The 109,476-nt window shown below is 43.4% G+C and overlaps 1 protein-coding gene across 1 annotated transcript; it reads left to right on the top strand.

Annotated features, from left to right (window-relative positions):
- Positions 1–25,048: 25,048 nt before the first annotated feature.
- On the top strand, positions 25,049–109,035 carry LOC122946289 (MOB kinase activator 3A). Its single transcript, XM_044305804.1, has 4 exons — positions 25,049–25,176; positions 57,431–57,913; positions 99,167–99,369; positions 108,387–109,035. Exons 2-4 carry the CDS (start codon positions 57,496–57,498, stop codon positions 108,414–108,416), a joined length of 651 nt encoding a protein of 216 aa, XP_044161739.1. The 5' UTR covers positions 25,049–25,176; positions 57,431–57,495; the 3' UTR covers positions 108,417–109,035.
- The last annotated feature ends 441 nt before the right edge of the window (positions 109,036–109,476 follow it).

The raw sequence follows: 109,476 nt of genomic DNA, 5'->3' as shown, positions 1-109,476 counted from the left end.
ACACCGTGCGCTCCCTGCTGCCGCCACAGTACAGTAACACACTGGTATAGATCATACCAGTGTGCTACTGTATTGCGGCGGCAGCAGGGAGCGCACGCGTCATAGCAACCTATGACGCCGTGCACTCCTGCTCTCAGGAGGAATCCAGGCCGCGGTTCCACGGACCGCTCACGGCCGTGAACAATGGCCGTGTGTATTCGGCCTAATAGTTTGAAACATCTGAGGACGTTTACTCTTAGTCCTATTCGCCAAGGGACATTTATCTATGGTACCATAGCGACATCTAGTGGTGATAATTCATCACTACACCATATGGTCTTTTTTTGACTTTTTTGCAGCTTTCCTCACTTCTTTCACAATTTTTAACGAACTTTTAACAATCTTTAACTACGTTTAGGGATTTTAGTATACACTGTATTGCTTTTTTAGGAATCTTAAGGTTTTTATATTGTAATAAATCATATATTTGTATCTACACAAGTGATTCCTTATATTTTGAGTGCCAATCAGTTATTTTCTACAAATTATCAATTGCCAGACAATGAGGGTGTTTTTACTGAAGTGAGCACCATCATTGTGTCTAGTTGCAGTAGAGCCACTGGATTACAGATATTTTCTCACTACTTTTATTTAATAACATTACCTGTATTAATTGCACCTGTTTGAACTTGTAACCTGTGAAAAAGACAGCTGTCCACACACTCAATCAATCATACTCCAACCTCTCCAAAATGGGCAAGACCAAAGAGCTGTCTAAGGACACCAGAAACAAAACTGTAGACCTGCACAAGGCTGGGATGGGCTACAGGACAATAGGCCAGCAGCTTGGAGAGAAGGCAACAACTGTTGGCTCAATTATTAGAAAATGGTAGAAACACAAGATGACTGTCAATCTTCCTCGGTCTGGGGCGCCATGCAATATCTTGCCTCGTGGGGTAAGGATGATTCTGAGAAAGGTCAGGAATCAGCCCAGAACTACACGGGGGGACCTGGTCAATGACATAACCTGAAGAGAGCTGGGACGACACTGTCATGGATTAAAATCCTAGAGGGCACACAAGGTCCTCCTGCTCACGCTAGCAGATACCCAGGCCTTTTTGAAGTTCACCCATGACCATCTGGATGATCCAGAGGACACATGGGAGAAGGTCATGTGGTCAGATGAGACCAAAATAGAACTTTTTGGTATTAACTCCACTCACCGTGTTTGAAGGAAGAGGAAGGATGAGTACAACCGCAAGAACACCGTCACAATCGTGAAGCATGGGGATACTTTTCTTAAAGGGAGGATGGATGGGGCCATGTATTGCCAGATTTTAGCCAACAACTTCCTTCCCTCAATAACAGCATTAAAGATAGGTCTTGGCCGGGTCTTCCAGCATGACAATAACTCGAAACACACAGCCAGGGCAATTAAGGAATGGCTCCGTAAGAAGTATTTCAAGATCCTGGAGTGGCCTAGCCGGAGGGAGCTGAAACTCAATGTAGCCCAGCGACAGCCTCAAAGCCTGAAAGATATGGAGAAGATATGTATGGCGGAGTGGGCCAAAATTCCTGCTGCAGTGTGTGTAAACTTGGTCAAGAACTACAGGAAATGTCTGACCTCTGTAATTGCAAACAAAGGTTTCTGTACCAAATATTAAGTTCAGTTTTTCTATTGTATCAAACACTTATTTCATGCAATAAAATGCAAATGAATTATTTAACCGCCTCCGGACCACCTAATGCAGGATCGCGGTCCGGAGGCATCAGCTCTGCACACAGTCACGCATATACGCATCATCACGAGAGATGCGAGATGGCGCGCTTAGCCGGCCCGCACATGCGCATCGCGGGCCGGCAAAAGTTAGAGGGGGGTCACGTCACCAGCCTGCCAGCCAATGATCGTTGCTGGCAGACTGGCGATTTTTAAAATCTCCATTCAGAAGCCATCTAACACATCATATTTGTAAATATGATGTGTTAAATGGCTTCCCTGCCCCTCTGCTGGTCCTTTTTGTCGGTTGGTCTCAGCAGAGGAGCAGGCATTACAGTGAGTAGCACCAAACACTTCACTTAGCCCCAGATCACCCCCAGCACCCCAATTAACCCCTTGATCACCCCTTCTTGCCCCTGTCAATCACTAGTGAAAGTGAAAAAAGTGATCAGTGTAAACTGTCACTTTTTTTTTCCACTGGTTAGGTAGTTTAGCGATCGTTTAGCGCCCAGCCCACCGCAGTCACTTATTCGCTGATTAGCGTATTGCTAATCAGCTTTTGTACTTTTATAGTATCTGTAAGTGATCAAAACTGATCACAGTCAGATCTATAAGGCCCCTTTCACACGGGCGAGTTTTCCGTGCGGGTGCGATGCGTGCGGTGAACATATTGCACACGCACTGAATCCTGACCCATTTATTTCTATGGGGCTGTGCACATGAGCGGTGATTTTCCCGCATTACTTGTGCGCTGAGTGAAAATCGCAGCATGCTCTATATTGTCCGATTTTCACGCGACGCAGGCCCCATAGAAGTGAATGGGAAGCATGAAAATCGCATAGCATCCGCAAGCAAGTACGGATGCGGTGCGATTTTCACGCACAGTTGCTAGGAGACGATCGGGATGGAGACCCGATCATTATTATTTTCCCTTATAACATGGTTATAAGGGAAAATAATAGCATTCTGAATACAGAATGCATAGTAAAACAGCGCTAGAGGGGTTAAAAAAAATAAAAAAAAATAAAATTTAACTCACCTTAGTCCACTTGATCGCGAAGCCGGCATCTCCTTGTGTCTCCTCTGCGCTGAACAGGACCTGGGGTGAGCTGCTGCATTAAATACCGGTTAAGGACCTTTGATGACGTCACTCCGGTCATCACATGGTCTTTTACCATGGTGAATCACCATGGTGAAAGATCATGTGACGTACCATGTGATGACCGGACTAAGGTGAGTTACATTTTTTATTTTTTTATTTTTAACCCCTCTAGCGCTGTTTTACTATGCATTCTGTATTCAGAATGCTATTATTTTCCCTTTTAACCATGTTATAAGGGAAAATAATACAATCTTCAGAACATCAATCCCAAGCCCGAACTTCTGTGAAGAAGTTCGGGTTTGGGTACCAAACATGCGCGATTTTTCTCACGCGAGTCCAACGCATGACAATGTTTTGCACTCGCGCGGAAAAATCACGCATAATCGCGCATTTTCCCGCAACGCACCTTAGTTCGCCCTCCACCCAAAACGCAGTGTTTGCCCGATCAGGCATGATCGGTCGCCCATACGTGCGTTCACCCACGCCCGCCCCGCCGCAGTGACAAAAAAATATATTTTTTTGATCACTGCACAATCACTTTACAAGCGCTGCGGCGATAAAAAAAAAACATTTTTGATATTTTTTATCAACCGCAGCCGCCTCCGGTACTTTGCTAGCCTCCCATTTGTAAGACAGGCTTGCTTTTTTTCTTGGGTAGTCTCAGGGAATACCCCTAAATTTAGTTGCCCAAATGTCAAACAGGGGGTATTCTTCTGAAGAGGCCTACAGGCTTCTGACCCAGTCGGATGAGGAATGGGAACCCTCATCTGACGAATCTAGCGGGTCAGAATATGAACCTGTAGAAAGCAGTGGCAGTCTGACACAAAGTTCGGACGAGGAGGTTAAGGTCCCTGATACCACCAGGCGTACCCGGCCCCGTGTTGCTAGACCACAGGATGCGCAGGATCCGCCTCAAGGGCAGCAGAGTGGGGCTGGCGCTGTCGGATTACGTGGTGAGGTATACACCAGCAGCGCAGCCCTCCCTGGACCTAGTACCAGCACTGCCGTACAACATGGTGAAGTGGCGAGCACCAGAAGGGCAGTTCAAGCTGGTACGGTGGCACGTGCAGTAGTTACCCCGTCGCAGCCACCGCACAGACAGGCCCGTAGACCCTCTAGAATCCCTGAGGTGCTGGCAAATCCTGATTGGCAGTCCCCAACTTCAGCCGCACCATTAGTTCCCCCTTTCACCGCCCAGTCTGGAGTTCGGGTTGAGACAGCTCAGATCGGTTCGGCCCTGGGATTTTTTGAGCTGTTCTTGACTGCGGAGCTCTTGGACTTAGTTGTGGCAGAAACAAACCGGTATGCCCCTCAATTTATATCCGCCAACCCGGGAAGCTTTTATGCCCAGCCTTTCCGGTGGAAACCAGTCCAAGTTTCCGAATTAAAAAAAATTCTGGGCCTTCTCCTCAACATGGGTCTAACCAAAAAGCATGAATTGCGGTCATATTGGTCCACGAACTAAATTCATCACATGCCCATTTTCTCTGCTGCCAAGTCCAGGGCACGATTTGAGGCCATCCTGCGTTTCCTGCACTTTAGTGATAACACCACCTCCCGTCCCAGAGGCCACCCAGCTTTTGACTGGCTCCACAAAATTCGGCCCCTCATAGACCACTTCAACCAGAAATTTGCAGATTTGTATACCCCTGAGCAAAACATCTGCGTAGACGAGTCCCTAATACATTTTAACGGGCGCCTTGGCATCAAACAATACATCCCAAGCAAGCGCGCCCGGTATGGGGTCAAATTGTATAAGCTCTGTGAAAGGGCCACAGGCTATACCCACAAATTTCGGATCTATGAGGGAAAAGATCAGACCCTGGAGCCGGTCGGTTGACCTGACTACCTGGGGAGCAGTGGGAAGACAGTCTGGGACTTGGTGTCACCCTTATTGAGCAAGGGGTACCATCTTTATGTGGACAATTTCTACACAAGTGTGGCCCTCTTCAGGCATTTGTTTCTAGGGCTTCCCCCAACGGCTCGTTACCACCCGTCTTGCAAGAGGGGAGAGGGCTGCCTTGTGAAACGAAGAACTGCTCGCGGTGAAATGGAGAGACAAGCGTGACGTTTACATGCTCTCCTCCATTCACGCAGACACGACAATCCAAATTGAGCGAGCAACCAGAGTCATTGAAAAGCCCCTCTGTGTCCACGACTATAATTTGCTCATGGGAGGGGTGGACTTGACCAGATGTTGTCTCCGTATTTAGTTTCCAGACGCACCAGACGCTGGTATAAGAAGGTGTCTGTATATTTAATTCAATTGGCTGCATATAATAGTTTTGTTCTCTACAGTAAGGCTGGGAGAACAGGATCCTTCCTCAAATTTCAGGAAGAGATCATCGAGAACCTCCTGTATCCAGGAGGTTCCGTGGCCCCATCCACCAGTGTAGTTAGCCGTCTACACGAGCGACATTTCCCCAGTGTCATTCCTGGTACCTCAACCCAACCGTCACCCCGAAAAAGATGTCGTGTCTGTAGCAGGAGTGGAATAAGGCGTGACACCCGCAATTTCTGTCCTGACTGCCCTGACCACCCTGCCCTATGCTTTGGAGAGTGTTTCCGGAAGTACCACACACAGGTACACTTAGCATAGGGATTGCATCTCAGAGGACAGGCACACAGGGCTATTAGGGCCCATTCACACACAGCTGCTGCAAACCTCTCCTTTCACCTGGGACAAAGTCAATAACGCACTTCGCCACATCTTTGGGCGATTTGCGCTTTGCACATTGTCCCATGGGGAAGGAGAGGTTTGTCCTATAAAAATGATTTAAATTTTTGTCACAAGTTAGTGGAATATGAGAGTTTGTAAGAAAAAAAAATCATAATTTTCCGCTAACTTGTGACAAAAAATAAAAAATTCTAGGAACTTGCCATGCCCCTCACGGAATACCTTTGGGTGTCTTCTTTCCAAAATGGGGTCACTTGTGGGGTAGTTATACTGCCCTGGCATTTTAGGGGCCCAGATGCGTGAGAAGTAGTTTGAAATCAAAATCTGTGAAAAAATGGCCTGTGAAATCAGAAAGGTGCTCTTTGGAATGTGGGCCCCTTTGCCCACCTAGGCTGCAAAAAAGTGTCCCACATGTGGTATCGCCGTACTCAGGAGAAGTTGGGGAATGTGTTTTGGGGTGTCATTTTACATATACCCATGCTGGGTGAGATAAATATATTGGCAAAAGACAACTTTTACCATTTTTTTTTTACAAAGTTGGCATTTGAACAAGATATTTCTCTCACCCAGCATGGGTATATGTAAAAATACACCCCAAAACACATTCCCCAACTTCTCCTGAGTACGCCAATACCACATGTGTGACACTTTTTTGCAGCCTAGGTGGGCAAAGGGGCCCACATTCCAAAGAGCATCTTTCGGATTTCACAGGACATTTTTTACAGATTTTGATTTCAAACTTCTTTGCACGCATTTGGGCCCCTAAAATGCGAGGGCAGTATAACTACATGACCATTTTGGAAAGAAGACACCCCAAGGTATTTTATGATGGGCATAGTGAGTTCATGGAAGTTTTTATTTTTTGTCACAAGTTAGTGGAATATGAGAGTTTGAAAGAAAAAAAAAGAAAAATCATAATTTTCCGCTAACTTGTGACAAAAAATAAAAAGTTCTATGAACTCACTATGCCCATCAGCGAATACCTTAGGGTGTCTACTTTCCGAAATGGGGTCATTTGTGTTTTTTTTTACTTTCTGGGCATTGTAGAACCTCAGGAAATATGACAGGTGCTCAGAAAGTCAGAGCTGCTTCAAAAAGTGGAAATTCACATTTTTGTACCATAGTTTGTAAACGCTATAACTTTTACCCAAACCATTTTTTTTCCCCAAACATTTTTTTTAATCAAAGACATGTAGAACAATAAATTTAGCGAAAAGTTTATATATGGATGTATTTTTTTTTGCAAAATTTTACAACTGAAAAATGTCATTTTTTTGTAGAAAAAAATCGTTAAATTTCGATTAATAACAAAAAAAGTAAAAATGTCAGCAGCAATGAAATACCTGTGCCCCTACAGCAGTTTATGACCACATGTGGGGTGTTTCTGCAAACTGCAGAATCAGGTCAATAGATTGAGTTTAGCTTCTGTAAATTTAGGAGGTTTTTTATAAATAAAGGTGGTTTATAGGGACTCAAATTTACCACTAACATGTACAATGTGTCACAAGAAAACAATCTTAGAATGGCTTGGATAAGTAAAAGTATTCAAAAGTTATATATATATATATATCATATTCGCACGTCGGCACTGCTTGCTGAAGTCGCGATGCACGTGTCTGTGGGATGGCGTTTCCAATAAAACACTGAAGAAAAGACCGGCACTCGCTGTAGATGATAATCTTGCTGCTTTATTGTCACATACAGTTAGTGACGGGTTTCGGTGCTACTGCACCTTTATCAGACTATCGACATACATGAATGAGTCATGTTTAAATAGACCGCCAAGACACAGGGAAATTACATCACACAGATGACCCCTCCCACAAATCAAAAATGAATCAAACATGTGAAAAAAACAAAATCAAGCCTTGCTACTGCATTCATAATAAATTCAATGAATGAGACGGTATTCATTTTTCCTTCCTTATTTTGTTCTGTTTTTTCTTTAAATCCGCTGTGGGGGGAAAAAAAGAAAAATCAAAGATTTTTTTTTTTAAAGACAATTTTTCAAAAAAATAAAAATTGTATATATTGAATAAAATACTAATTAGGGTAATCAATCATAAGAAGCTCTGTACATTATATTTACGATTGAGTCCACGAGGCTCCATCGTTTGCAATCGGTGTATCCAGTAAGCCTCCCTCTTGAGTAATAGTTTATTTCTATCATCACCTCGCCGGGGTAAGGGTACACTCTCAATAATTTGGTAACGCAATTGTGCTATTTTATGTCTGTGCTCGTGGAAATGGAATGGTACGGGGAATAGTAAATTTTGTTTTCTAATAGTGGATTTATGATTTCTCAATCTATCCTTCATCCTTGTAGAAGTTTCTCCCCTGTACAATAAACCACAAGGGTGTCACGGCCATGGTCATGACTCTTGAACAGCAGGCTGTTGCCTGCGGTTTGTATGTAGGTGTTCAACCACAGGTGGGGGCCGCTAGTGTGCTGCCTCACTTGTGGTTGCCGCGGGCAACAAGCTATGTTGTACTGTTGCAGCATAGCAGCCTGAGCTGTTGCTAGGCAGCTTGCTGTAAGTGCATGCGGTTGTACTTGGCAACTTGGTTTGTATGTGTGCACTTTCCTTGTTTGGGTTTATTTGTGTGTATTCCCCTTTAAGTTGCTGTCTTCCCTTCCCTGGTGTTTGAAGGGTTAATTCCCTTCTGTGTGTGTGAACACTGGGTGTGTCTCTATGTGGGTGTGACTGCTTGGGCCTATAAAGCCTTAGTGTATAGTGCAGTTCAGAGGGGTGCTTCAGCCATGCTTTGCTGGAGACACTCTCCTGGTATTTCCATCTGCCAGTGGGGGCCACGCTTGTGGTCATAAACTAATTGTGATTCTTAAGTTTATGTGATGTCCACTTGATGTTTTCCTTGTGATGTTATGCACCTATGGATCTGGGTTCCTGTGTGTTTGTGTGTGTGCTGTGTCCACTGGTGTTTGGGTGTGGACACTTGCTGTATTGCACGGGATCCAGTCTTTGTGTCTGTGGCAGGTAGGTGTGGAAGTGCTTTTCATCCTCCTGCCATATCCATAGGCCGTTTATGTCTTCTTCCCTTTGCAGCTTGGCTAGTGAGACTCCTGTTCCTCCGTGCCTAGGAAGAACAGGTCGCCTTACCCTGCTCCTTGTTCCAGGGCAATCCTGAGGTCTAGCAGGGACCCCGAGGCATCCGGTGTATGAGTCCTCCCACCTTCAGGGTTGAGTCATATGATTAGGAGTCAGGGTCAGTTTAGGGACGCGATAGGAGGTGACCTGCTCCCTAATACTGTCGTCCTGGCCAAGCAGCGCATAACATCTTCTGGCATCGCACGGCTGAGGGCATTCCCCATCCTCAGCCGTGACAAAGGGCACTTCAAAATATAGACAACAAACCGGCTATCACATGTGAAAAAGCCTCTAATCGGTATGCGTTCACCCGCTTGTGGGTGTGTGAAATGTGTACCCCTTATCACACTGGAACAATGTACACAATTTAAACAAGGGAAAGTTCCCATTCTGGGGGTGGACAGTACTTTTTGTATAGGTCCAGTTTTATTACTGCCAATATCGGCACGCACAATCCATGTATATTATTTGCCCTTTTGAAACAAACACTGGCATGTTGTATCAATCTTATCCTCAGGTTGTTAAATTTCAACAACCACCCATGATGACATGCATTAGCCAATACAAGCCTGCAAGTCTTTTTCTTCATATCCCATCTGCCATACACACGGTCACATGCCCCTTATCAGCTTGCAGGCCCTTAGTCTTCACATACACACAGATTTACTCCAGGTTTCCATAACTCAGCCAATTTTCTTCACTGTTGTAGGTCAGCTTTAGGCTAGGGCTACACGACGACTTGTGTTATGCGACAATAAGTAGCACAACCAGGCTCAGACTGGCCCACAGGGGTACAGGGGAATCCCCCGATGGGCCCCTGAGCAAGGTGGGCCCCTAGTCTCCCACCCCCTGCACAAGTGGCACATAACACAGTGGATTTACTGCACTGCATACATATATTCAATGTACAGCACCTCAACCAGTCTATGTTCATATAAGAAACGTTGTTTAGATTAGATTATTTATTATATTTGAATGTATCTGTACGGTGGGCCCCCAAAATAAATTTTACTGGTGGGCCCTAGGTACCCCAGTCCGACACTGAGCACAACACATAGGGCACAACTACACTGCTACATGTGTCGCATGACAATTTTTATAATGATAGTCTATGGTGTTGCACTGTGATACATGACATGCTGCGACTGCGAGGCAACAGTCGCAGAAAAATTCACCTTGGATGGATATTTTGCAACTGACGTGTCGCAGCATGTTATATGTCGCAGTACGACACCATAGCCTATCATTATAAAAATTGTTGAGACAAAATGTTGTCGTGAAGCCCTAGCATTAAAGAGGCAGGGAACTGTGGAGATCACTGTTAAAGAGGCGTTCACTGTGGATGTTACTTTTAAGGGGGCAGGCTGCTGTGGAGGTCACTATTAAAGGGGCGACACTGTGGAGGTCACTGTTAAGGGGGAAGGGGCCACTATTAAAGGGGCAACTGCTGTGGAGGTCACTGTTCAGCCAGCAGGGTACTGTGAGGTCACTGTTAAGGCAGCGGGGTACTGTGGAGGTCACTGTTAAGGGGGAGGGCCCCTGAGGAGGCCACTATCAAGGGAGTGGGGTGCTGTGAAACTCACTGTTAAAGGGACGGGCTGCTGTGAAGGTCAAAGTTAAGGGAATGGGCTGCTGTGGAGGTCCCATTTTAAAGTGGTGGGGCACTGTGGGGTGGGGGTCAGTATTAAGGGGTGGGGGACTGTATCCCCCATAACAGTGACCTCTACAGCCCCCTGCCCCTTTAACAGTGAACTCCACAGTCCCCCACCCCTTAACACTGCCCCGCCCCACAGTGCCCTGCCACTTTAAATGGGACCTCCACAGCAGCCCATCCCCTTAACTTTAACCTTCACATCAGCACGCCCCTTTAACAGTGAGTTTCACAGCACCCCACTTCCTTGACAGCGATCTCCTCAGGGGCCCACCCCCTTAACAGCGACCGTCACAGTACCCTGCTGCCTTAAAAGTGACCTCACAGTACCCTGCTGCCTTAACAAGTGACCTCCAAAGTGTCTGTCCCTTTAACAGTGACCTCCACAGTGGCCTTCCCCCTTAACAGTGACATCCACAGGGAACGCCTGTGAGGAATGTGGAATTATGATCTAATGCCAGCCATGATCTAATTCCAGCCATTTGCTGTCAAATAGCAGAGGGAGTGAACTCCGCAGGGGTCCTGGCTTCAAGAAGGCCACATGTGCACAAATTCACACCTCACTCAGCCAGCATGGAGGCCAACTATTCATACAGAAAACCCCCCCCTGTAGGGGGTCTCAGACAGTACCCAGATCAATAAAATCCACCAGACATCATTAAATTGGGGATTCATAAGCACTTATGAATTGCCCGTCCATTACAGGCATAAACCAGTTATATATCTGCGACCAAGATGGACATGTCCCTGGTCGTAGTTTGGGGGTCGTGTGTCGGGAAGGGGAGATATAGAGATCTCCCTGCAGGAACCTAATAACGGCGTCATGTTTGGTCTCCACCTTTAGCCGGAACCCAGGCAGACACGTCGGTCCCAGAACCATCTCCCTGTGACATTCTGGTCTGGAGCTATGGGCCCTAATGGGTTTTTTGGGTCTTTGGATACCAGGACCAGGAAGGAGGAGTGGACTTCAGCCAAAGGGAGGGAGGGGCGTGACTGACTACAGGCGAGGTCATACTGTGTGTTTCCTCCTTGTCTTCTTTCCCCTCCTGGTGTGTTGATTATGGTGTGGGTTTGAGTTGGAGGTTTGTTGTACGTCTTGTTTGTTGTTGCATGTCTGGGATGTTGTTGGTGTTTGTCCCTGCATGTATGCAATACGTTTCCCTTTGTGTGTTTTACCTCAGAAAGGGGGCTGGTTTCCCGGAGGAGTGAACCAAAAGCCTGAATGCAGTGCTGCCTGGAGCTTCCGTGCATCTGGTGTTCGCATGGAGGTCCGGGTAGAAGTTTGGTGTTGTTTCTCCATCTCTGCTGTGGCAGGTAAGTGTTGGTTGTTGCTAGTGTTCTGTTGTTACACAGTGTACTTACCTGCCATGCAGTTGCTGCATTGTCTTTCTCCTTGTCAGCTACTGGGCCTCTGGAGACGCCTTTCATCTGTGGTTTTGGATGAACAGGAGGTCTCTGCCCTGTCACAATGTTGAGGGTGAAGCAGGGATTCCTAGACTTCTAGGTTCGTGGGTATGAGCCCCCTTACCATTGAAGGTGGCTCATACAGCTAGGAGACTAGGGCTGCTTGAGGGATGCTTTAGAAGGCGACCAGCTCCCTTTTCCCTGTCTATGGCCTAGTATTTGGTGACATTGTACGGTGGGGGGTTTTCCCCACTCCCCACGGTGACACATACCACCTGTATTTGCACATCTGACCACTGTATATATTCTCTGTGTATATTGTGTATTGTCTAGTGCGCCCTTAAGGCAATTAAATATATAATTTATCTTGTGCCTTCCTTGTATCTCGAATACGAATCCCCACGTCCGTGTTTCGGCATAGTTGCACGCTACAGCAGGTTGGTTTCTCCCCCTATATAATCCCGTTAGTCGACAGAACTTATATCAAACTAGGAACTGGTGGCAGTCTACTGGGCTGAGGAAGTGCTGTTTCATTAGGGCAGTGAAAAGACTCTCTCAGCTTGTTAGGGTTGTGAGAAAGTGTGGAGTTACGCCAGATGCCGCATAGACACCCGTCCCTCACACCCCTGCCTGTCACGGATGGTGTTGCAGAGAGCTGGAACTTATAAATAAACATCCGACTGGCTTGATCCCAAACTAAGGAGTATATGAGTGAGCCCTATAAAACCCCTAGAGCTCTCCCTGACTGCTATGCCCATGCAAAGGTCTTTATGGTAGACAATTGCATGCCCACGTACCTAATACTACGTGTCACCTGAAAACCCTATAATAGTGAGGGGACACCACCACCGGCTCCCTGCACTTAATACGGACAGAGTCAGGGTCACCTAGAATCAAGCCAGCAAGGAATTCAAGATTACCATCAACAACAATCGGAGGAGGAGGCAAAGAGGAGGGTACAGTGGGTTGGACATAAGGTTTTAATAGGGACCTGTGAAAAACATTATGGATCTTCCAAGTCTGAGGAAGATCAAGACGGAAGGCAACGGGATTGATGACGGACAAGATCTTGTAAGGCCTAATAAACTTAGGACCCAACTTGCATGAGGGAACCTTCAGTTTGATATTCTTTGACAGCCACACCAGATAACCCACATTCAGGTACGGACCAGGCACATGTCTCTCAGTCATCCTCTTCAGATTACCCTGAATCTTTTGCCAAATAAATGACAAAGACGAGGAAAATCTCTCCTCATCAGGTAAACCAGAAGACCCCTCTCCAGAGAATGTCCCAAACTGCGGATGAAACCCATATGCACCAAAAAATGGTGACTTATCAGAGGACTCCTGGCGACGGTTATTTAAAGCAAACTCAGCAAGGGACAAAAAAGAACACCAATCCTCCTGATTCTCCGCCACAAAACAGCGCAGATATGTCTCCAGATTCTGATCGACGCGTTCGGTCTGACCATTCGACTGCGGGTGAAAAGCAGAAGAAAACGACAACTGAACCCCCAAGCGAGAACAGAAGGCCTTTTAGAATCTGGAAACAAATTGCGTGCCCCTATCAGAAACGATGTCTGAAGGAATGCCATGCAATTTAACAATGTGATCAACAAACGCTTGCGCCAGCGTCTTAGCATTGGGTAACCCAGGAAAGGGAATGAAATGCGCCATTTTGCTAAAACGGTCCACTATTACCGGAATTACAGTCTTCCCCGAAGAACGAGGCAGGTCCGTAATGAAGTCCATGGACAGATGCGTCCAAGGACGGGAAGGAATGGGTAACGGGAGGAGAGAACCCGATGGCCGTGAATGAGGGACCTTGGCACGAGCGCAGGTTTCGCAGGCTGCCACAAAACCTCAACCGTCTTACGAAGAGCCGGCTACCAGAATCTCCGAGCAATGAGATCCACTGTGGCTCTGCTCCCCGGGTGCCCAGCAAGGACAGTATCGTGGTGCTCCTTAAAAACCTTGCGTCGTAAAGCGAGAGGCACAAATAACCTCCCAGGGGGACAAAGATCAGGAGCCTCTGACTGGGCTGCCTGCACCTCTGCCTCCAATTCAGGATAAAGAGCAGAGACGACCACCCTTTCAGCCAAAATGGGACCCGGGTCTTCAAAGTTCCCCCCTCCCGGAAAACAACGTGACAGGGCATCCACCTTCACATTTTTAACCACAGGGCGGAACGTAACAACAAAATTAAGCCTAGAAAAGAACAAAGACCATCTGGCCTGTCTCGGGTTCAGACGCTTGGCCGATTCCAAGTAGGCCAGAATCTTATGGTCTGTAAACACGGTAATAGGGTGTCTGGCTCCCTCTAACCAATGGCGCCATTCCTCAGAAGCTAATTTGATGGCCAACAACTCCCTATCTCCCACATCGTAATTTCTCTCTGCAGAGGAGAGTTTCCTTGAGAAAAAGGCACACGGTCACCATTTGGCAGGAGAGGGACCATGAGATAAGACCGCACCCACACCCACATCAGAAGCGTCCACCTCAACAATAAAAGGTAGAGAGACATCAGTTTGTACCAAAATGGGAGCGGAAGCAAAACTCTCTTTGATACTAGAAAAGGCTTTAAGCGCATCTACCGACTACGAAGAAAAATCTACCCCCTTTTTAGTCATATCAGTGAGTGGCTTAACAACAGAGGAATAATTCAAAATGAACTTTCTGTAGTAATTGACAAAACCCAAAAACCGCATCAGCGCCTTCTGATTCTCAGGAAACTCCCAATCAAGCACAGCGCTGACTTTATCAGGGTCCATGCGAAAACCAGAAGCGGAGAGAAGAAAACCAAGAAATTGAATCTCCGGAGCCGCAAACACACATTTTTCCAGTTTAGCGTACAATTTATTATCCCATAGAATCAGCAAGACCTGACATAGGTGGTCTCGATGAGTCTTGAAATCAGGAGAAAAAAATCAAAATGTCATCCAGATACACCAGTACAAATTTCCCCATTAAATGATGAAAAATGCTGTTCACAAAATGATGGAAGACGACCGGAGCATTCATCAAACCAAAGGGCATAACCAAATTCTTGAAATGACCCTCAGGGGTATTGAAGGCCGTCTTCCATTCGTCTCCTTCCCTGACCCTGACTAGGTTGTATGCCCCTCTTAAATCCAACTTAGAAAAAAACCTTAGCCCCAACAATCTGGTTAAACAGGTCCAGGATCAGAGGAATCGGATATGGGTCACGAATCATGATACGGTTCAGCTCCCTGAAATCCAGACAAGGTCTTAAATAACCATCTTTTTTCTTAACAAAAAAAAACCAGCGGCAACAGATGAGTTTGAGGGTCGGATGTGTCCCTTTCTCAGGCTCTCAGAGATATAAGTACGCATAGCGACTCTTTCAGGTTGGGAGAGATTGTATAAACATGATTTTGGCAGTTTGGCGCCTGGGATGAGATTAATAGGGCAGTCGTACTCCCGGTGCGGGGCCAACTCCTGGACACCACTCTCAGAAAACACATCCGAAAATTCAGAGAGAAAAGATGGCACAGTCTTGGTAGAAACCTCTGAAAGAGACACCGTGAGGCAATTCTCTCTGCAAAACTCACTCCGACCATTTATTTGCCTTGCTTGCCAATCAATGGTGGTGTTATGTTTAGTGAGCCAGGGTAGCCCCAACACTAGAGGAGTAGGTAATCCGGTTAAGACGAAACATGACATATCCTCAACATGAGCGTCACCCACAGTCAAACGGATATTGTCAACTATGCCCTTTAACGATCTTTGAGAAAGTGGAGCGGAATCCATAGCAAAAACAGGCATATCCTTTTCCAAAGTGCATACCTGGAAACCATGCGTTATTGCAAATTGATTATCAATGAGATTGACAGCTGCTCCACTATCTACAAAAATCTCACAAACAAAGTTCTTGCTGTCTAGCACCACCCTGGCAGGTAGGAGAAAAGTGGGAACTACAAGTAAATGGCAAACCTTCAATTTCCGCATCAACCTTGCCAATAGTAGCAAATGGAAAGTTTTTAGAGTTTTTTTTTCTTTTTGTTTTTCTTTTATTACCCTCAGAAAACTCCATGAATATCCTAGAGGGGCAAACATTAGCCAAATGATTTATACCCCCACAACAGAAACAAACCCTCCTCTGAGAGCTGAATCCTCTACTATCAGAGGCAAGCAAACCCAGCTGCATGGCCTCCTCCTCAGAGGGGATTGAGAGAGACAGACTCCTGCGCACTGAATGAGACAGCCCCACTGTCCTTGGACTGAATATGACAGGAAGGAGTAGTCTCCTCTCTTTCTCTAAGACGCCTGTCAATACGAACAGCTAGAGACATGGCAGAGTCTAACGAAGATGGTCTCTCATGAAAAGCAAATGCATCTTTCAATCTTTCCGAAAGACCATGGCAAAATTGACTTCGGAGTGCAGCATCATTCCAACCAGTATCAGCTGCCCATCTCCGAAATTCTGAACAATATATCTCTGCGGACTGTTTACCCTGGCATAAAAGATGCATATATATGCCCCAGGGTTACAAATAATTCATCTACCGATGGGAGGGGCCGTGCCCCGACCAGCAGCGAGAAGGCCCAAGACTGAGCGTTATCCCTGAGCAGCGAGATGATGATCCCCACCCTCTGCTCCTCATCACCAGAGGAATGGGGAAGTAGGCAAAAATGGAGTTTGCAAGCCTCTCTAAAGCGAACAAAACTCTCACTACCCCCGGAGAACGTATCCGGAAGCGAGATCTTAGGCTCGGAACAAACTTCCATGAATGCCAGCAGAACCGGTCACCTGAAACTGACACACAGTTTTACGGAGATCTGCTACCTCCAGCTAAAGACTTTGATTGTGGTCAATCAAGGCTGAAACCGGATCCATGCTTAAGACGGCTATGGCGGTTTATAATGTCACGGATGGTGTTGCAGAAAGCTGGAACTTATAAATAAACATCCGACTGGCTTGATCCCAAACTAAGGAGCATATGGGTGAGCCCTATAAAACCCCTAGAGCTCTCCCTGACTGCTATGCCCATGCAAAGGTCTTTATGGTAGACGATTGCATGCCCACGTACCTAATACTATGTGTCACCTGAAAACCCTATAATAGTGAGGGGACACCACCACCGGCTCCCTGAACTTAATACGGACAGAGTCAGGGTCAACTAAAATCAAGCCAGCAAGGAAACACAAATAAAGGAAACAGACTTATCTGAGGAATCAGCAGAAGCAGCATCCAGCAGTGAACAACTCATCCAGGAAGAAGTATAAACCGCAAAATGAGGCAGTATGGAGGGGAATATAAAGGGAGACAATTAGTGTAAATAGGTGACAGCTGGGAGAAGGAAAAGAGATGACAAAGTGAAACCAAAACAAAGAACGTCATGCAATAGGTAGAGAAGAACGTCTAACAGACCTTCTCACAGAACTGGCGGTGACACTTCCTCTCTGTGCCCTCATGCACAGGAGGCATCTGTGTAAACTGTATCAAGCTGACCTTACATGCTCCCAGGGAGCGAAACCAGTGACTAAAACGTATCTCGTGAGCTCAACATAGTTGACGTCAGATGGGGCCGCGAGGTGAGGTATTCGCCACAATGCCTGTGACGAATACCACAGCGTCTGCCCCATTAATGCTAGGGCTACATGACGACATGTGTTGCGCAATATTTTGTCTCAACAATATAGGCTATGGTGTCACACTGCGACATGGGACATACTGCGACACAACAGTTGCAAAAAATCCATCCAAGATGGATTCTTCTGTGACTTTCACATCGCAGCATGTCACATGTCCCAGTGCAATATCATAGACAATAACTATAATAATTTTCATGTAGCAGTGTAGTTGTGCCCTATGTGTTGTGCGACTTATTGTCGTTGTGTAGCCCTAGCCTAAGGCTGACCTACAACAGTGAAGAAAAATGACTGGGTTGTTATGGAAACCTGGAGTAAAACTGTGTGCATGTGGAGACTAAGGGCCTGGGAGCTTTGATTGGCTGATAAGGGACATGTGACCGTGTGTAAGACAGTTGGGATATCAAGAGAAAGACTTGCAGGCTTGTATTGGCTAATGCAGGTCATGTTTTGGGAATATCTCCGGAACGGTATGTCCTAGAGAGCTGTGACTCCCACATAGGGCACAAATACACTGCTACATGTGTCACACGACAATTTTGTATAATTATAGTCTATGGTGTTGCACTGGGACATGTGATTTTTTGCAAATGTCGTGTCACAGTATGTCCCATGTCGCAGTGCAGGGCCGGCTCCAGGTTCATGTGGGCCCTTGGGCGATAAATCCCAGTGGGCCCCCATGAGGCATTTTTTTACATTGACATGTCTCCCTGTGGCTCCCACACGGTATAATGACCCCCCAGTGGCCCCTATACAGTATAATGACTACTAGTGGCCCTTCACACAGTATAATGACTACTAGTGGCCCTTCACACAGTATAATTAACCCCCAATTCCCCCCCCCCACTGTATAATGACCACCTGTGGCCCTGCATTCAGAATAATAACCCCCAGTCGCCCCCATTCAGAATAATGACCCCCCAGTAGCCCCCACACTGGGGGAATACTGTATGGAGGGGGCTCTGGGGGTCATTATACTGAATGGAGGGTCATTGGTGATCATTATACTAAATGGGGGACACTGGGGGTCATTATACTATGTAAAGGGCCCTCACAGTATAATGACCCCACAGTGACCCTCCATTCAGAATAATGACCCCCAGTTGCCCCCACACTGGGGGTTATACTGTATGGAGGGGGCACGAGGGGTTATTATATTTAATGGGGGCTCTGGTGGTCATTATGCTAAATAGAGGGTCAATGGGGATTATTATACTAAATTGGGGGCACTGGGAGTCATTATACTGTGTAAGGGGCCCTCACAGTGTGATGAATGACCCCCCAGTGGCCCCCTCACATACCTATCATTGCTGGAGAGCAGGGAGCCGGCGGTCCTGTCATTCACTAACCGCAGCTCCCTGCGCTCCTTCTCTCCGGCGGCCCGCTGCAGCACCGAGCCAGCCCTGGAGGAGAGAAGGAGATGTGCAGTGATGTAGCTAGAACTGACTGGGCCCCACAGCAAATTTTAGTACGCCCCCTCCCCCCCAATGTGTGTTCACATCACGTTTTTCCTATCGGTTTGATGTATACAAATGTGCAGCACTTCACGTTTTTGTATCCTGCAGAGTCAAGTAAAAAATGCAGATGTTAACGTATATGTTTTTTTACAATGGAACTGTATGGTGAACGGACGCCACTGTATGGCATCAGTCGGAGGCATCTGTTAACGCATACATTTTTGGTATACATTAAATGGATGGCACAAATGGGATGTGAACCCAGCCCTAGTGTCAGAATAAGCGCCAGTACACAGCGGAGCAGCGTGGCGGAGAGGGGAGGTCGCCATATACTGACAGCGCTACCTGGTCCTGGTGGTCAGGGGTGAGGACTGTGCTCCCCAAGGATCATTTTTCTACTGGGAAATACAGGGCACAATATAATACACTATAATCTATATAATATAAATATATTAGCCCTACCCCCAAATAATAATACAATTAGGGGGTCATTTATTATATAGAAATACGTCTATATCAGGCGTTTTTCTGATACAGATGTGGCGCAAAGGTCCTTAGCACCGCAATCTGTATCTTTTCCCGCTCATGCCAGGTCTAACAAAAGTGGTGTGGGCATGGAAGGGGATAAAGTTATGGCCATGCAGTTATTAGATACCACCGCCATATAGTGATACCACCGCCATACAATGATAAAACCACCATACAGTGACTAGATAAAAGGGTATTGTCACGGACGGTGTACAGGAAACAAGACAAAGCAACATGCATATATGACTCACTGGATCCAAAGCTAAGGAACCAAAAGGAAGACCCCTGCACAAGACCTGAGACTTTCCCTGGCCGCTCAGCCTATGCAAAGATCCCAAAGGTGGATGGTTGCATATCCACATACCTCGACTATATAACCCCTGAACACCCTACAATAGTGAGGGGACACGACCACCGGCTCCCTACACCAGACACGGAGGGAGACAGGGTCACCTGGGATCCAGCAAACAGAAAATAACAGATAAATGTACAGCACTTAACTTTGTAGCAGACTGGGAAACAGGATCAGCATGCACACACACTCCAGGAAGAAGTATAAGCCGCACACTAATGCATTATGGGGAGGAATTTAAAGGGATGCAATCAGTCCAACTACATGACAGCTGAGAGAGGCTAACGAGATGAGGAACTGCAATTCAAAACAAAGAAAACTCAAGGAGGAGGTTCTGAAAGGCTTCTGTCAGAGCTTCTCAGCTGTCTGGTTGTGACAGTACCCCTCCCTCTACGAGTGGACTCCGGACACTCAGAGCCCACCTTCTCAGGATGGGACCTATGGAAAGCCCTGATGAGACGAGTGGCCTTAATATCCGTCACTGGGACCCACATCCTCTCCTCAGGACCATAACCCTCCCAATGAACGAGGTACTGGAGAGAACCGCGGACAAGACGAGAATCCACAATCCTAGAGACCTGAAATTCAAGATTCCCATCAACCATAATCGGAGGAGGAGGCAAAGGCAAGGGTACAATGGGTTGAACATAAGGTTTCAATAAGGACTTATGAAAAACATTATGGATCTTCCAAGTCTGAGGAAGATCAAGACGGTAGGCAACAGGATTGATGACAGACAGGATTTTGTAAGGCCCAATAAACCTAGGACCCAACTTCCAGGAGGGAACCTTCAATTTGATATTCTTGGTAGACAACCACACCAGATCACCAACATTCAGGTCCGGACCAGGCACACGTCTCTTATCTGCCACACGCTTATATCTCTCACTCATGCTCTTTAGATTATCCTGAATCTTTTGCCAAATAGAAGACAAAGACGAGGAGAATCTGTCCTCGTCAGGTAAACCAGAAGACCCCTCTCCCGAGAAAGTCCCAAACTGTGGATGAAACCCATATGCACCAAAAAATGGTGACTTATCAGAGGACTCCTGACGACGGTTATTTAAAGCAAACTCAGCAAGGGACAAAAAAGAACACCAATCCTCCTGATTCTCCGCCACAAAACAGCGCAGATATGTCTCCAGATTCTGATTGACGCGCTCTGTCTGGCCATTCGACTGCGGGTGGAAAGCAGAAGAGAATGACAACCAAACCCCCAAGCGAGAACAGAAAGCCTTCCAGAATCTGGAAACAAACTGCGTGCCCCTATCAGAGACTATGTCTGAAGGAATACCATGCAATTTGACAATGTGATCAATAAATGCCTGCGCCAGCGTCTTAGCATTGGGCAAGCCAGGAAAAGGGATGAAATGCACCATTTTGCTAAAACGGTCCACCACCACCAGAATCACAATCTTCCCCGAGGAACGAGGCAGGTCCGTTATGAAGTCCATGGACAGATGTGTCCAAGGACGGGAAGGAATGGGTAAGGGAAGGAGAGGACCTGATGGCTGTGAATGAGGGACTTTGGCACGAGCGCAAGTCTCGCAGGCTGCCACAAAACCCTCAACCGACTTACGAAGCGCCGGCCACCAGAATCTCCGAGTGATGAGATCCACTGTGGCTCTTGCCCCCGGGTGCCCAGCAAGGACTGTATCGTGGTGTTCCTTAAAAATCTTGTGTCTTAAAGCGAGAGGCACAAACAACCTCCCAGGAGGACAAAGATCAGGAGCCTCTGACTGGGCTACCTGCACCTCTGCCTCCAATTCAGGATAAAGAGCAGAGACCACCACACCTTCAGCCAAAATGGGACCCGGGTCTTCAAAATTCCCACCTCCCGGAAAACAACGTGACAGGGCATCTGCCTTCACATTCTTAACCCCAGGGCGGAACGTGACAACAAAATTAAACATTGAAAAGAGCAAAGACCATCTGGCCTGTCTTGGGTTCAGACGCTTGGCTGACTCCAAGTAGGCCAGATTTTTATGGTCAGTAAACACGGTAATAGGGTGTCTGGCTCCCTCTAGCCAATGGCGCCATTCCTCAAAAGCCAACTTGATGGCCAACAACTCCCTATCTCCCACATCGTAATTTCTCTCTGCGGAGGAGAGTTTTTTCGAGAAAAAGGCACACGGTCGCCATTTGGCAGGAGAGGAACCCTGAGACAAGACCGCACCCACACCCACACCCACCTCAGAAGCATCAACCTCAACTATGAAGGGTAAAGAAATATCAGGTTGCACCAAGATGGGAGCGGAAGCAAAACTCTCCTTGATATTAGAAAAAGCCTTACGCGCCTCTACCGACCAAGAAGAAAAATCTACCCCCTTTCTGGTGATATCAGTGAGTGGTTTAACAATAGAGGAATAATTCAAAATAAACTTCCTGTAATAATTGGCAAAGCCCAAAAAACGCATCAGCGCCTTCTGATTCTCAGGAAGCTCCCACTCAAGCACAGCGCGGACCTTCTCGGGGTCCATGCGAAAACCAGAAGCGGAGAGAAGAAACCCCAGAAATTGAATTTCTGGAACCACAAACACACATTTTTCCAGTTTCGCATATAATTTATTCTCCCGCAGAATGAGCAAGACCTGACGTAAATGTTCCTTTACGAGTTTTGAAATCAGGAGAAAAAGTCAAAATGTCATCCAAATACACTAATACAAATTTTCCCATCACATGATAAAAAATGCTGTTCACGAAATGCTGAAAAACGGCTGGGGCATTCATCAAACCAAAAGGCATAAACCAATTTTTAAAATGGCCCTCAGGGGTATTGAAGGCCGTCTTCCATTCGTCTCCTTCTCTGACCCTGTCCAGGTTATATGCCCCTCTTAGATCTAATTTGGAAAAGACTTTAGCCCCAACAACCTGGTTAAACAGGTCCGGGATCAGAGGAAGCGGATAAGGTTCACGAATAGTGAAACTGTTCAGCTCCCTGAAATCCAGACAAGGTCTTAAAGAACCATCTTTTTTCTTAACAAAGAAAAAACCAGCGGCAACAGGTGACTTCGAGGGTCGTATGTGTCCTTTTCTCAGACTCTCAGAGATATAAGCACGCATAGCGATCCTTTCAGGTTGGGAAAGATTGTATAAACGAGATTTAGGCAGCTTGGCGCCTGGGATGAGATTAATAGGGCAATCGTACTCCCTGTGCGGGGGCAAATCCTGAACTCCACTCTCAGAGAAGACATCCGAAAATTCAGAGAGAAAAGATGGTACAGTCTTAGTAGCAACCTCAGAAACAGATGTCGTGAGGCAATTCTCTCTGCAAAAGTCACTCCAACCATTTATTTGTCTCGCTTGCCAATCAATGGTGGGATTATGTTTAGTGAGCCAGGGTAGCCCCAACACTAGAGGAGTAGGCAAACCGCTAAGGATGAAACATGGCACATCCTCAACATGAGCATCACTCACAATTAAACGGATATTGTGAACTATGCCCTTTAATGATTTCTGAGAAAGTGGAGCGGAATCAATAGCAAAAACAGGAATATCCTTTCCCAAAGTGCACACCTGGAAACCATGAGTTATTGCAAATTGATTATCAATGAGATTGACAGCTGCTCCACTATCCACAAAAATCTCTCAAAAAATGCTCTTGCTCTCTAGCGCCACCCTAGCAGGCAGGACAAAACGGGAACTACAAGCAAACGGAAAACCTTCAATTTCCGCCTCAACCCTGCCAATAGTAACAGACGGAACATTTTTCTGAAAGGCATCTGTCAGAGCTTCTCAGATGTCTGGTGGTGACAACAAGACAATCTGCTGCTCAGAAGCAATAAATGTGCGTGGGGATGGGTGATTGCTGTGACAATTGTTCGTCCCTATACATGTAAGTGCAGCTGTCACCTCCTCTGACTAACAGGCAATGACTGGGAAGGAATGGTTCATTCCCGCTAATTGCCTGCTCAGTCGATCTTCAGTAAATATATCTGCTGAACTTAGGGCCGGGGCTACATGGCGATCTTTGATTCAAACCCCCTAGCATGATCAAGTATCACTATGCAGCAATTTAGCCATTTGACTAATTGGGGTTCAATGCATGACTCGCAAGTAGGCTTAAAGAGGACCTTTCACTAGAATAAAAAATCTAAACTAAGCATACAGACATGGAGAGCGGCGCCCAGGGATCTCCCTGCACTTACTATTATCCCTGGGCGCCGCTCCGTTCTCCCGGTATAGCCTCCGGTATCTTCATAGTTAGATATGAAGATACCGGAGGCTATACCGGGAGAACGGAGCGGCTCTCCATATCTGTATAGATAGTTTAGATGTTTTATTCGAGTGAAAGGTCCACTTTAAAGAGGACCTTTCATCAGTTTAACCCCTATCGAATTATGGTCCGCTCTTAGCCAGGGAGGAGCTCTACGGAGAAAAAAAAAAAAAAGGTGCCATGGCATCAGTGGGGGCCGCCCTATAAGGTAAGACCATAATTAGAATATGGCTCAACTGATGAAAGATCCCCTTTAAGCAAATTGACCTTTGGATCCAAAGTCGATTCATTCAAATACTTTGTTTTCAATTCTGTTTCCGTACAACATTAAAATGTGTTGGCCTCGTAAAGCCAAAGTTCGTCTCACCCAAAGTCACGTGAGACTTTGGTGAATGAGTATTTAAAACAATAAAATAGCAATCCAAAGTGGGATTTGGTGCTGACAGGCAATGATGTGGGCTGCCATCTTAACTCACAAGTCCAGCGATGCACAGGTAAGCCCTTACCTGTGCCGCGACCTGGTCTCAAATCAAATGCGGTCATCGGGAGCAGTTGGTTCCCAGAACAGCCGCCGGGTGCCTTCATCGGGCTGTTCTCGGAACTGCCTGCTCCCGGGGACCGCATTTGTTTCAAACCGGCTCGCGGCACAGATAAGGGCTTACCTGTGCATCGCCGGACTTGTGAGTTAAGATGGCAGCCCGCATGTGTTCGAGGGTGAACACTGCGAACTGACCATCACTGCTGAAAGGTACCTTGGTACCAAAGCCCAGTTCGGATTGCTATTTTAAATTGCTTTTAAATACTCAGGAAAACCGAAGTCATTTACTTAACTTTCACGCAACTTTGGCTCCATAGAGGCAATACATTTTAATGCCGTACGGAAACAACATTAAAATAGAAGTCTTTGTACAAATCAAATTCAGATCTATGATCCGAAGGTCCAGTCGCTCAAGCCTACTCGTAAGTTTCTGTGACCCCAGAATTGCAAAATAAAAAACAAACACACTTCTGGATTTATTGCAATTCTTCAGTGGGAGTAGCTTGTAAGCCACGCTGCAACCCCATTTACTTCAAGGACTGCCGAGCTACCCATCAGCTTCCAATCTACTTCTGCCACCGTACTAGATGGTGTACGCGAACAAGCTCGCTTTCACCAGGCCTCCATCACGTCCGTGCGACCACTAGGCGGGGTGAGGTCACGTGTCGCACAGTGGCTTCACGAGCGGAAGCGGGTCACACCTCGTGACGCTCTCACGCCGCCACACTGGTCTCTGCTGAGGGCAGACAGGAAGGGATCCATACTCTCTATATACCGAGCGGCGGCAGCTGTAAACTACAGGAGCGAGGCTTCCACCTCTACTGCTAGCTGGGAGGTAAGCGGCGCCGGTATGTCTGAGCGGCAGAAACTGCACACAAAGGGGGTGTTCTGCTGTTAGGAGGATGGGCATTTCCCAGCGCAGGTGTGTTTTGGGATAAAGGACTTTGAAGTGATGCGGTGTTGCAGGTCTAAAGTGTTTCCAGTAGGCGGAGTTCAGTGGTCGAGCGCTTTACGGCCCTCCCACTCGTGATGACGTAAGTAATCGGATCATCAGAATGAAGAATAAAGGGGGATCTCTAGGAGGTTCAGAGTAGGGTGGGGACCTTACTGAAGTTGGGTTTTGTGAAAGGTATTTTAGTGGATCACAGATGTGTGGCGACTTGTCGGCAGCGTGCTGTCGCGCATTTATTTTACAACTGTGAGGCTACATTCACATTTTGTGTGACACAAGTTTTTTTTAACCATTGTCACACTTCCGTTTTAAAAACAGTGGTAATTTATGGGATGTCTGTATGACATGCGTATTGCATCCGTTTTTTGTTTGCGGATCCTTTGTAACAATGCCTGTCCTTGTCTGCAAGGTGGGCTGGTGTTAGCACAGACCCTGCTGCCGCCAGTGTAAAAGTAGACCAACAGGTAAGTCACAATGCTGTCACAGAACCCGGACATACCCCCGTTTTTACCCTGGCATCCCCTCTACAGCGCAGGGCAAGGGAGAGCATCGGAGCATGAAATGCTCCGATGCTCATATAAGGGGGGCTGCCTGCGTGAAAAAGGGGGTATGTCCGGGTTCAGCTCTAAACCCAGACAACCCCTTTAAAGCCAGTGGAGTAAAAGCTGAGTGTGACCTGCAACAAAAATCCATCAGGTCTTGTTTTTTGCAACAGTTGCGTCGCAGAATGTGATGTTACATTACAACACCATTGAAAAGCATTGGGTGCAAAAGAAAGTCGTGTTACACGAGCCTGAGAATGGGAATAATGTGCACTCAAGATTTAAAGGGTTAAATAACGTTTAACCACGAGTCTCAAAGTTCCACATAAAGTTCTCTTACACTACATCCATTCATGTAAACATATGGGGCCTAATCCAAATAGGGTGGAATTGGGGGGGAAAAAATAATTAATTATGCCACAGTTTCATCAGTTTCCTCGTTATGGTGTTCCCTATAAGATAAAACAAACTATTTTTTATAGTTTTCTGATGTTTTAGTACATACAAAAATAAAAACCTTAGAGGGACACTGACAGGCCCGATAAACATATTTAGTTATTCCTATGCAGTCATAGATCTATTAAAGTGTATTCCAATCACATAAGAGTACCCCTGTCTGCATTTTAAACCATGTAAAAACAACTTTATAATCATCTGTCAATCACCTTCCTTTATGCCCAAGGGGCGTTTTTTCACATTTCTTTATGCCCAAGGGGCATTTTTACTCCTACCTTTGTGCCCAGCCGCGCCCCAACTGTCGCTTCCTAGCGCCGGCCCAGCTCATTATTATTCACTGCGCTGGGCGGCTTTTAGAGTCCCCAGGAGACCCTGGCATTAAACTCACTTCTACCTTCTGCGCGTGCGCCGCATAACTTGCCCGGCACCCTCACTCACAGTGCGCCTGCGTCCCTTATTTAATGCCAGCATCTCCTGCTGCGCCAGCTCGGGAGGATTGGGGACTGTAAAAGCCGCCCAGCGCAGTGAATAATAATGAGCAGACCCCCTCCCTCCCTGCGCTGCTTTGGCGTGGACCCGATGCGTGAAAAGGCAGCCTGATGCCATCCAGACCTGCCTTCTACGGGTGCCCAGGAGATCCAGCCTCAAGCTGGGTCTCCTAGGCAACCTGTTAGTATATGACTCAGTGTCATACACTAACATGCAATGCATTACAATACAGATGTATTGTAAAGCATTGCAGAGGGGATCAGACCCCCAAAAGTTGAAGTCCCAGAGTGGGACAGAAATAAAGTGTAAAGAAAAAAAAAGTTGTGTTTTTATAAGAAAAAAAAAACACCCCTTTCCCCAAGTTTCATAATATAAATACAGTCATGTGAAAAAATTAGGACACCCTTTGAAAGCATGTGGTTTTTTGTAACATTTTTAATAAAAGGTTATTTCATCTCCGTTTCAACAATACAGAGAGATTAAAGTAATCCGACTAAACAAAGAAAACTGAAGAAAAGTCTTTTCAAGATCTTCTGTAAATGTCATTCTACAAAAATGCCTATTCTAACTGAGGAAAAAGATAGGACATCCCTTGCCCCTAATAGCGAGTGTTACCTCCTTTGGCTGAAATAACTGCAGTGAGACGGTTCTTGTAGCCATCTACCAGTCTTCGACATCGGTCTGAGGAAATTTTACCCCACTCCTCAATGCAGAACTTTTTCAGCTGTGAGATGTTTGAGGGGTTTCTTGCACGTACAGCCCTTTTCAAGTCACCCCACAGCATCTCAATGGGATTCAAATCTGGACTTTGACTTGGCCATTCCAGGACTCTCCATTTCTTCTTTTTCAGCCAATCTTTGGTTGATTTACTAGTATGTTTTGGGTCATTGTCATGTTGCATGGTCCAGTTCCGCTTCAGCTTTAATTTTCTAACTGATGGTCTCACATGTTCTTCAAGCACCTTCTGATACACAGTAGAATTCATCGTGGATTCTATGATGGTGAGCTGACCAGGTCCTGCTGCAGCAAAGCAGCCCCAAACCATGACACTTCCACCTCCATGCTTCACAGTTGGTATGAGGTTCTTTTCTTGGAATGCTGTGTTTGGTTTACGCCAAACATGTCCTCTGCTGTTGTGTCCAAATAATTCAATTTTGGACTCATCTGTCCAAAGAACATTATTCCAGAAGTCCTGGTCTTTGTCAACTTTATCTCTGGCAAATGTCAGTCTGGCCTCGATGTTTCTCTTGGAAAGCAAAGGTTTCCTCCTTGCACACCTCCCATGCAAGTTAAACTTGTACAGTCTCTTTCTGATTGTAGAGGCATGTACTTCTACATCAACAGTAGCCAGAGCCTGCTGTAGTTCTCGAGATGACACTTTAGGGTTTTTGGAGACCTCTTTTAGCATCTTGCGGTCTGCTCTTGGGGTGAACTTGCTGGGGCGACCAGTCCTGGGCATGTTGGCAGTTGTTTTGAAAGCCCTCCACTTGTAGACTATCTTCCGGACAGTGGAATGGCTGATTTCAAAATCTTTTGAGATCTTTTTAAATCCCTTCCCAGACTCATAGGCTGCTACAATCTTTTTTCTGAAGTCCTCTGACAGCTCTTTTGCTCTCACCATGGTGCTCACTCTCACTTCAACAGTCAGGAGCACACCAAACTAAATGTCTGAGGTTTAAATAGGGCAAGCCTCATTCAACATGCAGAGTAACGATCTACTAATTATGTGCACCTGGTGTGATATACCTGTGTGAGATCTGAGCCAATTTAAGAGGGAATACATGTGAGGGTGTCCTATCTTTTTCCTCAGTTAGAATAGGCATTTTTGTAGAATGACATTTACAGAAGATCTTGAAAAGACTTTTCTTCAGTTTTCTTTGTTTAGTTGGATTACTTTAATCTCTCTGTATTGTTGAAACGGAGATGAAATAACCTTTTATTAAAAATGTTACAAAAAACCACATGCTTTCAAAGGGTGTCCTAATTTTTTCACATGACTGTATATATTAGAGCTGCACGAGATGTGCGATTGCGATAAAGGTATGCGATGCGATATTTTAAGGGAATTGTGCTAGAGGTCTATTTGCTTGGATTTTCAAGGCAAAAGCACACACAAATTACTGATAATGCTGAAATGTAGTTATGCTTAACTCAAGAACTGAAATGCAGTGTTTTTCAAAATAAAACATCTTTTACTAAATTAAATAACATATTTGCATTACTGCAAAAGTACAAAATACAAAACTTGCTATTTTCTTAATAGCACTGCACAGAACAGATAAATAAAAAAGAATAAAAGAACATTTGTTCATTAAAATAACGACTTACCTCCAGCCCCTCCTCCCTCCCCATACTGTAACTGATGTATCGCCGGCCACTTTTGGGGGGGGGGGGGGGGGGGTTTGTCTTATAAAGCGAAAAATATGGTAATATAATTGCAGCATTTTTGGGTCGGCCAATTGGCGATTAATTGCGATTGCTATTGCTTTGGCGATATATTGTGCAGGCCTAATATATATATATATATATATATATATATATATATATATATATACACACACACTATGTATCGCCGCGTCTGTAAAGACTGGCTCTATAAATATATCACATGATCTACCCCGTCAGATAAACACCATAAAAAAATAAAAATAAACTGTCTGTAACAACTAGCTCTATAAAAACATTGCCAAAAACGCAATTTTTTTGTCACCTTACATCACAAAAATTGCAACACCAAGCGATCAAAAACGCGTATGCCCCCAAAATAGTACCAATCATACCGTCCCCTCATCCCACAAAAAATACCCTACCTAAGACAATCGGTCAAAAAATAAAAAAGCTATGGCTCTCAGACTATGGAGACACTAAAACATCATTTTTTGGTTTAAAAAATGCTATTATTGTGTAAAACTTAAATAAGAAAAAAGTATACATATTAGGTATTGCCATGTCCGTAATTATCTGCTTTTATAAATATATCACATAACCTAACCCCTCAGGTGAACGCTCTAAAAATAAATAACTTTTTGACATTACCAATTTTTTTTGGTCATCTTGCCCCATAAAGTGTAATAATGAATTATCCAAAAATCATATGTACCAAAAAATGGTACCAATAAACTGGCACCTTATCCCAGTTTCTACTGTAAGGGTGCATCAGGGGGGCTTCCAATGGTACATGGCATCTAAAAACCAGTCAAGCAAAATCTGCCTTCCAAAAACCATATGGCGCTCCTTTTCTTCTGCGCCCTGCCGTGTGCCCTTACATCAGTTTACAACCACATGTGGGGTGTTTTTGTAAAACGCTGAATCAGGGTAATAAATATTGAGTTTAGTTTGGCTGTTAACCCTTGATGTGTTAAAGAAAGAAATGGATTAGAAAGTAAAATCTGCAAAATAAAAAAAAAAAGTTTAATTTAGAAATGTGATCTCCATTTTCCTTTAATTCTTGTGGAACACCTAAAGGGTTAACAAAGTTTGTAAAATCAGTTTTGAGTAACATGAGGGGTGTAGTTTCTACAGTGGGTGATTTATGGGGGCTTTCTACTATGTAAGCCCCACAAAGTGACTTCAGACCTGATCTGGTCCTTAAAATAGGGTTATTTGATCCAGCCAGAACATAAAAACTGTACCTTTGTGGTAGAAAACGGACTTTTATAAGTTCGTTTTCTGCAAATTGAAGATTATTTTCGGAGCCCTCTCAAGTGCCCAGGGCGGTCTCTCAATCCTCAGAGCCCAGGCAGGCACCTCCTAAACGGCTGATAACTCCGCCCTCCGTGCGCCTCTGCCCGCCCATTTACTCCCCTCCCCTGTCCCTTTCCACTGCGGCTGTGCGGTACAAATCGTAGCGGGCGCATGCGCAATGCGATGCCCGCTCCTGGCAGGGCATCGCAATACCTATTGCGCATGCGCCGGCTAAACGGCGATTAGCCGGTGCATGCGCAATAGGTATTGCGATGCCCTGCCAGGAGCGGGCATCGCATTGCGCATGCGCCCGCTACGATTTGTACCGCACAGCCGCAGTGGAAAGGGACAGGGGAGGGGAGTAAACGGGCGGGCAGAGGCGCACGGAGGGCGGAGTTATCAGCCGTTTAGGAGGTGCCTGCCTGGGCTCTGAGGATTGAGAGACCGCCCTGGGCACTTGAGAGGGCTCCGAAAATAATCTTATAAGTTCGTTTTCTGCAAATTGAAAAGTCCGTTTTCTACCACAAAGGTACCGTTTTTATGTTCTGGCTGGATCAAATAACCCTATTTTAATGGTCTAACATGCAAAAAAGTGGTGACAGACTCCCTTTAAAAGGTCTTCTAACGTTCTAAAAAAATAAAATGACATTTACAAAATGATGCCAACATAAAGTAGACATATGGGGAATGTTAAGTAATAAATATTTTATGAGGTATCACTTTCTGTTTCAAAAGCAGAGAAATTAAAATTTTGGATTTTTTTATAAATAACGGTAAAATATTGACTATCATGAAGTACAATGTGTCACGAGAAAATGGCTTGGATAAGTAAAAGTGTTTCAAAGTTATTACCACATAAAGTGACACGTCAGATTTGCAAAAAATGACCTTGGCAGAAGGGCGAAAACTGGCCCCGGGTAGGAGTTAAGCCACATTCTTTTTTAGTAAGATAAGAATTGAGCTGTAATGAGTGTTTAGGAGGTCCGAGATAAGGAGCCGTCAGCTAAGCTGCCAGATGGGACAAAGTGAAAATTCAGATCCTGCTACTAGATAAACTCGGCTCATTCCCTTCAATAGGGCTGAGCTGGAAGTAGGCCATGTGACTGATGTATGGTGACTAGAGTTGAGCGGGCACCTGGATGTTCGGGTTCGGTTGAACTTGACCCCGAACTCCATTGAAGTCATCAAACTTTTGGGCACTAAAATGGCTCTAAAAAAAGTCCTGGAAAGGGCTAGAGGGCTGCAAAAGGAAGCAAAATGGGGATAAGAGTAGGACAAGAGGATGTGGCAGCAACGCCACCAAGCATCTCCACACTGTGCCATGGAAGCGTTCAGATGTCCATCTCCCAAACACTGGAGAGAAAGTGGAAGTACCCCCTTACCCACCGGCGATCCCTGGCTCTGAATGGCAGGATTTTAAAATTCCTGGCCTTTGGTTCCAAGCCGCCACTACTTTTCCAGGCGAGCCATCCCTTCCCTGCACAACCAAGTGGCGGACAAAATTGGGTATGCACTGCGCTACGCCATCTGTGGCAAGGTCCACATAACCACCGATACGTGGACCAGTAAGCACGGGCAAGGACGTTATATCTCCCTAACAGCACACTAATTAAATGTAGTGGTGGCTGGGCCTGAGACGGATAGCAGTTTGGTGCATGTCCTTCCGCCCCCAAGGATTGCAGGGCATTTCTCTTTGCCTCCTACTCCACTTCCTCCTCCTCATCCGCTCAGCGTAACACCTTCACCACCGACTTCAGGACAGCCAGGGGGAAATGACAGCAGGCTGTTTTGAAACACATCTGTTTTGGGGGAAAAAACACCGCGCAGGAGCTGTGTACTGGCATGGAACAACATACCGACGAGTGGTTGGTGCCACTGAGCCTCAAGCCCGGCCTGGTGGTGTGCGATAATGGGCAAAATCTCGTAGCAAATCAATTCAGTAAATCCAGCTCTTAGATTCTGGGGGGACAAATTCACTTTTATTGGCGGTCAAGGACCCCTGTGGCCTGAGCTGCAGGTGTGACAGGCAAATCATTTTCTTAAATTTAATACAAATAGTTAGAAAGGCTGAGCACTCACCACCTGGACCACACAGATACGTACAAATATGGGCAGTGGTAACAATTAAATATTTATTATTACACCAAATGCAGATATGACAACTTTAAAATATACAATCATAAAAAAACAATAATAATAAAATCTAACATATATATAATACACTCCAATATATCTAAAATAGTTGCTGAGGTGATAAAAACATCATTCAAATATATATCATAGTGTAAAAAATATTGAATAAGAATGGTGTAATTATCTTTATGGCATATAATATATTACCCTTTCGATTAAGTTATATCGATAATTTAGTATTGAAAAATTCGATAAACTTTTGCCGATTTAACCACTTTAACCCCGCTAGCTGAAACCCCCTTAATGACCAGGCCACTTTTTCACTTCTGCACTACACTACTTTCACCGTTTATTGCTCGGTCATGCAACTTACCACCCAAATGAATTTTACCTCCTTTTCTTCTCACTAATAGAGCTTTCATTTGGTGGTATTTCATTGCTGCTGCCATTTTAACTTTTCTTGTTATTAATCGAAATTTTACGATTTTTTTTGCAAAAAAATGACTTTTCACTTTCAGCTGTAAAATTTTGCAAAAAAAACGACATCCATATATAAATTTTTCGCTAAATTTATTGTTCTACATGTCTTTGATAAAAAAAAAAAAAATGTTTGGGCAAAAAAATAATAATGGTTTGGGTAAAAGTTATAGCGTTTACAAACTATGGTACAAAAATGTGAATTTCCGCTTTTTGAAGCAGCTCTGACTTTCTGAGCACCTGTCATGTTTCCTGAGGTTCTACAATGCCCAGACAGTAGAAAAACCCCACAAATGACCTCATTTCGGAAAGTAGACACCCTAAGGCAGTGATGGCGAACCTATGGCACGGGTGCCAGAGGCGGCACTCGGAGCCCTCTCTATGGGCACCCGCACTCTGGAAAAAGTCTATGGTGTACAATATGCCTTAGACTTTTTCTGCCATTCATCAGCGCAGGCGCACTATGAACAGCACAGGCAGCGCACTGACTATTATTTAGCTATAATAGCCTGCCTACAAAGTATATAGAGGATATACTATATTGGACTATAGTATTCAGGTTAAATTGCTTTGTTGGCACTTTGGAATAAATAAGTGGGTTTTGGGTTGCAGTTTGGGCACTCGGCCTTTAAAAGGTTCGCCATCACTGCCCTAAGGTATTCGCTGATGGGCATAGTGAGTTCATAGAACTTTTTATTTTTTGTCACAAGTTAGCGGAAAATGATGATTTTTTTTTTTTTCTTACAAAGTCTCATATTCCACTAACTTGCGACAAAAAATAAAAAATTCGAGGAACTCGCCATGCCCCTCACAGGATACCTTGGGGTGTCTTCTTTCCAAAATGGGGTCACTTGTGGCGTAGTTATACTGCCCTGGCAATTTAGGGGCCCATATGTGTGAGAAGTAGTTTGCAATCAAAATCTGTAAAAAATGACCGGTGAAATCCGAAAGGTGCACTTTGGAATGTTGCCCACCTAGGCTGCAAAAAAGTGTCACACATGTGGTATCGCTGTACTCAGGAGAAGTTGGTTTTACATATAACCATGCTGGGTGAGAGAAATATCTTGGCAAAAGACAACTTTTCCAATTTTTTTTTTTTATACAAAGTTGGCATTTGACCAAGATATTTATCTCACCCAGCATGGGTATATGTAAAATGACACCCCAAAACACATTGCCCAACTTCTCCTGAGTATGGCGATACCAGATGTGTGACACTTTTTTGCAGCCTAGATGCGCAAAGGTGCCCAAATTCCTTTTAGGAGGGCATTTTTAGACATTTGGATCCCAGACTTCTTCTATCGCTTTAGGGCCCCTAAAAAGCCAGGGCAGTATAAATACCCCACATGTGACCCCACTTTGGAAAGAAGACACCCCAAGGTATTCAATGAGGGGCCTGGCGAGTTCATAGAAATTATTTTTTTTTTGGCATAAGTTGGCGGAAATTGATATTTTTTTTTGTTTTTTTTCCCCTCAAAGTCTCACTTTCCGCTAACTTGGGACAACAATTTAAATCTTTCATGGACTCAATATGCTCCTCAGCGAATACCTTGGGGTGTCTTCTTTCCAAAATGGGGTCAGTTGTGGGGTGTTTGTACTGCCCTGGCATTTGAGGGTCTCCGCAATCATTACATGTATGGCCAGCATTAGGAGTTTCTGCTATTATCCTTATATTGAGCATACAGGTAATGAGATATTTTTTTTCCGTTCAGCCTCTGGGCTGAAAGAAAAAAATGAACGGCACAGATTTCTTCATTCGCATCGATCAATGTGGATGAAAAAATCTCTGCCAAAAAAAAAAAAAAAGGGGGGAAAGGCGTCTGCCAGGACATAGGAGCTCCGCCCAACATCCATACCCACTTAGCTCGTATGCCCTGGCAAACCAGATTTCTCCATTCACATCAATCGATGTGGATGAATAAATCATTGCCGGGAATTATTATTATTTTTTTTATATACAAAGTGTTTGCCAAAGCATAGGAACGCCGCCTCCTCCTCAGCTCGTATGCCTTGGCAAACGTATCTTTTACTGCAGAGTAGAAATCTCGTCTTGCAGCGCCGCATACACCGACTTGCGTGTAATCTGACAGCAGCGCAATGCTTCTGTCAGAATGCACATCAGTGCTGCAGCTAGTCGATCGGTTGGTCCACCTGGAAGGTAAAAAAAAAAAAAAGAAAAAACCAGGCCGCAACGCAATAATTTTATTAACTTTGGAATAGAACATATAAACTTTAACTTTTTGAACTAAACATTAACCTTTTTGCTTACTGGTGTTGTGCAAAGATGTGGCGAAGTGCATTATGCACTTTGTCCCAGGTGAAAGGAGACGTTTGCAGCAGCTGTGTGAGTGAATGGGCCCTAATAGCCCTGTGTTAATGTCCTGGTGAGATGTGATCCCTATGCTAGGTGTACCTGTGTGTGGTACTTCCGGAAACACTCCCCTAAGCATAGGGCAGGGTGGTCAGGACAATAATAGCCGGCTTTCACGCCTTATTCCACTCCTGCTACAGACACGACATCTTTTTCGGGGTGACGGGTGGGTTGAGGTACCGGCAACGACATTGGGGAAATGTCGCTCGTGTAGACGGCTAACTACACTGGTGGATGGGGCCACGGAACCTCATGGGTACAGGAGGCTCTCGATGATCTCTTCCTGAAATTTGAGGAAGGATCCAGTTCTCCCAGCCTTACTGTAGAGAACAAAACTATTATACAGAGCCAATTGTATTAAATATACAGACACCTTCTTATACCAGCGTCTGGTTCTGCGGGAAACTAAATACGGAGACAACATCTGGTCATTGAAGTCCACCCCTCCCATGTGAAGGTTATAGTCGTGGACTGAGAGGGGCTTTTCAATGACACGGGTTGCTCGCTCAATTTGTATTGTCGTGTCTGCGTGAATGGAGGAGAGCATGTAAACGTCACGCTTGTCTCTCCATTTCACCGCGAGCAGTTCTTCGTTACACAAGGCAGTTACTTGCAAGACGGGTGCTAACGAGCCAATCCTTTCTAGAAACAAATGCCTAAAGAGGGCCACACTTGTGTAGAAATTGTCCACATAAAGATGGTACCCCTTGCCGAATAAGGGTGACACCAAGTCCCAGACTGTCTTCCCACTGCTCCCCAGGTAGTCAGGGCAACAGACCGGCTCCAGGGTCTGATCTTTTCCCTCATAGACATGAAATTTGTGGGTATAGCCTGTGGCCCTTTCACAGAGCTTATACAATTTGACCCCATACCGGGTGCGCTTGCTTGGGATGTATTGTTTGAAGCCAAGGCGCCCGGTAAAATGTATCAGGGACTCGTCTATGCAGATGTTTTGTTCTGGGGTATACAAATCTGCAAATTTCTGGTTGAAATGGTCTGAGGGGCCAAATTTTGTGGAGCCGGTCAAAAGCTGGGTGGCTTCTGGGACGGGAGGTGGTGTTGTCGCTAAAGTGCAGGAAACGCAGGATGGTCTCAAATCGTGTCCTGGACATAGCAGCAGGGAACATGAGCATGTGATGAATTGGGTTCGTGGACCAATATGACCGCAATTCATGCTTTTTAGTTAGACCCATGTTGAGGAGAAGGCCCAAAAAAAATCTTCCCGGGTTGGCGGTTATAAATTGTATGGCATACCGATTTTGTTTCTGCCACAACTAAGTCTAAGAGCTCCGCAGTCAAGAACAGCTCGAAAAATCCCAGGGCCGAACCGATCTGAGCTGTCTCAACCCGAACTCCAGACTGGGCGGTGAAAGGGGGAACTACAGGTGCGGCTGAAGTTGGGGACTGCCAATCAGGGTTTGCCAGCACCTCAGGGATTCTAGGGGCTCTATGGGCACGCAGGGGTAGGGGCTGCGACGGGGTAACTACTGCACGTGCCACCGTACCAGCTTCAACTGCCCTTCTGGTGCTCGCTACTTCACCATGTTCTACGGCAGTGCTGGTACTAGGTCCAGGAAGGTCTGTGCTGCTGGTGTATGCCTCACCACGTAATCCGACAGCACCAGCCCCACTCTGCTGCTCTTGAAGCGGATCCTGCGCAACCTGCGGTCTAGCGACACGGGGCTGGGTACGCCTGGTGCTATCAGGGACCTCAGCCTCCTCGTCCGAACTTTGGGTCAGAGAGCCACTGCTTTCTACAGGTTCATATTCTGACCCGCTAGATTCATCAGATGAGGGTTCCCATTCCTAATCCGACTGGGTCAGAAGCCTGTAGGCCTCTTCAGAAGAATACCCCCTGTTTGACATTTGGGCAACTAAATTTAGGGGTATTCCCTGAGACTACCCAAGAAAAAAAGCAAGCCTGTCTTACAAATGGGAGGCTAGCGAAGTACCGGAGGCCGCTGCGGTTGATAAAAAATATCAAAACGGATTTTTTTTATCGCCGCAGCGCGTGTAAAGTGAATGTGCAGTGATCAAAAATAAATACATTTTGTCACTGCGGTGGGGCGGGCGTGGGTGAACGCACGTGTGGGCGACCGATTAGGCCTGATCGGGCAAACACTGCGTTTTGGGTGGAGGGCGAACTAAGGTGACACTAATACTATTATAGATCTGACCGTGATCAGTTTTGATCACTTCCAGATACTATAAAAGTACAAATGCTGATTAGCGATACGCTAATCGGCGAATAAGGGACTGCGGTGCGGTGGGCGGGGCGCTATCTGATCCCTAAACTACCTAACCAAGGGGCCTAAACTATCCTAAAAACTAACAATCAATACCAGTGGGAAAAAATGTGACAGTTTGCACTGATCACTTTTTTCCTTTCACTAGTGATTGACAGGGGCGAACAAAGGGGTGATCAAAGGGTTAATTGGGGTGCAGGGGGGTGATCTGGGGCTAGTGTGTGGTGTACTGCTGTGTGTAGTGTGTGAAGCCTGCTCCTCTGCTGGATCCAACCGACGAAAAGGACCAGCAGAGGAGCAGGGAAGCCATATAACAGATCATATTTACTAATATGATCTGCTATGTGGCTTCTGATTGGATTTTTAAAAAATCAGCAACCTGCCAGCCGCGATCATTGGCTGGCAGGTTGCTGATGAAATACTCCTTTAACTTTTGCCGGCATGCGCGGGCCGGCTGTGACCGAAATCTCGCGTCTCGCGAGATGACGCACGGATGCGTCCAGGAGGAATGAATCAACCACCTTCCGGACGCATCCGTGCGTTAGGCGGTCCGGAGGTGGTTAAAGTGCCCAATGAATGTTCGAATGACTGTCTAAACGAAAGTCACATTTAGTAGTCTCTGTTCGATGTTATAGAAAATTCGACATATATTCGCTGACTGAAATGCTGTGATTACACCTCCTAATATGGTATAGTTCAATTGCCGTACAACTTGCGCACACAGTGGCGTCCCACGTGTCTAGCAATGTCGGGTATGGCGGTACTTGATTACAGATTGTCAGCTGGAACGGCTTGAATGATTCTGCGGTCACTTATGTTCACGATCTCTACAGCCTTCTACTGGCCCTAACACGCCCGGAAAAACTTTCCTTCATCTCTAAATGGGAAAAGGACCTAAGGATCCAGTTCTCAGCAAAAGATGTACATAGTGTGCTAAAGGCACCCCATAAGGTGTCCAGGTGTGTCAAACTACAAGAAAATAGCTATAAAGTACTTGCTCAATGGTACTAGACCCCACAAAGAATCAACCGTATGTTTCCTGAAAGCAGCCCGTTCTGCTGGAGATGTAAATCGGAATTAGGCACTCACAGCCATATATGGTGGAGCTGCTCTAAAATTGCTTCCTACTGGCGAGGGATATGTAGGGTCATTTCTGATGTGAGTAAAGTTTGTTTTCCGGTCTCCCCAAAACTGTGCCTCTTTGGGGTGTTCGGGGATCTCAGATGTCCTAACGACTCACAAAAGCTAGGTCAGATTTTATTGGCAGCAGCCAGAATACTCATCGCAGTATACTGGAAAAAGGCTGATACTCCTCCTCTAAAACAATGGATTCTAAGATGCGATCAATTGTACCGCCTTGAACAGATAGCTCATTGGGAAGCCCGAACACCACACAGATTTGAGGCGATTTGGAAACCCTGGAAAGATTTTAGGGGTTTTCGAACTGACAAACCATAGATACTTCGTGAACATGTACGAGAATGTTCAATTAGAAATTCGTATCCAAGTACTATCAGTCCGCATAAAAAAAAAATGGTATCCTCACCCCTCCCTTTCTCTCCCTCCGACCTACCTCCCCCCCCCCTTCCTCCTATTCTTTGTTCCTTTTGATTCTATGTTTATCTAATACTTTGGTTGTAACCAATCTGATTGTACTGTCTCAACTGTATTCCTATATTTGAGCCCTGGTAGGGCAATTTCAACGAATGTATGATCCTTTTGTTGTAAAAACAATAAAAACAATTTTAAAACACTTGTGTTCATGATCTCCAGTTGTCTCCCGAACTGTCTCCAAATGTGGAGGGTATTCAGGTGCGATCTCACAATTATCAGGGCCGAATATTTGAATCGAGACGTTCAGTCTATGCTAAAAAAAAAAAAAAAAAAAAAAATCGAACTATTATAGTCAAGGGCTCCACAAAGATAAGGATCCAATTCCAAGATGTATGGATAGATGTTTGTCCATCAGCTGATGTGCGGGTCTTAGAACAACCAGATGCGTTTCGGGGTCTTTTCCTACCCTTCCTCAGTGGTGACCCGCAAAAGAAATCTATCCCTTTTTATACCCAGCATTCTTTGAAATCCAATGAGACATAAGTTGCGGAGTGGATTCAAGTAAGATGTAAAATCGGGCATGGAATATTCGGAATATAGGGCATGTGAAAGAAAAACATTCAAAATCTATAATTATATAGTAATCTGCAGCAATATTCTTATGATTATTATTTCGACATTTGCCGTTAAATGATATCATTATGATGTGATTTGTCTACCATAGGTGCAGTGTTTTTCTAAAAATGCGTTTTATTTTTCCCCACTGCCATAGATAGAAAATATATGGATTACATATTGTAGATATCAAAATGCTGTACTGCATCTTATTTCAGTGGGTATACTTCGTATTTCAAAACCTCTAAAGCCCTGCATACCTTCTATATTCACCTTATATATTTGTGTGGTCTAGTCATAAATAATATAAAATTAACTTATAAACAACTATTAGGATTAATTAAAAACGTATATATTAAAACATATATAAAAATTCTGTATTAAAATATAGTGTAGAGCGAGTATTAAAAATTAATGTCCAATTCTGACTTCATTGGTGAGGAGGAAAATGAGTGGGGGCCCTCCACCCAAGGGGACCAGAGTGGGTAAAACCAACCACCTCTGGGCCATCGTCGGGTGGAGAGCTCCCACCCCAACATCCAACTCAAAGAAAGCAGAAAAGCTTGAATTCGGCATTCAAGCCCATAGGTATTATTGAATTAAAATCAAAAATAAATCTTGATTCCACTCGGACATTTGTTTAATAAAATCGCCGCCTCTCCAATGAGATTTCACCCTTTCAATGGCAGCAAAGGAAAGACAATTTGGATCCTGATTGTGGTGCAATTTAAAATGTCTCGAAACCGTATGTTTGTCTGATCCACTTCTAATCTTGGTAAAATGCTCAGATTCTTTCTTTTAAAGTTCTTTTAGTGCGTCCTATATATTGCTTGTCGCACGGACATTGAATGATATAAATAACATTTTTACTATTACATGTTAAAAAATCATTTATCTCATGTGTAAAGCCATTAGAAGTGGATGAGACTTTCATTGTTTTCTTTTTTTAGGAAAATGTGTCTTTTTACAATTGGAGCAAGTGTTGCACCTAAAAAACACCTGTGTTGCGCCTCAGATGGAGCCATTTATGTATAGAGGGATCTGAAAAAGATTTTTCGGACTTAACGGTGGGAGCAATTTTAAGGCCTAAATTAGAAGCTCTAGTGTAAACTATAGTTGGCTTGCTTGGCAATAATGGTCCTATTATTTTATCTTTTTGGATAAAATGCCAGTATTTGTTAATGATTCTCGCAATATTTTTATGGTGTGTATTGAAAGGGAGAATAATATTTGTCTGTTCCAATTGTGACGTGTTTTTGCATTTTATGGAATTTTCTGTATTTTGGGGGATTTTATTGAAGAAAGTCTGTCTATCCAACTGTTTTATCCTATTTGGGGAATCTTCAACACATTTTATAGGATATTTTTTTCTCCTTGAACTGTGACTTTAATGCCTCTGCTTCTTGTTCAAAGGTGTCATTGTCAGTGCAATTCCTCTTTGACAATTGTCAGTGCAATTCCTCTTTGACAATAACACCTTTGAACAAGAAGCAGAGGCATTAAAATCACAGTTCAAGGAGAAAAAATATCCTATAAAATCCGTTGAAGATTCCCTAAATAGGATAAAACAGTTGGATAGACAGACTTTCTTCAATAAAATCCCCCAAAATACAGAAAATTCCATAAAATGCAAAAACACGTCACAATTGGAACAGACAAATATTATTCTCCCTTTTTTTTACATGTAATAGTAAAAATGTTATTTATATCCTTCAATGTCTGTGCGACAAGCAATATATAGGACGCACTAAAAGAACTTTAAAAGAGAGAATCTGAGCATTTTACCAAGATTAGAAGTGGATCAGACAAATTGTCTTTCCTTTGCTGCCATTGAAAGGGTGAAATCTCATTGGAGAGGCGGCGATTTTATTAAACAAATGTCCCGAGTTGAATCAAGATTTATTTTTTATTTTAATTCAATAATACCTATGGGCTTGAATGCCGAATTCAAGCTTTTCGGCTTCCTTTGAGTTGGATGTTGGGGTGGGAGCTCTCCACCCGACGATGGCCCAGAGGTGGTTGGTTTTACCCACTCTGGTCCCCTTGGGTGGAGGACCCCCACTCATTTTCCTCGTCGTCAATGAAGTCAGAATTGGACATTAATTTTTATTACTCGCTCTACACTATATTTTAAAACTGAATTTTTATATATGTTTTATCATATACGTTTTTTTTAATGCTTCATAACAAATATTAATCCTAATAGTTGCTTATAAGTTACATTTTATATTTATATTATTTATGACTAGACCACACAAATATATAAGGTGACTATAGAAGGTATGCAGGGCTTTAGAGGTTTTGAAATACGAAGTATACCCACTGAAATAAGATGCAGTACAGCATTTTGATATCTACAATATGTAATCCATATATTTTCTATCTATGGCAGTGGGGAAAAATAAAACGCATTTTTAGAAAAAACTGCACCTATGGTAGACAAATCGCATCAATATTGCATACGACAATTCGTGCAGATTAATGATATCATTTAACGGCAAATGTCGAAATAATAATCATAAGAATATTGCTGCAGATTACTATATAATTATAGATTTTAATTTTTTTTCTTTCACATGCCCTGTCCTGTTCTCACAACATGTACCCCCGGGGTCTGTATGCAGTTCAACAGGCAGATATCACCATTCTACTAGTTAATAATATGAGACTTGTTTCTGTAGTCTGTGGTTTTTATTAACCGGCAGTAGATAAGGTAAACTATAGGAAAATGAACATACAATAACTGAGTATACAGCACAATGTACACAGAACCTATACAAAAACATAAATAAATCCCTTACCGACGATGCTTTAGTAAGAGAGACACAATGTGCAGCTGCTCCTTCTATGAGGTGAGGAGAAAAGGAAGCAGGAGCCTGTCTCTTTCCCAGAAAGCACTGTGAGCAAGAAGTCAGGTGACCTAATGAATATGCATAACTTAAAAAGGCAGAAGATGCACTTACAGCTTAAGGTCACTAGATGGTGCTGAAGGCACACACATGAGCACTCAAATTAACAACTATGCAGAGAAGACAGTACATGCCCTATATTCCGAATATTCCATGCCCGATTTTTACATCTTACTTGAATCCACTCCGCAAACTATGTCTCATTGGATTTTAAAGAATGCTGGGTATAAAAAGGGATAGATTACTTTTGCAGGTCACCGCTGAGGAAGGGGCTAGGAAAAGACCCCTAAACGCGTCTGGTTGTTCTAAGACCCGCACATCAGCTGATGGACAAACATCTATCCATACATCTTGGAATTGGATCCTTCTCTTTGTGGAGCCCTTGACTATAATATATATATAATTTATTTATTTTTTTCCTGGCATAGACTGAACGTCTCGATTCAAATATTCGGCCCTGATAATTGTGAGATCGCACCTGAATACCCTCCACATTTGGAGACGGTTCAGAAGACAACTGGAGATCGTGAACATAAGTGACCGCAGAATCATTCAAGCCGTTCCAGCTGACAATCTGTAATCTGGTACCGCCATACCCGACATTGCTAGCCACGTGGGACGCCACTGTGTGCGCAAGTTGTACGGCAATTGAACTATACCATATTAGGAGGTGTAATCACAGCATTTCAGTCAGCGAATATATGCCGAATTTTCTATAACATCGAACAGAGACTACTAAATGTGACTTTCGTTTAGACAGTCATTCGAACATTCACTGGGCACTTTAAATCGGCAAAAGTTTATCGAATTTTTCAATACTAAATTATCGATATAACTTAATCGAAAGGGTAATATATTATATGCCATAGAAGATAATTACACCATTCTTATGCAATATTTTTTACACTATGATATATATTTGAATGATGTTTTTATCACCTCATCAACTATTTTAGATATATTGGAGTGTATTATATATATGTTAGATTTTATTATTATAGTGTTTTTTTTATGATTGTATATTTTAAAGGGCTTCTGTCACCCCACTAAACTATATATTATTTTTTTTTGGGTACTTATAATCCCTATCCTGTGATATATCTATACATTTTGTTATTAATAATTTTCGTTCTGTAGATGAGGCAAAAAACGTACTTTTATAATATGCTAATTACCGGTCTACAGGCAAGTAGGGCGTCTACTTGCTGGTAGCAGCTGGAAAAAAAGCCCCCTCCTCTTGTTGATTGACAGGGCCAGCAGCGATCTCCTCCCGGTTGGCCCTGTCTGCATTTAAAAAATCGCGCGCCTGTCTTGATTCGGCGCATGCGCTCTGAGAGAAGGAGGCTCGCCTCCTCTGCACTTCCTCAGAGCGCGTGCGCCTGCGCCGATGACGTCTTCTCTTTCGGTGACATCATTGGCGCAGGCGCACTGAGGGAGTGCTGAGGAGGCGAGCCTCCTTCTCTCAGAGCGCAAGCGCTGAATCAAGACAGGCGCGCGATTTTTTAAATACAGACAGGGCCAACCGGGAGGAGATCGCTGCTGGCCCTGTCAATCAACAAGAGGAGGGGGCTTTTTTTCCAGCTGCTACCAGCAAGTAGACGCCCTACTTGCTGGTAGACCGGTAATTATAAATCACAGAAAAAATGCACCACACGGATATGCCACTGACTATACTGGCTAGTCATAAATGCAGATATTAAAAGCTGAGACTTTTGCCAATATATTCCTGTCAGGAAGATATCGGAGCCCCAAGCACCACGTCACGGTTCTCAGCATGGCAAGGGGTCCTACCACTACGCTACCTATGGTGTGAACAAGGTCTGAGGGTGATGTAATCCAGCTCACAGCCAGGCTTCCACACAACCGCCTAGCAGGACAACTAGTGCAATGTGAACAAAGCCAGACTGTAAGCCACACCCATATCAGACTATGTAATGGAGGCTACCAGGTGCAAAGAGTGTTTGAATGCCAGGTGAAGGCACATACACTACATATAAAACAAGACAAAAACACAGAAATATAGTGGCAAATCTGGGGGAGCTGCTCAACCCCTAACACTGTAGCGTGTTTTTCATTGGGGGAGCAGCCAGTATAGTCAGTGGCATATCCGTGTGGTGCATTTTTTCTGTGATTTATGATTGTATTTTCATCCGCACAATGCTCCGTTTTGTGTAGGATGCCTTTGTGGTGCATGTGGACCGCGCCGACATCCTCCACCGTATGCAAAATATTTTTTGCTGGGGATAGTCGTTTGCTGCGGTCCACATGCGGTGGGGCTGCTCCCCCAATGAAAAACACGCTACAGTGTTAGGGGTTGAGCAGCTCCCCCAGATTTGCCACTATATTTCTGTGTTTTTGTCTTGTTTTATATGTAGTGTATGTGCCTTCACCTGGCATTCAAACACTATCCTCTGCACCTGGTAGCCTCCATTACATAGTCTGATATGGGTGTGGCTTACAGTCTGGCTTTGTTCACATTGCACTAGTTGTCCTGCTAGGCGGTTGTGTGGAAGCCTGGCTGTGAGCTGGATTACATCACCCTCAGACCTTGTTCACACCATAGGTAGCGTAGTGGTAGGACCCCTTGCCATGCTGAGAACCGTGACGTGGTGCTTGGGGCTCCGATATCTTCCTGACAGGAATATATTGGCAAAAGTCTCAGCTTTTAATATCTGCATTTATGACTAGCCAGTATAGTCAGTGGCATATCCGTGTGGTGCATTTTTTCTGTGATTTATGATTATATTTTCATCCGCACAATGCTCCGTTTTGTGTAGGATGCCTTTGTGGTGCATGTGGACCGCGCCGACATCCTCCACCGTATGCAAAATATTTTTTGCTGGGGATAGTCGTTTGCTGCGGTCCACATGCGGTGGGGCTGCTCCCCCAATGAAAAACACGCTACAGTGTTAGGGGTTGAGCAGCTCCCCCAGATTTGCCACTATATTTCTGTGTTTTTGTCTTGTTTTATATGTAGTGTATGTGCCTTCACCTGGCATTCAAACACTCTTTGCACCTGGTAGCCTCCATTACATAGTCTGATATGGGTGTGGCTTACAGTCTGGCTTTGTTCACATTGCACTAGTTGTCCTGCTAGGCGGTTGTGTGGAAGCCTGGCTGTGAGCTGGATTACATCACCCTCAGACCTTGTTCACACCATAGGTAGCGTAGTGGTAGGACCCCTTGCCATGCTGAGAACCGTGACGTGGTGCTTGGGGCTCCGATATCTTCCTGACAGGAATATATTGGCAAAAGTCTCAGCTTTTAATATCTGCATTTATGACTAGCCAGTATAGTCAGTGGCATATCCGTGTGGTGCATTTTTTCTGTGATTTATGATTGTATTTTCATCCGCACAATGCTCCGTTTTGTGTAGGATGCCTTTGTGGTGCATGTGGACCGCGCCGACATCCTCCACCGTATGCAAAATATTTTTTGCTGGGGATAGTCGTTTGCTGCGGTCCACATGCGGTGGGGCTGCTCCCCCAATGAAAAACACGCTACAGTGTTAGGGGTTGAGCAGCTCCCCCAGATTTGCCACTATATTTCTGTGTTTTTGTCTTGTTTTATATGTAGTGTATGTGCCTTCACCTGGCATTCAAACACTATCCTCTGCACCTGGTAGCCTCCATTACATAGTCTGATATGGGTGTGGCTTACAGTCTGGCTTTGTTCACATTGCACTAGTTGTCCTGCTAGGCGGTTGTGTGGAAGCCTGGCTGTGAGCTGGATTACATCACCCTCAGACCTTGTTCACACCATAGGTAGCGTAGTGGTAGGACCCCTTGCCATGCTGAGAACCGTGACGTGGTGCTTGGGGCTCCGATATCTTCCTGACAGGAATATATTGGCAAAAGTCTCAGCTTTTAATATCTGCATTTATGACTAGCCAGTATAGTCAGTGGCATATCCGTGTGGTGCATTTTTTCTGTGATTTATGATTATATTTTCATCCGCACAATGCTCCGTTTTGTGTAGGATGCCTTTGTGGTGCATGTGGACCGCGCCGACATCCTCCACCGTATGCAAAATATTTTTTGCTGGGGATAGTCGTTTGCTGCGGTCCACATGCGGTGGGGCTGCTCCCCCAATGAAAAACACGCTACAGTGTTAGGGGTTGAGCAGCTCCCCCAGATTTGCCACTATATTTCTGTGTTTTTGTCTTGTTTTATATGTAGTGTATGTGCCTTCACCTGGCATTCAAACACTCTTTGCACCTGGTAGCCTCCATTACATAGTCTGATATGGGTGTGGCTTACAGTCTGGCTTTGTTCACATTGCACTAGTTGTCCTGCTAGGCGGTTGTGTGGAAGCCTGGCTGTGAGCTGGATTACATCACCCTCAGACCTTGTTCACACCATAGGTAGCGTAGTGGTAGGACCCCTTGCCATGCTGAGAACCGTGACGTGGTGCTTGGGGCTCCGATATCTTCCTGACAGGAATATATTGGCAAAAGTCTCAGCTTTTAATATCTGCATTTATGACTAGCCAGTATAGTCAGTGGCATATCCGTGTGGTGCATTTTTTCTGTGATTTATGATTGTATTTTCATCCGTACAATGCTCCGTTTTGTGTAGGATGCCTTTGTGGTGCATGTGGACCGCGCCGACATCCTCCACCGTATGCAAAATATTTTTTGCTGGGGATAGTCGTTTGCTGCGGTCCACATGCGGTGGGGCTGCTCCCCCAATGAAAAACACGCTACAGTGTTAGGGGTTGAGCAGCTCCCCCAGATTTGCCACTATATTTCTGTGTTTTTGTCTTGTTTTATATGTAGTGTATGTGCCTTCACCTGGCATTCAAACACTCTTTGCACCTGGTAGCCTCCATTACATAGTCTGATATGGGTGTGGCTTACAGTCTGGCTTTGTTCACATTGCACTAGTTGTCCTGCTAGGCGGTTGTGTGGAAGCCTGGCTGTGAGCTGGATTACATCACCCTCAGACCTTGTTCACACCATAGGTAGCGTAGTGGTAGGACCCCTTGCCATGCTGAGAACCGTGACGTGGTGCTTGGGGCTCCGATATCTTCCTGACAGGAATATATTGGCAAAAGTCTCAGCTTTTAATATCTGCATTTATGACTAGCCAGTATAGTCAGTGGCATATCCGTGTGGTGCATTTTTTCTGTGATTTATGATTGTATTTTCATCCGCACAATGCTCCGTTTTGTGTAGGATGCCTTTGTGGTGCATGTGGACCGCGCCGACATCCTCCACCGTATGCAAAATATTTTTTGCTGGGGATAGTCGTTTGCTGCGGTCCACATGCGGTGGGGCTGCTCCCCCAATGAAAAACACGCTACAGTGTTAGGGGTTGAGCAGCTCCCCCAGATTTGCCACTATATTTCTGTGTTTTTGTCTTGTTTTATATGTAGTGTATGTGCCTTCACCTGGCATTCAAACACTCTTTGCACCTGGTAGCCTCCATCACATGGTCTGATATGGGTGTGGCTTACAGTCTGGCTTTGTTCACATTGCACTAGTTGTCCTGCTAGGCGGTTGTGTGGAAGCCTGGCTGTGAGCTGGATTACATCACCCTCAGACCTTGTTCACACCATAGGTAGCGTAGTGGTAGGACCCCTTGCCATGCTGAGAACCGTGACGTGGTGCTTGGGGCTCCGATATCTTCCTGACAGGAATATATTGGCAAAAGTCTCAGCTTTTAATATCTGCATTTATGACTAGCCAGTATAGTCAGTGGCATATCCGTGTGGTGCATTTTTTCTGTGATTTATGATTGTATTTTCATCCGCACAATGCTCCGTTTTGTGTAGGATGCCTTTGTGGTGCATGTGGACCGCGCCGACATCCTCCACCGTATGCAAAATATTTTTTGCTGGGGATAGTCGTTTGCTGCGGTCCACATGCGGTGGGGCTGCTCCCCCAATGAAAAACACGCTACAGTGTTAGGGGTTGAGCAGCTCCCCCAGATTTGCCACTATATTTCTGTGTTTTAGACCGGTAATTAGCATATTATAAAAGTATGTTTTTTGCCTTATCTACAGAACGAAAATGATAACATAATGTATAGATATATCGCAGGATAGGGATTATAAGTACCCCCCCCCCCCAAAAAAAAAGAGTTTAGTAGGGTGACAGAAGCCCTTTAAGTTGTCATATCTGCATTTGGTGTAATAATAAATATTTAATTGTTACCACTACCCATATTTGTACGTATCTCTGTGTGGTCCAGGTGGTGAGTGCTCAGCCTTTCTAACTATTTGTATTCAATTCTGTTCATGACTGGGTGAGTCATTAGGCTTAGCAGCACCCAACCCACAGCTATAGACAGAGTGAGCCACCATACTTCCGTATTTATTTTCTTAAATTTGTCGGTTAGATTGTTGGGTAACATTTCCACGGTTATCAGAATTTTTTTTATAAATCGTAACAAAAACCATACAAGGAACATTTCCACAAGAGATAATTAACCTGACCAGCCTCCCCCCCTTCACTCAAACCACTCATTCATGTACATTCATACGCTATTTACAAATTTACTTATAAACATATTTACATAACTAATAAGGCAGATAAACTTAATAAACAAACAAAACTATATACATGACTTTCCCTTAACTTCTAAGGCCAGTCATATATAAGTGGCTCGGAGGGTGGGTTTCTGCACCAACATAGGCCAGGTACACAATTGTCCAGCCAAGGCACAGTTCTGGAGAATGAGGAGGTGAAGGAACAGTGTTCACAGCAGGATGGCACCCAAGCAGCTCATGGGCATCACTGGAGCGTGGCTGGGGGGATACAGAGGACACAGACGATACACCTCCCACAGAGTTGCCTCTGGGCAGCCTGGCACACATGAGTGACTACATGCTGCAGTGCTTGCGCAACGACTGATGAGTGCTGATTAGTGGGTGGCCACCTTGCTGGATCCCAGTTAGAAGTAGAACGTGCCGTCCTCAATTCCGTCACTGGAGCGTGATCGGAAGAAGCGAACACTGGTAGACGCGCTGCTGATGGCATTCACACCTGACACCGGGGGCTCAGTGGAAGCACAAAGCGAAGGCAGAGGAGGAGGAAGAAGTTGCCAACGCGCAGCTGGGTTACAGCCGGCACCTCAGAAGGCAGGGTTAGCATGGCCGAAACATGGAAAAGCTTTGTTAGCACGCCACAACAACCAGCATCGGCAGCTGATATGGAACGTCTTAGCAGGAGGCAGCATTTCAGCAACATGGTGGAGCAGTATGTGTGCGCACGCCTACACGTAGTGACTGATGGGTCTGCCCAGGGGTGTATCTACCCAGAAGGGGCCCATCCAGGAGGAGGACTAAAAGACTTTTGTCCGGGCCCCCTCAACAGTATTACACAATTAAATTTTATACAGTGGCAGTATAGACAGTGTAGAAAACATATGGAAAAGCTGCCGGGCCTGATCTGAGAGAGCGATCTTTATTAGCCACAGGAATGGGGGCGGCATGAAAGGAAGGGGTTTCAAAAAAATTACCGGGGGAGGGGGGCCCCATTCAAAAATTTTCTGTGGGGCCCAGTCATTTCTAGCTACGCCACTGGGTTTGCCCCATTCAACTTCTGGGTCTCCAAATTTGGCACATGGCCTGAGCTTGCCCTTTACGCCTTGGAGGTGCCGGCCTGCCCTGCAGCCGGTGTATTATCTGAACGTGTGTAGCACGGCAGGGGGCGTTATCACAGACAAGCACAGTCGCCTGTCCACAGCCAATGTGGACAAGCTCACGTTTATTAAAGGGAGTCTGTCACCACATTTGACCATATTAGACAGATCCTATAGCGTTATATGTGCCACCCAGCAGTTAAAAACGGTACCTTTGTTGCATATAACCGAGTCTTCTTTCTGCCAAAAATGAACTTTGAAGATTGTGTAAACGAGCCCTCTCAAGTGCCCAGGGCGGTGTCTCAATCTTTCGAGCCCAAGACCGGACCTCCCTAACGGCTCATAACCCTGCCCTCCTTGTGCCTGTGCCCGCCCGTTTACTCCCCTCCCCTCGCCTTTTCCATTGCGGCTGCGCGGACAAATTCGTAGCCGGCGCATGCGCAGTAGGTATTGCGGTGCCCTGCCAGGACCGGGCATCGCATTGCGCATGCGCCAGCTAAGAGACTCGTAGCTGGCGCATGCGCAATGCGATGGGAATTTGTCAACCAACATAATAACAGCAGTATTTACTGGTTTTAGTGGACTATAAGAAATGCAGCGCAGGCTGCAAATGTACTATCGCGTATACAATTAGATATAGAGATCAGATTGAATGTTTAAGGCCCCTTTCACACGGGCGAGTTTTCCGTGCGGGTGCGATGCGTGCGGTGAACGCATTGCACCCGCACTGAATCCTGACCCATTCATTTCTATGGGGCTGTGCACACGAGCTGTGATTTTCACGCATCACTTATGCGTTGCGTGAAAATCGCAGCATGCTCCTCTTTGTGCGTTTTTCACGTAACGCAGGCCCTATAGAAATGAATGGGGTTGCGTGAAAATCGCATGCATCCGCAAGCAAGTGCGGATGCGGTGCGATTTTCACGCATGGGTTCTAGGTGACAGTCTATTCACTGTATTATTTTCCCTTATAACATGGTTATAAGGGAAAATAATAGCATTCTGAATACAGAATGCTTAGTATAATAGTGCTGGAAGGGTTAAAAATAATAAAAAAGTTAACTCACCTTCTCCTCTTGTTCGCGTAGAGGCCGGTCTGTTCTTTAGCTGTGGCTGAAGGACCTTTGATGACGTCAGATCACATGCTCCATCACCATGGTGATGGACCATGTGATTGGAGCATGTGATCTGACGTCACCTCAGGTCATTCAGTCCACAGCTAAAGAACAGTCCGGGATCTACGCTAACAAGAGGAGAAGGTGAGTTAACTTTTTTTATTATTTTTAACCCTTCCAGCACTATTATACTAAGCATTCTGTATTCAGAATGCTATTATTTTCCCTTATAACCATGTTATAAGGGAAAATAATACAATCTTCAGAACATCAATCCCAGACCCGAACTTCTGTGAAGAAGTTCGGGTCTGGGTACCAAACATGCGTGATTTTTCTCACGCGAGTGCAAAACGCATGACAATGTTTTGCACTCGCGCGGAAAAATCTCGCATTTTCCCGCAACGCACCCGCCGCTTATCCGGGCAAAAAACATGACGCCCGTGTGAAAGAGGCCTAACAGTTGCGGGGCCCGGTGTATTAGCGTAGAGTCACTGCACCGGGCCCCGCCATGAGTGTCCCCGCCTCCTCCCTCCACACTGATCCATCTGATGGGGGATCTGTAGATGACATCAGTGTCATGCACAGATCCCCCATCAGTGTCATGCACAGATCCCCCATCAGTGTCATGCACAGATCCCTCATCAGTGTCATGCACAGATCCCCCATCAGTGTCATGCACAGATCCCCCATCAGTGTCATGCACAGATCCCCCATCAGTGTCATGCACAGATTCCCCCCCCCCCCCCCATCAGTTTCATCCTGTCACGGCGGACGTACACTTTGTACCAAAGATAACACACCAACCAGGCTCTGGACTAGAGACAGGGGAAGGGTCACCTCCTAGCTTATCCCTGACCTCTTTCCCTGCACTCAGCCCACAGCAGACCTTGAAGGTAGGTGTGCTAGTGTCCTCCAGCCTGGGCTATCAAAAACCTTGAACTCCCTAAGATGGTGAAGTGGGGAGATAGGAGCAGTCTGCTCGCACAGAACCTGGATGGACAAGAAGACACAAACAACCGAACTAGCAATGACCCTTATCTCTGAGAGCAGGAACTGACAGCCAACCTTCTCTCCAAGCTTCCCAGACCAGAATGAACAGTATAATCCGCTCAGGACACTGGGAAGTGTGCTATTTAAACTAAAGACCCCACCCAGTGCACCTGAGAGAGGCGGATCCAGCACGGCTCCAAAGCAATTACTAAACTCGTGCTGCTATCCTGGCTGACCTCCGCACATCGTCAGAGTGGGGCATGACAGTACTTCCCCTTCTACGGGTGACCTCCGGACACCCCGGACCAACCTTATCTGGATGGGACCTATGAAAGGCCCTCACCAGTCGGCTGGTGTTGACAACAGACGCCGGAACCCACATCCTCTCTTCAGGACCGTATCCCCTCCAGTGCACCAGGTACTGGAGGGAGCCCCGAAGAACTCTCAAGTCGAGAATCCTGGAGATCTCGAACTCCAAGTTTCCCTCGACTAGAACAGGAGGAGGAGGCAATGGCGATGGTACCACCGGTTTAACGTATTTTTTTTTAGCAAAGACCTGTGGAAGACATCATGGATCCTCAAAGTCTGCCAGAAGTTCCAGCCGAAACGCCACCGGATTGATCACCGCAGAAATCTTATACGGACCAACAAATCTTGGACCCAGTTTCCAAGATGGCACTCTCAACTTGATATTCTTAGTGTTAATTCATAGTTTTGATGCCTTCAGTGTGAATCTACGATTTTCATAGTCATACAAATAAAGAAAACTCTTTGAATGAGAAGGTGTGTCCAAACTTTTGGTCTGTACTGTATGGGGAATGTAAAGTAATAACTATTTTAGCCACACCCACCTGTGAAGAAGCCCAGCACCGCCTATGTCCTCCGAATCTCCTCCTTTCGTTAATGATAGATTGCCGTAATCTTGCGATGCGCGACCTCACGCATGCGCAGTGCCGGTACAGTGTTCCTTCCCTGTGCTGGCATCAGCCTCAGGGAAGGAACTGCACATGCACAAGCTCGCGCATCGCGAGATTACGGCAATCTATCGGTGACGAAAGGAGGAGATTCAGAGGACATAGGCGATGCTGGGCTCCTTCACAGGCGGGCGTGGCTGGGCACCAGAAAGGTTCGTACAGACCCTTGGGCACCTTACAAGACTAATTTACATATCTCTAAAATCCTTTTTTAAAGAAAATAAAAGCACACAGCCCTATAGGACAGGTTTATTGCGGACATGCTAGCGGCGATCTAGCCGTGCATGTGCGCAGTTCTATAGCCTAAAACTTGGTGACAGAATCCCTTTAAGCATGCATGGGATAGGCATAAGGCCATCCTTCATATAAGATAGGGCCAGGGGCTATTCATAGTATTCAGTATATTGGGCAGACTAGATGGGTCAAATGGTTCTTACCTGCCAATACATTCTTTGTTTCTATATGTGTAATTTTTTGGGTAAATAAATTCCATTAATCCATTCACAATGTCATGCTCTTCCATAGGTTTTTGTAAGATTATTGGGCAGTTTCTCTGCCTACAAGATATTATCACAGATGCTTGGTTTACTTTCAGTTCTCAAAACTGAATTTGACTCGGCAGAGATCACATGCCTCTTATTCACAGCAAAAATATTATTACATGAACAGAGTTGAGAAAAATACCTTAATCCTAACTTCTACAAACCTATGTATGCAGAATCAACCTAATCAAACTAATATGAAAAGTTGTTATTCTAAAAATCTTCATCTACTTGCATATTATAAGTTACACCAGCAAGAATTAGTCTTTTATGTAAAAAACTATGATTTAAATCAAGCCCTACTGACTAGTGATTTAAATCACAATTTAAATCACTAATTTACATCAAATCCACCCTGTAAGGGTGTTTGTCCGTTTCGTGTCGTCTGCAAAATTATAGTCCTATTCTTGTAGTAATAGAGTAATGAGCGAGCACTCATACACTTGGCAACCAGATTGACATGTGCAGAAAATATTTATTAAATCCCCATAAAATATAAGTAATAAAATTTATAAGAACAATGTAGCAATAATATACAACATTACAGTCACATATACAGGGAGTGCAGAATTATTAGGCAAATGAGTATTTTGACCACATCATCCTCTTTATGCATGTTGTCTTACTCCAAGCTGTATAGGCTCGAAATCCTACTACCAATTAAGCATATTAGGTGATGTGCATCTCTGTAATGAGAAGGGGTGTGGTCTAATGACATCAACACCCTATATCAGGTGTGCATAATTATTAGGCAACTTCCTTTCCTTTGGCAAAATGGGTCAAAAGAAGGACTTGACAGGCTCAGAAAAGTCAAAAATAGTGAGATATCTTGCAGAGGGATGCAGCACTCTTAAAATTGCAAAGCTTCTGAAGCGTGATCATCGAACAATCAAGCGTTTCATTCAAAATAGTCAACAGGGTCGCAAGAAGCGTGTGGAAAAACCAAGGCGCAAAATAACTGCCCATGAACTGAGAAAAGTCAAGCGTGCAGCTGCCAAGATGCCACTTGCCACCAGTTTGGCCATATTTCAGAGCTGCAACATCACTGGAGTGCCCAAAAGCACAAGGTGTGCAATACTCAGAGACATGGCCAAGGTAAGAAAGGCTGAAAGACGACCACCACTGAACAAGACACACAAGCTGAAACATCAAGACTGGGCCAAGAAATATCTCAAGACTGATTTTTCTAAGGTTTTATGGACTGATGAAATGAGAGTGAGTCTTGATGGGCCAGGTGGATGGGCCCGTGGCTGGATTGGTAAAGGGCAGAGCGCTCCAGTCCGACTCAGACGCCAGCAAGGTGGAGGTGGAGTACTGGTTTGGGCTGGTATCATCAAAGATGAGCTTGTGGGGCCTTTTCGGGTTGAGGATGGAGTCAAGCTCAACTCCCAGTCCTACTGCCAGTTTCTGGAAGACACCTTCTTCAAGCAGTGGTACAGGAAGAAGTCTGCATCCTTCAAGAAAAACATGATTTTCATGCAGGACAATGCTCCATCACACGCGTCCAAGTACTCCACAACGTGGCTGGCAAGAAAGGGTATAAAGGAAGAAAATCTAATGACATGGCCTCCTTGTTCACCTGATCTGAACCCCATTGAGAACCTGTGGTCCATCATCAAATGTGAGATTTACAAGGAGGGAAAACAGTACACCTCTCTGAACAGTGTCTGGGAGGCTGTGGTTGCTGCTGCACGCAATGTTGATGGTGAACAGATCAAAACACTGACAGAATCCATGGATGGCAGGCTTTTGAGTGTCCTTGCAAAGAAAGGTGGCTATATTGGTCGCTGATTTTGTTTTTGAATGTCAGAAATGTATATTTGTGAATGTTGAGATGTTATATTGGTTTCACTGGTAAAAATAAATAATTGAAATGGGTATATATTAGTTTTTTGTTAAGTTGCCTAATAATTATGCACAGTAATAGTCACCTGCACACACAGATATCCCCCTAAAATAGCTAAAACTGAAAACAAACTAAAAACTACTTCCAAAAAATATTCAGCTTTGATATTAATAAGTTTTTTTTGGCTCATTGAGAACATGGTGGTTGTTCAATAATAAAATTAATCCTCAAAAATACAACTTGCCTAATAATTCTGCACTCCCTGTATTATGGTAGATATGATCGACACTATATTCATATGACTCAATAGTGTCGATAAATTCAATAATATATATCACACCAAAAAACTTCAAGTATATGGTGTTATTTGACCACTGAGGAAGGGAGAGTGAATCTACCCGTAACGCGTATGGTGAAACAAGTGATGTACCTGCACTGAAAAGCCTCCGATAATACTGTATGGCCATACAGAAGAAAATGTCTACAGTAAAGGATTAACTATTCTTATCGTCGAAAGCTGCACCAAAGGAAATTGCGGAACAGAGTGGCAACTCCTGCGATCTTTGGAACTCCCGCGAAATTTAAACCAGCTTGCTGTATGGAGCGACTGAATAAGCTGGCAAATATTTAAAGCTCCATTGAAGTAATAGGGAGACAGCAGACGCTAGACGGTAAGCCAAATATCGATTTAAAGTTTTCTTCAATTCAAAGCTCATATCGACTTTAAAAGGATATGCTATAAGAGACTTTTCACATTATCAGGATTCCTGTGGACACTTTATGAACATGTTGCGCTCTCAGTGAATACACCTACAACATTTTCAGTTGAAGATAATACCCCCTCTTCCCAAATAACAGCATATACTTGAAGTTTTTTGGTTTGATATATATTATTGAATTTATCGACACTATTGAGTCATATGAATATAGTGTCGATCATATCTACCATAATATATGTGACTGTAATGTTTTATATTATTGCTACATTGTTCTTTATACATTTTCTTACTTGTATTTTATGGGGATTTAATAAATATTTTCTGCACATGTCAATCTGGTTGCCAAGTGTATGAGTGCTCGCTCATTACTCTCTTACTACATTTGCCTTTTAAGAGCGGGTGGGGTGATTCCCTCTATATGAGCTTGCAGCACCATACCTTAACTCAGTGTTTCCCAACCAGTGTGCCTCCAGCTGTTGCAAAACTACAACTCCCAGCATGCCCGGACAGCCTTTGGCTGTGCGGGCATGCTGGGAGTTGTAGTTTTGCAACAGCTGGAGGCACACTGGTTGGGAAACACTGCCTTAACTACTTGCTAGTGAGCCACCACAACCTACCACTATTTTTTATAGTCCTATTCTTGTTCGCATTACGGGCATGGATAGGAATGTTCTATTATGGGCCGGACGCTCCGTTCTGCAAAATGTGGAATGCACACAACCGTTATCCGTGTTTTACGGATCCGTGATTTGCAGTATTAAAACACAAGAAAATCTATATATTTGTGGTGTTATTGTAATCGTACTGACCCAGAGAATGAAGGGCACAGGTCAGTTTTACTGAAATCTTATATAGCGTTAACATTCCTCTGTTTTGTTTTTCCCCACAGATTTTCAAGAATATATTTTTCCTGAACTTCATCGCTAATAAGACTTAAGTTGTACAGATTTTACTATGTCAAATCCCCTCAAGCAAGTTTTTAATAAGGACAGAACATTTCGTCCCAAAAGAAAATTTGAGCCAGGCACTCAGAGATTTGAATTGCATAAGAAAGCTCAAGCATCCCTCAATGCAGGGCTAGACTTAAAATTGGCTGTGCAACTGCCACATGAGGAGGACCAGAACGATTGGGTGGCAGTTCATGTTGTGGATTTTTTCAATCGCATCAATCTAATCTATGGTACTATCAGCGACAGCTGCACAGAGCAGTCATGTCCAAATATGTCTGGAGGACCAAAGTATGAATACCGGTGGCAGGATGATAGTAGATACAGAAAACCCACAGCACTGTCTGCTCCAAAATATATGAATTTATTAATGGATTGGATCGAAGTTCAGATAAATAACGAAGACATTTTCCCTACGAATGTTGGTGAGTCTCATAAACTGTTTCAATATTGCTATGTTTTATTGATAACTAGTCTCTTCACTTAAAGGGAACCTGTCACCTCCAAAAACCATCCCACGCTGCCAGCAGTACCTGAGAGTAGCCAGCAGCATTTACCTTGACTTGAAGCGAGGAGGCCACTGCCCCTTGACTTCAAGCATGACTAGAAAATCACGTGGGCAGGGGATAAAAGAAAGCTTTCTGAGCTTTTGCTTTATCTGCCTTCGGGAAGAAAACGATCGTAGGAAACACGCTGCTGGCTACTCAGTTACTTCTGGTGGCTTGGGATGGTTTTTGGAGGTGACAGGTTCCCTTTAAAGGAGTTTACATCCCCTAACCGTAGGGTTACGTATCTGGTCAGTGAGGTCAGACTGGTGGGACCCCCTCTGATCACAAATACAGGTGTCCCAGTAAGAATGAAGCGGTAGGTAAGGCTTATTTTTTTCTCTCCGTTGGAATATGTTACCCCTATGGGATTCACCCTTAAGAGATCTTCTCATTGGTCACTTTATGTGGTAATAACTTTGCTTTTACTTATTATTATTATTATTATTATTATTATTATTAAAGCGCCATTCATTTCACAGCACTGTACATATGAAATGGGCTATGCATAGATAATACAGACAATTGCCCTAAGCATAAACAAGACGAGTTACAGACTGGTACAGAAGGAGAGAGGACCCTTCCCGTGAGGGCTTACAATCTACATGGTATGGGAGAAGATAAAAGGGAGATAGGAGGCAGCGCCTCATGTGTGGTATTGTTTAATAATAAGTGCAAGAGATAGATAAAAACTCTTACCAGAAGATGTTGTGAAAAGTCACAACACCTATATGAAGCTTGTGCTGATTTTCCCGATCAGCGTGCGGGGTGCCTGCGCTGCTGCCTAGGTTCCAGCCCCGTGCCTTGAAAGCATTCGTCGGGGAGAAGTAAGTTGCAGAAGAAGAAAGAAGATGAACCTTTGGATGGCGCTACCAGCAGGAGTCAGAAGCGGGTAGGTATTGATAACAATACTTTTTTATTTTCAGTCAACGCGTTTCAGGGGCGGAGAGCCCCCTTCATCAGGACAATATACAATATAAAACAGCATTCACATGTAGCGGTTATTTAAACTAAAAAAAGGCGCGTGGGGCCAAACAAAGGTGGAGCAAGGGGAGGGGGAGGGGGCGGGGAGTAGGTGTGTATCTAAAACTAAAACTATAGAGAGTTGTCGCCGGGCACTCAGCTGTTTGCTGATCCTTTAGATATATACAGGTCCTTCTAAAAAAATTAGCATATTGTGATAAAGTTCATTATTTTCTGTAATGTACTGATAAACATTAGACTTTCATATATTTTAGATTCATTACACACCAACTGAAGTAGTTCAAGCCTTTTATTGTTTTAATATTGATGATTTTGGCATACAGCTCATGAAAACCCAAATTTCCTATCTAAAAAAAAATTAGCATATTTCATCCGACCAATAAAAGAAAAGTGTTTTTAATACAAAAAAAGTCAACCTTCAAATAATTATGTTCAGTTATGCACTCAATACTTGGTCGGGAATCCTTTTGCAGAAATGACTGCTTCAATGCGGCGTGGCATGGAGGCAATCAGCCTGTGGCACTGCTGAGGTGTTATGGAGGCCCAGGATGCTTCGATAGCGGCCTTAAGCTCATCCAGAGTGTTGGGTCTTGCGTCTCTCAACTTTCTCTTCCCAAGATCCCACATATTCTCTATGGAGTTCAGGTCAGGAGAGTTGGCAGGCCAATTGAGCACAGTAATACCATGGTCAGTAAACCATTTACCAGTGGTTTTGGCACTGTGAGCAGGTGCCAGTTCATGCTGAAAAATGAAATCTTCATCTCCATAAAGCTTTTCAGCAGATGGAAGCATGAAGTGCTCCAAAATCTCCTGATAGCTAGCTGCATCGACCCTGCCCTTGATAAAACACAGTGGACCAACACCAGCAGCTGACATGGCACCCCAGACCATCACTGACTGTGGGTACTTGACACTGGACTTCAGGCATTTTGGCATTTCCCTCTCCCCAGTTTTCCTCCAGACTCTGGCACCTTGATTTCCGAATGACATGCAACAGTCCAGTGCTGCTTCTCTGTAGCCCAGGTCAGGTGTTTCTGCCGCTGTTTCTGGTTCAAAAGTGGCTTGACCTGGGGAATGCGGCACCTGTAGCCCATTTCCTGCACACGCCTGTACACGGTGGCTCTGGATGTTTCTACTCCAGACTCGGTCCACTGCTACCGCAAGTCCCCCAAGGTCTGGAATCGGTCCTTCTCCACAATCTTCCTCAGGGTCCGGTCACCTCTTCTCGTTGTCCAGCGTTTTCTGCCACACTTTTTCCTTCCCACAGACTTCCCACTGAGGTGCCTTGATACAGCACTCTGGGAACAGCCTATTCGTTCAGAAATTTCTTTCTGTGTCTTACCCTCCTGCTTGAGGGTGTCAATGATGGCCTTCTGGACAGCAGTCAGGTCGGCAGTCTTACCCATGATTGCGGTTTTGAGTAATGAACCAGGCTGGGAGTTTTTAAAAGCCTCAGGAATCTTTTGCAGGTGTTTAGAGTTAATTAGTTGATTCAGATGATTAGGTTAATAGCTCGTTTAGAGAACCTTTTTATGATATGTGTTTTATCAAGGGCAGGGTCAATGCAGCTAGCTATCAGGAGATTTTGGAGCACTTCATGCTTCCATCTGCTGAAAAGCTTTATGGAGATGAAGATTTAATTTTTCAGCACGACCTGGCACCTGCTCACAGTGCCAAAACCACTGGTAAATGGTTTACTGACCATGGTATTACTGTGCTCAATTGGCCTGCCAACTCTCCTGACCTGAACCCCATAGAGAATCTGTGGGATATTGGGAAGAGAAAGTTGAGAGACGCAAGACCCAACACTCTGGATGAGCTTAAGGCCGCTATCGAAGCATCCTGGGCCTCCATAACACCTCAGCAGTGCCACAGGCTGATTGCCTCCATGCCACGCCGCATTGAAGCAGTCATTTCTGCAAAAGGATTCCCGACCAAGTATTGAGTGCATAACTGAACATAATTATTTGAAGGTTGACTTTTTTTGTATTAAAAACACTTTTCTTTTATTGGTCGGATGAAATATGCTAATTTTTTTTTAGATAGGAAATTTGGGTTTTCATGAGCTGTATGCCAAAATCATCAATATTAAAACAATAAAAGGCTTGAACTACTTCAGTTGGTGTGTAATGAATCTAAAATATAAAAGTCTAATATTTATCAGTACATTACAGAAAATAATGAACTTTATCACAATATGCTAATTTTTTTAGAAGGACCTGTATATAGAATGGACCCGATTTTGTTTTGAAACAAGAAAAAAAGAGTATTTATATATTAAGTTGCTCTGGGATATAGCAATGCTGTAATGGTTACAAATTATTTAAATTGCTTGTGGATGGATCAGTCTAGTAATAAAGGTTTTTTTGGGGAAAAAAGGGCTAGGCATGAAATGGTATAAAGCATGGTGGTTATATAGACAGTAAAAAATATATATCTATATATGATAGTACACCTATAACCAAATATATATAAATATATATATATATATATATATATATATATATAAAATATAACAACATATATATGCAAATAAAAAGGAAATAAAATTATATATATGATAATATACATCTCATGTCGAAATGAATGGATAAAATGCTATGGTACAGGGGGTGGTATAAAGCATGGTGGTTATATTGTATATCTTGATAAATGAATAAATTGTATTATATATTATTGTGTATATATATGTATGTGTACACGCATATACACAAAATTTTTACATATACAGACGTGGACAAAATTGTTGGTACCCTTTGGTCAATGAAAGAAAAAGTCACAATGGTCACAGAAATAACTTTAATCTGACAAAAGTAATAATAAATTAAAATTCTATAAATGTTAACCAATGAAAGTCAGACATTGTTTTTCAACCATGCTTCAACAGAATTATGTAAAAAAATAAACTCATGAAACAGGCATGGACAAAAATGATGGTACCCCTAGAAAACACAGAACATAATGTGACCAAAGGGACATGTTAATTCAAGGTGTGTCCACTAATTAGCATCACAGGTGTCTACAACCTTGTAATCAGCCATTGGGCCTATATATATGGCTCCAGGTAATCACTGTGTTGTTTGGTGATATGGTGTGTACCACACTCGACATGGACCAGAGGAAGCAAAGGAAAGAGCTGTCTCAAGAGATCAGAAAGAAAATTATAGACAAGCATGTTAAAGGTAAAGGCTATAAGACCATCTCCAAGCAACTAGATGTTCCTGTGAGTACAGTTGCACATATTATTCATAAGTTTAAGATCCATGGGACTGTAGCCAACCTCCCTGGACGTGGCCGCAGGAGGAAAATTGATGACAAATCTAAGAGACGGATAATCCGAATGGTAACAAAAGAGCCTAGAAAGACTTCTAAAGAGATTCAAGGTGAACTTCATGCTCAAGGAACATCAGTGTCAGATCGCACCATCCGTCGTTGTTTGAGCCAAAGTGGACTACATGGGAGACGACCAAGGAGGACACCATTGTTGAAAACGAATCATAAAAAAGCAAGACTGGAATATGCCAAACTACATGTTGACAAGCCACAAAGCTTCTGGGAGAATGTCCTGTGGACAGATGAGACAAAAATCGAAGTTTTTGCCAAGGCACATCAGCTGTATGTTCACAGACGAAAAAATGAAGCATATCAAGAAAAGAACACTGTCCCTACTGTGAAACATGGAGGAGGCTCTGTTATGTTCTGGGGCTGCTTTGCTGCGTCTGGCACAGGGTGTCTTGAATCTGTGCAGGGTACAATGAAATCTCAAGACTATCAAGGAATTCTAGAGAGAAATGTACTAGCCAGTGTCAGAAAGCTTGGTCTCAGTCGCAGGTCATGGGTCTTGCAACAGGACAATGACCCAAAACACACCGCTAAAAACACCCAAGAATGGCTAAGAGGAAAAAATTGGACTATTCTAAAGTGGCCTTCTATGAGCCCTGACCTCAATCCTATTGAGCATCTTTGGAAGGAGCTGAAACATGCAGTCTGGAAAAGGCACCCTTCAAACCGGACACAACTGGAGCAGTTTGCTCATGAGGAGTGGGCCAAAATACCTGCTGAGAGGTGCAGATGTCTCATTGACAGTTACAGGAAGCGTTTGATTGCAGTGATTGCCTCAAAAGGTTGCGCAACAAAATATTAAGTTAGGGGTACCATCATTTTTGTCCATGCCTGTTTCATGAGTTTATTTTTTTACATAATTCTGTTGAAGCATGGTTGAAAAACAATGTCTGACTTTCATTGGTTAACATTTATAGAATTTTAATTTATTATTACTTTTGTCAGATTAAAGTTATTTCTGTGACCATTGTGACTTTTTCTTTCATTGACCAAAGGGTACCAACAATTTTGTCCACGTCTGTATACACATCAGCACACACACAAAATTGTACCATGATCTATATGAATATATATATATATATATATATATATATATATATATATATATATATATAAAAATCCCACTGTACATAAAAATACATATATTGGTGGATAAAATGGGGGGAGGAAGGGGGGTTGTTAGCTGATTTATTTAAAAGAAAGGAAAAAAAGAATAAATAAATATTTTTTGTGGTTGTATGGGGGAGAGCAATACCAGGAGATTAACCTGATTAGAATCCAAGGGAGAAAGTACATTACAGCGCTACTGATACAATGTTGTAGTTATTTCATAGGGCTGTATCGATTGTCCATCATAGACACAGTTTCACAAATGTAACTAGCAGGGATTTTTTAGGCAGTGATGTGGGACTGCAGATGTTTGTTACATAAAGATAGAAATAGGGATGTAAACTTGAGGCCACCCTTAACCCTGGTCGAATCCAACATTCAGAAAGAAGTATAAATATAGTAGCCTAGAATATTATAGAGTGTTCTGTTATATGGGCCCCTCACGTGGGAGGATCTTTTAATATTCAAGGTAGACTACCAGGCGACGAGAGGATGTCCTTTGAAAAAGTTTATACTACAGGATGGTCTAGTTTATTTCAATTAGCCCTTGGGGCGCAAGGGTATCTAATTGGTACATCCAATAGACTTCTCGTCGCTGTAATGTACTGAACCGATTGTATGGGTTTTGTGGTATGTAATCAATTGGTGTGATCTTGATAGGATGTTTTTCTTTCTCTGATGTGGAGGCACAATGTCTGGAGAGGCTATGTTTTTGATAATGTTTTTGGATGTTGTGCCTATGTTGGTTTAACCTGCAATGTAACTCCTGGGTGGTGCGGCCTATATATTGAAGCCCGCAGCTGCACTCAATTAAATAGATTACATAGCTGGACTGGCATGTCAGGTGATGCTTTATCATGAAGGTGGTCCCATTCTTATTGGACGAAAAATGTGTACATTTATTGGTTATGGTTTTACAGCATAGGCACCGACTCTTTCCACATTTGTAGCTGACTAGTTTTTTGGGTGGTAACTGTGGTACAGCCGAACTGGCTTTTTTATGTTTCGGCTTGCTGGGGTCAAGTAGGTTCTTAACCGTCGGGGCTCTCCTGTAGATCATTCTGGGCTTAGGGGGCAGGTGTTTTGCAAGGTATGTATCCTGTAGTAGGATATGCCAGTATTTCGCAAAAATTGTGCATATATTATTGTTTGATGTGTGAAAGTTTATATTCATTTCTGTATGTGTCCCTTTTCTGTTTGTGGGCTGTAGACAGGTTTCTTGTGTGTCAGTGATGGTTCTCTTGTAGGCGTTTTTTTATAAGTTTCCTTGGGTAGCCTTTCTCGATAAAACGTTTTTTAAGGATTTTTGCCTGATTTTTAAAAACACTATCATGGGTACAGTTTCGCCGAATTTGTTTGTATTGGCTATATGGAATGGTTTCCAACCATTTTTTGTTATGAAAACTTGAAAAATTAATATAACTATTTGTGTCAGTGGATTTGAAGTATGTTTGAGTGGCCAGTTGATTATTTTTGGTGGAGATAATGATATCTAAAAATTCGATCTCACTTTTACTGTATTTCGGGGTGAATTTAATTCCCCAACCTGTATTGCTTATATTATTACAGAACTGTAAAGCAGTATTTTCGTCACCGTCCCATATGATAGAGATATCGTCAATGTACCTTTTGTAGTATACGAGTTGTTGGATCCGGGGTGTAATGTTTTGGATATGTAGCCTTTCAAATTCCCCCATAAAAAGATTTGCGAAAGATGGCGCTACTTTCGTCCCCATAGCGGTACCTCTGCGTTGATGGTATGTTACGCTATTATAGATAAAAAAGTTGTTCTCCAAAATGAAGCGGAGACTGTCTATAAGAAAAGTTACTTGGGGTGGTTTTAGGATGGGATCTCCCTCTAAAACGGTTTTTATACACTGTATGCCCAGGTTATGTTGAATATTGGAATAGAGGGCTGTGACGTCCATAGTGAATAGTGCGTATGAATCTTTCCAGGTGATGTCTTTTAGTTCCCGAATTAGCTGACTAGAATCGTGAAGATAACTGGGTAGTGTGCGCACATATGGTTGAAAGAAAAGATCTAGATAGTGTGAGAGGTTACTTGTGGCGCATTTTGTGTTTGACACAATTGGTCTGCCAGGTGGGTGCGTTGTATTCTTGTGTATCTTAGGGAGGTGATAAAAATAGGGGGTGCAGGGGGCTCTTGGCATTAGGAAGTTTTTTTCTTTTTTGTTTATATAATTTCTATCATGGGCGTCCTTTATTATTTTTATGGGATCTTTATTTATACCTGGAAAGGGATTTTCTGACACTTTTTCGTAGTAAGCCGTGTCATTGAGGATATTTTGTGCCTCCTTCTCATAGTCCGCAAAATCTTGGATAACTATCCCACCCCCTTTATCTGCTGGGCGGATAATTATATTTTCATTTAGACTGAGTTTTTTCAAGGCATTTTTTTCTGGTTTACTGAGATTATCTTTTCTATTTGGCATGATTGGTATGGTGGTCATTTTTTTGATATCGGAAGATATAAGGTCAAAAAAGGTGGGGATGTGGTGTCCCTGACTTTGAAGGGGAAAGAAATTGAAATTTGGTCTAACATCTTGGTGTGTAAATGAGGATAATTCCGTCTCTATTGGTTGGTCTATTTTTTCTTTAGGGGGAAATTTAATATGTTCAACCTCAAAATGCCTTTTGATTGTAAGATTTCGCCTAAATTTTTGTATGTCTAAGAACAACTCAAAGGGATCAACAGTGTTGAAAGGGCAGAAAGATAATCCCTTCTCAAGTACTTTAGTTTCTATTGCAGTCAGTATATGGGAAGAAAGATTAAAGATTTTTATGGTAGAGGTGGTGGCATGTTTAGTTTTTTCTAATGCCTGGACGATTTTCCTTTTTTGGGTGCCTCCCCTGCAGCCTCATGTTCTAGTTTTCTTTTTCCAGGGATTGGTCTGAAGTATTGTGTGATCTGGTGAGAAGCTTTTTGGTAGTGTGGGGGGTGTAGAGAAGGCTGGGCCAGACTGACAGGAGGTGGGGTAGTTTTGACATGCCCTAAAAAAGGTACTAGCGCAGAGGGACAAGAATGTGAGTTGTCATTATTCTCCCTTTCTGGAGGAAGATTTTTGACCTTATCTCGACAGTGGCGGGCTTCCGGATCCCCCTCGACCCTCCATTAGCTGTGCTGTCCATCGGAATAGGAAGTTTACCTCACTCCCATAGATCGGTTGTGATGGGCATTTTCTTGGCTGCAAGGAAGCTTATTGCGACCTCCTGGAAGATGCCCATTACTCCTCAGATATCTGATGTGATCTAACTAGTTAACCAGTATATGCAACATGAATATATATATGCAGAGTCTCACTCGGAATGCTTAAGGGCTCATAAAAGATGGGAATTATGGAACTCTTCCCCGTGTGCAGTTAAGATTCACTGTTTGGCTCTGTAGTGACTAAAGCTGTGGTATACATACATGGCGGGAGAGAGCGGTGGATGGAGGACGGTGAGCGGATAAAGGTATAAGGTAAAACACATATAGGGACACACTAACGTATAGAATAAATTATATCTCAGGAATGGATCGCGAGTTCTGGACTCAGTCTATTAGTTATGTTCTTGGATTGACTATGTTATAATCTGTTGTATATGTCATATATATGTTTTGCAGATATTTGAGATAGGTGCCGGACTATACAAGTGACATTTATTATCTGGCATTCTTATGTTGGTTTAACTATGTAATATCACAATACGAATGTCAAAGTTGTACTTTGAAACTTTTAGCATTGTTTCGGCTTATGCAAGTGACATATTTACTGTCTAATTTCCTTATGCTGGAAAATCAATAAAACATGACAGTTTAAAAAGAATGTGAGTTGTCTATGGTAATAACCTGATTTTTAGCAGTGGTTGCCAATGGTGATGTATCATGCGTAGTGAGGTTACATAGTGAAGAGATGTCCGTGGGGGGACTATCTATGGAAGATGTGGATATATGGGGGGTGGGGGAGAGCGGATTAATGCGTTTTGTAGCAAGAGGGTGCGGAGCCGGCAAAGGCACCAGGGGCTCAAGAGAGAGGCTATGATTGGAAGCCTCTAGAAGATTGGTTGGTTCTTGAAACGGGGGATCTATTAATAAAAGTCGTGATCGGTTTTTATGTTCAAAATATTTGGTTTTTAGAGCCCTAAATTTCTCTATAAAATCATCGTTTGCGTTGGTTTGTGTGGGCTGGAAAGCTGCTGGGGTGGGCAGGGATGCCGACAAAGAACTGGGTGGCATATGTTTGCTGGAGTATTGTTGCTGACATGTGGCTGTGGTGGGCATGAGGGTCGGCAGGACGTTGGGTGGTATGTGATTGCTGGGGTGTGTGTGAGAAGAGGCTGCTGGGGTGGGCATGAGTGTTGGCAGGGTACTGAGCGGTATGTGATTGCTGGGTACTGCAGAATGGGGATGGTGATCATCCGTAAGGAGGGGTGGCCGCTGGTAGGGACTGGGGTGGTGTCTGGTGTGGGATGAATGAGGATTGTTGGAAGGAGTATTGACAGCCAAGGAGTGAGGTGTTGAGGCTGGGTTTTTGCGGGCAATGTGGTGGGGGCGGCATGGATCCGTCCTCGTTTCACCTTTATCATACTGTTGGTTGGAAACATTATTCTTCTTATAGTGGTTGTTGATAAAGGACCGCGATCTAGTGTTGGTGTATTGTACTGGTCCCTGCTGGTATGCTGTAACTGGTGTATTGGTATGTCCCCCTTTTTCCCTGTTTGTAGCCTGGTGATGAGTGTCATGCTCTGCAATCTTGCTTAATCTGTATTTATTTTGTTCTTTGTCCATTCTGTCCCTCTGTAATTTATTGGATTTATTAGCTATGATATTCTGTTCATTTTGATAGAGCCTGTTGGTAAGATTATGGTTGATAACAGAAAAATCAGGGTGACGGGAGAAGCTGCGCAGGGAAGATATATTTTTCTCAATGCCTTTGGTGTAAGTGTCTGCAATTTTTTTTCTCTTTTATCTATGATGATTTTAATCAAGCCAGCTGCACACTGATCCAGATAGTTGTTCCACTCATAGGTGAAAACTGGATCATCTGGGAAGGTGGGAGGGATATTAATACGTAAACCTCTAGGTGAAATATTTTCTTGCAGATATATTTTCAGGAACATGATGTCTATAGAGTGCAATAGTTCGCTCTTAAAATTGTCTTCAAGTTCTTTAAAAAGCTCAAGCATCCTATTGGTGTCTATAGGAGGTTGACCTATTATATTCATATTCAAGGTGTCCAATTGGGAAGTCAGATTTGAATTCTTGGTAGTATAGCGGGACACCAGGGATTCGCGCTGCTGTACCCGCTGTGAGAAGTATTCCATCTTTGATCTTTGTTTATTCAGAACTTTTTGCTCTTCGTGTCAGATAAGGTAAAAACACCAGACAATGGGCTGCAGATCCTCCAAGTGTAAAATTACGGACTTAGACGTCCTCCGGTTGCAGTTAAAATGAACGCCGCTCCGGACACATGTGAAGATAAAAGGGAGATAGGAGGCAGCGCCTCATGTGTGGTATTGTTTAATAATAAGTGCAAGAGATAGATAAAAACTCTTACCAGAGGATGTTGTGAAAAGTCACAACACCTATATGAAGCTTGTGCTGATTTTCCCGATCAGCGTGCGGGGTGCCTGCGCTGCTGCCTAGGTTCCAGCCCCGTGCCTTGAAAGCATTCGTCGGGGAGAAGTAAGTTGCAGAAGAAGAAAGAAGATGAACCTTTGGATGGCGCTGTCAGCAGGAGTCAGAAGCGGGTGGGTATTGATAACAATACTTTTTTATTTTCATTAAACGCGTTTCAGGGGCGGAGAGCCCCCTTCATCAGGACAATATACAATATAAAACAGCATTCACATGTAGCGGTTATTTAAACTTAAAAAAGGCGCGTGGGGCCAAACAAAGGTGGAGCAAGGGGAGGGGGCGGGGAGTAGGTGTGTATCTAAAACTATAGAGAGTTGTCGCCGGGCACTCAGCTGTTCTCTGATCCTTTAGATATATATATATATATATATATATATATATAATGGACCCGATTTGTTTTGAAACAAGAAAAGAGTATTTATATATTAAGTTGCTCTGGGATATAGCAATGCTGTAATGGTTATTTGGGCCATATTTAAATTGCTTGTGGATGGATCAGTCTAGTAATAAAGGTTTTTTGGGGAAAAAAGGGCTAGGCATGAAATGGTATAAAGCATGGTGGTTATATAGACAGTAAAAAATATATATATATATGATAGGACACCTATAACCATATATATATATATATATATATATATATATATATATATATATATATATATATAACAACATATATATACAAATACAACATATATATAAAATTATATATATGATAATATACATCTCATGTCGAAATGAATGGTACAGGGGGTGGTATAAAGCATGGCGGTTATATTGATTAGAGATAAAAACATATATAAAATATGTATATCTTGATAAATGAATAAATTGTATTATATATTATTGTATATATATGTATGTGTACACACATATACACAAAATGTTTACATATATACACATCAGCACACACACAAAATTGTACCATGATCTATATGAATATATATAAAAATCCCACTGTACATAAAAATACATATATTGGTTGATAAAATGGGGGGGGAGGAAGGGGGGTTGTTAGCTGATTTATTTAAAAGAAAGGAAAAAAAGAATAAATAAATAATTTTTGTGGTTGTATGGGGGAGAGCAATATCAGGAGATTAACCTGATTAGAATCCAAGGGAGAAAGTACATTACAGCGCTACTGATACAATGTTGTAGTTATTTCATAGGGCTGTATCGATTGTCCATCATAGACACCGTTTCACAAATGTAACTAGCAGGGATTTTTTAGGCAGTGATGTGGAAATAAAAAAGTATTGTTATCAATACCCACCCGCTTCTGACTCCTGCTGACAGCGCCATCCAAAGGTTCATCTTCTTTCTTCTTCTGCAACTGGTATGGGAGAAGGACACAGTAGGTGAGGGTGAAGTTGGTCATGGCGGTATAGAGGCAGCAGGGTCACTGGTTGTAGGCTTGTCTGAAGAGGTGGGTTTTAGGTTTCTTTTGAAGGATTCCACTGTAGGTGAGAGTCTGATATGTTGGGGTAGTAAGTTCCAGAGTATGGGGGATGCATGGGAGAAATCTTGGAGGTGATTGTGGGAACAGGTGATGAGAGGAGAGAACAAAGTCTTCTGAGGATCGGAGATTGCATGTGGGGATGTATCAGGAAAGTAGCTGAGAAATGTAGGGAGGGGACAGGTTGTGGACAGCCTTGTATGTATTTGTTAGTAATTTGAACAGAATCCCTCTGTGAAGGGATTGGCAGAGGGGAGAGTCAGAGGAGTAACAAGGTGAAAGGTGGATTAGTTGGGCAGCAGAGTTAAGGATAAATTGGAGGGGTGCGAGGGTGCTTAATGGCAGGCCACAGAAGAGAATGTTGCAGTAGTCTAGATGGGAGATTATGAGGGCATGTACAAGCATTTTTGCAGAGTCAAAGTTGAGGAAAGCGCGGATGCGGGAGATTTATTTGAGTTGGAGGCGGCAGGGGCGGATTAAGTGCATGATAGGCCCGGGGCTGTCTACCCAACTTGGGGGCCCCCCCCCCCCCCTCCATTTTAGTTTAGTTGTTTTTGTTTTTTTTTGTATGAAGAGGCTGCGGTGCCTTATGAGCGCCACAGTCTCTTCTTAGGCCATATGACATCTTCAGGCAAAAAAAAAAAATACCCCAAATTGGGTCCTAAACTGAAAAATTTGGTCGTCAAATTTAAAATACATATAATTGTAATAAAAAAGACATGGAGGAGAATACAGCACCACATACCTGTTACATCCATTCTATTTCCTCTTCTCCTCCATTTGACCCAGACCACCATGGCAAATTCTTTTAGCCGCATCTCGTCTCTACAGTTTGTAACACAGACACGTTAGATTTCTCTATTTTTCCATCAACCTCCTCATCCTGGTGTCCCCACAGTGTCATCCTGCCACCCCCAATACTGTGCCCGTTGTGCTCCCCAATGCCCCAGGAACTATACTGCTGAAAAAATAGTGACCCTGAAAGATATAATTGGGGTAATTTATCAAACTGGTGTAAAGTAGAACTGGATTTCCAAAAGAGCTGTGAAATATGAAAGGTAGAATCTGATTGGCTGCTATGGGCAACTAAGCCAGTTCTGCTTTACACCAGTTTGATAAATTACCCCAAATGTCCCTATAGTGTCCACAGCAGCTATAATGTCCCCTAGAGACCCCCAGTAATAATACCACCCTCTATTGTGCTCCAGGCAATAATCCCTGTATAGTGTCCCCAGAAATAATAGAATTGCCCCTATAGTGCCTCCCCAATAGCAACACCCCCATATAGTAATTTCCACCACACTGCCCCCACATAGTAATCCCCCCATAGTAATTTGCCCCCACACAGTAATTTCCCCCAAACTGTCCCCATATAGTAGTTTGCCCCCACACAGTAATTTGCCCCACACTGCCCCCACATAGTAATTTGCCCCACACTGCCCCCACATAGTAATTTCCTCCACACTGCCCCCACATAGTAATTTGCCCCACACTGCCCCCACATAGTAATTTCCTCCACACTGCCCCCACATAGTAATTTCCTCCACACTGCCCCCACATAGTAATTTCCTCCACACTGCCCCCACATAGTAATTTCCTCCACACTGCCCCCACATAGTAATTTGCCCCACACTGCCCCACATAGTAATTTGCCCCACACTGCCGCCACATAGTAATTTCCTCTCACACTGCCCCCACATAGTAATTTCCACCACACTGCCCCCACATAGTAATTTCCACCACACTGCCCCCACATAGTAATTTCCACCACACTGCCCCCACATAGTAATTTCCACCACACTGCCCCCACATAGTAATTTCCACCACACTGCCCCCACATAGTAATTTCCACCACACTGCCCCCACATAGTATTTTGCCCCCACATAGCAATTTTCCCACATAGCAATTACCCCACACTGTCCCCACATAGAAATTACCCCACACAGAAATTACCCCACACTGTCCCCACATTGCAATTTCCCCCACACAATAGTTTCCCCCACATAGTAATTTGCCCCACACTGCCCCATATAGTAATTTGTCCCCAGATAGCAATTTCCCCACACAGCAATTTGCCCCCACACTGCCCCATCTAGTAATTTGCCCCCACACTGCCCCATCTAGTAATTTGCCCCCACATAGTAGTCCCTCTCATGATAATTTGCCCCCACATAGTATTCCCTCTCATAATAATTTGCCCCCACACAATAGTTTTCCCCACACTGCCCCCACATAGTAATTTGCCCCACATAGTAAATTGCCCCCACATAGCAATTACCCCACAGTGTCCCCACATAGAAATTACCCCACACTGTCCCCACATAGAAATTACCCCACACCGTCCCCACATAGAAATTACCCCACACTGTCCCCACATGGCAATTTCCCCCACACTGCCCTCACACAATAGTTTCCCCCACATAGTAATTTGCCCCCACATAGTCCCCACATAGCAATTACCCCCACACAATAGTTTCCCCCACACTACCCCCAGATTGAAATTTGCCCCCACATAGTAGTCCCTCCCATAATAATTTGCCCCCACACAGCAATTTGCCCCCACACAATAGTTTCCCCCACACTGCCCCATCTAGTAATTTGCCCCCACATAGTAGTCCCTCCCATAATAATTTGCCCCCACATAGTATTCCCTCCCATAATAATTTGGCCCCATACAGCCCCCACATTCCCCCCCATGTAATCGATTTATCTTCCCTAATAGGTCCTCCTGTGTCCCCCCCCCCCCCCCCCAAGTAGGCAAATGAAATAAAAAATAAAAAAAATGAACAAAAAATGAAAAAATAAATACTCGCCTATGTCCAGGGCCAGGCACTTGCTCGCAGAGGAAGGCGGGCGGGATGAGTCAGGCGCGTCACAGTGCTGCGTCCCGGCACAGGCGCGCGATGACGTCATCACGCACGCCTGCGCCGGGATTTCCCTACCGCATAGGCCTCAGGCCTACAAGGCCTGAGGCCTATGCGGTGAATGCCGGTGATCGACGGCGGGACAGGGAGCTATGCGCTCCTGTGCCCCGCCGCAGTATGTGTGCGTTCGGGTCAGCGTTGGGCCCCCCAGCGGTGCTGGGCCCGGGGCTGCCGACCCGAACGTCCCTATTGTAATCCGCCACTGGGAGGCGGCAGGTGGTAGAAAGGGCTTGGATGTGTGGTCGGAAGGAGAGGGCAGAATCCAAGGTGAATCCAAGGTCACTCCAAGGCAGCAAACTATTTATCCGAGCCATTCTGAGAGTGTTGTGGTTTTTTTTGTTTGTTTTTTGACACATTGTATGGTTAATGGTAAATTTACGTAAATGTTTTACCTTTTTATTTATAAAAAAATCCAAAATTTACAGACAATTTTGAAAACATCACTTTCTACATTTGAATCTGTTTTTAAGACCGATAATGATGCCTCAAAATTATTAACATTCACCATATGTCTACTTTATGTTGGTATGTTTTATTTATAAAAAAAATTTTTTTGCAGTTTTTAAAGGTTTAGAATTTTAGATGCATTTTTTAAAATTTTCAAGAAAACTTTCAAAATCAACTTTAAGGACAAATTAAGTTCTGAAGTCACTTTGAGAAGCTTACATAATAGAAAACACCCATTTTACAAACTACACCCCTCAAACTGATTTTAGAAATGTTGTTAACCCATTAGGTATTCCACAGAAATTAAAGAGGACCTTTCACTTTTGTATAAGCTATGTGAACGGAGTATGCTGCCATATAGAGCGGCGCCCGGGAATCTCACTGCACTTACTATTATCCCCGGGCGCCGCTCCGTTCTCCCGTTATAGGCTCCGGTACCTTTGCTTCTTAACCCCTTAGGGACACAGCCTTTTTACACCTTAGGACCAGGCCATTTTTTGCAAATCTGACCAGTGTCACTTTAAGTGCTGATAACTTTAAAACGCTTTGACTTATCCAGGCCGTTCTGAGATTGTTTTTTCGTCACATATTGTACTTCATGACACTGGTAAAATGAAGTAAAAAAAAATATTTTTTTTGCACAAATTAATACCTAATTTACCAAAAAATTTCAAAAATTTGCAAATTTCAAAGTTTCAGTTTCTCTACTTCTGTAATACATAGTAATACCCCCAAAAATTGTGATGATTTTACATTCCCCATATGTCTACTTCATGTTTGTAGCATTTTGGGAATGATATTTTATTTTTTGGGGATGTTACAAGGCTTAGAAGTTTAGAAGCAAATTTTGAAAATTTTCAGAAATCGTCAAAATCCCACTTTTTATGGACCAGTTCAGGTTTGAAGTCATATTGTGAGGCTTAGATAATAGAAAACTCCCAAAAATGACCCCATCTAAGAAACTACACCCCTCAAGGTATTCAAAACTGATTTTACATACGTCGTTAACCCTTTAGGTGTTGCACAAGAGTTATTGGCAAATGGGGATGAAATTTGAGAATTTCATTTTTTTGTCTATTTTTCCATTTTCACCCATTTTTTCCACTAACAAAGCAAGGGTTAACAGCCAAACAAGACTGTATCTTTATTGCCCTGACTCTGCCGTTTACAGAAACACCCAATATGTGGCCGTAAACTACTGTACGGCCACACAGCGGGGCGTACAGTGAAAGGTGCGCCGTTTGGTTTTTGAAAGGCTGATTTTTATGGACTGGTTTATTTACACCATGTCCCACTTGAAGCCCCCTGATGGACCCCTAGAGTAGAAACTCCATAAAAGTGACCCCATCTAAGAAACTACACCCCTCAAGGTATTAAAAACTGATTTTACATACGTCGTTAACCCTTTAGGTGTTGCACAACAGTTATTGGCAAATGGGGATGAAATTTGAAAATTTCATTTTTTTGCCTTATTTTCCATTTTAACCCATTTTTTCCACTAACAAAGCAAGGGTTAACAGCCAAACAAGACTGTATCTTTATTGCCCTGACTCTGCCGTTTACATAAACACCCCATATGTGGCCGTAAACTACTGTACGGCCACACAGCGGGGCGTAGAGGGAAAGGTGCGCCGTTTGGTTTTTGGAAGTCAGATTTTGCTGGACTGGTTTTTTGACACCATGTCCCATTTGAAGCCCCCTGATGCACCCCTAGAGTAGAAACTCCATAAAAGTGACCCCATCTAAGAAACTACACCCCTCAAGGTATTCAAAACTGATTTTACATACATTTTTAACCCTTTAGGTGTTGCACAAGATTTAATGGAAAATAGAGATACAATTTCCAAATTTCACTTTTTTGGCAGATTTTCCATTTTAATATTTTTTTTCCAGTTACAAAGAAAGGGTTAACAGCCAAACAAAACTCATTATTCATGGCCCTAATTCTGTAGTTTACAGAAACACCCCATATGTGGTCGTAAACCGCTGTATGGGCACACGGCAGGGCGCAGAAGGAAAGGAATGCCATACGGTTTTTGGAAGTCAGATTTTGCTGGACTGGTTTTTTGACACCATGTCCCATTTGAAGCCCCCCTGATGCACCCCTAGAGTAGAAACTCAAAAAAAGTGACCCCATTTTAGAAACAGTTTTGTTGGTACTAGTTTAGGGTACATATGATTTTTGGTTGCTCTATATTACACTTTTTGTGCGGCAAGGTAACAAGAAATACCTTTTTGGCACAGTTTTTTTTTTTTGTTATTTACAACATTCATCTGACAGGGTAGATCATGTGGTAATTTTATAGAGCAGGTTGTCACGGACGTGGCGATACATAATATGTATACTATTTTTTTTATTTATGTAAGTTTTACACAATGATTTCATTTTTAAAACAAAAAAAGTTTTAGTGTCTACATAGTCTAAGAGCCATAGTTGTTTCAGTTTTTGGGCGATTATCTTGAGTAGGGTCTCATTTTTTGCGGGATGAGATGACGGTTTGATTTGCACTATTTTGGGGGTGCATATGATTTTTTGATCGCTTGCTATTGCACTTTTTGTGATGTAAGATGACAAAAAATTGCTTTTTTTACACCGTTTTTATTTTTATTTTTTTACGGTGGTCACCTGAGGGGTTAGGTCATGTGATATTTTTATAGAGCCGGTCCATACGGACGCGACAATACCCAATATGTATACTTTTTTTTATTTATGTAAGTTTTACACAATGATTTCATTTTTGAAACAAAAAAAATGATGTTTTAGTGTTTTCATAGTCTAAGAGCCATAGTTTTTTCAGTTTTTGGGCGATTATCTTAAGTAGGGTCTCATTTTTTGCGGGATGAGATGACTGTTTGATTGTTACAATTTTGGCGTACATGCGACTTTTTTGATCACTTTTATTACCTTTTTTTGGGAAGTAAGGTGGGCAAAATTTCTATTTTATCATAGTTTTTAATTTTTAATTTTTATGGCGTTCACCGTTCGGGTAAAGTAACATTACCGTTTTATAGATCAGGTCGTTACGGACGCGGCGATACCAAACATGTGTAGGGAATTTAATTTTTTTCATTTTTAATCAGTGATAAATGTGTTTTTTGATTTTTACTTTTTTTTCACTTTTTTTCACTTTTTTTTTTACCCAGACCCACTTGGTTCTTGAAGATCCAGTGGGTCTGATGTCTATATAATACAGTACTGTACTCTATATAGGGTACTGCACTGTATTTTACTTACACTGAACAGATCTATGCTTTCAGCACAGATCTGTTCAGCACCATGGACAGCAGGACGCCTGAGCAGGCGTCCTGTTGCCATGGGAACCTTCCCCGTCTGCCACAACTTCGCAGACGGGGAAGGGTAAGCACAGGGCTGAGGGGGGCTCTCTGGGGGCTCTCTCCCTCTCCATCGGGGGGCTGCAAAGGCACAGCAGCCCCCCGATCGGAGAGGGAGGGAGCTCCCTGTGCTGTTAACCTTTTCCATACAGCGGTCCGTACGGACCGCTGTATGGAAAGGGTTAAACGGCTGACATCGCATCAACGATGTCAGCCGTTTATACCAGGGTGCCAGCAATGTGCTGGCACCCTGGTATAACCCACTAGAAGCCAACGATTATGCAATGGGAGGCGGGCGGGGGATCGCGATCCCGCCTGCCGCACCGCCCGCCTGCCGCACCGCCCGCACCGCCCGCAACCCTCCCCCTGCACCACCCGCCCACTAAATATCATTCAGGGGTGCAGGGGGAGGAAGAACATATGTATTCTGGGCATTGTAAAGTTTCTGATCCCCGCGGTCAGGGACCGCGGGGATCAGAAACGGCAAAAAGCGCATCAAACCGCAGGTCTGAATTGACCTGCGGTTTGTTGCGATCGCCTACATGGGGGGGTCACGGGACCCCCCCGCGCATTTAGCCTAGGTGCCTGCTCAATGATTTGTGCAGGCACCTTGTTCCGATCACTGCCAGCCGGGCGGCAGTGATCGAAACAACACATGACGTACCGGTATGTCATGTGTCCTTAAGTACCAGGGCATCATGACGTACCGGTACGTCATGTGTCCTGAAGAGGTTAAGTTATAGTAGGCGGGTCTTCCCTTGTCCTGTGGGTGTCTCCTTCTCCTAGGCTGCAGAGCTGGCCAATCGCAGCGCACAGCTCACAGCCTGTGAGGTTTTTTTCTCCCAGGCTGTGAGCTGTGCGCTGTGATTGGCCAGCGCTGCAGCCTAGGAGAAGGAGACGCCCACAGGACAAGGGAAGACCCGCCTACTATAACTTAAGAAGCAAAGGTACCGGAGCCTATAACGGGAGAACGGAGCAGCGCCCGGGGATAATAGTAAGTGCAGTGAGATCCCCGGGCGCCGCTCTATATGGCAGCATACTCAGTTCACATAGCTTATACAAGTGAAAGGTCCTCTTTAAAGCAAAATTGAGGTGATATTTCAAAAAATTTCTTTTGCAGATTTTCTTTTTTTTTTCTGTAACACATCAAAGGTTAACAGCACTTAAAACCCCCATACATGGTCATAAAACTACTGTATAGGCACATGGCAGTGCTCAGAAGGCAAGTGTCACGGCGGTGTCACGATCTTCTTGCTGTTTGCCATGACACGTTTGCCATGCATGCGGTTGCCAGGGGCAACATGTCATTTACTCTGCATGTGTTTCCACTTCCCCTTATATCTTAACCCCTCCAGAACAAGACAGGGAAGGAACTAACTCCAGGGCTAGGTGTGGCCACTAGGTTTATTTAACCTGTGGCTTAAAGGCTGCAGTTGGTTGTCCTCCAGCCTTTGTTGGTGCTGGAGCTTTGCTCATGTCCAGCTTATTCCATCTGCCTAGTGCTTGAGGGCCACCTTGTGGAACCTGAAGGTCACAGAAATGTGTTTCCTATGTCTTCCCGCTGTCTCCTTTCCTTCTCTACCCTACTTTTTCTGTGGTGTCGTTTGTGGGGGTAGTTATGTCTGGTTTTTGTTACATGTTTGGTGGTGTTTGTTGTCCAGCATGTTTGCTAGACATCGTCCTATCTATTGGTGTGTCCCGCGGAAGGGGGTAACAGGGTTCCCCGGAGAGGGAACTACAAGTCTGTATTAAGGTTGTTTCAGGTATCGAATTTTCGATACCCATTCGATACTTTTGTCCGATATGGACCTCAGTAACGGGATTTGAAATTTTTCGATATTAGGATGCGCTACTGCGCAGTCTAGAATGAGAGAGCATGGAGCGCGCTGCCATGTTCGCTCAGCAGCACAGGGGAGAAGGAATCACTCTCTTCCTCCCCCTGTGCCGCCGCTGCCACCAATGAGGAGAGAGAGGGGCGGAGGAGGGGAGGTCGCACTGCGCCACCAATGAAAGCTAACATTTAATACAAATACAGGAGGCTGTGTGCAGAATCGCATAGCTGTCGCCCAGCTTCTATGAAAAGAAAGCTGCGATCAGCGGCAGTTAAACCGGGGGTTAACTGCCGCTGATTGCAGCTTCCTGTCTTTGAGGCTGGGTGATGGCTATGTGATTCTGCTGTCCGCACCCAGCCTCCTGTATTAAACGTTAATTATCATTGGTGGGGCAGTGCGCCCTCCCTCACCCCTCCTCCGCAGTATTAAAATCATTGGTGGCAGTGGCCACAGGGTCCCCTCCCCTCCTCATTGGTGGTGCAGTGGCAGCTTCTGATCAGAGCCCCAGCAGTGTAATCCTGGGGCTCCAATCGGTTACCATGGCAGCCAGGACGCTACTGAAGCCCTGGCTGCCATGGTAAGCTCACTGCTGCTGTGTGTACTATGCACAGGGCAGCAGGGAGAGTGTAAAGTCCTACTCACCCTAATAGAGCTCTATTATGGTGAATAGGACAAGGGATCAAAAGATCCCAGGTTCTACCCCCTAAGGGGGGAAATAGTTATTAAATAAACTCTAAAAAAACAAAAAACAAAAAAAACACACCAAAATATATATTATATTATATAAGTATAAACCACCCCTTCCCAATTTTACATATAAAATATATAAACAATAAATAAATAAACATATTACATATTGCCACGTCCAAAAAGTCCAAACGATTAAATTATAAAAAAAAATCTCCTATGCGGTGAATGCCATAACAGAAAAAAAATAAAAATGCATGATTCGCCATTTTTAGTCGGATAGGACTGTTCGATTATGGGCCGGGCGTTCCATAAAATGCGGAACGCATGCGTTTTTTTTTTGTGTTTTTATTGTTTTTGCATGGTATTGATCATCGCAATACTTTTTTATGGTATGAAAACAATCCTAGTCTGTATGCAGCTCTGCCAGGGGACACCATGTGTCCTGTTTGCATGGGGGTCAAGGCAGTAACTGGTGTGCTGGATACCTGGGGGGGGGGGGGGTGATTTGTACTGTGTCCTGTATGGTGCATTAGGCCCACAGTTTCTTTTTCACAAGGGATAACAGGAGAATATGCCACAATTTTCCTAATTTGAGTTCAAAAGTACTCCGTTTGTGGTCGTAAACGGCTGTTTCAAGATATACCAGGGCTTAGAAGGGAAGGAGTGGCACCTGCATTTTCTAACATGGAATTTGCTGAAATGGTTTTTAAGAACTTTTTTTTTTCCTGCTGACTGAACGGTGTGAGGGCTTATTTATACCATATGCTATTGTTCTATCTTAAAACATAACTTTTATTTGCTCCATGTTAATTGTCTACTGACTAAATAAAAGTGTTTACAAATATCAGCTGTCTCTGTGGATACTTTGATATATTTTTTTATTTGTAACACTGTTTTACTCAATGTATTATACCAAACACAGGGATATAGAGAGTCATATTGGCACTGTGCCAGCTTACCTGGCGTCCTTGGGTTTTGGGCAGAGTAACCTGAGGACGCCAGGTTAGCTGGCGAAACATATCGGAGGGGCAGCGTTTTAGACAGTGCCTATGGTTACAGGAAATCGGTTTATATCAGATCTAGTATTTAGTGCAGGGATAGAAGTCAAGTGAGCCTACAGCAGGGTGTCAATATGACTCACTATATTCCTGTGTTTGGTATAATACACTGTGAGTAAAACGGTGTTACAAATAGATAATATACCAAAGTATCCACAGGCACAGCTGATATTTTTAAACGCTTTTTTTAGTCAGTAGACAATTAGCAAGTTATGTTTTAAGATAGAACAATAGCACATGGTATAAAAAAGGCTTTGTTGGTCTTATGGACCATTTGAAAATAAGTTGAATAGATGCCTTGCCATGTTCATCGGGTCAGCAATTGACTAAGGGATTATTTATGGTACAAGCTGTAACTTTTATTGGCACTCATTTTATGGGAGGTGAGGAGGGCAAAAATGTAAATTCTATCACTGACATAGTAGCCCCAGTTACAGGGGGAATACAGCCCTCAGAGAGGCTGTGCAGCACTATACATCGCCGTATAGCCTCACTGCATGGCTGATTGATGTCTAAAGAAGATCCAGCAGCTCCTGCAGTCTCCTGGCCGGAAGAGGAAGCGGCATATCTCTTCCTGATCTGTATACACAGCTCTCGTTCTGTGCTATGTATACAGCAATCTAGAAGGCATGGAAACGGAAAAACAGTCCCTGCCCTCTCTATTGGGTGCCCTGCTGTCACGGACAGCAGGCCCACCAATCAGCAGCTGCACGATCTCTGAATGGACGTTCCAGAATGTCCGTTCAGAAAAGTCCTGAATGCCCTGTGATAGTCTGATATGTACAATTATGGATTGGCGATGTGTGATAGTCAGTCAGTCAATAAATATCAAGTACAATAAAATCATAAAAATAGAAGGAATTTAGTCAAACTAATAGTTCTTATAATATGCAGTGTAATAGGTGATATAAAAGGTAATTAACCTATTACTAAAAAATATGAAAATATGTAGAAAAAAATAATAAAAAAAAAATAAACTTTGTCCAATCACCATACACCGCAATGACTGAGAGATGCGCTACCTACCTTGAAAATTGAGAATGGTCATAATAATGTAACTCAACTCTGTATGTAGATGTGTGTGTATATATATATATATATATATATATATATATATATATATATATATATATATATATATATATATTCACACAATATGTGTAACAAAAAAAAAGTAATCCATGCAGCATTCCAGTGAATCCATAGCTGAAATGTCGCATTTGGTACAGTAAAGGACCATTTACTGGAGTGCTGCCTTTTTTTTTTTTGTTACCTATAGACTTTGTGGGCCATTGTCAGTGAGGTAGTCAATCCAAAACCAGTCAGCGCAACTCCAGTAAAGATAAGGTGGGTGCTAGCGTCAATACCCGTGATCATGGATTCACCAATAGAGTAGAAGAAAGTGTTCACATGTGTGGAGTGCCGTGGAATTCTCTTTCTCTTTTTTCTTCTTCCTCCTTTCCTCTCTTTCTCTCTTTCTCTTTCTTTCTCTTTTCTTTCTCTTTCTTTCTCTCTTTTCTCTTCTTTCTTCTCTCTTTTCTTCTTTCTTTTTCTTCTTTTTCTCTTTTCTCTTTTGTTTCTCTCTTTTTTTCTCTTTTCTTTCTTTCTCTTTCTTCTTCTCTTTTCTTCTTTTCTTTCTCTTTTTCTCTTTTTTTCTCTTTTTCTTTCTTTCTCTTTTTTCTCTCTTTTCTCTTCTTTCTCTTTTTCTTTCTTTCTCTTTTTCTTTCTTTCTCTTTTTCTTTCTTTTTTTCTTTCTCTTTCTTTCTCTTTCTTTTTCTCTTTCTCTTTTTCTTTCTTTCTCTTTTTCTTTCTTTCTCTTTTTCTTTCTCTCTTTCTTTCTCTTCCTTTTTCTCTTTCTCTTTCTTTCTCTCTCTTTTTTTTTTTTTTTTCTCTCTCATACACACGCACACAGTGATCTGTTTCGGGCGTTTATTTTAATCCAGGTAAGTAGATAAAAGAAAGTAGACTGCACTCCCCGCTGCACGGTTCATTCCTTTATTCTTGACATATGCTGAATACAAATAGGATGTATGCATCAGGGCTTGGGCGGACTGTTCCTACACAGAATACTGAATGGCGACTGCTGTTTTGCGCTAACTGCGCTTCCTTGGGCCAACAGCTTAGTGTGCAAAACCCCCAAAGCGAAGGGTAAAAAGTGACTATTGGGCCACTGACACTGATTCTAGCGCTTCGGATGATCTATATGGCCCTACTAAATAAACAGCAAGGAAAGACCCTTTAAAAGCAAGATCAGAAAAGGGGGCAGAAAAAGAAGCAAGAAGCGTCAGGAAGTCTCGTGGAGACAGTAGAATTGGACTCCAACACACCTCAGAGTAACATTGTTCATAATCTCACTCCGTATGAGCTGTCGCCGGACTGTACCTCAGTCCTCAATCGGGGACTGGGGTACAGTTTTGTTAAGCAGTTCGACGCAGTGGGATTTGAGATTGTTTAGTGAAACACCTTCACAGACTGGACCTAAAAAGTTAGACGAGATTCCAGCTCACACTAATTATTTGGGATTTAATATTCACAATAAGTTGAACGATGCCGAGGTTGCATGTTTGGAATTACTCACAGATATGAGTTTTGGTGAAATCACGTCTAGTGGTGCTGACACTGTTAGTTTCAGTGGAGGGTTAAAGTCCACCTATTGCCCACCCGTGTCCCCTGGTAGCAGTATAGATATTTTTTACAAATGCGTTCTCAGAGATGCCAAGGCTTTGGTGTTATCCCAAAGTGCATCTGAATATTAGTAATCAGGAAAGAGAAGCTTTACAATAGCTGAGTACCAATGATGATATTATCGTAAAATTAGCAGACAAGGGTGGGAATATAGTGTTGATGACCAGGGAATATTATCTGCAGGAAGCACACAGGCAGTTAGGTGCCACTGTAGTATATGAGAAGTTGAGTGGTGATCCTACATTGACTATACATACACAATTGAAGGAGCTTTTGCATAGATACATCTTGGCAGATTTTCTTCCAGATGGCATCATAGACAAATTGATACCGGAGCATCCCAGGAAACCCACCTGGTACTTCATTCCCAAAGTTCATAAGTCACTGACCCAACCCCCCGGACACCCCATTGTGGCGGGGATTGGGTCAGTGACCGAACCTCTATGCAAATACATTGATTGGCTCCTACTTCAAAAAGCCCCCACTTACCTAGGCGACATAAGCTATTTTCTCCTAGCCCTGAAGGATTTTCAGTGGCAAGAGGGGTACAGCCTAGTGTCCCTAGATGTTGAAAGCCTATACATCCGCATCCCGCATGGTGCGGGTGTAAGGGCTGTTATGGATATATTGGGCAACACTGTAAAAAGGTGGCCTTTATTGTCAATTTGTATTTGATTCCCTACATTTAGTACTCAGCAACAATGTATTCAGCTTTGGCGAACAATGGTTCAAACAAATATACGGCACAGTGATGGGCACACCTGTGTTGTGCACCTTCACAAACTTGTACCTAGCAGTGTTTGAAGACAAATATGTTTTTTCAGTGAAAAATCCATACCTGCGTTATTTGAAGTTTTTCCTTTATGTCGGCGATGTTTCCATTGTATGGTGGTATGGTCTGGCACTGAGTCTCAGTGCAGAGAATTTGTATTAAATTAATGAAATTAATATGAAATTCACTTTGAATTTCGGAGGCATAACATTAGAGTTCTTAGATGTCTTGGTCACTATTAAAGAAGGAGCCCTTAATACAGAAAATTATCGTGAACCCACGGCAACCAATTCAGTATTACATCGCAAGTCGCGACAGCTTCCACCCCCCTAGTGTTAAAGAATCCGTGCCCTATGGCCAGTTTATCAGGCTAAGGAGAATAAACAGCATTAATGAGGGTTATACGGCACAAGCCCTAAATTTAAAAGAAAGATTGCTCCAAAGAAGGTATCCAGAAAAGAGCATAAATAAAGCTATGACATGAGCGGGATAGTATACACAGAAAGAATTACTCAAGAGTAGTGGAAAAAATAAACAAAAAGAATAGTGGTAGATTCGTGTTTGCTTTTAGGTTCAGTCCAGCAGCGGATTTAATCAAACATATTATCCAGAATAACTGGGACATATAAAAAAACCGAGGAGAGCTTAAAAGAATATGTTGTGAATAAACCACTAGTTACCTTTAGGAGATGCCACACAATTAAAGACAAGCTAGTCAGAAACAGGACCTGTGCAAAAAAGACCACAAACTGGTTAACAGGGAGTAAATTAGTAGGGAATTACAGGTGCGGTCACTGTTCGTTTTGCAGGTATAACGGTGACAAAAAGTTCTTAATGTTTAAAGGTATCCAGCACAGTGTCCCCCAATTCATTACATGCAGGAGCGACTACATGGTTTACGTAGTCTTATGCTGCTGCGGAGCCTTTTATATAGGTAAAACAGTAAGACCTCTCTTTGAAAGATTTAGAGGACACCGTAACGCTGTAAGAACAGGAAAAGGATGTCCCAGATTAATCAACCTTGCATGTATCTGATCCGAATTGCCTCACCTTTGCCAGTATTGAACGTATTTCAAACATGCAGCAGGGTGGGGATAAACACCGCCTTTTACTGCAAAGGGAGGCTAGGTGAATTATTCGAACCGCAGCCATGGGCCCTCTGGGCTTAAACAAGAGGAATGAATAAAGCGTCTTCATATGATAAGAATTGTTATAAGCAGTAGTACACGTATGTGTTTTTAACTAATTAAATAAGCATCACTAGTAACTATGACAACCGTGAATATGACGCTATAATTGAGCGCAGATTTGCGCACTAAGCTGTTGGCCCGAGGAAGCGCAGGTAGCGCAAAACGACCGCCGCCATTAAGTATTCTATGTAGGAACAGTCCGCCCCAAACCTCATGCATACATCCGATTTGTAATCAGCATATGTCAAGAATAAAGGAATGAATCCTGCAGCGGTGAATGCCGTCTACTTTCTTTTATCTACTTGCCTGGATTCCACATTGTTCGTATATATGGATTAAGCACCACATTGCTGTATTTGTAGGATACACAGTTTCATCTTCTCTACTTTACAGTATCAGTTTATTTATTTTAATGTTGATGATTATGGCCTACAGCTAATAAACCCCAAAAGTCAGTATCTCTCAGCAAATTAGAATTTTGTTGAAAAGTTCAATTTTGTAGACTTGTGGTGTCACACTCTAATCAGCTAATCAACATAAAACACCCGCAAAGCCTTCCTAAGCTTTTAAATAGTCCCTCAGTCTAGTTCAGTTGGCTACACAATCATCACAAACATGGGGAAGACTGCTGACTTGACAGTTGTACAGAAGTCATTGGTGCCCTCCACAAGGAGTGTAAGTCACAAAAGGTCATTGCTAAAGAAGCTGGCTGTTCAAAGTGCTGCATCCAAGCATATTAAAGCGGTTATCCCATCTTAGACAATGGGGGCATATCGCTAGGAAATGCCATCATTGTCTGATAGGTGTGGGTTCTACCTCTGGGACCCGCACCATCAAGGAGAACGGAGTCTGAGAGAGTTGTGGCTGGAGGACCCCGGGTTTCTCGGGGGGCCGTCCACCACCAGGCGCAGCTCCCCCGCCTCTCCCATTGAAGTAAATAGGAGCGCACCGCGCATGCGCGGCCACCACTCCCATTCATTTCTATGGGGCCAACAGAAATAGCCGAGCCAGTGCTCGGCTATTTTCCGCGGCTCCATAGAAATGAATGGAGGGCGGCTGCACATGCGCAGTGCACCCTCCTCTACTTTATCCGCTCCGTTCTCCTTGTAGGTGTGGGTCCCAGCGGTGGGACCCACACCTATTAGACAATGAGGGCATATCCTAGCGATATGCCCCCATGGTCCAAGATGGGATAGCCCCTTTAATGGAAATCTAAGTTGAAGAAAAATGTATGGTTAAAAAAAAAAAAGTGCACAAGCAACAGGGATAACCACAGCCTTGCAAGGATTGTCAAGAAAAGGCCATTTTAAGAATTTGGGGGTGATTCACAAAGAGTGGACTTCAAGTCAGGCTTTAAGAGCCACCACACACAGATGTATCCAAGACATGGGCTACAGCTGTCGTATTCCTTGTGTCAAGCGACTCGTGACCCAGAGACATCAAAAGTGTCTTACCTGGGCTAAGGAGAAAAATAACTGGACTGTCGCTTAGTGGTCCGGTCAGTCCTGTTTTCAGATTAAAGAAAATGTAGCATTTTATTTGGAAATCAAGGTCCCAGAGCCTGGAGGAAGAGTGGAGAGACACACTATCTAAGTTGAGGTCCAGTGTAACGTTTCTACAGTCAGTGATGGTTTGGGGATCCATGTCATCTGCTGGTGTCAGTCCGTCTTCTAGGAAATTTTAGCACTTCATGCTTCCCTCTGCTGACAAGCTTTATAGAGATGCTGATTTCATTTTTCAGCAGGACTTTGCACCTGCCCGCACTGCCAAAAGTACCATTACCTGGTTTAATAACCACGGTATCGCTGTGCTTGATTGGCCAGCAAACTCTCCTGACCTAGACCCCATAGAGAATCTATGGGATATTGTCAAGAGCAGGTATGCTCAACCTGCGGCCCTCCTGCTGTTGTAAAACTACAACTCCCATAATGCCCTTCTGTAGGATGATAGCTGTAGGCTGTCATGGAATGATGGGAGTTGTAGTTTTGCAACAGCTGGAGGGCCGCAGGTTGAGCATGCCTGGTCAAGAGGAAGATTGCAGACGAGCTAAAGGAGCCCTCACAAAGTATTGAGTGCTTATACAGTCAGGTCCATAAATATTGGGACAGCGACACAATTTTAACATTTTTGGCTCTATACACCACCACAATGGATTTGAAATTAAACTAACAAGATGTGCTTTAACTGCAGACTGTCAGCTTTAATTTGAGGGTATTTACATCTAAATCAGGTGAACGGTGTAGGAATTGCAACACTTTGTATATGTGCTTCCCACTTGTTAAGGGACCAAAAGTAATGGGACAATTGGCTTCTCAGCTGTTCCATGGCTAGGTGTGTGTTGTTCCCTTATTATCCCAATAACAATGAGCAGATAAAAGGTCCACAGTTCATTTCAAGTGTGCTATTTGCATTTGGAATCTGTTGCTGTCAACTCTCAAGATGAGATCCAAAGAGCTGTCACCATCAGTGAAGCAAACCATCATTGGGCTGAAGAAACAAAACAAACCCATCAGAGAGATGGCAAAAACATTAGGCGTGGCCAAAATAACGGTTTGGAACAATCTTAAAAAGAAGGAACGCACCGGTGAGCTCAGCAACACCAAAAGACCCAGAAGACCACGGAAAACAACTGTGGTGGATGACCGAATAATTATTTCCCTGGTGAAGAAAACACCCTTCACAACAGTTGGCCAGATCAAGAACACTCTCCAGGAGGTAGGTGTAAGTGTGTCAAAGTCAAAAATCAAGAGAAGACTTCACCAGAGTGAATACAGATGGTTCACCACAAGATGTAAACCATTGATGAGCCTCAAAAACAGGAAGGCCAGATTAAAGTTTGCCAAATGACATCTAAAAAAGCCTTCACAGTTCTGGAACAACATCCTATGGACAGATGAGACCAAGATCAACTTGTACCAGAGTGATGGGAAGAGAAAATTGCGGAGAAGAAAAGGAACTGCTCAAGATCCTAAGCATACCACCTCATCAGTGAAGCATGGTGGTGGTAGTGTCATGGCGTGGGCATGTATGGCTGCCAATGGAACTGGTTCTCTTGTATTTATTACATAGTAACATAGTACATAAGGCCGAAAAAAGACATTTGTCCATCCAGTTCGGCCTGTCATCCTGCAAGTTGATCCAGAGGAAGGCAAAAAAACCCTGTGAGGTAGAAGCCAATTTTCCTCACTTTAGGGGAATAAAAAATTCCTTCCCGACTCCAATCAGGCAATCAGAATAACTCCCTGGATCAACGATCTCTCTCTAGCAGCTATATCCTGTAATATTACACTCCAGAAATGCATCCAGGCCCCTCTTGAGTTCCTTTATTGTACTCACCATCACCACCTCCTCAGGCAGAGAGTTCCATAGTCTCACTGCTCTTACCGTAAAGAATCCTCTTCTATGTTTGTGTACAAACCTTCTTTCCTCCAGACGCAGAGGATGTCCCCTCGTCACAGTCGCAGTCCTGGGAATGAATAGATGATGGGATAGATCTCTGTACTGTCCCCTAATATATTTATACATATTAATTAGATCTCCTCTCAGTCGTCTTTTTTCTAAAGTGAATAACCCTAATTTTGATAATCTTTCAGGGTACTGTAGTTGCCCCATTCCAGTTATTACTTCAGTTGCCCTCCTCTGGACCCTCTCCAGCTCTGCTATGTCTGCTTTGTTCACTGGAGCCCAGAACTGTACACAGTACTCCATGTGTGGTCTGACTAGTGATTTGTAAAGTGGTAGGACTATGTTCTCATCACGGGCATCTATGCCTCTTTTGATGCAACCCATTATCTTATTGGCCTTGGCAGAAGCTGCCTAACACAGTTTTTTGCAGCTTAGTTTGCTAAAATTCCTAGATCCTTTTCCATGTCAGTGTAACCGAGTGTTTTACCATTTAATAAGTACGGGTGACTTGCATTATTCCTTCCCATGTGCATAACTTTGCATTTGTCAGTGTTAAACCTCATCTGCCACTTATCTGCCCAAGCCTCTAATCTATCCAGATCGCTCTGTAGTAGTAGTATACTGTCCTCTTCAGTGTTAATTACTTTACACAGTTTAGTGTCATCTGCGAAAATTGATATTTTACTATGCAAAATAAATATATTGAAGAGAATAGGGCCCAATACTGACCCCTGAGGTACCCCACTAGTGACAGTTACCCAATCTGAGTGTGTACCATTAATAACCACCCTCTGTTTTCTATCATTGAGACAGTTACTTACCCACTTACAGACGTTTTCTCCCAGTCCGAGCATTCTCATTTTATATACTAACCTTTTATGTGGTACAGTGTCAAATGCTTTGGAGAAGTCCAGATACACGACATCCATTGATTTGCCGCTGTCAAGTCTAGAACTTACCTCCTCATAGAAACTGATTAAATTAGTTTGACATGACAGATCCCTCACGAAACCATGCTGATATGGCATTATTTGCTTATTTCCGTTAAGATGCTCTAACATAGCATCTCTCAGAAAACCTTCAAACAGTTTACCCACAACAGATGTTAAACTTACCGGCCTATAGTTTCCAGGCTCTGTTTTTGGACCCTTTTTGAATATTGGCACCACATTTGCTATGCGCCAATCCTGTGGGACATTCCCTGTCAATATAGAATCTGCAAATATCAGAAAAAGGGTCTGGCTATGACATTACTTAATTCCCTTCGGATACCGGGGGGTATGCCATCCGGTCCTGGCGATTTTGTCTATTTTAATATTTTTTATTGATGATGTGACTGCTGACAAAAGCAGCAGGATGAATTCTGAAGTGTTGTGTTTTTTTTCTTTGTTTTTTTTTTCCTTCCTCTGGATGAACTTGCAGGACAGGCCGAACTGGATGGACAAATGTTTTTTTTCGGCCTTATGTACTATTTTAATATGTTTCGGGCAATATGATCTGCTCATATTTAGCCAAATGCTTTAGGACTGCTTCACAGTGCAGATGGACAATGACCCAGAGCATACTGCAAAAGCAACCAAAGAGTTTTTTAAGGGAAAGAAGTGGAATGTTATGCTATGGCCTAGTCAATCACCTGACCTGAATCCAATGAGCATGCATTTCACTTGCTGAAGACAAAACTGAAGGGAAAATGCCCCAAGAACAAGCACGAACTGAACAGTTGTAGTTGAGGCCTGGCAGAGCATCACCAGGGATGAAACCCAGAGTCTGGTGATGTCTATGCGTTCCAGACTTCAGGCTGTAATTGACTGCAAAGGATTTGCGACCAAGTATTAAAAAGTGAAAGTTTGATTTTATGATTATTATTCTGTCCCATTACTTTTGGTCCCTTAACAAGTGGGAGACACATATGCAAACGGTTGTAATTCCTACACCGTTCACCTGATTTAGATGTAAATACCCTCAAATTAAAGCTGTCAGTCTGCAGTTAACGCACATCTTGTTTGTTTAATTTCAAATCCATTGTGGTGGTGTATAGAGCAAAAAATTTTAGAATTGTGTCGATGTCCCAATATTTATGGACCTGACTGTATAATCATATATATTTCCGAGATACTGAGTTTTGGGTTTTCATTAGCTATAAGCCATAATCTTCCATATTAAAAGAAATAAATGCTTAAAAAAGATCACTCTTTGTGTAATAAATCTATATAATATGAGAGTTTCAATTACTGAAATAAATAAACTGTATATCCAAAATAGGCCCCTGAAATTGAATAGGCCCCTGCGCAAGTGGGGCCACCCTCCATTCACTTATATGGGAGTTCTCCCCTACCAAAAACAGAATAAAAATCATACGTTATGGGCCTTGAATTGTGGTGACACTAAAACAAATAATTTTGTAAAAAAGGGTGTTTTTATTGTGCGAGTATTATAACAAAATAAACTATATATAAATTTTGTATCATCGTAGTTGTAATAACCCACAGAATAAAGATAACATATTATTTGTACCACACTGTGAATGCTAAATGAATTCCAAAAAATAACGTTGAAATTGCTGTTTATTTAAAAAGTTATTGCATCACCGCTTCCCAAGACCCATAACTTTTTTATTTTTCTTAGGCCTCATGCACACGACCGTGCCTCTTTCTTTTTTGCGGCCTGCAAACTGCGGATCCGCAAAACCAGAAGCCGTAGAAATGCCTATTGTTTGCAAAACGGACAAGAATAGGACATGCTATATATTTTTTTGCGGGGCCACGGAACAGTGCAACGGATGCGGACAGCACACTGAGTGCTGTCCGCATCTTTTGCAGCCCCATTGAAGTGAATGGGTCCGCACCCAAGCCACAAAAAATGCGGCTCGGATGCGGACCACAAAAACGGTCGTGTGCATGAGGCCTTACTATGAAGTTGTGTGAGGACTTAATTTTTGCGGATCGACTTGTAGTTTTCATTGGTATCATTTTTGGATAAGTTATGCCTTTTTGATCGCTTGTCTTTTAGTTTTTTTTTGTGGTGACTAAGAATAAATGAGCAATTCTGCAAAAAAAATATATAATTCTTATGGCTTTCACTGTAGGGGATAATTTACATATTTGTGTAGTGCTGGTCTTTAGACGTGGCGATGCCAAACGTGTAGGAGATTTTCATTTTTTTTTTCTTTGAACAGCGTAATTTCAATGGGAAAAAGCTCATTTTTATTGGAATTTTTATTATTTATTTATTTTTTATTTTTTTACTTTTTCCCTACAAGAGGACTATAGCAGGCAATCTTTTGTTTGCTTTTAAAATACTATATAGTGCATTGCATTTTAATGTCAGTGCTATGCTTACTGTTGCAGCCTGCTGGAAAACACTCAAGGCAGGCTTGGGGCCTATACCAGGCCCCAGCCAGCCTTTTACACACATCGGCACCCTGCCATTGCATTTATGGGGTGCCGATGGGAGACAATGGGAGTTCGCTCCCTCTGTCTCCACTTAGATCTGGCGGATGCCATTGCCTGCAACATGTAAAGGGTTAAACAGCCCATATCTGCACTCTGGCCGGGCTGTTAGTGCAAGAGCACAGCTCTCATGTGAGAGGCCCAGCCCCCTTAGTGACAGCCGTAAAAAGGAGTATTGGTGGTCATTAAGGCTTAAATTACATCCATTTAGAAAAGTCTTCGAATCCAGCTGCTGTTTTTAAAAAATTTAGAATGTTTTTGTGGACAACCCCTATAATGAATGATATGTATACTAAAATGGTTCCTGTAAAAGCTAAAGTCCCGCAAAAGTCAAAGTCTCATACAACAACATTAAATAAAATAAAAAAGATCTGACCGCTGGAACACACAGGGTGAAAAATTGCTGTTGGTCTTTGTGTGCCAACTATATTTATTTAAGAAATAAATTCAAAATCTACAATAAAAAGTGACTTTTTTTTGTGGGGGTTCTAATTTTAGTGTGACTTTTAGGGTGTTAAATGCTTTTCACATTGTTTTCAGAATGGAAAACCTAGAACTCCTCCATACGGTATGTCAAGTTGATGATTTTTATTGACCCAATATGTTTTATTGCAGCGTAAAATACAATACAGTTTGTTCTTATTATAATAATATAATTTTGTTGCCATATCCCCCCCCCCCCCCCCCCACACACACACACACACACACACACACACACACACACACACACACACACACACACACTAAGACACTAAGGCCTCATCCACACGACCGTATACGGATGACATCTGTGTGCATTCCTTATTTTGCGGAACGGAACAGCTGGCCCCTAATAGAACAGTCCTATCCTTGCCCGCAATGTGGACAATAATAGGACATGTTTTGTTTTTTTTTGTTTTTTTTTTTGCAGAATGGAAATATGGAAAAGTTTTTTATTTTGCTGACACATTGAAATAAATGGTTCCGTATACGGTCCGCCAAACAACCGGAACGGACACGGAATAAAAATAAGTTTGTGTGCATGAGCCCTAAGAATGTTGTTTTATAGCAGTATTCCAATATAATTTCATTAATGCAAAGGTTTTACAAATTCTTGCAGCTGTTACCCTCTTAAAGGGACACTTCAGAAAGGTGTATTTTCTGTAAACTCGGTATTCATAGAAAATATATTTTTTAGAATTTTTGGCTGGGTTTCAATTTGATAGTATTATACCATTGAACATTAAATACAAAATATTGTCCTTCTGTAGCAGTTAGCACAGAGAGATAAAACTCTTACTACAAACAGGAAATACATTACTTTACGGCTGCCTGTGAAATAAACATGGTATCTGTTAATAGAATTTGCACAGGAGTTATGGCTCTGGTTCTCTTGATAGGCGTAGATAGAGAGGGGGATATTTGCTGTGCTGAAAGTCCATATATAGGAGGCCAGCACAGGGAGTAGAAGATGTGGAGTGACAAATTCTGTCCAGAAAACCATGCACCAGTTGTTGTTTTTTTGTTATTAGGGGTCATTCGCACAACTATTTTTGTTCCGCATCTGATCTATGTTTCTTTGCGGAACAAATGCAGACCAAGATTTATTTCAATGGAGCCACAGGAGATGTGGACTGCACACTATGTGCTGTCTGTTCATATGTTTGTTCCGTGGCCCTGCAGTAAAAATAGAACATGTTCTGTTCTTGTCCATTCTGCAGACAAAAATAGGCATTTCTAACTAAGGGCGGGATGTGTGGATCACAAAACTGATATGATCATGTGAATGTCCCCGTAATACGTGAGAAAAAATATGTGGATGTACTCCCAAACACTAGTCAAAGAGCACAAGTCTCCAAGTAAATACAGATATCCATGTAGGGGCAGCACGGTGGCTCAGTGGTTAGCACTGTTGCCTTGTAGCGCTGGGGTCCTGGATTTGAATCCGACCGAGGACAACATCTGCCTGGAGTTTGTATGTCCCCTCACGTTTCTGTGGGTTTATTCCCACACTCCATAGACTGATAGGAAATTTAGATTTAGAGCCCATTGGGGACAGCTTGATGATGATGTATGTAAAGTGCTGAGGAATATGTCAGCGCTATATAGGTGCATGAAGAGGGGATTTTAGCCTCTTGGGAAATGGAGATTTATGTATATCTCCGTTTTCCATCCCTTCTATTCCTAGCATGTTGCACTTGTTTCCCATACAACCCGAATATCCTGTGTATAATTACACCTCTTCCAGTCCTTCATATACCCCAGGAGCAACACACAACCCTCGCAGACACTTGTATATAAAAATTGTTTACTGATAACGTAAAGATGACAAAGCAATGGACATTATACATAGAGATACAGATAACACAATACATAGAGGACACCACCACACACAGCCACCTCCGTTCCTGCGCACCCTGGATGCTAAGCAAATGTGGCTAATAATGTGTATGTATATACAGTATATCCAGAGTCCACTAATATACAGTCTACTGGATCTACTCCTCTAACCAACTCGCATCCAGTACCTGACCATTAGTATATGTACATATAGAGACTCCTGCATAAACAGCATATATCATCTAACTGGTAATGCAATTGCCGACTACAAATATCTATATGTACACATATAAAGTCTACTGGGATATTATACTTCTATACATACCCACATACGCACACATATAACTTAGCTTGCTCCTGAAGTGCTGTTGTTCCAGTGCGTGGCAGGAAGAGAGAGCCCCAGCCTCACTCCCAACTTTCACCTATATCTTGCTGTGTCCCAGCCCCCCAACATAGACTCCACCCTGTGACCACCCAAATATCTTCCCCCATCTCTTGGTCAAGAGGATGTTGTTCAACTGCCTTAGATATGCTAACAAGGGACACAATGCCACTGGCCATACCGAATGGGTGAATACCACTGGGTCCAATTATTAGGCATATTTGTGTGGTCATCAGGATGAGGTTCTGGCTGAAAGCCATATTTCCCTTAACATATCCCCCTGTTGTCGGTATACCGACACACTATGTTGGAAGCCTGGTCTGTGTGTGGAAGTGTTTACAATAAGAACAAACACAATAAATTATAAGCTCATTTATGTTGCATTTTTGGCCAATCTGTTCCTCTTGTGTATGGATGGTTCTGATGTTCATCTGCGATTTTCATCTGGTGGCTTTCTGATGGGTACAGATGTCTGGTCATCTTCTTAGATCAAGGGCAATCATTGAGTCTCTGGTCATTTCTCCACCTGGAATCATATTAAACAGTCTGCTCTTCAGGGGAGCACACATCAACAGCTGCAGTTCTGAAAATCCATTAGGAGATATCATGGCCTCCCCCTGTTGACAGTATCTGTAGATAACACTTGGCACTCTTAGTAGGTACATTACAAACTGAGGCTATATATCACAACCCAGTGGGAACTCCCACTTGCAACGGCTGCACCCAAGTTCCGCGTCCGACTGGACAGTCGCAATTTATACAAAGCGCCTCTGCAGATCACTGTGGGGTCAACCCACTCCCTCGCAGAATCCCCAATAGGGAGAGCTATGCCCCACAACCTACTGGCTGCGCCGCGGACTTTGTGGGCTAGCACCCAAATTACACGCCATATATCCACGGTAGTTATTTACTACCGTTAATGGGCCCAGTCAGTTTTGGCCTGACTGATCACCTACTTATAAGTGCCAGTGACAGACAGGGAGATAGACTGCCATTTCTCCATACTCTTTAGTGACCCAATTCAGAAGCTGACAGTACAGGGTTTACCTGAGTAAGACACACTAGAGATATGCAATGACATGCCCTTATGATGACACTCTGAGCCAAGTTAAGGGAGCAACAGACCTTGGCACCAAAAATTAGTTTTTTTTTAAGGTACCTGCCCAACATGAAAAGAGCACTCCCAGACTGAACTGTCCTATTGTACAAGAAGTTATCCTTTATGAACCAACAGTATTGCCAATTGATATAGCAAAAGAGCTCATCTAAAATCCATTGTCTCCTCATGGTTGAGGGACAATACCATCTGTTTGTGAGCTGTATGGCCTTACCCCTACAATAAAGAGATTCATAAATTCCTAACCGCTTCCCCAACAGACACCTGGGTGTAGCGATTAAAGACAAGAACTCTATCACATTTACATTACATACTGAGGACAAACAAACAAAAGGTTCTGCAACAGTAAACCTAATCCCTCCCCCTGTGTTGGTGACCATGTCCCCATGCACTGGGGCTATTATGGGTTTACATTGATTGCATGCTCTGGCCAGTATATGGGGGACCCCTGAGTTACATATTTATGGCCAGATCTTTAGGGATCCCCACCACAAATCTATTATAACAGATATAATAGATAGATTCCCAGTAGGGATATCTGTTGTAATGGTGTCTTTTTGCAGCCCTGTTTCATGTGTAGCCTGTTGGCTCACAAATGGAACAGGTCTCTGTCTCTGCAATTGTATGAGTGGTTGAAAGCCACCCCGCCTTACATCTCTGTGCGGACAGAGTCGTTTTATGTGTCCAGATTGCAGACAATGGAAACACTGTATATTCTCCCACTTTCTTCTTTGAAGAGCACTATAATACACAGATATTTTGTTAGCTGCCATCCCCTTTAACATGCAGCCATCTTGCAATTTGAATTTTTTTTTTTTTTTTTTATAGATTTGTGACTCTTTAGCAAATCCTGCCTGACTTGCTCTATTACCATTGCTGCTTCAATCAGTGATGTCTCCTTAGCTGCAGTTAAACGAATTGTGGTATCAAGATATGGAAACTTCTCCACAAACATGCGTATCATGCCTTGTGGGGCTCCCACACCATGATCCTATACATAGCTTCAAACCTTCCACAAAGCGACAAGGGATCATCATGGATGGTAGGCCTGAAGTTACTTAGGACCTCTGGGCTGACGTCCGTATGCCCTGTTACCAATTTCATGAGGATAGAAAGCCTGTCTTCCTCATCATGAAATAGGCCATTCCTGGAGGCATTTTTTTCTATGACCTCATATCTTTGAAAAAGATGTGTAGGCAACCATAACTTGAACAGTTCCATGCGATGTTCTGGAGGGACAGAAAATTTCTGGCAATGTGCCTCAAAAATATCACAGTAAGTGAAAGGATCTGCGTCTGGATCATATGTAGGAATCAGTTTACATATCTTTAGCAGAAATTGCATCCTCTCCATGTTATGGAAAGAATGCAATTCTGCTGCATTGCTGTGACACGTCTGAGTTGGAAGTGGTCTGTAAATGTCCCATGCCACCTCCTAATCCGCAAATGATGTCACCAGCAGCACTTTGTACAGCTATTGGAGTTGAATCAGTCTGATTGGAGGCAGCCAAAGGAGCGGTCTCGCTCTCATCTGTCCCCCTGTTTGCCCTCAAAACACAAATTTGCTTTGAGTGCAAATCTTTGTGATGTGAGAGCTCAGTTATGGGGAAAAAGCAAAGCATGTTGCAGAAGAGCATGTTGCTAATTGTCTCATCCCTCTTAGTTAACTCGGTCCTCGGGTCAGCCGTTATCACCTCTGTAGAGGCTGCTTTTTCCTTATAGCCCGTTATCTCCATATACAGCTGTATAAAAACTTTATCAACATCTGCATAGTATTTTTCTTTCTCAGCTAACTGAGACTGCAGCAGGCTGATCTGACTGTACTTTATCTTTGTGTTGTGTTTCTAGACTAGAAACCTGTTTAACCGCTTCTGCACAACAATTACAATGCAAATTTACAGGGGGCTTTGTCTTTTCAAATGATTCCACCTTCTCCAGCTTGCTAATGGCATCATTAAATATGCACATCAGCTTAGCAAGCATGGGAAGACGCTTGGACGTTTGTTTGAGCACACCACGCTTAGCAATGTGCAATTTGTCATAGGAATCAGCTTGATCTACCATTCCCATAACATTTGCACCGATTCATTTGATCTAGGCAATACAGGGTTAAACGTACTGTATCTACTTAACTTTTCAAAAGTCCCATGTCCTGCTTTGTCACTCATGGTTATCCCTGCGATCTGTGTGTTATTCCTGAAAGCCTCTTTTACCAACCAGCAGATTCTACTGAAAGACTGGGGAAAAAAATGAAAGAAAAAAACAAAAAAAAATACAAAACAAAAACAAGCACCTCACAGGTTATAATGGGAAACAAAAGAAACAGTCAGTAACCTAGGAACGTCACTTAAATAGGTTCTCTGTAATCAATTGAACACTAGGACTCGATGAAACTGTGTTACCTGTCCGAATCTCCCAGGTCTAAAAACCTAAATTCACAGTATAACAGCAATTTCAACAGTATATCCTAACAGAGATCAACTAAAACATTTGGGCCTAGCTCGCCATTGAAGAGGGGATTTTAGCCTCTTGGGAAATGGAGATTTATGTAGATCTCCGTTTTCCATCCCTTCTATTCTATTCCTAGCAAGTTGCACTTGTTTCCCATACAACCTGAATATCCTGTGTATAATTACACCTCTTCCAGTCCTTCATATACCCCAGGAGCAACACACAACCCTCGCAGATACTTATGCCATATTTCCCTTAACTGTGGATAAAATAAATGTAATTGTCTAGATAAAGCTCTAGTTCGTAAATGGTAAAAATGCTATATGGTGCTATACATAAAAAAAAATAAAAAAAATGATTGGTATGATTGATTTTCATATGATTTGTATTATTTTTCTCTCTCCAACCAAAGTTTTGTACTGTATATCCCATAGGGAGCCAGAAAAACAGTTCAGTTCTCAGACCAATTTTAGATTTGAGAGAAGAATTTGGAGAATTTTAAAGGTTTTGCATGTCATTTTAATTTACATTTTTATTTTTTATTTTTTTTAGGTACACCTTTCCCAAAGAATTTTTTGCAAGTTGTGAAAAAAATATTATCCAGGCTCTTTCGGGTATTCGTCCATGTTTACATTCATCATTTTGACAAAATAATACAGATGGGAGCAGAGGCTCATGTAAATACCTGCTACAAGCATTTTTACTACTTTGTAACAGAATTTAATCTGATAGACACCAAGGAACTTGAACCACTGGTAAGTATTTAAACAGCCAAAACATATAGAAAGTTCCTTTTCACCTGGTATTACCTACAGTGTATTAGCCAGTGTGCCAAATGTCGAGGTGTTTGGACTCCATGTTTGCTTCTGTGGGGCAATAGTACAAACAGAAGACAAGTCCAGTTTTCATCCAATAAAATCTAATTTATTTGAACAGAATAAAGATGTATCCGGGATAAATAAATAAATAGTCTATGAGCCACTTAAAAACTCAGCTCCTTCTCAGTCATAGTGTAGCATCATGTGATATACACCAGAAATGTAACCCCTTCCCAATGCATGACGTAATAGTACGTCATGGCAGCAGGTGACTTGCCGCATTTTGACATACTATTATGTCATGTTGATCGGGCGGGCACCGTTGTGGTGCGTGCCCTATCACGGCAGGCGCCCAGCAGTACCTGATAGCCGTCCCCTCTTGTATCCTCTTGCAAGGCATTGGGACCTGCCTTCTATGCCGGCCGAGGAGATCCAGCCCCTGGCTGGGTCTCCTAGGCAACCTGTTAGTGTATTATTCAGTGTACACTAACAGGTAATGCATTACAGATGTTTTGTAATGCATTGCAGAGGGGATCAGACCCCCCAAAAGTTGAAATCCAAGAGTGGGACAGAAATGAAGCTTTAAAAAAAAAAGTTTCAAGTAAAAAAAGAAAAAAAAAAGGCCATTTCCCCTGATTTTACAAAACATCATAGAACCCCCCCCCACACACACACACACATATTAGGTATCGCCGTGGCCGTAACGACCGGCTCTATAAATATATCACTTGATCCACCCTGTTCGATAAACACTGTAAAAGCAATTAACTACCTCAGGACCGCCGTACGCAGGATTGCGTCCTGCCGGCGGTCCTGCTCTTCTGGGTGGACGCATATACGCGTCCTCCCGCGAGAGCCGAGATTTCCTGTGAACGCGCGCGCACACAGGAACGGAAGGTAAGCGAGTGGATCTCCAGCCTGCCAGCGGCGATCGCTCGCTGGCAGGCTGGAGATCCGAATTTTTTAACCCCTAACAGGTATATTAGACGCTGTTTTCATAACAGCGTCTAATATACCTCCTACCTGGTCCTCTGGTGGTCCCTTTTGTTAGGATCGACCACCAGAGGACTCAGGTAGGTCAGTACAGTAGCACCAAACACCACACTACACTACACCCCCCCCCCCCGTCACTTATTAACCCCTTATAAACCCCTGATCACCCATGATCACCCCATATAAAATCACCCCCCTGTCATTGATCACCGCCCTGTCAGGCTCCGTTCAGACGTCCGTATGATTTTTACGGATCCACGGATACATGGATCGGATCCGCAAAAAGCATACGGACGTCTGAATGGGGCCTTACAGGGGGGTGATCAATGACAGGCGGGTGATCACCCATATACACTCCCTGATCACCCCCTGTCATTGATCACCCCCCTGTAAGGCTCCATTCAGACGTCCGCATGATTTTTACGGATCCATGGATCCATGGATCGGATCCGCAAAACACATGCGGACGTCTGAATGGAGCCTTACAGGGGGTGATCAATGACAGGCGGGTGATCACCCATATACACTCCCTGATCACCCCCCTGTCATTGATAACCCCCCTGTAAGGCTCCATTCAGACGTCCGCATGTGTTTTGTGGATCCGATCCATGTATCCATGGATCCGTAAAAAATCATGCGGATGTCTGAATGGAGCCTTACAGGAGGGGTAATCATTGACAGGGGGGTGATCACCCCCTGTCATTGATAACCCCCCTGTAAGGCTCCATTCAGACGTCCGCATGCGTTTTGTGGATCCGATCCATGTATCCATGGATCCGTAAAAAATCATGCGGATGTCTGAATGGAGCCTTACAGGAGGGGTGATCATTGACAGGGGGGTGATCACCCCCTGTCATTGATAACCCCCCTGTAAGGCTCCATTCAGACGTCCGCATGCGTTTTGTGGATCCGATCCATGTATCCATGGATCCGTAAAAAATCATGCGGATGTCTGAATGGAGCCTTACAGGGGGGGTGATCAGTGACAGGGGGGTGATCAGGGAGTCTATATGGGTGATCACCCCCCTGTCATTGATCACCCCCCTGGTAAGGCTCCATTCAGACATTTTTTTTGGCACAAGTTAGCGGAAATTTTTTGTTTGTTTTTGTTTTTTCTTACAAAGTCTCATATTCTACTAACTTGTGTCAAAAAATAAAATCTCACATGGACGCACCATACCCCTCACGGAATCCAAATGCGTAAACATTTTTAGACATTTATATTCCAGACTTCTTCTCACGCTTTAGGGCCCCTAAAAAGCCAGGGCAGTATAAATACCCCACATGTGACCCCATTTCGGAAAGAAGACACCCCAAGGTATTCCGTGAGGGGCATATTGAGTCCATGAAAGATTGAAATTTTTGTCCTAAGTTAGCGGAAAGTGAGACTTTGTGAGAAAAAAACAAATAAAATCAATATCCGCTAACTTATGCAAAAAAAATAAAAATTCTAGGAACTCGCCATGCCCCTCATTGAATACCTTGGGGTGTCTTCTTTCCAAAGTGGGGTCACATGTGGGGTATTTATACTGCCCTGGCTTTTTAGGGGCCCGAAAGTGTGAGAAGAAGTCTGGGATCCAAATGTCTAAAAATGCCCTCCTAAAAGGAATTTGGGCCGCTTTGCGCATCTAGGCTGCAAAAAAGTGTCACACATGTGGTATCGCCGTACTCAGGAGAAGTTGGGGAATGTGTTTTGGGGTGTCATTTTACATATACCCATGCTGGGTGAGAAAAATATCTTGGTCAAATGCCAACTTTGTATAAAAAAATGGGAAAAGTTGTCTTTTGCCAAGATATTTCTCTCACCCAGCATGGGTATATGTAAAATGACCCCCCAAAACACATTCCCCAACTTCTCCTGAGTACGGCGATACCACATGTGTGACACTTTTTTGCAGCCAAGGTGGGCAAAGGGGCACCTTTCGGATTTCGCAGGCCATTTTTTACACATTTTGATTGCAAGGTACTTCTTACACATTTGGGCCCCTAAATTGCCAGGGCAGTATAACTACGCCACAAGTGACCCCATTTTGGAAAGAAGACACCCCAAGGTATTCCGTGAGGGGCACGGCGAGTTCCTAGAATTTTTTTATTTTTTGTCACAAGTTAGTGGAAAATGATGATTTTTTTTTTCTCTTTTTTCCTTACAAAGTCTCATATTCCACTAACTTGTGACAAAAAATAAAAAATTCTAGGAACTCGCCATGCCCCTCACGGAATACCTTGGGGTGTCTTCTTTCCAAAATGGGGTCACTTGTGGGGTAGTTATACTGCCCTGGCAATTTAGGGGCCCAAATGTGTGAGAAGTACCTTGCAATCAAAATGTGTAAAAAAATGGCCTGCAAAATCTGAAAGGTGCACTTTGGAATATGTGCCCCTTTGCCCACCTTGGCAGCAAAAAAGTGTGACACATCTGGTATCGCCGTACTCAGGAGAAGTTGGGGAATGTGTTTTGGGGTTTCATTTTACATATACCCATGCTGGGTGAGAGAAATATCTTGGCAAAAGACAACTTTTCCCATTTTTTTATACAAAGTTGGCATTTGACCAAGATATTTTTCTCACCCAGCATGGGTATATGTAAAATGACACCCCAAAACACATTCCCCAACTCTTCCTGAGTACGGCGATACCAGATGTGTCACACTTTTTTGCTGCCAAGGTGGGCAAAGGGGCACATATTCCAAAGTGCACCTTTTGGATTTCACCGGTCATTTTTTACACATTTTGATTGCAAAGTTCTTCTCACACATTTGGGCCCCTAAATTGCCAGGGCAGTATAACTACCCCACAAGTGACCCCATTTTGGAAAGAAGACACCCCAAGGTATTCTGTGAGGGGCATGGTGAGTTCCTAGAATTTTTTATTTTTTGTCGCAAGTTAGTGGAATATGAGACTTTGTAAGAAAAAATAAAAAAAATAAAATCATCATCATTTTCCGCTAACTTGTGACAAAAAATAAAAAGTTCTATGAACTCACTATGCCCATCAGCGAATACCTTAGCGTGTCTACTTTCCGAAATTGGGTCATTTGTGGGGGTTTTCTACTGTTTGGGCATTGTAGAACCTCAGGAATCATGACAGGTGCTCAGAAAGTCAGAGCTGTTTCAAAAAGCGGAAATTCACATTTTTGTACCATAGTTTGTAAATGCTCTAACTTTTACCCAAACCATTTTTTTTTTGCCCAAACATTTTTTTTTATCAAAGACATGTAGAACAATAAATTTGGCGAAAAATTTATATATGGATGTCGTTTTTTTTGCAAAATTTTACAGCTGAAAGTGAAAAATGTCATTTTTTTGCAAAAAAATCGTTACATTTTGATTAATAACAAAAAAAAGTAAAAATGTCAGCAGCAATAAAATACCACCAAATGAAAGCTCCATTAGTGAGAAGAAAAGAAGGTAAAATTCATTTGGGTGGTAAGTTGCATGACCGAGCGATAAACGGTGAAAGGAGTGTAGTGCCGAAGTGTAAAAAGTGCTCTGGTCATGAAGGGGGTTTCACCTAGCGGGGCTGAAGTGGTTAAAAATGCGTATGCCCTCACAAAATGGTACCAATAAAACCGTCACCTTATCCTGTAAAAAAATGAGACCTTACATAAGACAATCGCCCAAAAAATAAAAATATACTATAGCTCTCAGAATATGGAGACCCTAAAACATCTTTTTTTTGTTTTTGTTTCAGAAATGGTATTATTGGGTTAAAGTGAAATAAGAGACCTATTGGGTATCACCGCATTCGTAACAACCAGCTCTATAAAAATATCACATGACCTAACCCCTCAGGTGAACACCATACATATTTTTTTTTTAAGTGCCAAAAAAAGCTATTTTTAGTCACCTTAAATCACAAAAATTGCAACACCAAGTGATCGATAAGGTGTATGCCCCCCCAAAACAGGAGAAATCTAACTGTCACCCCATCCCGCAAAAAATGAGACTCTACATCAGACAATCGTCCAAAAAATAAAAAAGCTATGACTCTCAGACTATGGAGACACTAAAACATAAGTTTTAAAAAATGCTTTTATTGAGTAAAACGTAAAAAATAATAATAATAAAACATGTACCGTGAATGAAGCAGGCGGCGCAGGCACCTGACGTATGACTCACACTGCCAGCGCCCGGCCTCCCGGCCTGCCTCCTCTCTGCTCCGAACGGCGAGCGCTTCTAATTGTAAGTAATAGACAGCGCTCATCATTATCGCTCATTATGCTTTTACATGCAGTGCACATGCAGTGCACACAACAATTAACTATTAGGGATATGATTATACAGTAAGCGGGGCCCGTGTAGTAGAATAGTCACTGCACGGGCCCCGCTGTCATTATAAATGCAGATGCCGCCCCCAGCCCCTCCTCCCTCACAGCTGATACACCCGCCGCATGGCATCGCGGCGGGTGTATCATTGAAAACTAAGCAAAATCGGCTACATTCGCCGTATAAGACGCACTGCTATTTCCCCCCCCCACTTTTGGGGGCAAAAAAGTGCGTCTTATACGGCGAAAAATACGGTATGTGTATATATATATATATATATATATATATATATATATATATATATATATATATATATATATATATATATATATATATATTTATATTAGGTATTGCCACGTCTGTAATGACCAGCTCTGAAAAAATATCACATGATCTAACCTCTCAGGTGAAGACCTAACATGACCTAACCTCTCAGCTGCAAAAATAAGTAAATAAAAACTGTGCCAAAACAACCAGTTTTTTGGTCACCTTGTCCTATAAAGTAATGTAACAATGAATGATCAAAAAATCCTATGTATCTAAAAATGGTACCAATAAAAATGTCAACTCTTCCTGCAAAAAAACAAGCCCCTGCACAAGACGATTGGTAGAAAAATATAAAAAATGCTGTTCAGAAAATGGAGACAATTTTTTTTCTGTAAAATGCTTTATTATGAAAAACTGAAACAAAGTAGACATATTTGATATCATCGCGTCCATAACAATCTGCTGTATAAAAATAGCACATGATCAGATGAATGTCGTAAAAAACAAAAAATAAAAACGGTGCCAAAACAGACATTTTTGGTTACCTTGCCTCACAAAAAATGTAATATAGAGCGAAAAAAATAAATAAATCATATGTACACCAAAATAGTACCAACAAAACTGTCACCTTATTCCGAAGTTTTCAAAATGGGGTCACTTTTTTGGAGTTTCTACTGTAGGGGTGCATCAGGGGGGCTTTAAATGGGACATGGTGTCTAAAAACCAGTTCAGCAAAATCTGCCTTCAAAAATCATACGGCGCTCCTTTCCTTCTGTGCCCTTACATCAGTTTCTACTATGTAGGCCCCACAAAGTGACCTCAGACCTGAACTGGTCATTTAAAGTGAGCTTTTGAAATGTAAAAAATTTTGATTGCTTCTAAAATTTTAGGCCTTCGAACGTCCTGAAAAAATAAAATTACATTTACGAAATGATGCCAACATAAAGTAGACATATGGGGAATGTTAAATAATAAATATTTTATGAGGTATTTTTCAAAATTTTGGGTAAATCTGGTATTTTTTCATTAACGTGAAATATATTGACTCAAATTTATGACTGTAATGAAGTACAATGTGTCATGAGAAAACAATCTCAGAATGGCTTGGATAAGTAAAAGTACTCCAAAGTTATTACCACATAAAGTGACACGTCAGATTTGCCAAAAATGTCCTGGGCAGGAGGGTGAAAACTGGACCGGGGTAGAAGGGGTTAATTTAAGGAACCAAGAGAAAATGACAGCACACACCCAAAAGCCACTTTGTTAGCAGATTTAGGCCGAATGCACACGGCCGTGTTCCGCGGCCGAGAAATGTCCGTGGTATGCCGGGCCGCGTGCATTCGGCCTTACATGTAAGGGGCTAGCCTCCCATCACAGGTATAGGGCTAGTTTCACATTAGCGTTAGTGAGATCTGGCAGGGAACAGCCTTCTTGGTCTGTCTGGATGCAGCATTGCTGGAAAAGACGCATTTGTGGTCTGTTCCTTTTAACTATAATGGGGACCGGCAGAGATCCGCCGCAACATGGCAAATATGCCAAGAATTGTCCACTCTAAAACCGCGGCGCACAGGGAACAGCCTGCCGGATCTCGCTAACGCTAGTGTGAATCTAGCCTAGCTCGACAGAACTGATAACATATACCTCTGATGTAAAGTTATAATGCATCTCACTGCATGGGCAGTTGAGACTAACCACCTGATGCAGCAAGGACCGTTCAGCTCCAGACCATCCCATTACAGTCATTGTTTTTCCAACAGGCAGTTTACTGAATAGGAAGCCGGAGAAGAATTGCTTGATTCTCCTCTAGTAGCTCAGTCCTCCCAGATTTACTCAGTCTTGTTCTCTGCCCCCACCCCTTGGAATTCACTTGCACATCAGTGTGATACCAGGAATCACCCGCTCACCAGCTAAACTCAGTCAACACCCACATCAAAGCGCTATACAGGAAGGTACAGTGTGATGTGGGCAATACCAGGGGGACGGGGGAAACCCGTCTCATCCAAACTCATTCCACTGTGCCCTGCGCTCAGCAGTGTTGCGCAGTGCAGCTTCTGCTTCACCAACCTGTTGGACCCCGGGTATCTGTCAGCACAGGGGGCACATGCTAGGCTACTTTCACACCTGCGCTCGGTGCGGATCCATCTTGTATCTGCACAGATGGATCCTCACAGATAATGCAAATGCTTGTATCCGTTCATTATTTTAAAAAAAAGGGCTAAGTCAAAACGGAGTAGCCTTAGTTCCTGCAGCGGCTGCATCCTCCTCGCTCCTATTTCACCCTAAACCAGCCCGCCAAAGTCAAGAAATAGCTGCAGAGTAGCAAGTGAGGGATCCTATCACAGCAGGGACCATTACACACGTATTACACTCCAACCCCCCATCATTGTATACATATCACACAGGGATTTTATTACGTTGGATTACACTTCATCCCCCATCATCCTACATAAAAGCCCTGTGTGAGTGCTGTGTGAGTGCCGTTTGTAAGACTGGGCATGCACGGCACGTGGACCTATCGGCGCTCCACGCGCGGCCCGCTGCTGTGCCCAGCTCCACCGTGCCTCCTCCTCTGTCTCCAGCCGCCTCATACGCCGGGATCCCCATCATTATACACATATTATACGCCAACCCCCATCATTATACACACATTACACTCCAACCCTCATCATTACACTCCAATGAGGGCTGTAGTGTAATGATGGGGGTTGGAGCGTAATATGTGTACAATGATGGGGACTGGAATGTAATATGATGGAGGTTGAAGTGTAATATGTATACAGTGATGGGAGTTGGAGTGTAATACGTGTGTAATGCTCCCTGCCTGTGATAGCTTCCCTCACTTGCTACTGTGCGGCCATTTCCTGACTTTGGTGGGTGGAGTTAGGGCGAAATAGGAGCGAGGAGGATGCGGCCGCTGCGGGGACTAACATATGCCCCCTGTGCTGACATATACCCGGGATCCAGAATCAGAGTCCCCAGTGCTCCCAGCTTTGTCCTCCCAGGCTCTTTGAACGTTCTATGAAATCCAGGATGCGATGCTTCAGCAGGTATGGCGCCACTCTCTGCCCGGTGCGCAGGTGTGTAAGGGTGTCCTGTGAATGAAGGATACGCTGTGGCAGACGGCGGTTGCTGGGCCCAGATCCTGGGGTGTGAGTCGGCTGCAGAGGTCGGAGGAGGCACGGCGAACCTTGCCACAGCAGCGGGCCGGCGAGCAGGTGTGGGCGGTGTGTGCAGAGCGCCGTGTGTTGATTGGCCGGTGCATCGCGAATGCGCACTTCACTAATTGGCACAGACGCACACAGGGATTTTTATCATCGAGGATGGTCTGCAATTGTCCTTAAGAAACGAACAGATAACAAACACACATAAGGAGATTATGTATTATATTACGTTTTGTGGGTTTAATGTCCCTTTAACGTGTATCTTTCACAGAAAGAAATGACTCTGAAGATGTGCCATTGAGATGGGATTGTCTTTTCCTCATTTTCAACCTCCCCTTTTTTGCCTGTGGAAGTTAACTGCTGAGATTTGCCCCTCTGCAACAGAAGGTGCTTGCGAAGAGACTCTTGCCTTTTTATGATTAATAGTTCACTGTATGTGATTTATTTTTTTAATCTATTTTTGATAGTATACTCTCTTTTAAACTGTGATAACTGAAGGCACACTTCTTATAAAGTTGTACATTTCTGTGTCCTGAGATTTTATTTTTATATAGTGGCATTTGTCATTGTTTACGTATGGGCTTTTTGATTAATGCAATAATTTTAGGTCTGTACTACACAAACCAATTAATCACAGTGTAACTTTCATTCTTCAAGGGCATAATACAAAATGAAAGCTGTATTGTGATTGGTCAACAAACAACAGTTTTTCTTTTGGACTATTTCATAAATCTCTGCAAGGGTTTTTAGGAGAAAAAAAAAGGGCAAGGGTTTTTAGGAGAAAAAAAAAATCACATTGTTAATACACTTTTTTCTGGTATTTTCATGTGTGTTTGTTTTTGGGGGTTTCTGACCAAGAATATTTTTTTTCAGGTGTTATAAGTCTGTGGTGAAAATTAAAACACTGCAACCAGTGCTAATATTTGTTTGTGTTTTTGGAGTTTTGCAACAATTTCTTTTAAAACACACACCCCATATAGCGTTTTGGTGCTTCTCTGCATGGCCAAAAATTTACTGAATAGAAAAATAACTCCAGAAACACCTGTAGAATACAATGGAAATTCATAGTAAAAATGTGAGGAGAATTGCAAGAGAAAAAAAAAAAAGTCAGCTTTAAAGGGGCAGGGCGCTGTGGATGACACTGTTAAGGGAGTGGAGTGCTGTGGAGGTCACAGTTAAGGGGGAAGGAAGGCTGGCTATTCAGGCCACCCTCAAAAGGCGGACTTAAAACCCCCGTTCCCGCTATGCCACGCCCCCAAACCAGTTAGGCCACGTTTACTCCGACTCCACAGCCGACTGGGATTGAAAAAATGAAGATAAAAATCAACTTCTGTCAGCTGCAGGAGTGGGAGGGAGGCTGA

Source organism: Bufo gargarizans, chromosome 1 (assembly GCF_014858855.1).
Source record: "Bufo gargarizans isolate SCDJY-AF-19 chromosome 1, ASM1485885v1, whole genome shotgun sequence".
Classification (NCBI taxonomy): Eukaryota; Metazoa; Chordata; class Amphibia; order Anura; family Bufonidae; genus Bufo; species Bufo gargarizans.
The sequence above is the reverse complement of the archived record's forward strand: the minus strand, read 5'-3'. Positions and strand labels throughout refer to the sequence as shown.

Bases quoted from the DNA above. Each gene is read 5' to 3' on its own strand.
- LOC122946289 (XM_044305804.1), top strand. From the start codon at position 57,496: ATGTCAAATCCCCTCAAGCAAGTTTTTAATAAGGACAGAACATTTCGT. The intron at 57,914-99,166 runs GTGAGTCTCATA...TATTTTTTTTAG, and splicing joins CATTTTCCCTACGAATGTTG to GTACACCTTTCCCAAAGAAT. The intron at 99,370-108,386 runs GTAAGTATTTAA...TATCTTTCACAG, and splicing joins CCAAGGAACTTGAACCACTG to AAAGAAATGACTCTGAAGAT.